Source organism: Xenopus tropicalis, chromosome 1, assembly GCF_000004195.4.
Source record: "Xenopus tropicalis strain Nigerian chromosome 1, UCB_Xtro_10.0, whole genome shotgun sequence".
NCBI lineage: Eukaryota > Metazoa > Chordata > Amphibia > Anura > Pipidae > Xenopus > Xenopus tropicalis.
The window spans coordinates 23,005,901-23,150,079 of NC_030677.2; the positions used below are offsets into that span (position 1 = coordinate 23,005,901).

Here is a 144,179-nt window from a genome sequence, read left to right on the forward strand (position 1 = left end):
TATTGGATATGACTGTTAGCAGCTTTATCACAACCAACCCAATACCATTTAGTCACCATGAATTTATTGCCATTATTGGCATTGAAGTTGGTTGGGAGTACTGAGCGTATGATACAGAATTGCATCATGCTGTAACTTGCAACCGGTCCAATTATATTTTGCTGAATTTTAGGCTTAGAACCTACATCTAAATCCAGTAGGAACCATTGGATCCAGGTGCAGTTTTTCCAATATGAACATTTGGATCCATTTGCTTTCATGAAGACACACATCTGTATATTATCTGTACAATGTATATTCTGCTCTCAGAATATTCACTATTCTCCTATTTTCTGTATTAGTCTCAACTTTTTTGGAGCTAATATTCTTCTTCTACTTACTGGAAACTCTTGGTTGCTATGGATTGTTTCCCCAAGAGCATACCTAAAATTATCTGCTTAAATATCATTGTATGGCTTGAGAAGCGATTATTAGAATCACAATGCAGTATAGTGAGCTGCACCACAATAGTTTTGGTGCTAATACAATACTGTGACTACCTCTCTAACCATAGGAGGGCATAACTACCATGGGAGCAGGGGGTTCGACTCTGGCCTACCAGATGCCCCAGATCGATCAATGTCAATGAGAGTGTTCTTTCGGAAGAAAGAAAACACACATCTGGGGAGTTGTTGGGGTCTGGTTGCACGTCCGGCACCTGGGCCCTGGAGGTCCTAGTTACATTACGAAAGGATAGCTTTCGCCTCAAACACACAAACATATCCTATAGCCAAAAATAAGATACATCCACAGCTGCCCAAAAGACAAATTTAGGCAACATTTTATTAACCAGGCATAAAGACTCCAGGACTGCAGGTAAACACATAGACAGTGCAATCAGATTTCCCAGTGATGGCCTTTTGAAAACAAGGAGGGACAAAGGGATACTTGTGCACCCCTAGTGGTCATGTACAGCCCTCACCAGCACAATGGAGCTGCAACCAGTACTCCATAAAGATAAGAGACTGAAAAATACAGATATATATTCCCAGACCTGCCCTTGCTCTCAAACAAACAGCCCCCAAATTGTAAATGGCAAAGTACCCTGAAGGCCTCAGAAGATGGCAGTACTCCCCCTTGTAAGCACAAGCAATGTAAGACCTATATGTACATATAAAGCGGGAGTGAGGTACAGATTCCATAGCCCCAAATAGTAAACTGAATATAGGATATTTTCTCCTGTCATCATCAAGTGTGGTCTTTATAATGATGCCCCCATAACCCTACAGACACAACGGTATTGCTACACAGCCGCTCGCCTATGTAGAACACTTCTGCATGCAACTCTTTCTGACTCTTTTTATAGTTTGGCCCTAGCAAACTGTACTCTCATACACACTATCAAAAGAAAACGTAGGTCCCTGAAGTCCCTACAGTGTGGAGGGTGTTGACTAGGGAACCCCAATAGTTGGCACAGTATCAAATGGCCACTTCCCATGTCTCTACTAAAAATTCATACTAGTAATCATTGGGTGCCCAAGTACTGGGATCAGGACAAGCAAGGGAACCTTATCTAAGACTTCAATAAAAAAAATGTAAATATACTAAGATAAAGACTTTTAAAGCTTGCAATTTGTTCATGAATCTGTTAGCCAATACACATAATCATGTTACCACAAAAACCCCATTATGTTCTCTGATTCCTGCTTGTTTGCCTACACTCTTTTCATATTTTCCCATTTCCTCCCACCATAAACACTGCCCACTTTGTAATGTTAGAATCTTAGGGAAACGATATTCAGGGCTTCCAATTCTTTATATAACTTTTTATGTATGGAAAGAGATCCCATTTCATAGCAGAAGCACATTTCGGAATTCTCTAGGAATATAAAGCCCACCTTCTCTGAAAGACACTGTTGTTGTAGAGTGTTGTGTTACGTTCTACTCTGGCTCCTGCAATTAAAGGGAAATGTATGTTTTGGAAGAAAGGGGGGGTTATTTATTCTGAAAACCAGGAAGCTAATCACATATATATGGAATAGAAAGCAGGAATTTACAAAAATTGTGTAGAACTAGACATTCATTACTGGGGCCAGAGGGGGTCTCTAGCAATACAGGAAGGTTGGAGCCTTACCTGGAGTCAAGTTGGTGAGCAGACCATAGTGCTAATGAGAGGAGTAGGGCTAGTTCTTGAGATGACTGTCATCGGAGTAGGACCCTGAGTGTGAAGTTCAGGAGTAGAATTAGTTGGAAAATTCCAATACTAAAGGGCTAGAGATGGGCACTTAAAAGACAATTTACTACTATTTGAACAGAAAATATGGTTTATGGGTAATACCTATTACTGTGTTTGTTTACATTTTTCTGCTATATATTTTTTGAAGGAAAAGCTCATCTTTTTTATTCAACCATTTTAGTAAGTTGTAGACACTAATATTCAAAGGGCTGAACTTCACAAGAGACTTTAGCTAGATCTTGTATGATCTTACAATAATCTGCTCCTCCGTGATGTCAAATCTGGTCAGATAACATCAGATGGCTTCTTGATTTCATTTTTATCCATCCAACAGTCAATGTGTTTTAAAGAGAAATGAAATCCATCCAATTTTATCCTACTGGATGAAAGCACAGCATTCCCTTCCTATTGCTATGGTGGCAAAGCTCCGTCCTTATCTCTCAAATGATTCAAAGCCCCAAGGCATGTTTATAGGGCTGCTATAAGGCATCATGGGGTCCCATACTACTAAAATAATCGACACATAGAATAGGGCAGTAATAAAAAAAGTCCCATTCCCCACACTTAACAGGGACTGGCAGAACTATAGGTGTTTATGGCACAGTTAAAGGTGTCTAGTGGTCCAAATACAACTGGTAATTACTCAGGCTTACTCCAAAGTGTTCCTGTCGTAGCATCAAAAGTACAACTATGGTGTCCCGTTATCTATAAAGTTCAGAATTACGGAAAGACCATCTCCCATAGACGCTATTATAAGCAAATCATTCTAATTTTAAAAAATTATTCTCTTTCTCTGTAATAATTAAACAGAACCTTGTACAAGATCCCAACTAAGTTACGGAAAGATCCCTTTTCCGGAGTACCCCAGGTCCCGAGCATTCTGGATAACAGGTCCCATACTGTACAATCAATCATTAAACAACGATAGCGGAGGCCTGGAGGTGGGACTATGCTGCAATTACTTTATTTGAAAATGTGCCACTACATGTTTCGGGCCCACGGCCCTTTCTGGAGTCAGGATGACGATGGATGATGGTCCCCTGTGGATCGAAACACATTCATATGTTTATGTTTTTAAATGGTTTAAAGGAACAGTAACACCAAAAAATTAAAGTGTATAAAAGTAACTTAAATATAATGTGCTGCTGCCCTGCACTGGTAAAAGTTGTGTGTTTACTTCAGAAAGTCTACTATAATTTATATAAATAAGCTGCTATGTAGCCATGGAGGCAGCCATTCAAAGGAGAAAAGGCACAGGCACATAGCAGATAACAGATAAAACACTATTGTATTCTACAGAACTTATCTGTTATCTGCTATGTAACCTGTGCCTTTTCTCCTTTTCTGCAGCTTGAATGGCTGCCCCCGTGGCTACACAGCAGCTTATTATATCAATTATAGTAGTGTTACTGTAGCAAACACACCAGTTACCAGTTTACCAGTTACCAGTTTACCAGTGCAGAGCAACAGTGCATTATATTTTTATTACTTTAAAGCTCTTTCTTTTTTTGGTGTTACTGTTCCTTTAAATGAAAACACATATATATATATATATATACAGAGACCATACTAGTGCACTCCACTAACAAAAACAGAACCTGGGTGCAAGAGCACTCAGGATTTGATGAAAGTAAAAAAATCAATATTTATTGAAATCAAATCCTGTGAGTGCTCACATTACTTCTCAAGTATATATATATATAAGAAAAAGAACACTTTTATTTCTCTTTCACCTTAGCCATGCACATTGTATTTGTTTACGTGCAGTTACCTACCAACATGGCTTAAACGCTGGTATGTACGTTGTCTTGCTTTCCCTGACGAAAGTCCCAGTAGAGGACTGAAACGTTGGAGTCTATAAAACTCACCGTTTGCAAAGTGTGTAGCCCACTTTATAAACAGATGTGGCACTACCTGCTGAATTACTCTGTTTTGGCGCTTCCAGGAGTCCTGAGCCCCGCTTACTATGGGGGAAGCAGGGATTTCTTGGGTAATTGGCGTGCCTCCACCCAGGGCTCTGTTATGGGAGAACTACAACTCCCTCCCTGGGACTTGATACTTTGGTGTAGTGCTGCCTGAGACCTCACACAACCCCCAAGGGGTATCCCCTCCCTGGGTATTCACTTACTGGTATGTAGGTGCTCCTTGAGGCAGACACGATGAACACACAGTTGTGATGAAACAGTTGGTTGTTTATTAGGCAGGACCTCTCCAGGAGTGGCAATACAAACACAGTGCAGGGGACACTCTCCTTCCTTAAACCTTTAGAGTACCTACCCCTGTTGGGTATCTTATCGGTACTCCCGCCAGGATGATCCCTTTTAGATGTCCTCCCCGGTACTACACGCCAAGAGACCCTCTCTAAGGGCTCTCCCCGGTACTCACGCCAAGACGGACCACCTCCAGGACTCATCCCCGGTACTCACGACTAAGTACCCTCAGAGTAGTACCCCTTCTAGCGGCAGCCTAACCACCTACCTAGACTCTTGGGTCCCTACACTCCAGCTGATGTACTGCTGGGGGATTCTAATCCCTCTACCACTCCTGGAGGGGCTATTTCTGCCCATTCTTACCTGTGCCCTAACTACATCTCACTCCTAGAGTGATCTGACACATGGAAACTACTAACTACTCACAGGGGAGCTCCTCTCTCTAGAGGCTCCCAACTTAAGATGGCTCCCAGCACATGGCTGTTTCCCTTATATGGGCCTATGCACCACCCTGTGGCCATAACCCGAACTGCGGGGATACTCCCCATTAACTATAGCTCTACCAGGCTATACCCATTGTACCTTAACCATTACCCTCCCAGGGCCTATCCTAGGGGTATACATCCTGAGGGGCCTATTTTAGCAAACCCCTACAAGTGTTATTTTCATTTTGCCTTCATTGTGAAAACCCTATGAGTGCCGTCATTTTCTGTTCTTTTTAATGGTTTACCACAAGCTCTGGCACCTAGGTATTGCTATATTTTCATGGTGTGCTCCCCAATCTGAACTTTCTTTATATATATATATATATATATATATATATATATATATATATATATATATATATATATATATATATGAATGAAACATTGATTATATGGAAAATTGGAATAAAGACTGAATTTAAGTCCTGGGAGTGTGCTATTTGCTTATTGTATACAGGTAAAGGGTATTCCAGATAAGGGGTCTTTCCGTAATTTAGATCTTCATACCTTAAGTCTACTAAGAAATCAATAAAACATTAATTAAACCCAATAGGATTATTTTGCATCCAGTAAGGATTAATTATATCTTAGTTGGGATCAAGTACAGGTACTGTTTTATTATTACAGAGAAAAGGGAATCATTTAACCATGAAATAAACCCAATAGGGCTGTTCTGCCCCCAATAAGGGGTAATTATATCTTAGTTGGGATCAAGTACAGGTACTGTTTTATTATTACAGAGAAAAGGGAATCATTTAACCATTAAATAAACCCAATAGGGCTGTTCTGCCCCCAATAAGGGGTAATTATATCTTAGTTGGGATCAAGTACAGGTACTGTTTTATTATTACAGAGAAAAGGGAATCATTTAACCATGAAATAAACCCAATAGGGCTGTTCTGCCCCCAATAAGGGGTAATTATATCTTAGTTGGGATCAAGTACAGGTACTGTTTTATTATTACAGAGAAAAGGGAATAATTTAACCATTAAATAAACCCAATAGGGCTGTTCTGCCCCCAATAAGGGGTAATTATATCTTAGTTGGGATCAAGTACAGGTACTGTTTTATTATTACAGAGAAAAGGGAATAATTTAACCATTAAATAAACCCAATAGGGCTGTTCTGCCCCCAATAAGGGGTAATTATATCTTAGTTGGGATCAAATACAAAGCACTGTTTTATTTTTAAAGAGAGAAAGGAAATCAATTTTAAAAATCTGAATTATTTGATTAAAATGGGGTCTATGGGAGACAGGCTTTCCGTAATTCGGAGCTTTCTGGATATCAGGTCCGGATAAGGCATCCCATACCTGTATATATATATATATCAGTATATATTGCCCTTTTATTTGAGCCTCCATTTTGTCAGTTTCTGTACGTCACTCAGTATTCACCTGACAGGACATAATGCATCCTCTAGTTGTACCAGGACGTGTGGCAGACTCAGCTCTGTCCATTCATTGGCTGATACAAGCTATCAAGTGTATGTGAGCCCTTGGTTTGTGTATGATCACAGTGCCTAACAAAAGCCACATTAAATAGAATCAGCCATTGACAAAAAGGCCGAGGGAGAGGCGGCATCACAAAAGCTGCCTCATAGGTCTAGAAACACCCCTAAATGGCATATGCGATTAAGTTAACATGACGCTATTTTATTTTTTTTTAAACCTTTCTAGAGTAGAACGAAGTTATTTGAAAATAATAACCCACTACATGCAGCCTTTGCACCTGCTGCGCTAGTACCAAACCAAACCCCAGGCCCGTTTAGGAACAGTAATGTGAGACTCTTTTCTTTGACAACTCCGACTGAAGCTACAGAATCTGTTTACCATGGAAACCGCATTCAGTTTATTTTACTTTCTCCTCATGGGCCCTGCCAGAGTTATTGTCATTTTAGACTCACTATGAAGTTTATTCCAGCTGCTTAGCTCCACGGTACTCGCAGAAAGTATAGAAATGAACTCAGACTGACAGACTGCAAGAGATTTCTCCCTCGGGGGCAGAGGGATTATTTCTGATATGCCAGAGACATGAGGGGGAAATATGAGATTCGTAGACTGCATAAAAATCCCAGGGAATACACAGACACACACTAACACACACATCCCCACAACTGCACATGCTGCTTCATGTGGGCTTAGAGGATTTCAGAAAATTAAGAACGGTATAAATAACATTTCTGTCTACCCTCAGCTGAGTTTGTTATATTTTTTTCCATTGAAAATTGTCACCAGCAGTAAACAATGGGGTCCCTCACAGCAGCAGATGTAGGCAGGCTGAGTAAACTGCAACGGCAGCACAGCAGCACTAACAGCAGCAGGGGGGGTTAATAGCCTCTGGGAAGGGACTGGGGCTGTGGGATAGCAGGTATAGTAGGGAGAGATGGTGCCTATAGTAGCAGTGGGGGATAATAGCCTCTGGGAAGGGACTGTGGCTGTGGGATAGCAGGTATAGTAGGGAGAGATGGTGCCTAAAGTAGCAGTGGGGGGATAATAGACTCTGGGAAGGGACTGGGGCTGTGGGATAGCAGGTATAGTAGGGAGAGATGGTGCCTATAGTAGCAGTGGGGGGTTAATAGCCTCTGGGAAGGGACTGGGGCTGTGGGATAGCAGGTATAGTAGGAAAATATGGTGCCTATAGTAGCAGTGGGGGGATAATAGCCTCTGGGAAGGGACTGTGGCTATGGGATAGCAGGTATAGTAGGAAAAGATGGTGCCTATAGTAGCAGTGGGGGGTTAATAGCCTCTGGGAAGGGACTGGGGCTGTGGGATAGCAGGTATAGTAGGAAAAGATGGTGCCTATAGTAGCAGTGGGGGGATAATAGCCTCTGGGAAGGGACTGTGGCTGTGGGATAGCAGGTATAGTAGGGAGAGATGGTGCCTATAGTAGCAGTGGGATAATAGCCTCTGGGAAGGGACTGTGGCTGTGGGATAGCAGGTATAGTAGGGAGAGATGGTGCCTATAGTAGCAGTGGGATAATAGCCTCTGGGAAGGGACTGGGGCTGTGGGATAGCAGGTATAGTAGGGAGAGATGGTGCCTATAATAGCAGTGGGGGGATAATAGCCTCTGGGAAGGGACTGGGGCTGTGGGATAGCAGGTATAGTAGGGAGAGATGGTGCCTATAGTAGCAGTGGGATAATAGCTTCTGGGAAGGGACTGGGGCTGTGGGATAGCAAGTATAGTAGGGAGAGATGGTGCCTATAGTAGCAGTGGGATAATAGCCTCTGGGAAGGGACTGTGGCTGTGGGATAGCAGGTATAGTAGGGAGAGATGGTGCCTATAGTAGCAGTGGGGGGATAATAGCCTCTGGGAAGGGACTGGGGCTGTGGGATAGCAGGTATAGTAGGGAGAGATGGTGCCTATAGTAGCAGTGGGGGGATAATAGCCTCTGGGAAGGGACTGGGGCTGTGGGATAGCAGGTATAGTAGGGAGAAATGGTGCCTATAGTAGCAGTGGGGGGATAATAGCCTTTGGGAGAGGGACTGCAGGGCTACTTGCCTTGAGAACCTTGCCTCAGGCAGCATTGAGTCAGTTACCAGGGGCAGCAAAATCCACTTTTTGTAACTGTAAGAGCTAAAATTCCCTGCTAATGAAGTGCTTCATGCTTATCTGAAAAGAGTGTATAATAGCTTCTTAGAAAGGAAGCGTAGACAGCAGCTAGCATTTGCAAGCCTCAGCTATACTTTTGTTATTAACCGAATACATTAAGAAAAATCTTAATTATTACTCAATAAAGGTGTTACTTTTATTTATTAGTTAAGTTTATGAGTTAAGATGAGTTCCCCATTGCCCTCGTTACCCGTGAGCGACATTTAAATATATAAAAAGTTAGGGAGCAACACAAGCATGAAAAAAGTTCCTGGGGTGCCTAAAAAGGGCTGTGATTGGTTATTTGGTAGCCCAATGTGGACTGGCATCCTACAGGAGGCTCTGTTTGGCAGTACACATAGTTTTATGCCTCCAAAATGTGCCTCCAAGCCAGGAATTCAAAAATAAGCACCTGCTTTGAGGCCACTGGGAACAACATCCAAGGGGTTGGGAGCAACATCCAAGGGGTTGGGAGCAACATCCAAGGGGTTGGGAGCAACATCCAAGGGGTTGGGAGCAACACTGAGAGACACTGGTTGGGGATCCCTGCTCTTAGTTCTGCAGCACCGAGCTAGGAAACAAGGATCAGGGAAAATACCCCCAGTATTTTATTAATCAGGTTATTGATTTTCCAAAACAGCAAGTGCCGAGAGACTCTGTAGGTGTATAATTAAAATAGTTGCTAGTTGGCTTTTTAGTGTGGGGAATATATTTGTAAAAGTGAGAACAATTCTCTTTTCATTTGATCCACCCATACAATACCCTGTGCATTCTCTAGGACTAAGAATGTAGTAACGCACCTTGGCCTGTGGGGGCTGTGTGCTATCAGGAGATATAGCAGAGAATTCCAGCTTAATCAGTTTCTTGTTCTAAGTTGGTACCATGTCTGTATTGCCATACTATCAAAGGAAGAGCCAAATTATACTCAAGCTCCCACACAGAGCCTCATCGAGGCCAGGGGCGCCATCAGCAGAAGTCCGAGTAGAACCAGCATGGAGCTAACATTTTTGGCTTGTTGCTTCAGTACTGTATATGCAACAGAATGTCAAAGTGTAACTCAGAGAAAGACACTTTTTGGAAATAGGGGGTTCTAGGAGTAGGGGAACTAGACATCCACAGAACTGCTAGTTTTGTATAAATGAAAAAATATTTTTTATTAAATGGTATTCAGTAGAGGGTTGTAGTAAATATGCTGCCAGTGGTGCAAGTTACAACATCTGCAATATTTTTTATTTTAGCGAGGAGGAGCTCCAGCCTGTCTTTGAAAGTAAGCAATCTTAGTCATGGTGTTGGGCACCTAAACATAAGCATCTATCTATCTATCTATCTATCTATCTATCTATCTATCTATCTATCTATCTATCTATCTATCTATCTATCTACTGTATCGATCAATCGATCTATCTATCTATCATCTATCTAATCTGTCTATCTTGGTAGCTAGATATCTACAGTGTCAGCCTTGGCCCCATGAAAACTCTTGGTGGGCCCAGGTGGCAATGGACCCTCCTGCTCTGTCAACCATTTACCTTGTAGGCCTATACCATTGCCATTCCCTATTGTTATATGAGAACAAAGAAAAGGAATGGAGGGAAGGATAGATGATACTTTGTAAAAAGTTATTAAGAGAACAATGAAGGTAATTGAAGAAAAGAGGAAAGGTAGTTTTGGTAATAGATCAGTGGGTTTTCTGGTGGGTTCCCAGAACCCCAGCCCAACACTGTCTGCCTATCTATTATCTATCATCTATCTATCTATCTATCTAGCTCTGCCAACCATTTACCTTGAAACCTATACCATAGCCATTCCCCATTCTATATGAGAACAAAGAAAAGGGTAGATGATACTATGAAAGTAATTATTATGATCATGATGAATGAGATTGCAGAGACGAGGAAAGATAGTTTTGGTAATAGGCCAGTGGTCTAAGGTTTTCTGGTGGGTCTCCGGCACCCACTGTCTTCCCAGAACCCCAGCCCAACACTGTCTGCCTGTCTATCTATCTATCTATCTATCTATCTATCTATCTATCTATCTATCTATCTATTAATCTATCTATCTATCTTTCATCTATCTATCATCTATCTATCTATCTATCTATCTATCTTTCATCTATCTATCATCTATCTATCTATCTATCTATTATCTATCTATCATTTCTTTAACTAATACAATCACTGTTTCTATTGCTTAGTAAAAGTTTTTCCCCCCAACCTAGAGAGTCACCCACTCAGCTTTGTGACAGAGGGATAATAACAGGGATTACTGTGCATGTCTAAACAGCGTTACCCACCCACTTGATTCTTCTTGCACATTTTCTGCTTTATTTCTTAATACCAAATCATATCTTTATTACATTCTTTCCCTTAAAGGGTCAAGACTCCAGACAACTGCAAAAGCGCTGTGCCCACCAGTGGGGCTGGGAAAGGCTGGAGCAGGGAGAGTGGGAGGCGGCGGCAGAAGTTGGTGACCATTTGTTCAGCAATGTGTGTGTCACAGGCTGGAGCTTTCCCCTGTCCCCTGCTATGCAGAGCTATTAAAGCTATTTTGAAAGTGACCCTTCAGCCTAGGCACATTCAGAAAGGGAGAGAGAGAGGGGAGAGAGAGGAGGGAGCAGCTGTTTGGAACCATGACTGAAGATGACGGATTCGGTTGTGGTGGAGGGTCAAGTCAGATTGAGAGATGGAAAAAAGGTCCGCGAATTAGACTTTTTGCTCCCCTCTCTATCCACGAAATAACTTTATCCTGGAATTTTGGCTACAGAATTGTGTAATGACCCTTTCTGTGCTTTCTTTTCTGATTACAGTGGAAGAATAGATGGGTGGTGCTCAGGAAACCTTCGCCTGTAGCAGGTAGGACCCTTTCTGTGTAGCCCATGTGCATTTGTCATTCACAGAAATACAGCCGGAAGCTAATTTCTCTACAAAAAGTACATCAGAAAGCGATTGGGAAAGCTGATTTTGTGTTGCACTTATGTGAAATGTTCAGCCAACTTTATATAAATTGATGCATAGAATTTTTGGGGTGGCTTTCACACATGCTTATGGAGGCTACTTTCCCTTGTAGTGTTATCCCTTGTAGTCTCTTGTAGTGTATTGTCTGTAATGGGATGTTGCTAATTGCTCAGTGCTCCAGCATTCTCCTATGTTGAACAAAATTTAGTATTTAGTAGTGCCATATGTTCTAAGAATAGAAAGCAAATTAGTTTTCACTTATATTATAAAATAGTGGACAAGAACGTTCTAGAATGAAACAGAAATCTATGCAGAATCTGGGAAAGTTAAAGGCTCTGCGGATTATTGCAGGGGAACTCGCTTTCAAGAATGACAGCCCCCTTTAAGTTCTGTGATCTAGAATTTCACATGGGTTTCGCTCATCTGAAACATAACACTGTGTTGCTTTAAGTGAACTGCTCGAGTTTAAAGGCAGTCGCTGTGGTTTCCCAGAACACGGCACTCACCGCAGAGCTTGGTAGTAGGAAATTTGGTTCAAAGGGAGAATTTAGCTCAGGGTTGTACTAACAGTCACATTGGCAAGAACATCTGAATGCGTTATATTACTTTTCTATCATGGATATATTCTAAAAAATATATATATGTCTGTGAACCTTTATAGAACCAGTGGGTTCCAAATGGATTTCTTGAAAGAACATTGATGTGCCAAAAATAGGATCCAGGGCTCTCTCCAATGTGTCTGAAAGCTGTAGGGAAGAGGAGGGAGAAGCAGCGTCGGAGCAATAGGTTTCAGATTTCTGCATAGCCATTGGCCTGCACGTTTTTCTATTAAAAGTTTCTAGATATTATTTAAAGTCCAGATTGAGAGAGAAAGAAGAAAAAAAAAAGCTTACAGTGTTTTACAGGGAGTACAATAATAAAAAAAAAATATTTTTTTGGCTACCTGTATTTGTATTTATGTAGTTCTACAAAGGGCTGGCCAATATAATTCAAGAGCTGCTGCCCACTGACATCTCCTGCCACTGCAAGCCCCTCCCCCATTTTGGTTAGAAATGCGCTGTGATTGGTCAGGCAGAGTATTATTATCTTTATTTACATAGTGCTGATGTATTTGGCTAGTGTTACAGTGTGCAGGTAGGTGGTACGCACTCTGTAGACTACCTGTTGCCAGTCACGATTTCAGTTCTGCAATTTTTTTTTTAGCATTTTCACTGACAGCAGTTATTTATATGTATATGGCACAAAGTAAGGCAGCTATCATACAATAAAGGCATTAGAGTAGATACTAGAGGAAAATAAAGGAGACATATCATGGAAAAATTAAGATTAAATTAACATTTAGGATTAAAAGGATTGTGCTTTAAAAAGTTGTGTTTCAGGCTGATTTATTGAGAAATTCCCCCCAAACCCTACTAGTCCCGCCTATCTATTACACTTCCTGCTGGCTGAATTCTCTGGATGTGCAGGGGAGACGGCGGCACTTAGTACACTGCAGTGTAGGATAGGAACCAATCAGCAGCTAGGCTGACCTGGGTAGGGGGGCCACCGGGTTTTTTTTCAGAAGCCTGGTGGGCTAGTCCGAACCTGTTTGAGAGCAATACAGAGTGAGTTACTTGCAGACCGTGTAGGCAGGGGTAGGCCCAAGAGGCACGTACCTAGGGTGCAATGATGGAAGGGGCCATGGCACAATCTTCTTTCTGCTTATCTCTAGTCAACACCCTCCAGTTCTGTGCGTAGTCTGTCTGACAAATGGAGGGCGATCACTGCACATGTGTGTGCATGGTTGGGGGTTTGGCCCAGTACAGCATGTAGAACATCATCCAGTCCTGGCATTGTTACTACTTTAATCCATTTAATATCGATCAGAAACAAAGAATTTGGTCTTTAAAATGCCTGGACTGGTTCATGTGTCTCTGGTGACATGGTGTCAAGTTGGTCATACAGGGATTGAAAAAACACCATACTGACCCTTGTATAGGGACTGTCAAACCAATATTTAGGTGAAAAGCAGCAGGTTGGAAAATGCCATTGGGTGAAGAGTGCATTGAGGACTTTGCCCACAGTATGATTTAATCATTGGCCTCTGTGCCAATCTGTGACTATTTGCATTAATGTGCAGGTCTGTGGATTCAGACTAGGTTCTAGAATAAAGAAAATTCCTTGCCATTGGTGAATTGTTTCGCAAAACTTCATGGGAAAATTTGCCGCAGAAAAATTTGGTGTACGTAAAAAAAGTTTGTTGCTCGAGGGTGACAAAAAAAAGATGCGGACAACCAAAAAATTTTTTCGCCGTTTCCTGAATTTTCTTGCAGTTTCACAAATTTTATGGTGAAACGGGACAGATTTGCACATCATACTATTAGTGGTGTACTGGTCTAACACACACCAATGTTCTTAATGAACGTTATATAGCAAGGACTACTTATCAGTTGATTTACCTATAATTTATTTATTTATAATTTATTCAGCCTATACTTTTAATTAGAATGTATTATTCTAATATTCTAATATTCATCTTACTTAATTCATTTTATATTACTTACATAGTACCAACATGCAGAGATTATACATCACTCACACCAGTCCCTGCCCTGGAAGATCTTTTAATCTAAGGCCCCTATGACATTTACATGCATGAGGGTCATCCGTTTTCTCAGGAACCAATTAACCTTGAGAAATGCTTTAGGGTGCACTATATGCTGCCAAACGCAACGCTCAAAGCCAAATCCCTTACCTTGCTAACTCCTAATCTTGCCTGCCTCGCACCCTGTGTCTCAAACCCTTTCTCCTTTTGGATTGTAAGTTCTTTCGGGCAGGGCTCTCTTAGGGCAACAAATCTCCCTGTTCGCGGGCGACTAATCTCCCCGAGTTGCCATCAGTTGCCATCCCACCGGCGAAAATGTAAGTCGCCCGTGGGATGGCACACGCGGCGGCGCGATTTCGGCAAATTGCAGAAAATGCCTTGTGAGGCAACTTCAACGATTTGCCGAAATCGCCTGCGCAGCGTGTGCCATCCTACCGGCGACTTACATTTTCGCCGGTGGGATCGCAATTCGGGGAGATTAGTCGCCCGCGAACAGGGAGATTTGTCGCGGGCGACTAATCTTCCCGTGTGCCAGAGCCCTTAACCTCTTGTATCAGTTATTGGTTGTTTCTGTATCTGTATGGTTAATATATACATCCATTTCTTGTACAGTGCTGGAGAATATGTTGCCACTTTATAAATACTTGATAATAATAATAACTGCAGTGGGCTGAGGAAACACAAAAGTTTTCACACATAATTCCCCCCTCTCCTGTTCAAGTGGAGGTAATAAGCACAGTGTAATCCCCCCTGTGTTGTGTTTGTGTCTGTCTTAGATAAGCAGTAATTAATCATTCAGGGGGTACATCTGATTAATTACCTTCTCCTCCCCCTTTTCTCTCAATTGCCCACAAGAACCAGGAACAGTGACATAACTAGATATTACTAGGCCCCACAGCAATGAATTTAGGGCCCCAAAACATTGGTAAGTCTGCCTATTTTGCCTAAATATATTAAAATTGCTTATCAATCAGGGCCTTACTGGGCCCACTACACTTCTGGGACCCCCTGCAACCTCACTGCGGGTTCTGCTTCCTCTGTAGTTAAGCCCTTACCAGGAAGTTATAAAATGAAACTACTTTCAATTTCCTTATTCTCTATTGCCTTATTTAGCTCAAGATATATCAAAAGTATATTGTTCTTATTTAAACAAGTCCAAGGCATATACTGCCCCTTTCAAATGATAAATTATTGGTTGCCTTATTTTTTACTGCGTTACATCCCCCCCCCCCCACTTTATATTACAAGCTGACAATGTTCTCCTTCCCAGATTGCTTGTTAATGCTGGTGTACAAAGATAAATCTGAGCGGACGAAGGGACACAAAGAGAAGAGCAGTGTGACGCTGGAAGACATCTGCGGTCTGGATCCAGGGATTTCGTATGAGGGAATGAGCCAGACGCTCGCTATCATCTGTTTCACGCAAGTTGTTATGCTGGGATTTGATAACAAAGACATAATGAATGCATGGGATGTGCGGATCCGATACAGTTTGGGCGAAGGTGAATAAGGTTCAGTAGTAGTAACTGGAGGTTCAATCCAGCAATCAGATATGAAATGCTAGTTACTGTGACATGGATTAATATTAGTAATGCTGCTTACATAATAGTGAGGTTGAAAAAAGACACATTTATCAAGTTCAGCCAGTTATTAGTATAAAAAAAGTAATTAGTATAAAAATAAATAAATAATTTATAATAATAATAATACAATGTAATATTTTTGATCATATCTGCAGCCAGCCATTGTATTAAGCTCCTGCACCTTTAGGAGACAATTCCCTATGGGTCACAAAGCTAGGACTATTTAAAAGCCAAATAAATTCTTTGAGGGAAGTTTTGAGCTTAAGGAGTGCATATCTCTTCTGTGTAACTATGTGTAACTATCTCTCCTGTGTATCTGCTTATTGGGGGAATTAAAGTAGATCTTCAAGGTTAAATATTTGCATCAAATACTCTCGAATGTATGCTGACATGGCCTGTGGTATGGACTACATTTTTCTGTCATTTTGTGTAAATCTCCATAATTTGTATAATGGGGGAAAAGGAGAATATGATGCCCAAATGCTCTGAATTCCGGCTATATATTGCTATTGACTCTAACCATATTCTACTATTTTATCCACTGCATTAATCTAGTATATGCCATGTCTGTCAAAAATATTCATATTCCAAGCCCTGTGTACGGTTAAATATTGAAAATACATAGGGAATTGTTATCCCTTATTCATATAGTGCCAAACATATTCTGCTCCACCCTACTGTGATTGTTGATCATTCACATCAATTCCTGTTCCAGTGGAGCTTACAATCTAAGGTCCCTATCACATTCCCAAGCACACACAGGGGCCAGATAAACTGGCTGTCTGTTTTTGAAGTGTGGAGAATATACAAACTCCTTGCAGATAGTAACCTAGTTATAAAATTAACTTGTACCAATCAGTACTTAAGCTGGAATATATTATGTCCCTTATTTTATGGGGTATAGTGGGATATTTTCCAGAAACCCTTATCCAGAAGGAGTATATTATATGGGCTATAGCTAATGGGATATAGCGAATTCTGTCACCCAGAAACCCTTATTAAGAAAGAATATATTGTATCCCTTATATTATGTGGTATCAGGGTCAGACAAGGGTGTACAAGGCCCATTGGGGCTGCTACCACAAGGACCCCCGCTGCCTGCCCACTTACCCACTGCCAGCCTCTACCCTCCACAAGCACACCTTATACTTACTTTTGCCGTGAATGGGGTAGAGAGAGCAACATGGGAGGGCAGGCAGGGATCAGGTCTGTGTTAGTGGGGGCCATGAGGGCTGGGGCCCACCGGGTTTTTTCCCAGAGTCGCGATGACCCAGTCCGACTCTGTGGGGTATAGTGGTACTGTTTTACAAAACCCCTTTTTCAGAATGCTCCAACAATACCACTCCCAATAGTTTATAGTTGAAATATATTCCAATATTCCAATATTCACTGGAATAATAGAAATACATTTTATTTGATATTTCCTTACCCAGGGTACACCTAATGTAGAAAATACCAGGCCCTAAGCATTCTGGATAATGGATTCACTACCTACATACACTACCTAGTGTTACATTATGAGTGCAGAGACAGCAGGTTCTAGCCTGTCCTATTATGAAAAACACATAACAAACATCATATTTTTGAAAAGATCCACATTCTATTCTGCTGCATTAAAGATTTTGCTTGTGAGCTGGTCTTCCACTGCAAAGCCTAAGCCACTACTTTTCCCCTCTCAGTTCACAGATTCCATGTTGGCGTGTTGCCTGGTACCAAGTTGGAAAGTGGACCTGCCACACTTCATTTGTGCAATGACATATTAGTTTTGGCAAGAGATATTCCTCCTGTGGTCATTGGCCAGTGGCGATTAACAGATCTGCGACGCTATGGAGCGGTGGCAAACGGATTTGTGTTTGAGGGAGGAACCAGATGCGGATATTGTAAGTAATGTGTTTCTGAGAATATCCACAAAGCAAATATTCATTTCTTGTTTTTTAAGGAAAGGTTAATGATGAACAAAATATACTCAAACATGTTATCGGTATATTATTTGTATACATTTTATAGACATGATTTCAGCACTTTTCTGATATTATTGTAGAGCTGAATCCTGCTATAGAAAGATTTTATTTGTACAATGTAGTGATAATATTGTGATTAGCCTGGGGTTCTGTATGTACGTCATGTTAGGAAGGGTGCTGAGTAAGGCTGTATTTTCCATAAAGGCACCAAAATAGGGCCCATGCCCTTGGGGTTCTATATAAAAAATTATCTCCAAAAAACTGAAAAATTCTTCCCAGAGCTGAGAGGAAGGGGTTACTTTTCTCTTCACTTTCAATGCACGCATTGACTGTCCTGCACGTGCAAAAAGGGGCAACGCTTAGGTCCATTGCCAGGGGCAGCTAATAAGCAAATAAAGCCCTGGTGCTTACACAAGATCCACTTTGGCAGTATACTTAAATCCAATGTTTTAATTATTTTGCAAATTCGGGTTTGGATTTGGCTCAGTATTTAGTTGAATGTTATATGGAGAATTCGGTATTCGTCCGGATCCCAAAATAATGGATGTAGTAACTCCCTAACAATGTGGAGCAATATGTGGTGCAGTACTCTGATTTTTTCTTTATGTATTATTAATGTGAAGATAACAATCTATTAATTGTTATTAAAAAAAATAATTTATAATAGTGCCCACACTTTTTTTTCTGTAGAATTCTCTTTTTACTTGTTTTCCTGTTTTGAAGGCGGGGCTATCTCTTGTGCTCTGCCCATGGGTGGTGTTCAGGCAGGGGGCACTCAACCCACAAATCAGAGCACTTGAGGAGTAGAAATAAATTAACATTATTATATAAATTGTACTCATTTATACATAACTCACTGCAGGGAAAACCACAAAGAACCCAAAGCTTTTGGGGGACCTGTGCTAGGCCTCAGTTTAAAAGCAGCAGATAGTGACGCATGAGATATGTTCCGTTCCTAGGCCCAAAATAACTGTAACTGGCTGAGCATCTCCTACTCACAGGAATAGCTGTTCTGTATTCTATTCCAGAATCCTTTTCCCAGCACGGCTCCCCCAGACACATGTAAGAGCGCACAGATTACTATACACATACGCAGTAACACATTTTGCAAAAGTCCTGTTGAGTTGCCACAAGTCTCTGCTCTCTAATATGGGGCACAGTGACCTGCGCCCACTCTAGTCTGGCTGCGGCAGCACTGTATCTATAATGAGTGGAAGGCTCTTGCCTCCTATTGAGGTCTTCTTACATGAGCCTTTGTGAGTAGTTCATCCTTCCTCAGTTTTGTGCTTGAGGGCAGACCCATGAAGTTAAAGGAAAACTATACCCACAGAATGAATACTGAACCAACAGATAGTTTATATCATATTAAGTGGCTTATTACAGAAATCTGCCCATTAATTGGCCTAACATGTATGTGTGCCTTGGCTTGTTTGTGCGCACTGTGAATCCTATGATCCCAGGGGGCGGCCCTTAATTCTTAAAATGACAATTTTCTATTTAGGATTACCCAATGGCACATACTACTAAAAAAGTATATTTTTATGAAAATGGTTTATTTAGATGAAGCAGGGTTTTACATATGAGCTGTTTATGCAATATATTTTAACAGGGACCTACATTGTTTGGGGGTATAGTTTTGCTTTAAAAATAAGGGGTGCCTTGGCAAAGTATTTTATGGGGCCCAGTCTCCCAGAAGGCCAATGTTACACCCTGCTCCCACCAAATACTCCAGGGCATGGGCCATATTAGTTTTAAATATAGGATTATTTATTTACTGATTGCAGGAAATGCCACTGAAAGAACAAATACTCATGTTGATGGACAGGATAGAACATTTATTATTAGTTTTAGGGCACTAAAACATGACAAATTGCATGATAAAAGCATTTGGTTCAGGCATCCTACGGACGCACTGCTCCTGTTATGTATATGTGTTTTTTGGTATCACTAGTGAGATTGCTGAGCCATGTCTGGAAAGTCATGGCAGGGGGATTCCTAAAATATAATATCTCCTTAATGAGTGGGATTTAGTCTTTAGGGTGATATATTTCCTTTGAAAGCGCAGCTGTAATGACTCCCTTTCATGTAATACAGGACTCATTCATGCCTTTCCAAATCCCTCTATTGGTTTCTCATTATGTAACAAAGCCACCTACGGGGCAAGCTCCTATTTCTGGTCTTCAAAACGACTCTCATATCGGCACCTCCCTGCCTGTCAGCTGTGACCTTGCCTAGGCCCCGGCCATACAGTATTATGCACACTGTATACAACATCTCAAGTTTTGCTCTCTCCGGTTCTCCTTACACTTTTTCTCTTCTGATAATTCCCTGCTGTGTTTGCCTGTGTGTGGGCCTCCATTTTATTGTTCCAGCCATAGTGAGTATAATGTATATGCAGCTGCCCACTCCAGTGTGAGAAACAGAGCAAACTCCCTCATGGTTGCCCCAGGCAACCTCTAACAGAGAATCCGTCACCAGAGTAGAGATGGATCAAGAGAACCTTGTGCCATAGAGTGTTCTGTAGAGATGTCCCCACCACTACCAACAACTATAAAGACTCTGTTCACTTTTCAGTATCTAATTGCACAGTAAAGGACTTTCTGGTTCCTTTTATCCCACTTCACTTTACTCTCCAAATCTTACACCTCAGCAGCCATGTTCTGTCAATCATGACAACATCGAAACTGTCTTTGCCCATAGTTCCTTAAATAAGGGTTAAAACCTCATTCCCAATCACGAAATCCGATAGTTTCTGATGTTTACAAAAGTCATGAAAATTCAGTTCGTTTGAATTTCGTACTTACAACCAGAAATTTCCGGAATTTTCGTATTGAAACGATCATTTGCAAATGGCCAGGCCCAGATTTGTGGCAAGGCCACAAAGCCCCGGGCCTAGGGCACCAAGGAGTCAGGGGCGGCATGCCGCCCAGCCGCACCCGAGTGGGTGCTGCGGAGCACCCCACAGATCCCCCCTGCCGCAAAGTACAAAAAAGTCGCGCAAATTAAGGAAAATATCGCAGAAAATATGCAAAAGTTGTAAACATTAGAAAAAATACAATTTTTTTGTATTCGGACCTGTCGTACTTGAATGAATGTGCCCCAAAAAGTGGCACTGACACTAATTAACTACTTTTCAAAATATGAATGTACATAAAGGGGCAGATTTATCAAAATGTGAGTTTAGAGCTTAATACATAAAAACTCACCCACATTCTGTTAATTCCTATGGGATTTTTAGAAGCGTATTTATCAAATGGTAATGGTAAACTCTAATTTTCACCCATTGATAAATATGCTTCTAAAAATGCCATAGGAATGAATAGACTGTGGGTGAGTTTTTATGTATTAAACTCTAATGCAGCGAATCTGCATTCTTTCTATCCAGTGTTGGACTGGGGCCCCAGGGGCCCACCAGAAAACCTTAGACCATGGGTCCACTCTTTGAGCTATTTTTGCTCCTTTTTTCTTACTCAACCACTTTATTCTCCCAGTCTCTTTTATTTACATGCTAGCATCTATTCTTCCATCTATTTCTTCTCTTTGTTCCTATTCAGAAATAGGGAAAGGCCATGAAACAGGCCAAATGGTCAGGAGCAGGAGGGCCCACTGACACCTGGGCCCACCGGGAGTTTTCCTGGTATCCTGGTGTACCATTCCAACACTGTCTCTATCACCTTATACCAATGGAGAAAATGCCTGGACACACCATATTAGGCTTTTGCATCAAAGACAAAAATAGCATTAAAATACATCCAGCATAAAAAGGTTTATACGTCTTTTTCCATTGTGTTGCTATTACTTTTGATTTGTGCAATGGCAGTACTTTTGGTTATTAGGAGCCAAGTTAATTTAATTTTTGTTACATATCAAATTAGAAAATATAGCCAGACATTCTTATTCTTATTAGTTATTAGGTTGGTTCTGCAATAATCTGCATCCGTGTGTGAAACAAATGAGTTTTATGAAGCTTGATAGGAATGTCTATAAGCCCAACATGCAGTCATTTACATAAATCATTTTAATTAATATATATGGTTTATTCTTTACTTGGTCTAATATCAGAATGACATGATAAGAGTCATTTAAGGATTCCCTGGGAGCAAGTTCTAGAGTGCTAAGGGGCGCAAAGTGTGCTGGCTGGATTAAAAATGTGGTGCTTGGTGCAAAGAGCAGCGTCAGGGGGCCAACCCCATCCTTTCTGCCTTCTATAGGGAGGGCACTGCGTACAGGGCCTCACACTTTGCAGATTGGAATGACGCCCAAGTTAGGGGACCAATAACTGCTCTGTATTATAGGGGTAAGCGGCAAGTCTCTTTACTCCAAAAAAGAGCACATAGACCTCTGTGAATTGCAAAGAAATGGTTATATTGCACTCCTTTTTTGCATTTTTCACACTGGGGGGGGTCATTCATCAGCACTGGGCAAATATGCCCATGAGAGCAGTATTCTGGGGCAACCAATCAAATTGTTGCATTCTACAATAACTGACTAGTTTCCATGGGTTACTGCCTATGGGTAAATTTGCCCACTATTGATAAATGAGCCCCACATTCTGATATCTAAATGCCCCCCAATGTCTCCTTGAGACTGTTTTCAGTCTCTGAAGCTGCACTGCACTGGGAGAAATGGCTGGCCAATTTGTACTGTTTGGACCATATTAAAAACTCATCACTGAGTCTGTTTTTTCCCTACATTGCACCTTGCCCTGCCAATTGTAAATGAGACCCATGGAGTTATACTGTATTACACATTTAAATAAATGATTTATTTTTTTTTGTATATATATACTTGTTTTATCTAATTCAGATATATTTCAAACTTTTGTTAAGAAATTAATAACTTTTTCAAATAAACATATAAATAGAAATAGGTGATTGCATTGGGGTTGGGTAAAACAGACCTAAACAACAGATAAGATCCGACCAGTACGTCTGAATATAAATGTGCAAACAGAATGTACTGAATGGACAGCCTGACTTTCCATTAAGCTGCTGTAGTTTTTACTATGCATTTTAGGCTAGAGATAGCATTCATAGCTGCATGTTATGCTTGGCCTCACTTGTATATAATGTAGCTATTTAGGTTTGCTAAATATAATCCACCAGGTTTCATAAGGAGGTCACTGTAACTGATCCGGCCTCTAGGTGCCTAACTTCATGTATGGCCATGTAACAGAAACCTTACACCTGCCAATTCTGCATGATCCATCAGGGCCACATAGAGCGAAGGGCCCAGGGCAAGAGTGGATAATAGGATGGATTTATTAAGCTTAGTCACTATCAAGTAGAAGGTACTATATTATTATTACTTAGACTGTAAGCTCTACGAGCCAAGGATTCCTTCCTAATGTGTCTTTAACCAGGTGGCATTTAAATGCTCTATACATTAATATTTATTTACTGATATTTTTATCTTATGTTGTCCTCCCTGTGCGTAATTGTCTATATTGTAAAATTGTACAGCGCTGTGTATCTTAGTAGTGCTTAATAAATAAAGTTATACATACATATATATTACACAGAAAAGGGAACTCTATGGATATTTTCTGGATATTTTGCTTCCATTTCTCTATCAGATAGTATTTGGGTCCATTATCTTTTAAACTGTGAACATTCTGATGATTTGATTGGCTAAAAGGTGTTCCAGCCCTGTAAAAGTTTTAAAACTCTGATTATGGGTTGATTTAGTCTTCTAATAAGCTCTAATTGGCTACAGGCTCCTGTGTGAATGTTCTAACATTCTTTTGCCTTGTTCTGTTTGGCTCTAGCCAAATGAAAAAGTGTGTTTTAGTGACTTTGATTGGGGTACTGTACAATTTGAAAAGGTTTACTGTAGTTAAACTGCCCATATAGCAGAAGATTTGATCTTTTGGTGCACCCACCAAACAAACCGGGTCAACAATTTGATCATAATAAAGGCACCTTTCCCAGGGTTGATTTATAATATGCTATATATTTGGGGGCTTCATCATATAAACAATGATGTTGTTATACCAGAAGGTCTGTGGAGCCCACAATAATCATATAGAAGGCTATGTCTGGCCCTCAGGCCTCCAGCTGTACTGATCTAATGGAAATATTAAAAATAATTTTTATGATTATGTTCTTGGTGTAAGGCTTTACCTTGCATATGTAAAGGTATTTATAGTTTGTCTTATATATTCTGCCATGCCATGCCAAGCTTTTGATCCCTTGTAAAAATGCTTGTTATGTTGCCTTGCTGTCAGTCAAAGCCCTGTTTGATAATCCCATGTACTACAATAACAAGGGGCATGACCAAAACAGATGGAACCATTCCTGGAAGATAGCAGCCATGCCAAAGACAGACAAAACTCCCTTGGGTTCGCTCATTGCGTCTTCTATGATATGTATCTAGCACTGGGCCTAGTGTAGCAAGGAAGCCTAGTGTCCCATTATGAGAAACATGCCATTTTTAGTCTATAAAACGAGCAGGAAATTACTTGCTTTATGGTTAACTGGGCATGAAGGAGTTTCAATGAGGAACCCAATGGATAACTGCCAGGACTTTGTGCAATTAGTCCAGCACAGCTTTAAATCGTCTCTTCTTATAAATGATAAAATTAATTAGAAATTATAAAACACTAATGCACACACAAGACCTGAGTCTAATATATAACAGTCTGCACATGGCATATCAGTTTAGTAAATGGGTCATAACCTAATTAATATAGGAAGATATCCAGCCAAACAGCTTGGGCTTCATCCAACTCTGTGAATAACTACAGCGCAATGTTGGCTAACTCCTTTATAACTCCACATGTCTAGATAGTCATTTAAAAGCAATTAAACAGAATGTGGCTTAAATGACTAAACATGCAATATGAAATTCAGTCCAGTTCTGGAGCCACTTTCCTAGTACCCTATCCAGGGACCATTATGATGTACAGGATGAACTTTGGTTTTTGTATGTACCTATGTTTTACACCAGGGGTCCCCAACCTTTCCTACTCGTGAGCCACAGTCAAATGTAAAAAGACTTGGAGAGCAACACAAGCACCATAAAAGTTCATGGAGGAACCAAATAAGGGCTGTGATTGGCTATTAGGCAGCCTCTATGCACACTATCAGCTTACAGGGGGCTTTATTTGGTAGGAAATCTTGTTTTTATTCAACCAAAACTTGCCCCCAAGTCAGGAATTCAAAAATAACTCCCCGGTTTGGGGGCACTGAGAGCAACATCCAAGGGGTTGGGGAGAAACATGTTGCCCTCAAGCCACTGGTTGGGGCATCATTGTTTTACACTTTGTTGTTCTTATGGCATTGGGCAGTTGTATCTGTATGAATTTTGAATGTTCTACTGTTATCTGGCAACACCTAGGGGCTGATTTACTTACCCACGAACGGGTCGAATGGAGTCCGATTGCGTTTTTTTCGTAATGATCGGTACTTTGCGATTTTTTCGTATGTTTTGCGATTTTTTCGGATTCTTTACGAATTTTTCGTTACCAATACGATTTTTGCGTAAAAACGCGAGTTTTCCTATCCATTACGAAAGTTGCGTAAAAAGTTGCGCATTTTGCGTAGCGTTAAAACTTACGCGAAAAATGCGCAACTTTTCGCGTAAGTTTTAACGCTACGAAAAATGCGCAACTTTTTACGCAACTTTCGTAATGGATACGAAAAACTCGCGTTTTTACGCAAAAATCATATTGGTAACGAAAAATTCGTACAGAATCCGAAAAAATCGCAAAACATACGAAAAAATCGCAAAGTAATCGCAAAATGTTCGTTTTCAAGTCGGAACTTTTCCAATTCGGGTCGGATTCGTGGGTTAGTAAATCAGCCCCTTAGATTCAAGCCCAATGGATTTCCTACACTTAAATATGCCTATATTAAAGTACAACTTTAATATATCGGAACACAAAAGATGCAATACTAAACATTGTACAATATTTCTTAGTTAAGTTTTGTGCTATCTAGCCCATGTTTCTAATGGAGAGATGAAAAGAGATTCTACACCACTTTGCCAAAATGTTACCACTCATCCCCTGTAATTGCTCCTCAGCTTGTGCTCTTCACAGTAAAATGATTGGCTTTGATCTGCCACTTGTTCTCATATTTAAAGCTAACCTTGTTTGAGGCAATTATGCTAGATTACCCAATGCAATAAGATATTGCTGCAAACCGGTATAAGGCAACCACAATCATACATGTAGCCACGTGTAGCTGCCTTGTGGTATTTGTACTGCTCTGCTTCTGAGCTATGTCAATGTCACACATCCCTAGTATGTTTTGGAACCTTGCACTATGGAAAAACCCAGGGTTGAAATCTCATAAAATGTTAGTTTTCAGCATGTCTCACCTTAATGACAGCACTGACCTTCTTTACTCCCAACAAAGGCAAAGGTCATAAGTTATTTACCACAAAGTGGAAAACTTGTAGTCAAAACACGATCCTCCATACAGGGGCTGAGAGATATCCTTAATCATCAGGTTGATAGAAAGGGGTGGTAGTTTGGGCATATGTGTGTATGGTGGTAATAAGGAGACAAGCAATTAAAGGGGAACTTCACCCAAACACAAATTACACTTTTTAAAAAGTAAACATAACTTTAAGCAAGTTTGCAATATACATCAAACACGTTGATGCAGTGACTAAATAAATTGGGTTTGAAACGCGTTGATGCGGTGACTAAATAAATGGACTTTTTTACACTATAATGCCGTGAGTGCTCTCTATGCATGTGCTTTATATTCCTTGGTCAGCACCCGGCGAGTGCCTTGATGTGGTGAGTGCCGATTTTCTGCAGACTATATATATATATATATATATATATATATATGACATTATATATCCCAGTGCTTCATACAACTTTCTGCCTGTTGCTGTCAAACATTAGGTTATACATGCCAGTGGCTGGAGGTGGAACTGTAACTCCAACAATCCCACTTGGCATTGCAAGTAATATCCAATGTACAACAGTAGGGTCACCCAGATGATTTACATTGCAGAGGGGTGTGGGTAAGTAAGGGTAGTGATATATATAATATTTTCTTCAGTGTGCAGTCTCGGGGTGATGGTTATTGGGGGGTGCAGGGGGTACAACAGCTGGAAGCCTGTAGATTTTGCAGATACCTGTTGCCACAGATTCTCATTATGGCTCAGGGCAAAGAGGGCTGATCAGGAACCCAGACTGGCATCTTGCTAGGATACACATAGAATCTTCTCCATACAGTCAAACAGACTCAAGCATTGCTTAAGACTCTATTCCTTTTTGAAAGTTTTTACATTTGCTCGGGGTTTCATATCATGATAGCCCCGTGCTCCCATGAGCAATCTCAGCTCTAGTAAACAGCTGCACGGTATTACAGTGATGCATTCCTCTTATAACTGGGCTGCCAAATGCTTGCGCCATGAACTCAGTTTCAAGACACGGCTGAGAGGGGGAATGTTCGGTGCTGGATTTCTGAATCAGAAATCTATATTGATGTATTTTAACCTCTTGCAAGGACAGAAATGCGCATTGATAACCCCCCGCCCCCCCCCATTCCTGATGTCAGGTTCACGGGCCAGCATAGGCAAAGCCAACACACGGGGAGGGTGTTCATTAATTTAATAATCACCTCTAGCAGGAATTTATTAGCAGCCTGAAATCACAAGGTGGTTAATTGCATTTCAGCCCAGCTGACTGTATGCACAAACAGTAGACTCGGAAAAGAAGCAATGATAGGAACTAAAACAAGTTTCCTATATAGGCACCCAAGGCTATTACATTACATTACATTAACATTTATTTATAAAGCGCCAACATATCCCGCAGCGCTGTACAATAAGTGGGTTTCATACATTGGACATACAGAGTAACATATAAAGCAATCAGTAACCGATACAAGAGGTGAAGAGGGCCCTGCCCAAAAGAGCTTACAATCTATTGCCCTAAGCACAGGCCCATGGGTGTCTATATGTAAATATGCCCCTGATCCGGGGGATGGAAACCTTTGGTTCCCCAAATGCTGCCAAAGAATTAGTCGCAAAATTGATCCACTGATACAGCTGGCTGGGGCATGCTGGGTATTTCAGAGCTGCTTGTTGTTAGTATAAAATTGTTATTTGTTAAATGGCCTCCTCATATCCAGACCAGCCCACTGAATTTGTTACACAGGGCTGCATATAGAATTGGCCCTGCTTCAACACTGTAGGTGCCAGCAGGTCATGATAAGATAATGAGCAAGTAGCTAGTAGGCTACAGAGCAGTACTTGGTTTCTCTTACATTTATCATCACACAGCACTGGCATTGGACTGGCCTGTAGCAGTAATATTCTAATATATCTGCTACTGAGTGTTAATGGGGAATGGAAGGTGTCTGTCTTAATATCCTTATAATTTATCTTTCTAATATCCTTAGAATTTACAGTAGTACAGTAGTACATCTTGGTGTTCCATGACATGTACAACCATAGCCTTGTGCCTTTATATGGTCACAGAACCCCTCTAATATCCTTATCATTTACAGTAGGAGGTACATTATCCCTTATAATACATGAGTGATACCCAGAGTTCCCTGTATAACTCAGCCTGCAGCCTTGTGCCTTTATATGGGCACAGAACCCCTCAGTGACTGCTAATATCCTTATCATTTACAGTAGGGGGTACATTATCCCTTATAATACATGAGTGATACTCAGAGTTCCCTGTATAACTCAGCCTGTAGCCTTGTGCCTTTATATGGGCACAGAACCCCTCAGTGACTGCTAATATCCTTATCATTTACAGTAGGGGGTACATTATCCCTTATAATACATGAGTGATACTCAGAGTTCCCTGTATAACTCAGCCTGCAGCCTTGTGCCTTTATATGGGCACAGAACCCCTCAGTGACTGCTAATATCCTTATCATTTACAGTAGGGGGTACATTATCCCGTATAATAAATGAGTGATACTCAGAGTTCCCTGTATAACTCAGCCTGCAGCCTTGTGCCTTTATATGGTCACAGAACCCCTCAGTGACTGCTAATATCCTTATCATTTACAGTAGGGGGTACATTATCCCTTATAATACATGAGTGATACTCAGAGTTCCCTGTATAACTCAGCCTGCAGCCTTGTGCCTTTATATGGGCACAGAACCCCTCAGTGACTTCTAATATCCTTATCATTTACAGTAGGGGGTACATTATCCCTTATAATACATGAGTGATACCCAGAGTTCCCTGTATAACTCAGCCTGCAGCCTTGTGCCTTTATATGGTCACAGAACCCCTCAGTGACTTCTAATATCCTTATCATTTATAGTAGGGGGTACATTATCCCTTATAATACATGAGTGATACTCAGAGTTCCCTGTATAACTCAGCCTGCAGCCTTGTGCCTTTATAGGGTCACAGAACCCCTCAGTGACTTCTAATATCCTTATAGTTTTCAGTTGGAGTACATAATTACCATATACAAAAGCATTTATTGGCAGCTAAATGAATAAGTATATGATAGCTATAACAGGGCAATCTCACATGGTTACAATTCTGTACTTCTTTACTTATTGAAGCCGCTATCAGTGAGTTATGGAAAGGAGAATTGCAATGACAGAGATTTATTATATTATATTGAAAATTGCAGACATTTTGGCACTGTCAACATGAAACTTTAATATAATAAAAATTCAAGAATTAGGAGTCACAGTGCTCCCAGGAAGCAGTCCACAAGCTCATTTATTCTAATTCTCACATTATCCAGGGAGAAACTTGTTCTGCAGCTCTATTATACCTGAAAAATGGAGGATTATTACATAAAAACATTATCTTGGATATCAGATATTTTCTAGTTACATTATTTGGAGATTTATGTAAAAAGCCATGACCAGTGGCAGATACTGTACCTACAACTAACCCCATGTACCGTGCACAGCAGCTCTCAGCTCTGACTAAGCAGTTACCATTAGGAATGCATGTATTCTGGTATATATATGACCCCCATCCCACTCGTACAAACTGTCAGTTACAACCTAAAAGGTCTCCTCCACTGTTTCTGTCATCCCTCCTTTAGCTGAGTTCCCACCAGTTGTGAATCATGTTTTGTTTAGCCCACCACCCTGTTATTCATATTATCTCTTTTGTTTGCTGAAAAACACATTATTTTCACTTAATTGTATTAAAGGGGAACTCCACCTTCTAAACCAAAATTTGTTAAAGAGCCCCACACAACACAGAAACCCCTAATAAACCTATCACTGTAATCTGTCCCTTCATAAAGTATGAATAAATATCATTTATATACTGAAATCCAGCTGCAAAACTGTTCTACTCTTTCTGCATCATTTTAAATCCTGGCAGGGGAGGAGGGACTAAAACATTGATGTTACAAATTGTAACAACTTCTCCACAGCTGACAGGCAGCATGCAGGAACTACATAACCCACAATGCATTGCACTGTGATGTTCCTTTCCTTATTGACATCACATGTGCAGGGAATTGTGGGATTGGGAGGATGCAGGCTGAGGACAGGCAACTACTGTTACATTTTATTTGAGTCAAAGCAGTCAGCCAGATCAGCAGGGGAACAGGGGGCGGGGCTTAGGGAACTGTGCCAAACCATATTATTATATATTGTATTAAAAATCATTAAAATGCTGCAAAAAGTTTTTAAATTCATGGATATTGCAAAGTTGCCTGAAATTATGTTTACTTTTCAAAAAGTTTGGGTGGAGTTCCCCTTTAAATATTAATTAACCCTTGACATATGCTGCTTTGGGTAAATAGTGCACTTTGGTGAACCAAAGTATAAAAATGTGGCTAGAAATGTTTTATGTGCTGCACAGCCTGTGCCTAGATGTTCAGCAGCCCTATATCAGTAATGATCCCGGCCTTCATAGTTGTTCAGTGGAGCTCACCATCTTGGACCCTGTAAGACCATCTTTGAGAGTCAGCGGCACTGCACATGCTCCGTAAATTCTTGGCAGCTGTTGAGAACTAAGCATAGGGGTAATTTGAAACCATCAAACATAAAATGAGGTTTGCCTGTTTATTTCATGCACACTGTCGCGTAAAAATGTGTTTTTGATTTTATTTTCGCTGTCCTGATGCAAGATAACTACATTTAGCCATGCATTTATTTTGGGGGCAATAAGAGCTGAAGTCACATGTCTCGGTTACAGGCTGCCGGGGTTATCTTTCCTTGTTTGTGTATCCATTCACTAGTTTTTCCCAATGAAAGCTATGCCCTTTAAACAGATGGATTTATCACCCTTCCATCACAGCGAGTATCAAGTAGCACATGAGCCATCCATTCTACAGGGGCTGACTGCACTAACCCAACTGTCTAATGTTCTTACTCTTTATTTAAACCACCACATGTAACATTTTTCTACTCCCCTCTTCTAACTCTGTGGGCCTGCAGGCTGGGTGCGGCCCAAGGGGTTCTTATGGGCCCCCAGTTTGCTCCAGGGTGTGTGCACTCCTTTGCATGGCTATGATATGTACTATATATAATAGGACTTGGTCCATGAACATGTGGTATGACAAATAGTCAGTCCAATAGATGCAGAAAGGCGCATAGCACTAACATAGAATATTGGGGCACTTGTTTGTTTTCTAGAACTAGCCACATGGCTGGGAACCCATAGTACTAAGTAGTGCATTGGGACGAGCGACTTGTCACTGGAACTCGCTTTTTAAAAATCGCAGCCACTAAATCTCCCCGTGGGACATTAGCCTAAATCAAGTGTGTGGCACAGAATAGTAAAGCCACAGTCACATGTGGCATACCGTCCACTTCATTACACCATATGTGGCTGTGGCCTAAAGGCACAAGGATGCAGGCTAAGTTATACATAGAAATGACTATCACTTGTGTATTATAAGGGATAATGTACCCCCTACTGTAAATGATAAGGATATTAGAAGTCACTGAGGGGTTCTGTGCCCATATAAAGGCACAAGGCTGCAGGCTGAGTTATACAGGGAACTCTGAGTATCACTCATGTATTATAAGGGATAATGTACCCCCTACTGTAAATGATAAGGATATTAGAAGTCACTGAGGGGTTCTGTGACCATATAAAGGCACAAGGCTGCAGGCTGAGTTATACAGGGAACTCTGAGTATCACTCATGTATTATAAGGGATAATGTACCCCCTACTGTAAATGATAAGGATATTAGCAGTCACTGAGGGGTTCTGTGCCCATATAAAGGCACAAGGCTGCAGGCTGAGTTATACAGGGAACTCTGGGTATCACTCATGTATTATAAGGTATAATGTACCCCCTACTGTAAATGATAAGGATATTAGCAGTCACTGAGGGGTTCTGTGACCATATAAAGGCACAAGGCTGCAGGCTGAGTTATACAGGGAACTCTGAGTATCGCTCATGTATTATAAGGTATAATGTACCCCCTACTGTAAATGATAAGGATATTAGCAGTCACTGAGGGGTTCTGTGACCATATAAAGGCACAAGGCTGCAGGCTGAGTTAAACAGGGAACTCTGAGTATCACTCATGTATTATAAGGTATAATGTACCCCCTACTGTAAATGATAAGGATATTAGCAGTCACTGAGGGGTTCTGTGACCATATAAAGGCACGAGGCTGCAGGCTGAGTTATACAGGGAACTCTGAGTATCACTCATGAATTATAAGGGATAATGTACCCCCTACTGTAAATGATAAGGATATTAGAAGTCACTGAGGGGTTCTGTAACCAAATAAAGCCACAAGGCTATGGTTATACATGTCATGGAACCCCAAGGTGTATTCTAATATCCCTAATTAGTTATTGTTAGTTATAGAATTTTGTTTAATATACAAATTTTGCTCAGTCATGTGACACAAGGGACATCAATAAGCACCCATTACAACTGATGCCATGATTTAGCAACATTTATAAGGATTTTCTTAAGGCTGCTTATGCTTTATGCTCCTACAGGGCTACCATTTCTCAATAAAACTATTGCACTTACAAGCATTCTACCATCATAAAAAAAATGTGCCCACCGGAGCAAATCTGACCAGACGGAGACCCTCTTTTCAATGATATATTCTCACATATAAACAGTAAACACAAAAGCAGTGTAAATTGAGCATATATATTAAAAAGGATTCCTGTTTCAATTCTCATCTATCTCTTTGTCTCGCTGAAAAATCTATGACTTTGTGTCAACCCCCAAAGTAAATCTTGTATTCCGTGGCTCCCTGCTAACTCCCTGCAAGTTTGAAAGTCCTGTGTTTTTCTATAGCCTTACAGTGGGAGGTTGTGCATAGCCGCAGTAGGAAGAGAGTAAAAAGGAGAGTAAAAAGGGAAAATTGCCTTACTAACAAAACTGCTTTGCTTGAGGACACACAAAAACTTTATATAGCTTTATGAAAGAATGGTAACTTGTTTTTTTTTTCTTTACAGTTAAAGGGGAAATATTCCTTATTTATATGCATTATTTCATTTAGTTTATAAAATATATTGCCAGGGTTTATACAGGAATGCTTGGGCCCTAGGATTTTCATTAATTTGGATCACCATACTAAAAATTAATTTAAACATTAAATAAACCCAATAGGATTATTTTCCCTCAAATAGAGATTAATTATATCTTAGTTGGGATCAAGTACAGGTACTGTTTTATTATTACAGAGAAAAGGGAATCATTTAACCATTAAATAAACCCAATAGGACTGTTCTGCCCCCAATAAGGGGTAATTATATCTTAGTTGGGATCAAGTACAGGTACTGTTTTATTATTACAGAGAAAAGGGAATCATTTAACCATTAAATAAACCCAATAGGGCTGTTCTGCCCCCAATAAGGGGTAATTATATCTTAGTTGGGATCAAGTACAGGTACTGTTTTATTATTACAGAGAAAAGGGAATCATTTAACCATGAAATAAACCCAATAGGGCTGTTCTGCCCCCAATAAGGGGTAATTATATCTTAGTTAAGATCAAGTACTTTTATTATTACAGAGAATTTGGATCGGATAGGGGGTCTTTCTGTAATTTGGATCTCCCTACCTTATGCTGACTAAAAATCAATGTTACATTAATAAAAACCTAGTAGGATTGTTTTGCCCCCAATATGGAGTTATATCTTTTTGGGAATAAGTACTGTTTATTTTTTAATTTGGATTATTTTATTAAGATGAACTCTATGGAAAATGTCCCTCCCAAGCTTCCTAAATAACAGGTTTCTGGATAATGGATCCCATACCTGTACTCTAGATATTCTTGGGACTATGGCTAAAAGACTGATACAGCAATGTTTACTTATGCTTGTAATGCGTTAAGGTGGAACTGACCAAATGCTGGACCTCAAAAGAGTTAAAAATTTGAGCTAGGTTTGTTCTAGGTTTCTCTTTATCAATAGATGTGGGGATACTGCTGGGTCTTGTCTTGAACAATTTACCCTTTACTAGGCAGTTGTTTACTTTCCACAATGTCTTATAAGTGCACTGTGCATTCGTTACTATACTGGGCACCATATACCATGTTGCAATGCTTTTGATTAGATGTTGGGTCTTTGGATGAACCATTTTCTGTCTCAGTGTGCTCCTCGGTTTGAAAAACATAGAATTGTGATTTTAAATAGCTTCCTAATATTGCTATTGTGTGCCCAGTCTGGGTGTCCAAATGCTTTTAAAGCCCCTCTGAGATGCTTGAATTCCATGTCACAGTTTTCATGTAGAGTTCTGAACCCCCAGGTAATGATCCAGTGAGTGGTGGGAGTCAAACAAAAAATCCTGATAAGCTGTCTTCATATATATTTCATTATTCAAGATTCTATCCATTCTGATGCATACCATACAACAGAAATAGGCAAATTTGATCCCTTGTACATTTGTTGAAAACCTTTACAGGCTATTAATATATTGTGTCAATACAACAGGGGTTATAGGTGGGGCTATTTGGAAGAGTTTTTAATGGTTAGTTTAAAATGGACTCATGCACTACATTCTACATGTAATTGGAAGGGGCAGGTGTACTTTTTCTTCAGCAGTCCTGTTAGATGTCCAAATTACACGGTATGGAGCCATAATTCCAGATACTGCCATGTTTATTAACATCATTACCTGAAAAATTTGTCATCCAATGTGATCATTTTGGAACTGTCCATGTGTAAGACCACTGTAACTGTGGCATTTTTGAACCTCAGTTGATCAAACATAAGCAAAAACCAACAGTTGTTATGGGTATGGGTAACCCCATACACCAGGGGTCCCCAACCTTTTTTACTCGTGAGCCACATTCAAATGTAAAAAGACTTGGGGAGCAACACAAGCATGGAACATGTTTCTGGGGGTGCCAAATATTGTTATTGGCTATTTGGTAGCTCCTATTTGGACTGGAAGCCTACATAGGGTTCTGTTTGGCAGTACACCAGGTTTTTATGCAAACAAAACTTGCTTTCAAGCCAAGAATTCAAAAATAAATACCTGCTTTGAGACCACTGGGAGCAACATCCAAGGGGTTGGAGAGCAACTTCTTGCTCACAAGCCACTGGTTGGGGATCACTGCCATACACATAACAACTGTTGGTTGACTAGGAACAGCATATATCCTACATTTAAAGAGTATACAATTTAGTTATTCACGTGTGTTACAAAATTGTACAACTATCCATCTACTTGACCAGCAAGAAACCCCAAAAGTATGGCTAATTTCATATATGCGGTGTGCCTGCATTGCAGAGTAGAGGATAACTAGTTCTACTTCTGCATATGATCACATACTTGGTCCAGGTCACATTCCCAAAGTGCTAAATATAGCCTCATGGGTACAATGTGCATGGCAGCCTATTAACAAACCTTGTACATGTTGGCAAGTCGAAGGCTATGAACAAATAGGGAAATGTAATTAAAGTAAAAAAAATGGCATGGTCTTCTAACCAACAGCAATGAAGTTTGCTTTCATACAGGTGACCAATGAATGACACCTGCTAATTAGTTGCTATGTATTACTATCCCTAGAGCACATGTTTTCTATATAAAGCAGTAAGACAAAGACAATGTGGGCAGGGAAAGCAAAAGAGAGAAATGGTGGAGTGTCAGTTCAGAGAACTAAGCCAAATAAGTGGGACGTTTCTTATTAAGGACAGAACCTTGACAAAGAGACCAGAAGAAGCAAATGCATTGGTGCTGAAACTCCCCCAAGTAGCATTTTTTTTGTAGAGTGCATATTAGAAAAACTGCTATTTTGTATATCAGCAGGAGAAGAAGACCATAATGCACCTCAGTACTGAAAATCACTGTCCTCCTCCCAGTCCCTGGACCTTTGGAACTCCTTAAGGAGGCAGGCTCCTCAAGTAATAGAATATTGTTGGTGGCCCTCTGGAGAGGAATACCTTTGAGTTTTAATGAAAATGGTGCTGCCATTTATACACTATGGGTTGCAAGCAGAGTACAAGCCTTCTCTTTGTCTCAAGGAGCAAATCTAAAACTTTATCTCAATGACGGTCACATTTTGAGATATTTTGTGCTTTTAGCTCCTTTGAAATACTCTCACCCATACTTCATCCATATAGTATATTTAGGAAGGTCAATATTTTAAAGACATGTCCTACCCTCATGTATGTTTGATATATTTGCTTTACCTAGTATCTGCAAGAAGTATAATTGCCCAAAAAATATACCACCAGTTGACGCTTCTCCAATAACTTAAAAAAAAAATCGTTATTATAGTCTAACAAATCTATAGGTAGACTTCTGACTTCTAAAGATGCAACAATCTTTGCTACAGATAAGTGACCAAGACTCTTTTCCCCTAAAGTTTAACTTATTACACTGATCTGTATCCATACCCAGAAGCAGACACAAACTTCTTATGGAACTTCATCACATTCGTGTCGTGTTTTCCTACCTTGTTAGACAGCAATCCCTAAACCTTTAAGCCCTGTACACGTTATATTAGACGCTCATTGTACAAGCTGAGAGCTCAATAGATCAACCAATCTATTCATATGGTATGGAATACATTTTTGCGATATTGCTGGGATATTTTGGGAAGTAGCTACAGAAATTCTTTTTAATTATCTTTGTGTAGCCAGCAAAGCAATCTGTCTCCTCTAGGGCAGTAAAAAAGTTTAATGGTAATGATATGCTCTAAGACACCATTAGATACAAGGACATCCAGATAAAGAGGAAGGTTAGAACAAGAGGTCATGCTTTGAAGTTGCTGGTAGCATGTTTCAGAACAAGAAGTACTGAGCTAGACCCGGCTAGAGGGGTTGGATTATCTATTGTGCTCACCTCCCACTTTATAACATCACTCTTTCTGCTCAGAAGTTGTCTTTTATAATCAGGGGAATTCAATATCATCTGATTTTGAGCTAAGGATATTACTAGTGTGAACTAAGTATCAGGTTTCATATGGCTAAGCCTCCCCCTAGAAGGTGATATGAGTTGAATGGTTCTTTAATTGCTCAACCCATGATCCAATGTAGAGACTTATTTCTAAAATGAATCCCCCTTCTTAGGCTGGAAATTCCCCCCGATACAAATAAACTTGCAGATCCACATGAATAGAAGGTTGAGATGTTTTGCATAAGATCAAGTCATAGAAAAATAATTTATCCATTTTGTGCAATTTTCCTGGATTAACAGCCATTTTGTTCAGTTTCTAAACCTGCATAAATATGATGCTTATTTAAAAACATGATCCTTCTTTAAAAGCATAAAGTACCCAGATTATATTCCATATGCAGGGACTGATGAAGACATTTCAACTTGAATGGGTCATATAAAAATGTAGGTTTATATGGGGTGCCGTTTGTCTACAAAAATACATTCTGTATACAAAGAACAATCCTCAGTACACAGAATACACTAGTAACAAATATACAAAAGACAAATTAATGAGAATAAAATCAATTTTATGCACAAAAGAATATAATTATATTACAAACTCCATTCTGTAAATTTTAGCAAGCATTCTGTCTCACAAATGTATAACATCCATACAGCAGAACCAATGTTTTACAGAATTAATTATGTAAAACAAAACTTACCAGGCAAGGCTTTATTGCGAATTTACCGTTCTACCTGCAGGGTCAATACTTTACAGAAACAATTCAAACAGTGGGAAGAAAGACCAGTAAATGGACTTATTTAAAACTTGCATATTATTGGATAATGAATATACTTGCTTCTTATTGTTGCTGTTTCACAGAATGGATATATTTTTTTTTGTGGAACTGCGTATTCATTTTGTTGATAGAATGAATTCTGTGCTATAGAATCTTCCTTTTTGTCACAAGCATTTATTTTGTCATGAAAATCTAGCTTGGAATATGCTATTCAGTTACACGATTATATATTTTGTTGAAGTTTTGTTTTACATAATTCATTCTGTAAGTAACTTTACACATAACTGGTTTTGTTGTATGGATGTTGTACATTTGTGAGACAGAATGCTTGTTAAAATTTACAGAATGGAGTTTGTAATATAATAATATCATTTGTGCACAAAATTTATTTTTGTTTTCATTCTTCATTAGAAATATATCTTTATCCACACATTAATTCTGTGTACTGGGGATTGTTTTTTGTATATAGAATGTATTTTTGTAGACAAAATGTGCATTGGACAAACCGCATCCCATAGGTTTGAGTGTTACACAGACAATTACATTGTATGTTGTCCTTTTCCTCATCTAGACATTAACTCATTAGGTTACTGCTATGAGACAACTTCATCAACCCCTTATTTTTCAGAAATTGAATCTAAACTATAATTTATTTTCTTGCAAATTCCAGTGTTGCAGTGCTCCATCATCTGGTTGTGAGCTTTTTATTTCTGTTAGGGACTCATTTATTATAGGGATTGGAAGAGGAGGGAAAGGAGATGCCTAGGTGCCTTCCGCTACCCCCTGCCAAGCACACAATGGAGAACTGAAGGTTCTTGTGCTTCATTCTTGTGTGGTAAGAAGAATTTTACTGGACTCGATTCAGTTAACAACTCACCATTTAGCTTCTAGTTGTGTGTACAGATCAGTGGAGGAAATGTCTCACCGTTTAGCTTCTAGTTGTGTGTACAGATCAGTGGATGATATGTCTCATGGTTTAGCTTCTAGTTGTGTCTCACCGTTTAGCTTCTAGTTGTGTGTACAGATCAGTGGATGATATGTCTCATCGTTTAGCTTCTAGTTGTGTCTCACCGTTTAGCTTCTAGTTGTGTCTCACCGTTTAGCTTCTAGTTGTGTTTACAAATCAGTGAAGGAAATGTCTCAACGTTTAGCTTCTAGTTGTGTTTACAGATCAGTGAAAGAAATGTCTCACCGTTTAGCTTCTAGTTGTGTGTACAGATCAGTGGAGGATATGTCTCACCGTTTAGCTTCTAGTTGTGTGTACAGATCAATGGAGAAAATGTCTCACCGTTTAGCTTCTAGTTGTGTTTACAAATCAGTGAAGGAAATGTCTCACCGTTTAGCTTCTAGTTGTGTTTACAGATCAGTGAAGGAAATGTCTCACCGTTTAGCTTCTAGTTGTGTGTACAGATCAGTGAAGGAAATGTCTTACTGTTTAGCTTCTAGATGTGTGTAGAGATTATAATTTGAGACCCATGGTAGGCTTGGAATAGAATAGAATCAGGAATTGCAATAGGACTGACACTGTTATTTCAGTATCTGTGCTGTAGGTTGAATGATCTACAGCAGCTAAGTGGTTAAGGTTTCTTTACTAACTCAAGAGCAATGGATGGAAAAATTGAAGGTGCTTTAAAACTTGCTTGCAGTGAGCAGCAATGTACCCATTCTGATAAAGTAAGCATTGGTGCTAGGAAACCCCCAAACTATCTCCACCCTGGACCTGGCCGAAATTTCAGGATTCTCCTAGTGGGTTGCAGCCATAGACGCAACAGACATTTCATGCGAATTGGACACCAAGGTATAATTAATAACATGCAGACTGGCATGCCTGGCATCACAGCGCCCACACTCTGAAATGGTTTTCTCCCGTAGCACAGTCTGACCCTGGATGCATTACTTTTGTTGGTGTTTTACATTGTCAAAGCAGTTATTTACACACTGTATTAATTGATGTTTCTATCATATAAAATCATTTACAGACCTTCCAAAACTAAAATGTTATGACTGTAACCCCTGCTATTGAGTTGTTTTCAAGTTAAGACCGAGCTGCCTATTACTAACTAGATCAGGCTGGAACATTTCATTAAATGACTAACTTACTAGCCATTCTGTATGTAGTGTGTGCAGTGGTTTGTTTACTAAGTGGGCACAGCTGCATTTGGCAGAGCTTAAAAATAAATGTCTCGTATAAGAAGGAAAAATGTGCATTAACTGACTATTATCTAGGGCTCAATTTTGTATTATTCACTGATTTTCTTTGTTTTGTTATTATAATTGATATTATGTAGAGCAATTTTGCATATTTTCCTCCCACCATCACTTATAAACTTCACATCATTTGGCTTCTCAGCTGAGGAGGGAATATGTTTGCTTCTATTCATCTTTAGGCATATGGTGTCTGCCCACCTCTCCAAGATGAAATCCAAAATGATTTATTTTGGACTCCTTAAATGAATAGCAATAGGAAATGACATAAGCAGGCCTTATGTACGGAGTTATACAGAACTTGAATGTGCTCGGTACTGATTACATCTAAGTACTACTAGGGGCTGATTTACTAAGACACGATTTCGAATCCGAATTGGAAAAATTCCGATTGGAAACGAACATTTTCCGACTTTTTTGTATTTTTTGCGATTTTTTCGGCGTCTTTACGATTTTTGCGTAAAAACGTGAGTTTTTCGGCGTCTTTACGATTTTGCGTAAAAACGCGAGTTTTTCGTAGCCATTACGAAAATTGCGCAAAGTCGCGAATTTTTCGTAGCGTTAACACTTGCGCGCAAAGTCGCGCCTTTTTCGTAGCGTTAAAACTTAAAAGGTGCGACGTTTCACGCAAGTTTTAACGCTACGGAAAAATGGCTACGAAAAACTCGCGTTTTTACGGAAAAAACCGCAAAGACGCCGAAAAACTCGCGTTTTTACGCAAAAATCGTAAAGACGCCGAAAAAAACCGCAAAATTACCGATCATTACGAAAAAAACGCAATCGGACGCATTCGGCCCGTTCGTGGGTTAGTAAATGTGCCCCCTAGTGTTGGGTTAATGGCACATCGGCATCACTATGGGATAAGCAAAGGGATCAGAGGCTTCCCATGATCTGTCAGATATTGGTCTAAATGTAGCAACCAAGAAACTATTCATTTCATGAAAGGAATTGTCTGGCTATGGGAGATGCCTATGGGAGTTGGTAGTTGGTTGGAGCTTTCTATTTAATGGGTTTCTGGATAACAGATCCGATACCTGTACTTGAAATGAATGTTATGGCAGTCTACTCCTTTAATAGATGCTACATTTCCACTTATTTAGGGAATTCAATCTAATGTGCAAGCTGCCCAGGCAGGAGTTTTGCTGCGTTAAAAATTTCAATTAAGAAACTGTTGAGGTGGATAAAGAATGGCCGGGCTTCTATTTGAGATTGACAAATTGTTTTAATTAAAGAAAGTCTATCAGGTAGCTAAGATCTGATCTGTTGAAAAAAAAAGGCTAAAATGCGATTCACGGATTTTTTATTCTTGACGTGAAATAATATGATGCAGTTTGTCACAGAGATTGCTGTGCCAGAGCTGTTCTGGGCGCCAATCCAGAGTTCAAGCTTAGGTCTTGCCCACAGTGCAGGGCACCAGTACTGGATCTCTCAGCTTTTGAATCAGTCGGCTGAAATACCCATCTTACGTTATCCTCTGACTGTGGCATTTAAACGCTCAGCTGCCGGAGAGGCCCCTTAAGGAAGGGTTTGTTAACAACTTCAATCCTTATTTTGTGGTGCAGTGTTTGGTGAGGACCCTTCATATGTCATTTTGAAGTTACTCATGTATAAGAGTGTCAATCTTCTCCTGTATGTAAAATACAGCCAGCAGGGGTTCAAACCAGGGACTTTTCAGTTTCAGGCTGGGCTTCCTTGGCTAGGAGGACAGTAAAGATGTTGCTGGTAAATATAGGCTTCCTGTCTATCTTTGCCATGTAGTGTGATGAATGCCAGTATCCTCGTTTGCCAGCTATATAAAATCTTCCCTTTCCTCACATCTTTGCTTGAGCTTTTCCCTGAGCACTTTTTGTCACTTGCCCAATGCTCTGGTTTTCTTGGCTCAAGCCTATATTTAAACCACTTTGCCTTATGCGTCCTACTTATTACTCCCCTGTACATCACCAACTCCTGCCCAGATGCCCCCCCTGTTGTCCTTTCCAGTCTGTTTTTTATTCCTTTTCTGGGTTTCTACTGCTTCTTCTGACAAACAGGACCTCAACCTGGCTCCCATTTCTGGGATTCTCCACTAATCATAAGGTCATCCATGCCAATACAGTTTTCAAAATACTTAGCACCCTGAATTTCATCCTTCAAATTGGACTTCCAGAAATACCAAACAAACCCATTATGCATTTAAAAATAGAAACGCTGTCAATTGGATGTGTTATGTGGCTGATAACCACTCAGTTTGAAGGTCATGAATAACCTTTTAAATAAAAATGTGAACATTGCTCTCCTACACAAACCAGTCTTCTTTTCTATTACATGATCTATTACTGTGACCCAGTCTATTTTTCAGTAGCTTCTACCTGCAATAACTTTGAGTAAAGCTTTTTCCATAAGCCACCACTTTAATAATTTGGAGAGATTTCCAATTGCAGGGCTGCTGTAGCCAGAGGCAGTAGATCCAATGCTGATCCTCACCCCTTAGCTCTCTTGCTCATAGAACAGAGAGTGGGGTCACATCAATAGTAATGAAGGAAGAATTGCACGCCTTGCATTAAAAAAGACTAAAACTCATTTTTTAAACTGGAAATTTGGCTCTTAAAATTACCTTGGATAAAGTGCCAAGGTTCTAACATTGCCTATATCTTGATTACATCATAAAAACACTGACACAGCTACTATAATGAATTCCAAACCGGCAGAATTCTTGGTGTTGATGGCTGACAAAACCCTATAAGATTTAACCCTCACCAAAACAGATATGGGAATACAAAATACTGCAAACTATTCTGCTTCAATGGTTCTTTACAAAAGGAAGGAAAACAGGACCAGGTTACTAAGATACAGGTATATGGAGTTTCTATTTGGACACACTGGAGGAGCAACAGAAAAACAAGCCTTATGGCACATGGTGTATATAAAGCCACAGATATTATATTTAAAAAAGGTCTCTTTTGTCAAAGAAGAGCCTTAACTTGACTGAGGAGCCTGTCATAAACATAATTAGTTCCATAAAGGAAGTTCCTACACCTCCATAAAACCGAGGATATCTGCTTTTCCTCCCCTTTTTTTACCTATCAAATTGCCCTACCCTGTCTCCCCTAGCCAACTTGAATTCTCTATCTGCACTTTTCTCCTCTATATTTAACTTTATCATGGATTTTTCTGGAATATGTAGTGTTCTAAAGTCAGAATCAACCTGAGCAAAAAACAAAACTGATTTTGGAATAAGTCAATTTTATATAAATATTTAAATATATTTATCAAGTATTCTAATGATACCCTATATACTCTCAGTTAGTGGGCACAGAAGGTCATATGACTGACATCACTGAACCTAAATAAGCCAATATGAAATGGTTAAATAGAGTCTGCTATTCCTGGTTTAGGGCAATGGCACCCTAGGCAGTTTTGTGTGCATTGGCACCTTTGATTGTTAATAACTTGGAAGGCAGCTCGAGGCAATTTGGTGGCACCTCCCTGAACACTTTCAGGAGATTGCCCAAGGGGGCTATGGAAGGGGCTGACGGCTTACTAAAAATTGCAGGTGTTAAAGCAGTTAAAATCGCCCCATGTGACATTGTCCTTAGGCTGAAACAACATAACCACTCTTTTAGCCTACAGGAATCACAAATAGAACAAGAGAACTATGTGCAAGGTTCATCAAATCTATGTACAACACAGTAACAACATTGCTAATTATATCCTACTGGTATGAAGCTGGAATGGTACGTTACTTTCTGTAAGGACAGCAACGTGGATAGTCTGTATAGCAAAATAGAGGGGGAATTTATAATATGCACTCGCTCTGAAGATAAACTGAGTAGAATCCTAGTATTATCTTCGCACGCCATCTCTGAAAAGCCCCATAGTAACCTATAGCAACCAATCAGATATTTGTTTTCACAGAGTGACCAGTATATTATATTTGCTGATTAGTTGCCAATGGTTACTAGTCTACTATCTTAGATGTGGATTTTGTGGATTGACAGATGGGGACAATTTAATGTTTATGTTTATACATCTAGTATAGTTCTATACATGTTAGCAGAAGTCTGAATTAGGACACATTTTGACGTTTTACTTTTTTTTCCTTGCAGGGGCCGGTGTCTTTTTTCTTTCTTGCGCAGACGGTGATCAGATCAGTTTTCTATTTGACTGCATAGTTCGTGGCATTTCTCCAACCAAAGGGCCGTTTGGGCTGCGACCCGTCCTCCCAGGTCAGTAGGGAAAGGATAGAAAACACTCTTTCTGATCTTCTGAGTTATATATCCTTCCAATAGTTTGAGTTTATATCTATCTTATATACAGCTAATCATATTACCGGTAATCACATATTAATTAAAACTTATCTTAAGGGACTTGGGGATTGCTAAAATGTTAGGACATAGGGGTAACAGGTATGGTATTATAACCCAACCTAACATAACCTAACACTATGGCACCACCCAGTGATTATACATTATATTTTCCTTTAATGTTATTTCTACAAGTAGTTCTATCCTCAGCTTTTGCCGACTACTCTTACCAGGGCCAGAAGTAGGGGCAAGCAGAAGAGGCACGTGCCTAGGGCACAACAATGGGGAGAGGTCCTATGCATGTATCTCTTCTTTCTTTCTACCCCTAGTCAGGGCACTAGTCTTGCGCAGAATCCATCTGTCCCTCCATTGTCTCTTCCTTCACCCCTCGTTAAGCCGCCCGGCTGGCTCGGCCCACCACTGACTCTCACCTGTGAAAAATGTCATTAAATTCTCTGTGAAAATGTGATTATTACCATTGTCATGTGGCTCACAACTAATGCAATTTTTTTAATGTGAATTGGCAAATTAGAGTTTGGATTTGATTCAGTATTTGACCAAATCTTTTTTATTCAGCTGAATCCAAAAATGATGGGTTTGGTGCATTCCCAGTTTAATTCCACAATGCCTTGCACGTTCTGTGATAAGGAGACATTATTAGAAGAAAAATACCGAAAGTGTTCAAGGGATTGTGGGGAGTGGAATCTTGGCTAGAGCAGAGCTGATTTATAAAACATTAGGGGTCACTTACCAAGTGGAAAACACAGTACAAAGTACAAAAATGGGTAAAAGTCACCATGTTTTTGCACTTGGCACACTGCTTTTTTATCCTAGATGAATCATCACAGGTCTCTGCATATTTTGAACCGGCAACACCCCGTAGTTGCTTGGATCACCTCAGGGAATTCTCTATCCATATTCCCTATCCACTGGGATCCCTACACTACAGGCAATATATGGCCTGGGAGAGATATCTCCAAAACTACCAGCCCTATGTAGGAGCTCAGAACTGCTCTTTCTAGCTCAACCTTAACTGCCTTACACTCCTAAAGTGGTACTGGTATGGGAGCCACACCTGCCACCATATAATGCTTTGTTCACGGGGCCCTGTTCCCTAACTTTAACTGGCCCTGTGCCCAGTCTCACAGACACATCCTCCCTGTTCCTCAGGTGGAAGCAAAGAAGAAGTGCCACTCATGACCGCTACTGTTATTGTAGTCTGGCAAAGGATAGACATAAACAGATTTCTATTGCAATTTCTTTTACAAATCCATATTCAACTGCAGCTTATCACTCAGACTTCCAGGAAATCTTTCAAACTGTTAAAAAAAAAAATTGACATCACAAACTGAGAATTTTTTCCAAACTTCATTATAGGCATATTTATAATAGCACATATTTATGCCAACAAGATAATGTACAGCTTAGGGAACCGAGGCATCTTTGATTGGGGATAATCGTGTCAAGTCAACCTGACCTCTCTAATATTCTTCCTCTCATTTGTCCTTCGTGGAATCATGGGGCAAAATGAGACGGAGAAAGAATGATGGCTTAAATTGCCAGCCAAGATCTAAAGAGCATTTCTCTAGATAATTACAAACTAGCAACTGTACTCTGGTGATGGATTCCCAGGGCTGGACGTGGAGACATTGTAAGTCCTATAATGAGGAATAGTATGCTACCTTCTAACAACTCATATGTTTGCATGTTTTGTAACCAAGCAATGACTCTCTGGGTGGCTTTCCCATCAGCATTCTTCCTCCAATGACTTGGCTTTGTGTCTCAGCAATTCACTCTATCGCTTATAAAGTTTCATCCACTGGGGGGTAGAAACATCGGCCTAATAGTCTACTGGTAACTGAATGGTAGCGTTACAACATCCTGAATCAAATAAAATATATGCATAAAATAATGCCAACAGTGTAATCATATTTCTAGGAATATATAGGACAGCATAAGTGTTCACTCAAAATGTTCACCCTAACAAACCTTGAGGCTTCCTCCCTATTGGCTGATTTGGGCACCCTATGGGAGCAGCTCCTCAGTTTTGGAATCCCTGTTTGAATAGTTAATACAATATGTTAAATCATCACAATGAGCTATATGGAATGGGAAACAGACAAGATTTGATTGCCCAGTACATCACAAAGCTCATCTTTTGGCAGAGGGGCAAGTGTTTGAGCCCAAAGGGCACCTGTGCTATTGGGTTGTGGTGGGCTCAGCTGAAGTGAGGAATTATTGGTACTATTGGGCACTGCGACATAAGGCAGCACTGACAGGTAAAAAAGGGACTTGTACTTAACTCTTGCCCTAAATAGGCATTAATTAAAAGGCTCCTCTGCACTCTAGGCAGCTGCCTATATTCCTTACCCCTATTTCCAACCCTGGCTACATGCACTGGCAAATGCCAATCCGCCTAATCAATATGCTCTGATGAATTGCGCAAAAATGTATGCTTGGGAACCCTGGAATTACCCCCAACCTGCTGGTTATTTAATAATATACCCAGAGGCAGGCCAAGTCGGCCGGGCGCCCTAGGTGACCCGGCCGGCCACCTCTCCCCAACCGCTGCCCCCCCCATGCACTCAAGTGCGCACATGCAGGGACGCCGGTAGTGGAGGGAGTGCTGCGTGCAATGCGCGCAGATACTGTGTAGGGAGGGATCGCTGGGAAATGAAGAGTCGGGGTAAGAGATCCCGGACTAGGGGTGGCAACAGAGGTACCTGCCTAGCATCCCTTCACTGTTGCACCCTAGGCAGGTGCCTCTTCTGCCTACCCCTAGTTCTGGCCCTGAATATGCTTAGCCAGTTGTATACATAGAATCAGACACTAACAGTATTACTGACATGTAAAGGGGTGACAGACATGATAGGGGAAATTCTGGGGAAAATGCTGCATTGTGGGTAAAAGAACATAGGGATTTGCAAGCCATTAATGCTCTGCATGCGTGCACCGGCTCCCTGCTCCCCCGCTGCTTCAGCAGACAGGTAGTAGCCAGGGGTGAGGATGCAGTGGGGGCCGGGTAAATTACCTTGGGGGGGCCGGATCCAGCCTGTGGGCCGTAGTTTGAGAATCCCTGATCTGAGAGTTTAATGGCACAACACATGTATTTTTAAAGCTCTGAAATGATTTTATGTGTAGATAAATCTGAACAAAGCTTAACTAACAGATAAATTGACAAATACATATCAGTAAATATTGCCCTTTTAAAACTTTTCCCTTAAGGCACCATTTTGTGGTGCTCTGTGTTTCACTCACTGATCACCTGACAGGAAATAATGCAGCTCTAACTAATAGGCAGTGTGAGAGGGAAGGATTTGCGTATGTACATTCATTGATATAACTTTGCATTTAATACTTCAAACACCTTTATAAATACATGCCACTAAGCAGAGTGTATACATTATATGCCCTACATGTCACGGTATGTGTACGGCTGTACCAGAAATAGGCAAGCAACGTGTTACCCAAATCGATGAACAACTGAACATTCCGCGAGAATTACCACGTACCAAAATAGTGCCTGGTAAAAGAGAAACTTGGAGAGTTTAATTTCATTTGCCGCCTGATTCAGGCATTCCTAGGGATGCGCCATTAAAAAAAAACATTTTATTTGCGGTTGTCACAGCCTGTTCCCAAGTCATAACGTGAGTTTTAATTATCAGCGTGATTTTTAAACGTTCCATCTTTAAGCACCAGTAGGCGGCACTTACCACTCATATTCGTTTTCAATTTTTCACTAAAAGTAATGGCTTATAGTATAAATTTGATCTGTTTTGTAGATTAAGGTCTAAAGGAGAAATGCAATAAAAGTAAACGGAAAAAAAAATTGCACAAGTAAGAAAAAAAAACATTTCCTGATGTAAGATTCTTAGACAGTTATTGTACTGCTACAATTTTGGAGCCAAAATAACTTTTCTAGTAAGTTGTTTAATTCCATACACTGAGCACTGGTGCAACCTATAAAATTTGCAATCTTTCTTTGTACAAAGGCAAATATTCACACTGTAAATATTTTTTTCCATTAACAACTTTTAATACAATACATTACTCCATAAATCTACTAAACAGTGGTAAAAATCCTCTCTTGTTTAGCACTTGTTAGGGCTTATTTACTACAGCCTGGACAGAAGTGCAACCCCCTCATTCACACCCCTTTCCGCTCCCTCACCCCTGCCCGTTAGATCACTCATACACTACTGTAGTGTTTAACAGCAGCCCTGTGGAGCAGAGCTAGCGGCTTTACAGCCTGTTAAAAACCAAAGCCTTCTGTGCGTGTGAGTCAAGACTTTACAGCTACCTTCCTTCTTGGTTCAAACTCTATAATCCCACCCTCACCCCGGCATGCATGATACCCCTGCAGCTTTCCAGACTCTCTCTTCAAATTCGATTATGCCCCTCCAACTGTGCCTCATCCCCAACTGTGTATGTGCCTTTTCTGCTTACCCCTAGTTTGGGCCCTGCACTGCTCTCTAATGTCTGAAAAAGGTGCAAGTTAGGGGGTGACATAGGGGACTACCATGTTCCAACACTCAAGTCATGTGACTTCTATGGTAAATATAGGTGAAGTCCTATGAACACTATTATAGTGTGTAAGCCAACATCACCAGTGATGTTACCCATAGCAATTTTTGCTTTTGTTTTCTAACTTGTGGGCGACCATTCAAATCCAACTGCTGATTGATTGCCATGGGCAACATCACTGCTGATGTTAGCTTACACATTATTATTCCCCTTAGGGTACCTTTAACCAGGAACTTTCTAGGGTACACTGCTGCTACAAGTGCCTCTCCCTAGGCTGAACAATAACTCTCAATACATTCACTTTCACATAGAAGCTTGGAAGTCATTGCTTCTTAACCAGGAAATGTAGTTTTATAGATGAAATAAGATAAGATAAGGTATTTCCTTTGTACACAAAAGGGTGAAGACATAATATTACATCACCAAGTTATACTCACCCTACAGGTGTCTGCTTCCAGTGTACCAGGATCTCACATTTTGCTCAAAGGGATGCCACTAAGATTTCCCTTAGCCTTAACCACTTGAACCACTACACCCTGGAGAGTGTCATCTGGGTACACCAGAGTCTAAATCTCCTTGGTGGACCATTCCTAGAGAGTGTCAGGAAGATAACAGGAGCTATGTGCCACTATATTTACCTCAATTATGGGTTCTATTATCCCTGATATCACTAGGGTCTTGGTAGCAGTCAGTCTTCTTTCTGAGATTTCACATGCCCAGTGGAGTCCAAAGAGATAGAATTATATGCTCTATCCCCTTATATAGGGGCAGGAACTACTCACTCTACACCTGGACCTATTGGAACGCATCTCCCCCATGGCATTGGTTACACTTGTTAACAGTAGAGAAGGTTAACCCCTTCATATCCTACTTAAAGACTGGAGGAACACACAGTCAGGCACATTACTCACTTAGGAAGGAGGATGTTCTCTACCAAAAAGCTTGAGGTGGGAGGCTCCACTAAAGGGATAATAATATGGATTCAATGCCTTATGAAGAGGCTGAGACATAGCAATTTAATTCCAGTTTTCATGGTTAGATTTTCTGTGCAGGCAAAGTAATATCACAATTATAACTGCAGGTGCCTGTAACCCTAAATGCAGAGCTGTCAGCCAAACCCATGTAATGAGGGAGATTATTATCCACTCCAGGCCTTTTTGAGAGCTTATTTCATGTTATCATTTAGTGTGAAGAGGAATTCAGGCCTGAAAAAACAAGGACTGGATCATTATCTCCCTCATGACATGGGGTTGGTTGACAGCTCTCTAAATGCCAGTTTGCTAGTAAAGTTTCAGATGGATAATATGCATGTGAAGCCTTGGTGAGAAAGGCAAATAATCGGCTATTGGTTTATAGTTGGTTTTATATAGTTTCCATTCAAAAAGAGAATAGTTTGCATACAAACCCTACCATGTCTGACAAGCAATATGGAACCTCTGCATCTCTGCCATTTGCCTATTTACATTAATTACAGCCAATTACAGCCACTGGGCAGTTTTTACTCTAAGGTATAACTATAAATACATAGAGGTTATTATAGTGTGCATAGAGGTAGAAGTTCTATGCACATTATAAGAAATTCCTGTATATATTACAGACTTTGCAAGGAAAAATGCAGGGGAACATCCCTGCATTTTTATGTATGTTATACACCAGGGATCCCCAACCAGTGGCTCAGGGGCAACATGTTGCTTCCCAACCCCTTGGATGTTGCTCTCAGTGCCCCCAAACCAGGGAGTTATTTTTGAATTCCTGACTTGGGGGCAAGTTTTGGTTGAATAAAAAAAGATTTCCTACCAAATAAAGCCCCCTGTAAGCTGAAAGTGGGCATAGAGGCCCCTAATAGCCAATCATAGCCCTTATTTGGCTCCTCCATGAACTTTTATGGTGCTTGTGTTGCTCCCCAAGTATTTTTCCATTTGACTGTTGCTCATAAGTAAGAAAAGTTGGGGACCCCTTTTATAGATTGAATGCTTTTTTTGGTTCTGTTCCCCAGATCCTAACTTCAATCCGGCCTATATGGAGGAGCGAGTGGCCCATGAAACTCTGCAATTGGAGAAGCGGCTCAGTTTGCTGTCTCATCACAGTCTGGGAGGTAAAATGGTACCTTGGCTCCCCAGTTATCATTGTTTATTTATAAAGCACTGGGTAGTTTGCATAGTGCTACAGTACAGACTATTGGTATAGTGTGTCCTGAACAGACACAAGGTATTCTAAACAATGTTTCTACTTTTAAAATAGGTTTTTAATGGGAAACAGTAGTCATGCATTTATCGGAAAATTTCCTAAATGCACCTGCCCCTAAAACATCATTTCAGGGTGGCTGCAAAATTGCTTGCTATAGTGGGACAGAATATCTTCCACAGATTTATCCTTTGACACTACCAAGTAGTGAATACATTTTTATCAAAAATGTAAAAATGTTTTTATTTATTAAGCTTTTTATTTATTAGAATCATGAGAATGGCATAATATTACCCAGCTTCTATTGCATTGAGACTCCACAAATGGACTTGTTGTCCATTTAACTCTTCTAGTAATATAGTGCGATGTCCATTTAAAGCCCATTACGGCATAGCAAGATTATTATTAATTCCTTCCCCAGTTGCTTATGTGCTGCCCTGTCCTGCTCTGCCCTTTTAGCACTGCATAATTCTGGCAGATAAATTTGATATTTAGCATAAGCTCTCCCCGGGGGAATGTATGGAACTTGATCATGCATGCATATCAGAACTCCCTTCAAATCTTATGGATCCTCATGAACGAGTAATGGAAATTCCCGTAATCCAGAACAGTACCAGTTTGCTCAGTTGCCACATCTATTATTCATTGCTGCCACTGGAAAGGTTAAAAGAAAAATGCATTTTCTTTGTATGTTGAGTTGACCCACTATTTATTTGGTGGGCTACTTTATTGGCTGCACAAAACATTCCTTCTCTGTAGACTTGGATCTGTGCATTCGACCGAAAGCCGCCATTTTGCTTGCTTTGTTGAGGCATGCTACATAGACTCCAACAGAACTTTCTACTTTAGACACTTGATAATGTTGTTGAATTGAAGTCTACAAAGAAAGCTTCTGCTGAGGCAAGTGATACAGCAGCCTCTTATCATCTATATAAATAAATATACTCACTCCATTCTTAAAGTCCATGGTCTCAGCCCTTCCACCCTTGTGCACTTGGTGCAAGTCAGTAGCAGGACTGTTTTGTCCTGACTCCACCACCAATAAAGAAGGCCCTGCACAGCCCAATGAGTTTTAACCCACAACATCATCTTCATGATGGGCCTGTATTTTAATTTGAGAACTACAATGTGGGTTGGCCATCATTGTGTTGATTGTGAAGGGCATCTGGTGTATTGACGTTTATTGACTAATTTGTGTAAAAAATAAGTCATGTGATAACAACATAGGGGTTTATTCATTTTAGTCCAATTTATAGAGCACTGCTAGCCCCCAGACACCACCGTTAGTGAATAAATGTTTTTAAACTGAATTTTTACGTGCCCAAGTTTCTTACTTTTAGTCCTGTTTAATTCTCTATCTGTCTGCAGATCAGTCCACAGCAATGATTTTTACATATTTTATCTCAGGTGATGACAGAAGTTTGTCCAGCTCTTCTTCAGACACCAGCCATTCAGATGCTAGTGCTGGGAGCAGGCTTACGATTTGGCCGGAGGCTTCTTCAGCTTCGTCGGCCAGTACTTCAGCAGAAAGTCATGGAATGGCAGCAGCAAAGGGCATTCACCTCCGGGAAGAAAGAGCTTATGCTGAGGCTCACCGTACTTCCAAACCTCCTCCTAAACCCGTACAGTCTAGGCAGCTGCAGGAAATAGGTCGTCAAAGCTCCTCCGACAGTGGCATAGCGACGGGCAGCCACTCTTCCTACTCTGGGAGCTTTTCATCTTATGCTGAGAGCTTGGACATTTGCCATGGTGAAGAGTTTGGTTCAGTGCTTAGCTTGCCATTGAACTTAACTGCAGATCAGAACGTATGTACTTGCCAGCCCGTTGAGTCACATAGAGGCTCCGAGTATCAGATTCCTGGTTCTGTCAGACATCTATATGACACACCCCGAAGTGTATTACAAGCAGCTGCTAGAGATACTCTGCCCAAGAGTTCAGATTTCACGATACCCCAGGACCATTCACAAGCAACTCATGGCATTACTGATGCTAAGCAATTGCTAGCACAGATGGAGACAAAGACAACCAGTGAACAAGGCCACGACCGGAGTAGACACCTCTCTTTGCATCAAGAGAGCAAGGACTCGGCTGATGAAACCTATGTGGATTTTGTTCCAAAGTGGACAACTACAAAACCACAATCGCAGATGGCTGAGCCAAAGAGCACTGATTTGGCAGCACCATCTGCAATAACCCCATCCGACACTTGTGAAATATGTAGCCCCCAGCCTGGGATTACAAGAGCTCTTTTTGCATCATGCCCAGTCTGTGGAGGGCTAAAGGTAATTAGCAGTTATAGTAATGGCCTGTCTTTTGGGAATATACATCAACTCAATTGTGACCAATCTTCAGTTAGCTTTCAGTGGTCTGATATAGTTACAATATTCAAATTAAAGATCTGATTGGTTGCATGGGGCCATGGGGTTGGGGCAAACTGTTCATGTTTCACCATCTGTCTGAAATCTTCTTGATAATATATCTGAATTCGAAAAGTTTGCATTGGAAATTAAATATCTTCTTTATATCTGACTCGTGGGAAACAAAATTGTCTTAGTACTATGGCAATCAAATGGAACATCAGTCTGCCGAATGCTCCCTCTGGGCATGAATTACAAACCTAATTTACACAGTAATGTACAGAACCTTCACAAGCGAAGGGCAAAAAGACAGTTTATTACCACAGAGGAACAGAATCACTGTCATGAACTTTTTTCTTGGCCATTCTACCACTCTCTAATGGCGGGAGTTAACATAAATATTTCTTTTAAACAGATCCCCAAATTGAATTTGTTACAAGGGTATAACTACAATGGGTTTGCACTGCATCAGGGACATAGGACATATTCCACTAGAGAAGATGAAAAACTGCACAGCTTATTAAACACGTGCATGGGGGAATAGAATTAAAGTGCCCAATGGATTTGAAATTAACATTTTATATGATGGAGACATTTAATATTGAGAGAAACATTTCCAGAAAGCATTTATTATTCATTTTTTATCTCCACTTTGTAATTTAAATATAAAATATAACCCTCCCTTTTTTACATGAGCTCATTCAGTTGGGGTTATTTAGAAAAGGACCATAAACACTGAACTCCCAAAGAAAACATACATTATTGAACAGATTGAGAGGAAACCATTATGCCACCCTAGGCTCACATGAAACTCCACCCTCACCCTCTTCCATTGTGAAGTGATAAATATTGGTGATGGTGGAACAAGTCATCACTTCACAACGGAAAAAGGTGACAATGACACAGGACAATGACACATGGACCATTTTTTCTCACTAAAATTGTAACAATACTTTCCAATAATAATCCAATAATGGCTTGTGGGAAGCAATGGGTGTTATTTCAATTATGTGTTTAATAAAACCTGTTAGGAGTAGTATTCATGCATTTTGAAGCTCTTTAAAGGACATGCAAACCCCACACACAAAAATGTAATCAGCGAACGGCCTCTTTGAAATTTTTAATACCTGCCCACTGGCTGTCCAGAGGTTAATAGTAAGGCTGCAACATTCCTTCTCCTCCTGTAACCCACTCAGCCCCCTCCCTCTGGAATTTACTTTGGCTATTGGCTCCTGGGCATGCTCAGTTCTTCTCAGCTCAGATTACTAAACACGCCTCCAGTCTAGCAGCCAGTGAAGAGATGGCATTGCTGGTTCCCACGGACACTCAGCTCTAGCTGTCTGCTCCTATTTTGTTCTCCTAACGCCTCTCCTGAGCTCAGCTTAATCATTACAGCACTAAATCAAAGCAGAACTTTCTATCAAAGACAGCTCTGCCTGTGTGAGCCAGCATCCTTGATGAAATTTATGCTGAAAAAGGTAAGAACCCACAGAGCGGTTGAGTTGCCCGCAATAGATCTCTGCTATCGCAGGCAGCAAACTGCCCTAAAAGGCTTTTCACTGGCAACAATAGGAGTCACTGGTGGAAAGCCCTTCACATCGCTTTGGCAAACCAAAGTTGCGTGAAGTTTCCTCCTGCAGGCAACTTTGCACAACTTTGGAAAAAGAAGCAGAAGTTTATTTATAAAGCGCCACAAGGGTACGCAGCGCTGTACAATCTTACAATATACACAATTACACACAGGGAGGACAAATGTTATAATAAATACAATAAATAAGTATAAATACACAGGGAGTAAGTGCCATGTGGTATGAGACACAGTTGGAAGGAGGTCCCTGCCCCGTAGAGCTTACAGACTAAGTAGTACAAATGATCCCATTTGGGTGGGGGAGACGTGCCCAACTGATATACACTGTAGGGAAACATAGGCTTTACATGTCCTTTAAAATATCTGTATTCCTGCATTGGCATGATCTAATCTCGTACTGCAGAAATTATTTCTTGTATAGGCCGCTTTCTCTGGCCATGCATGTTCTCTTCTGCAATGCCCCCGTTCTTCTGTTTAAATGCGGTCTCCAAGCAACATTTCTAATTTATTCTGATTTTTCGGCTATTATTTTCAAGTTCTTCATCATTTAGGGGCACATTTACTAACCCACGAACGGGTCGAAATGAGTCCGATTGCGTTTTTTTCGTAAAGATCGGTATTTTGCGATTTTTTCGTATTTTTTTCGATTTTTTCGGCGTCTTTACGAATTTTTCGTTACCAATACGATTTTTGCGTAAAAACGCAAGTTTTTCGTAGCCTTTACGAAAGTTGCGTAAAATCTTGCTATTTTTCGTAGCGTTAAAAGTTACGCGAAAAGTTGCGCCTTTTTCGTAGCGTTAAAACTTAAAAGGTGCGAAGTTTCGCGTAAGTTTTAACGCTACGAAAAAAGCGCAACTTTTTGCGCAAGTTTTAACGCTACGGAAAAATCACAAGATTTTACGCAACTTTCGTAAAGGCTACGAAAAACTTGCGTTTTTACGCAAAAATCGTATTGGTAACGAAAAATTCGTAAAGACGCCGAAAAAATCGCAAAACATACGAAAAAGTCGCAAAATGTTCGTTTTCAAGTCGGAACTTTTCCAATTCGGGTCGGATTCGTGGGTTAGTAAATCAGCCCCTTAGTGTTGTCCTTTTCATTGTAGTGGGATTTTTGCTTGAAGACCACTCTTAGGGTAGCCTCAGCCTGAATTTTCTCCATTTATAAATTGTCAGAGTATGGACAAAGTCTTTATCAGTAGGTTCCACATCTATTTCTCAGAAGTTTCTCTGAAAAGGGTATGATTTGCTTTCCCAAGAGAATTAAGGAAAAGAGCAGACTTTAATAGTGACAACAAGGGAAGAAAGTGACCATCGAACATACACCTGGTCGATACCTCACAATCCATGAGGTTCACATACTTTGGCAATAAAAATGTGGAGTCTTGAAGCAATGTTTTCTATAAAAACAAGAAAATTGAAATATCGTACAAATATCACTTTCTTTTTTTAATTGGGACTGACTAATTGACTAAATGGTTGTCCATGAAGAACTAATTCCCAGATGTGCTGATCATATTTTGGAAGCTTGTGGTGATCCACTGCTTTTAGGAACAGATTTATTAATTTTCAGAATTGTGGGGTTTTTTTGGTCACTCCCAATATTTTCCCCACAGTTTCCAAAATCTGTATCTTGGCAAGTTTTAGGTGGCAAGATTTTTAAAGATTTCTTTTGAACATGATCAATAAAAGCCATGGGCAAAAAACGGCAATTGAGAGAAAAAACTATGATCATGGCAAAACACTATCGTACAAAATTCATAAAACAGCCCCTGTTTTTTTCCATTTCATATGTTTTGACTGTTTAACAAAATCCTATTTAGCTGATAGTAGGCCACATTCAATTTGATCAGAAAGACCAATTCAATTTGAGATTTCCCGATATCGCCAGATGTCGGTCAGTGAGGATATACTTATCTCGCTGTTCCGTAAGAAAACTCTATTGAAGTCTATGGGAAAAACTGGAACTGAATTAGAAGTTTTTTCTTCTCTTTAATCTTTGCATCTCACCCAAGTTTTCATGTGATAAACCATAAAATCACATTTTCTCATGGAAATGAATATGGCCGAATGTTTCATATTACTATTTTAGCCACTTAAGCAAAGTTGAGATTTGTTTTTTACTCGTTAAATTCAAATAATTAAAAGTAATGTTCCATGGTTGTCGGTTGTGACCAGCAATGTTTTCTTCCATTACTCTACACCATGGGCATGCTGGCACTTCCCTGATAGCACAATTAAATATATGATCCATGCCAAGGGATTGGCTACACTAGTATAGTCGCCTTATGTCATCAAATCCATTGTTACTGAAACCTGTATTTTGTTCACCTGTACCTCTACATTTCCTTTAATACAGTTATGGGATCCATTATCCGGAAACCTGTTATCCAGAATTACGGAAAGCCTATCTCCCTTAGACTTCATTATAAGCAAATTATTCTAATTTTTGAAAATCATTTCCTTTTTCTCTGTAATAATAAAACAGTGCCTTGTACTTGATCCCAACTAAAATATAATTACCCCTTATTGGGGCAGAACAGCCCTATTGGGTTTAATTAATGGTTAAATGATTCCCTTTTCTCTGTAATAATAAAACAGTACCTGTACTTGATCCCAACTAAGATATAATTACCCCTTATTGGGGCAGAACAATCCTATTGGGTTTATTTAATGGTTAAATGATTCCCTTTTCTCTGTAATAATAAAACAGTACCTGTACTTGATCCCAACTAAGATATAATTACCCCTTATTGGGGCAGAACAATCCTATTGGGTTTATTTAATGGTTAAATGATTCCCTTTTCTCTGTAATAATAAAACAGTATCTGTACTTGATCCCAACTAAGATATATTTACCCCTTATTGGGGGCAGAACAGCCCTATTGGGTTTATTTAATGGTTAAATGATTCCCTTTTCTCTGTAATAATAAAACAGTACCTGTACTTGATCCCAACTAAGATATAATTACCCCTTATTTGAGGGAAAACAATCCTATTAGCTTTATTCAATATTTAAATTATTTTTTAGCAGACTTAAGGTATGGAGATCCAAATTACAGAAAAACCCCTTATCCAGGAAACCCCAGGTCCCGAGCATTCTGGATAACTGGTCCCATACCTGTATATACAGTATTTTATAGCCATATTTTGTGGGGAATTGTTGGGATCCCACTGTATGTATCCTATGGGTATAGCAGCCCAGTTATGAGCCTCTTCTAGTCATCATTATAATTTTATAAATATTTTGTTTTGATTTAGGGAGCTGCAGCTTCGCAGATGGGGATGTTACCCAACACATCACACGGTAGGTATATCATCATACATCATTATTGAAGTAAAATGATAATAGGGATCATTTACAAAGACAGAGGCGCAAGGGGCACAAAGACACCCCCCTTATTGCTCATTAAGATTGCACTTCAGCCTGGGGTCTGGGGACCTCATGTAGGATAAAAAATCTGGATGCAAGCCAGCCCTGTCCTTACCTCCTGCCGTAGGGCCAATGTACCTCCCATTTCTGCCCCCCACAAATACAGCACTTCACTTGGCGTGCAGAGCAGAATACAAAATATGGCAAATTGCTCCAGTTTTTGCCCATTACACCCCAACTTGCATGTCACATATAACCCCTATTCTCATCCAAAGATATCAAATATTCTCTTGATCAGTCTGGAGGCCGTAAAAAAACCCTTTGGAGGGTCACATTTTTAGCTTCAAGCCTGCTGTAATGTAATACTATAAAATAAATGTAATTTCTGTCTTACCCTAAAGGACATATTTCTGAATGACGGCTGCCCATCACCACCATTGTCTGACACAGGCAGAGTGTTTTCTATACTTTGCTTTGGGCAGTGGTGACAGGCTATTAGGGGCATTTTGACCACTGCTGATGAAGGTTACTGAAGCCCTCATCAAACCTAATTTCTTTTGACGTACTCCAGAATTCAGTTTTATTGGGGTACCATTATGAGCACAACGAGTTGTGATAATGTTAATGCCATGATCTTGATGAATACAATGTTATCCCTGGAGAAAAGTAATGTCCAAGGGAAAGCCTTGTGTGACTTCACTCCCGCCCATACCCCTGCATGGTTGTGTACCCTAAGCTTCTGCACCTTGCTGTAAACAACATGGTGGCGCAGTGCTTTTAGGTTTATGCTACTTTCATACATAATCCCTGGTGCCTTACACAGTGATTTATAATCTGTGTGTAAGTGAATATGTAAAATAAAACTTGATTTTCTCTATTTGATCTCTATTGCTCTCTGGATCAATGAACAGTAATATATATTTCTATTGTTTTCTCAATGACCCTTCAGGTGCTACCCCTGCATTAGCAGGAGCCCCTAAACTGCCCAAGGGACAGACACTTTTGCTTAGTTCAGGTAAGTGTTACAATATGAGTTTGATTAACAGTTGAAACATACCTGCATTACATTCTTTATCTTTTTTTTTAAGTCTCTTCCCATGTGGTATGATTTTGTTTTCCTAAGACTAGTACATTTGGAAGGCTGCCTAACCTAAGTGATGGGTTAAAGCACAGCCTCAGGGGTTCTTGCTGCCCTGAAGTGGCGAAATGATGCTGCTTCCCCCAAGCTTCATTTCTTCCCGTTTAAGAGGGTCGAGGGGGGCCACATTGCTAGTGCTACATCACAAAAGGAATCAAGAATTTTGGCTCTTTAATTACCAGGAGCAGATTTTTGCCACCCTGGTAACCTGCCGGGAGAAGGGACAGACGCGGCTGTCTATAGCATTTACACTTACAAATTTGTAACAAATATATATTGAAAAATTGCTTAGAATTATATTTTCTGTTATTACAAATATACATATTATATACAAATATTACAAATAAAGTTCATGCAGAAAATACCATAATTACTGAAACGCCACATTCTACCTGGCTAATTCTACCTCTAACTAATATAGGTCTGGGATCCATTATCTGGATCTACGGTATATATACAGTATATTGTGCCATTTATATTCTATATATACAGTATAGTGTGCCGTTTATATTCTATATATACAGTATAGTGTGCCATTTATATTCTATATATACAGTATAGTGTGCCGTTTATATTCTATATATACAGTATAGTGTGACATTTATGTTCTATATATACAGTATAGTGTGCCATTTATATTCTATATATACAGTATAGTGTGACATTTATATTCTATATATACAGTATAGTGTGACATTTATATTCTATATATACAGTATAGTGTGACATTTATATTCTATATATACAGTATAGTGTGACATTTATATTCTATATATACAGTATAGTGTGACATTTATATTTTATATATACAGTATAGTGTGAGATTTATATTCTATATATACAGTATAGTGTGCCATTTATATTCTACATATATACAGTATAGTGTGCCATTTATATTCTATATATACAGTATAGTGTGACATTTATATTCTATATATACAGTATAGTGTGCCATTTATATTCTATATATACAGTATAGTGTGCCATTTATATTCTACATATATACAGTATAGTGTGCCATTTATATTCTATATATACAGTATAGTGTGCCATTTATATTCTATATATACAGTATAGTGTGCCGTTTATATTCTATATATACAGTATAGTGTGCCATTTATATTCTATATATACAGTATAGTGTGCCATTTATGTTCTATATATACAGTATAGTGTGCCATTTATATTCTATATATACAGTATAGTGTGACATTTATATTCTATATATACAGTATAGTGTGACATTTATATTCTATATATACAGTATAGTGTGAGATTTATATTCTATATATACAGTATAGTGTGACATTTATATTCTATATATACAGTATAGTGTGACATTTATATTCTATATATACAGTATAGTGTGCCATTTATATTCTACATATATACAGTATAGTGTGCCATTTATATTCTATATATACAGTATAGTGTGACATTTATATTCTATATATACAGTATAGTGTGCCATTTATATTCTATATATACAGTATAGTGTGCCATTTATATTCTATATATACAGTATAGTGTGCCATTTATATTCTATATATACAGTATAGTGTGACATTTATATTCTATATATACAGAATAGTGTGACATTTATATTCTATATATACAGTATAGTGTGACATTTATATTCTATATATACAGTATAGTGTGACATTTATATTCTGTATATAAAGTATAGTGTGCCATTTATATTCTATATATACAGTATAGTGTGGCATTTATATTCTCTATATACAGTATAGTGAGACATTTATATTCTATATATACAGTATAGTGTGACATTTATATTCTATATATACAGTATAGTGTGACATTTATATTCTATATATACAGTATATAGTGACATTTATATTCTATATATACAGTATAGTGTGACATTTATATTTTATATATACAGTATAGTGTGCCATTTATATTCTATATATACAGTATAGTGTGACATTTATATTCTATATATACAGTATAGTGTGACATTTATATTCTATATATACAGTATATAGTGAGTGGGCCCCCTAAGCTCAGGTAAGTGACAGCAGCACAGAGTATGGGCAGGGAATCAGCAGAAAAGAAGATGGGGGGCTACTGGGGCATCTTTGGGGGCACAGACCTTCCCTGCTAAAGGGCTGTGGGTGCCTTGGGCTGATACAGAAGCACAAAACATAAAGAACAACATTTTTGCCCTACTTCTTTAGTTAGGCTTTAGTTCTCTTTTAATTCTTACTGGAGCCAAAACAATACTATTGGGTAAATTTAATGTCTAAATGATTTTTTATGGAGATTCACACTACGGAAATGCTCATTATCTAGAAGACCCCAGTTCCCGACATTCTGGATAACAGGTCCAATGCCTGTACCACAAAGTCTTAAGGTAGCGATACACATTATGATCTGCTCGTTTGGCAAGGCTACCAAACAAGTGGATCTTCTTCTGATATGCCCACTTAAGGTGGGTGATATCCTGCCAAACTATCGATTTAAAATGGTGGGTATAGGGGCCATCAGGCCGAGTATCGCATCAACAACCTGATGTGTTCCCCAATCCAATGGGAAAATCAAATCTGCCTGATTGGGATCTGGCTAATTTTAGGCCAGATACTGGTCAGGTAGGTTCATTGAGGGTGCCCAAACACTGGGAAGTCTAAAGGACTCAAATTGGCAGCTTAAATCTGCCCCTGTATGGCCACCTTAACTATGTATGTGACTATATAAATACTTCTAGTATCATATATAAAATAGGGCAATATATAAATTGTATCTTTGGAAAAGAAAATGTTAAATGGATCTTTAACTTCTTCTTTAAATATGCACACCAGATTTATATACTGTTAGGTGTGATCTAGAATAACCATTGCCATTGTGTTGTGCCTATCACAATACATTCTGAATGTAAAGCCTAAGCACTGACTTACTGAGGATAGAATAGGAGTCTGTAGCAAGACTGACAGACATGCTGAGAAAGGGGAATGCGAGACAGATAACGTCTAACTAAATGGCACAGACCAAAGGGGCAGCTTTAAAAAAAAAATCAATAATGAATTCAGACCAAACTGTAACCCTCTAAATTATCATTCAGCTTCAAATCAACCTTGTGTCGCAGTGCATATCATCAAGCCATTTTTGTCTGAAGTGAATAAATTAGTAAGAGCAGCTTCCAATACAGAAAGGAAGCCAAGGAAATGATTAAAAACAACACTCATATCATTGCGGCATAAATATCCCTTGGTGGGGAAGTTAGCCAAAAAGTTAATAAAATTAACCTATAGAGATACAGATTTAAGTACAGAAAGTTCAAATTTGTCCAGGAGCAGTAAGCCATAGCAACCAATCAGCAGGCAGAATTTACTGGTCACCTGTTTAAAAGCCCCAAACCAAGCTACTGGGCAATATAGTGCCTTTTATTACATATGGGGGTATGGGTATTCTATGTAGGTCTCTACTGATTGTTATGGCTTTTGGTTAGAGAACTGCATTGTGAAAAATAACTTAAAGGGCCACCATCGTTTACTGTATCCATCGCTACAGGTTATAAAGAAACCAAGGCATAGATGCTGCAATTTACATCCCTGTTTAGGCAGCCATGCCTCCACCAACTTGAGCCCATATTATAGGGTCTGCTAGACCACATCCCTTCTGGATTTTTTTAAACACGTTATAACACGAAAGGAGGACTATAGGATGTGGCAAGAAAGATGGTTGCTATAGATGACCTTGGTAGCTAGCTTGGAGCTATATTTATTTACTGCCACGTAGATTCCTGCAGCGAGTTGGGTTCCCGCGGTCCCCTGTGGGCTGCAGGTAGGATTTGCGGATGCAGTTATAGATGCGGGTCTGTGGGTCACAGGTCGGGTTGCGGGTCTTATCTATATTTCTTATTGTCTGTATTATCTATATTTTACTCCTTTGAACAATTTTTAAACATTTTTACCCCCGCCCATTTCTGATGATGTCACTTCAGTTTGCAGCACTTCCTGTGTAATAGTGGGTTGTGGATCGGTTTGCGAGTTGTGAATCGGTTTGCGGATAAGGCAGTTGCGGGATGGGTCGGGTATTAGGTCCAAGTGGGTAAAAATGGGGGTTGCAGGTCCGAGTCATGGGTTGGGGACTGTGGGTCTGGGTCGGGTCCATCTAGAAATCTTCGGCTATGCATTGCCATGTTAAGTATTCACCTTTTGTATTGTTTATTGATAGCTTTATATGTTACTCTGTATGTCCAATGTATGAAACCACTTATTGTACAGCGCTGCGGGATATGTTGGCGCTTTATAAATAAATGTTAATAATAATAATAATGATAATAATAGTGTATGTTGCCATTCCTCCTACTGCACCTTTATTAACTGTTGCAGCCCCAGTTGTGGCCCCACAGAGTTGGCAGAGAAAGTTGGCTCCTAGCATGAATATAATAATAATAGGAAATGTTTATTTGTTTATGTTTTAGCTGCTTTATTCCTTTATATTTATGTACTCTGAGTACATTTAATTATGTCACTTGGATCCGCTTTTACCTAATTAAAAAATAAATTGCCTGCTGATGTTTTTATGGGCTGGGAGCATCTCTAGCGCTTAATGAAACTCTGCTGATTACAATATTGATTACAAAACCATATTTATAGGCACATAATACCTTCATAATAGATAACATAAATCTCTCATAAAATTATTAGCACGGGGGAAATACGAATATTATACAAACGGAAATCACTTTAGGAGGCAGCAGTCACAAATAACAATTCTGAACAAATGGGCTAATGAGAGAGTTGTATAATGCAGGATTTCTTAAATACAGGACTGCTCTGCACCAGGAATTATAACTGCCTTTCAAGGACAACTAAACCTTTGCATGTGCTTTATTCTTAAACTGAATTCATTGGGTTATTTCCAAGCATAAGTGGCAAGTGCTAAAATAGACACAAAATTGTCAGAGATTTGATGTTTAAAGGAAATCTATACCCCCAGAATGAATACGTAATCAACAGATAGTTTATATCACATTAAGTGGCCTATTAAGAGTCTTACCAAACTGGAATATATATATCAGTAAATATTGCCCTTTTACATCCTTTCCCTTGAGCCGCCATTTAGTGATGGGCTGTGTGCTCCCTCAGAGATCAGCTGACAGGAAATAATGCAAGAGCAAAAGTCAGGACTTTGCACATTTATTGGCTGATATCGGCTAGTATGTATATGTGCACCGCGGTGTTTGTGTGCACTGTGAATCCTATGATGCCAGGGGGTGGCACTTAGTACTTAAAATGGCAGTTTTCTATTTAGGATTACCCAATGGCACATACCATAATGAAAATGGTTTATTTAGATGAAGCAGGGTTTTACATATGAGCTGTTTATGCAATATATCTTTATAGAGACCTACAGTGTACAGAGGTATAGTTTTCCATTAATCCCATATGCAATATGCCACCAATTTGCTGATAAATTACATGAAAGGGCAGTGGGGTAACAGTAGAGGAAGCAAACCCTGTGATCATGGGGGGTCCAGACTATGGGGTCTTTTTTTTTATGGTTGCATATAAATTGGGGGAAAAGGGCCAGATAGGGTTTGCTACTCTGAGTTGAGCCCCATCTATATCCACTATAGTTTATATTGAGGGCCACCTATAGTTTTTAGATGGCCCTCAAAAGGCCCTCCTATAATGTCTCCTTTTCATTAAATTACCTGTGGCAGCAGGAGTTTGGAAACGTCTTCATTTCCATTTTACAAAGTCTTTTATGGGTGGGAATCTTGCCATAACATTGATAGGAATAAGTTGTGTAGGGTGGAATAAGCCACAGACCTGGGCCAATGAGCTTTGGCAGCCAAGCCAAGGGAGGCTATCTATCCCTCCATGGTCCCACCACACCATGTGACACATAAAGGGTAAGGAGAGAGATAAGGAGCTAATGATAAGCCTGAAATTGTGCCAGGTATCTGTAGTTTGGTTCCCCCCTTTTACCATGTATTCTTTACCTTCCCCAGCAAACTAGCACGGATGGGGGGTGTAATACATATGAGATGGAGGATGCAAGCTGGACAAAATTTTTTTTGAAGCTTTGTTATGTTACACTGCTGAATGGAAGTGTAAATAAGAATACTTTGGGGGTAACTGAAGGAGCCCATATATATATATATATATATTATAGCAAACAATGCTGTATTTATAGCTATATGTCTTTCATTGGTTTACCTATCTGTCTGCGTGTCTGTCAGGTCTATATCTTTCTATTTATTTGTTTGTGCCACTCTTTGTCTATTTGTTTGTATATAGCTATTGGTGTTTCTATAGGTGGCCACACACGTGGCGATTTACCGATGGTCGCACGAAAGATCGTTCAATCAGCCACTAACCGTTCAGGGCTGAAACAGGCAGATAAGGAGGTAGAAACAATAGGATTTCGACCTCCTTCTGCCGATTCAGCCGTGACGGCAGATTTTGCTCAGGTGCCCGATCAAAACTTTTTAACCTGGCCGATCGGCGAGTCGACCGACATCAGCAGACTCCTGCGAGACTCACCGACATGCCATACACGCACCGAATATTGTGCGAAACGAGGTTTTGTACGATATTATCGGTGCGTGTATGGCCAGCTTATAGCAGATTTATCTTTAGGCAAAGCCCTCTTTACCTCTTTGTATTGGTTATTTGTGTATGTTTTCTTGTATGTTTTACGTATTTACCCATTTATTGGACAACATAATGCATAATATGGTTGTATTTTAAAAATATATGTTAACAATAATCTTTTTGTCTATATATTTGTCTACATTTTTCTCTCTGGCTATATATTTAACTACATTTGTTTATATCTGTCTGTTCTCTATTTGCCTTTTTGACTATGGATCCATGTTCCGAGCATTCTTGATAACAGGTCCCACACCTCTAGCTGTAATGTTCCAGGCTTTCAAGGTTGTCACAGGAGCTCCCCTCGTGGATTCTGCTAAGAGTGTCAGTGACACTGCACATGCTCAGTGGGCTCTGGGCAGCTGTTGAGATGTGAAGCTTAGGGGTTAAGCAGAAAATGAGGTTTGCCTTATATCAGTTCTTTTATATTTTATACATATTCAATATTCTGAGTGGGCCCCTAAGCTCAGTGACAGCAGCACAGAGCACATACAGTGAATCAGCAGAAAAGAAGATGGGGGCTACTGGGTTCATCTTCAGAGGCACAGATCTTCCATGCTTAAAGAACATTTATTACTTAGGGCTGGTACAGAAGACCCAAAACATAATGCGCATCATTTCTTTAACCTTTAGTTCTCCTTTAAAAACGCATCTAGTACCCAAGAGGTAATATTCTACCCTCACTTTTCTTGAAATTAAAAATATCTGTTAGTAAGAAATATCATCAAATGTAACATTTTTATATAAAATGTAGCGCATATTGAAAAAAAACATTTTTTATGGCTTCTGTTCAGTGCGGAAAACAACGAGTGAATAAAAAGTCAGATAGTTCTGAACTTCAGATGAGAGCCGGTGGCAAGTGTCCTTTGTGAATTCCCCAGGTTGCTGGCAGGATTTATAGAGACTCTTATAAAGCTAAGAAAAGCCTCAGGTCTCAGGAAGGATATACTGTGAGCTCTTTCATTATAGTGTAGAATATAAAGCTTCCAAGCCCGGCGTCTCTGCAATCAAACACTTCCAATATTACACTAATACCAAGTATTTTCTTTTGATATTGTTCTTGTTAAGCATTTGATAGAGGGGCCAGCGGACGTAGATTAAAGTAATATTGTTCTAGTGCCTGCAAACCTGTGATTCAATATTTACATAAGCTTAGGGCGGTGAGGTGCATTTTATATGTAATACCAGAGGGACTTGGGGCAGCAGCAACACCATAACCAGTGGACAAAATATTGCTGCAAAGCTGTTCAGATTCTTTGCTGCAAGTTCTATTTATATTTTAGATACTAAGGGCCATTGTTTCATACCAAAGATGTGTGTGCATATATATATATCTGTATATATAGCAAAGAAAAGATCCGCACTCACAGGACTTATAGAATTAATATGGTGTCTAATGAGAAGACTAACGTTTTGGCTATATCACTAGCCTTTGGCTATATCACTCTTTGAAAAAGGCTAGTGATATAGCTGAAACGTTAGTCTTCTCATTAGACACCCTATTAATTCTATAAGTCCTGTGAGTGCGGATCTTTTTGTTGCTGTATCTAGTTCTTCACCTGGACCTGCACCCAGGCTATTGTGACCCGATTGACGTGAGTGCCGGCTCTCTCCCAATGTGTGTGCATATATACAGTATATATATATAGCAAGACAGTGAGCCGCACACACCAGGACTTTGCAAAAAAAACAAACCAGATTTATTTAAGAAAAGAAATCCAACGTTTCGAGCACTAACTGTGCTCTTCCTCAGGGAAAAAAAAGTTTTTTTTCCCTGAGGAAGAGCACAGTCAGTGCTCGAAACGTTGGATTTCTTTTCTTAAATAAATCTGTTTTTTTTTGCACAGTCCTGGTGTGTGCGGCTCACTGTCTTGCTGTATATTTTTTTGCCAGCACCCTGGGCATTTGAGCTTTAATAGGGTGTGCTCCGTTTGTTCCTGTATATATATATATATATATATATATATATATATATATATATATATCTGTATCTATAGCAAAGAAAAGATCCGCACTCACAGGACTTATAGAATTAATATGGTGTCTAATGAGAAGACTAACGTTTTGGCTATATCACTAGCCTTTGGCTATATCACTCTTTGAAAAATTCTAGTGATGTAGCTGAAGTAGTCTTCTCATTAGACACCCTATTAATTCTATAAGTCCTGTGAGTGCGGATCTTTTTATTGCTGTATCTAGTTCTTCACCTGGACCTGCACCCAGGCTATTGTGACCTGATTGACGTGAGTGCTGGCTCTCTCCCGATGTATATATATATACACACACACACATACTGTATATCTATATATGTATATATCTGTATCTATATAGATAAAATATATGTAGGGACCCCAAAGAATTGGGCCCCTCCAGGATTAGTTCCCCTTTAGACAGGCACCATGAGGGTGGCCTTATGAGATTTGGACACCTAAAGGTGGTCCTAGGTGTTTATGTGTGAAAAGGGAGTTTCCCTGCAAGTTAACAGCCACCACTAGATGTCGCTGTGCTAAAAGTATAAAAAGGGCTGACACCCAGTTTCAGCAGGTCTTCGTCCTGGGACTGCTTCTTGTAAAGAAGCGTATAACAGGCTTGTGTTCTAGTACAGGAGGTACTGTAACAGGTCACTCTAGGAGTGACAGGCAGGCTAGAGAGAACGGGCAGTGATAGCCCCGACAGGAGAGAGAGGGGTTAAGACCCCCCAGCACTCATGGCTGGAGTTAAGGACCTGTAGTGTGTAGTAAGGGGAGCCAAGTCAGCACCTGGGAGTGTTCCCAGTGAAGGGGCCCTACGCGTGGACCGGGGTGAGTTCCTAGGTGGAAGCATCCGGCGGGAGTACCGGGGGTAGCCCAAAGAGAGTGTGTGACTTGAGCCGTCTGTGTGACATCCTCTGAAGTGTTCTGCCTGCATCAATAAACAAGTTCATCTGGTTCACCATTTTAACCAGTGTCTTGGTGGTTCATATACTGAGGATCCTCAACTGCCTGGTAAGCAGCTACCCCAAGGGAGGGGCAAGGTACCGGGAGTTGCTGGGAGTCCGGGTCCAAGGAGGACCTCATAGAGTTTTCCCAGGGAGGATACATATAGTTCTACCTATACCTACCCTGGGTGGAGGCACGCCATTCATTTATATTACACCTGTCCCCCATAATAAGCGGGGGCTCAGGGCTCCTGTAGCGCCACACGCAGGTGATTGCGTGTTAAAAGTACAACCGTAGCCAAAATAGGGTTACATTTTGGAGGCACCGCTGGGATGAGAGCAGGAATCATTAAGCAGAAAGGGCCCTAAGGGAACTGAGGCCTTGTGTGAGTGCTACACCCTTCCTTCCGTCCGTGTTAAAGTTTGGGCCACCCTGATCCATATCCAAGAGGGATTTTGGCGCGAGAGGAGTGAGGAAAGGCTCCTAGCCAATCGGGTTGCAGGGCTGTTGGCGCCAAAGGGACTGAGAAGGCACACGCGAGGAAGCGTGAGAGAGAGGGGTGTAACCAGCGTTTGTATCGGTGCCGCCCAATTGCGTGGAGCGACCGACTGGATCAGCGAGAAAGTGCGCCAAGAGGCCTGGGCGTGACCAAAGGAGTGACGTTGCGGTAGCCATTTTGGAGCAGAGTGAGTCAGCGCGAGAGAAAGCGTGTGCACAGTTACTGGTAGCTTTTGCCAGCAAAGATGACGGCTGCATCAGAGAGCAGGGAGATCCTGTGTTGGCCAGAGGAGGATGCCCGGCCGCAAGGAGACCCAGGAGGGTTCGTCAGTCGGAGTGTGGACTGACCAGAGTGCCCAACCCGTTGGTTGGAGGTATCCCAGGGTACCGATTACCTTGGGACATGGACTCCCTTAAGGAGAGTTGGAGACTTTGATTTTCCAGTTCAATAAGTTTTAAATTTGGTTAAGGGCAACAAGTGTCCTTTCAAATTTTTCTTGTGTGGGACTTACACAAAGATTGAAGGGGTTGAAGGGAAATGTTTATTGTGTTTAACATTTTTTCCAGGTAACCCATTGTATCCTTGACAGACCTCAGGAGAGGCTGTTGAAGCGTGATGTAAAAGTATTGTGTAAAGTATTTGAGTGTGTATGAGATGTCAGCCAGGAGGTGACAGAGTTTCAGCCGGGGGAGAATGTAGGGACCCCAAAGAATTGGGCCCCTCCAGGATTAGTTCCCCTTTAGACAGGCACCATGAGGGTGGCCTTATGAGATTTGGACACCTAAAGGTGGTCCTAGGTGTTTATGTGTGAAAAGGGAGTTTCCCTGCAAGTTAACAGCCACCACTAGATGTCGCTGTGCTAAAAGTATAAAAAGGGCTGACACCCAGTTTCAGCAGGTCTTCGTCCTGGGACTGCTTCTTGTAAAGAAGCGTATAACAGGCTTGTGTTCTAGTACAGGAGGTACTGTAACAGGTCACTCTAGGAGTGACAGGCAGGCTAGAGAGAACGGGCAGTGATAGCCCCGACAGGAGAGAGAGGGGTTAAGACCCCCCAGCACTCATGGCTGGAGTTAAGGACCTGTAGTGTGTAGTAAGGGGAGCCAAGTCAGCACCTGGGAGTGTTCCCAGTGAAGGGGCCCTACGCGTGGACCGGGGTGAGTTCCTAGGTGGAAGCATCCGGCGGGAGTACCGGGGGTAGCCCAAAGAGAGTGTGTGACTTGAGCCGTCTGTGTGACATCCTCTGAAGTGTTCTGCCTGCATCAATAAACAAGTTCATCTGGTTCACCATTTTAACCAGTGTCTTGGTGGTTCATATACTGAGGATCCTCAACTGCCTGGTAAGCAGCTACCCCAAGGGAGGGGCAAGGTACCGGGAGTTGCTGGGAGTCCGGGTCCAAGGAGGACCTCATAGAGTTTTCCCAGGGAGGATACATATAGTTCTACCTATACCTACCCTGGGTGGAGGCACGCCATTCATTTATATTACACCTGTCCCCCATAATAAGCGGGGGCTCAGGGCTCCTGTAGCGCCACACGCAGGTGATTGCGTGTTAAAAGTACAACCGTAGCCAAAATAGGGTTACATATACATCCATGAATATCCTAGAAAATCTTAAATGGTGCCAATGATGTAATCATTTATAAGTGTTGCTTTGTGATGTCATACGACAGACAGAAATATGTGTATTATAAAAAATAATATACTCCCTACCTGTAAAATATGAATTAATGTTCACCTTTCATGACCTTTTTGAGAGTGTATATATAAAAGGGTGCCCTTATATACTTATAGAACATCATTATCATATTCTCTTGTGGCCTGATTCAACTATGTAGGAATGCACCGTATCCCCCTTTTTTTGCTGGATTTGGACCTTTCTTGAAACTCGGATTCAGTATTCGCTGGAATCCAAAGACAAGCGAATACTGAATCCGCCACAAAGCATTTAGCCAATTATGCCCTTCAAATATGTTTTTTGTTTGTGTGCAACTTTTTGATTTTTTGTTGGCAACAAAACATTCAATTCTAACTATTCTGAGTTTTCTTTTAAATATACTTGTGCCAAAGAACAAAAAAACTGCGGCCTGTTTTTCCCCATGATCTTGAGCTTTTTCCAACTCAAAAATGGCATCTATGAGTTCTTTTATTCTTTGATGATCTTCCCTTCCATATGAAAGTTGCTTGGGAAGTGCCCCTACCCAACCCTATACAGTTAGTTTACACAAGCATATTAGAAACTGTTGTGTACCACTAGAAGGAGCTACTCCACTGTGAACCCAACAGAAACATTGCATGGGTTGTAATTATCCACAAATGCAGCATTTATGAATATTACAAAATTAAGTTTATTAAGGAGGGAAGGGTTGTTGCCAACTGGAGGCTGCAGTAAATAATATCTACACCGGTGATCCCCAACCAGTAGCTCGGGGCAACATGTTGCTCCCCAACCCCTTGAATGTTGCTCCCAGTGCCCCCAAACCAGGGAATTATTTTTGAATTCCTGACTTGGGGGCAAGTTTTGGTTGAATAAAAACAAGATTTCCTACCAAATAAAGCCCCTGTAAGCTGATAGTGTGCATAGAGGCCCCTAATAGCCAATCTTAGCCCTTATTTGGCTCCTCCATGAACTTTTATGGTGCTTGTGTTGCTCTCCAAGTCTTTTTAGATTTGACTGTTGCTCACGAGTACATTTGCCTGTTGCTCACGAGATTGAGAACCTTTGCTCTACACCATTGTTCCTAGATAAAAATCATGGAGAAGGCTTATTTATTTGCTGTTTGAGACCAAACAAGACAGTTTTCCTGAAATCAATTGGTTTATTCAGATGCAAATGACAGGGGCATGCAGTCCCCCATGTACTGTAGGTTTCGGATTTTTTTGCAATTACTTGGAGCTTCTTTTCATTTGCTATGTGTTGATTTTTGTAAATGTATTTAAATTATTTTGTGAGATTAGCTGAAGCTGTCTTTTTTGCTGGTTGCCATATTTATGTCATGGTTTTAATACAACCCTAAATTCCCTACACCTAACTACCAAAGATTCTGCTCTTATGTATGTATGTATGTATGTATGTATGTATAGCTTTATTTATAAAGCGCCACAAGGGTACGCAGCGCTGTACAATCTTACAGAATACAAAATTACACACAGGGAGGACAAGTGATATAATAAATAAATACAATAAATATATATATATAAGTGCCATGTGGTATGAGACACAGTAGGAAGGAGGTCCCTGCCCCGTAGAGCTTACAATCTAAGTGGTTGTTATGGAGTGGTGGCAACTCTTCCTGTTGATCACATAATCCAACTCACTTGAGTAGTCTAATTATCTTCTTAACTTATATGTAAGCAGTAAAGGTTGACTTAAGTTGACTTTCTTGTGTAGGCTTTGGCTTCATAATGGCAAAGTAAAATTATTTGTTGTTCAGATGTATCTACTTTTAGGACTTGGTGAGGACTTTACCATTGTTAGCTATGTCCAAATATGTAAAATGCTTTTTCATATCACGTTTTGGCGGTCCCCCACTATTGCCACATGCAACTTTCAGTAGCACATTACAGTTGATAAGGGGAGCAGGGAGTTGTAGTTTTGGCAAAAAGAAAGTAAATTAGTGGTGTCGCAATGAAAACTGTATGTAAAAAAATCCAACTGTTAAGTCTTTATCACAAATGTAGTGATCATTCTTTAGTGTTTTAAAATCTCCTCTTCATACTAAAAGGTGTTAAGTGACTTTTTAAGAAGGTGTAGCAGCCTGTCATCAAGTTCAACTCCTAGGAGGATGCTGGGTTTATGTAGTTCTTAGACATTAAGGGGCTGATTTACTAATCCACGAATCCGAATCCCGACTTTTTCATAGCCGTTACGACTTGCGCGAATTGTCGCGACTTTTTCATAGCCATTATGACTTTCGTGAATTGTCGCGACTTTTTCATAGCCATTATGACTTTTGTGAATTGTCCCGACTTTATCATAGCCATTATGACTTTCGCGAATTGTCACAACTTTTTCATAGGCATTACGACTTTCGCGAATTGTCGCGACTTTTTCGTATTGAGCTCGAAAAATTCGCGACAATTCGTGAAAAAGTCGCAAAATACCGATCATTACGAAAAAAACCCATTCGGACGCTTTTCGGACGTTCGTGGATTAGTAATTGTGCCCCTTAGACTCTATAAAACAGTCCCAAGTTGTGGGTCTGTCAAAACAGTGAATAGAGACCTACTACAGAGGCTAGTTAGGGTAAAATCTGTAGTTAAATGAATATGTAATGTCTTAGATCAGTGTTGTCCAACTTATTACATGTAGTGGGCTTATTATTTCTAATATAGCATGTTCAACGGCCGGATATAATTATAAAGATGATGTCATACAGTGAAGTCTATGGAGCCTTGGACCATAAGGCTTATGGGCCTCCAGTTGGACAGTCCTGGCTGAAATCCACAGAACTATAGCAGGACTATTGCTAGCACCATATTTACATCATTTTGTGCACCAAGTGAAGGCCAAACAGAAAGTTCTCTCTCAAGGGACTACAACTCATGAAGTCTGGAAGGCTCTGCTTTGCCACATACAAAGAAAGGTGCAATCTAACTTAATTTAACCATGGCTATTTTTGTTGGTTGGTGCTCTAACCACAATGCATACAGCTGTAATACAGACACAGCAGCAACTAACCCCCACGCAAGCTTAACACGAGCATATCGGCAAGTATCTTTATTAGAAGCAGTGACAAACTCAAAATAGACAACCATATGTGAAGCTGGAAAAAGGCGTTGATTTACGCAGACGTCCATAATGGCTCTGGTGTTAAATTAGTCATGATACGTAGAAATCTGTGCAGTCTGTGCTTCAGCGTTCATTAGCATGGAAGATTTCGATCTGCAATTCTGTGCTGCAACTATGCATTAACCAGAATATGTCTGCTTCATCTGGTCAGCAGGGGCAGCAGCTTATCCAGCCGAGCCACTGGTTTCTGACCGACCTCGCAGTGAATCAGCAACATATGTTAATATTCCCATCAGCCCTACAGCAAAGAAACAGCTCCATTACTTGGCATTAGAACTTCAAGATCCTAATACAAGAATAAGAGGTAACATGCACTGCTCCCATCCACCCAGACCATCCAGTCTTCACCGTAATAATAAAACCATTGTTAATCGACTCCATCAGTGGATAGAAATCTAAAGTAAACCTTAACAAAAGGTCATTTTCCTTTCTGCTTATTGTATCACTGTACTGCATGCGCTTTGGTGATGGAATAGTCCTGTTTCATAGCGAATACAAGAACAGAACATTCTAGTAACAAAACTAACATTCCCAGACAGCAATGAACAAAGCAAGCCTAGGCAGGAGCTCATTGCAGAAAAGATGTTGCAACTTTTTCCAGTTTTACTGTATTTAAGATTAGCGGTTAATATGTCCATGAAAGCAGGAAATTATGAACCTAGTTATTTAATAGTTTAAACAAATGTGGCATCTGCAGCATGATACATTTTTACTATTGCCCATAGAGATAACAAAGGGGCCCATCATTTATAGTGGTAGTTATTCCCTCAGTCATCTTCCTTCCCAGTTAAAAACTAAAAAGGAGTTGCAGCAAAACAACAGAAAATAATCTTTGTAATTCAGTTTGCGGTCAGGGTGAATAAGCAGGTCCGTAATTCACTGAAAGATCTCGGTTTCATTAGATGACTCAGTGGTCTCCTTGGTCATAGCCATGGTCTGCCTTAGCATTTTTTTGTTTACGATACTATTCTTCCTATTCATGTCATGTTATGCAGTCAGAAAAATGCTGAACAAGTATGTATTCACAATATATATTAATTGGTGACTGGTGGTCAGAATTACGTGTGAAGCTAACCAGGACATTATACATTTTTGTTTTTTGTGGGAAATCCATTTCCATAGTACAGTCTCTTTGTATAATGCCTGATGGTTGGGGCCATGGAAATGAACTAACTAAATTGCTGGTGACTGTCCAACTGACCATCACATGACCCATAGCTGATGTAGTCCCTATTCTTGTCATCTATAACTCAATTCACTTGGCAGAGGCAATCAAGCTCTCTCTTCCTAGGAGGCTTAGTCATTTCCACTTAGCAACCAAAAAAGACCTGGCAGCCATAGGGACGCAAGTATTTAGTTACCTATGCCTTTGACATAATGCTGTAAATTGTTATATTTAAGTATTAATTCTGATAACCTTGTACATTGCTTATTATTTTCTCTTTCCATTAATTCTTTTTCTCTTTTCATTAAGCTCTAGATTAGCATTTTATGTAGAACATATAATAGGTCTAATCTCTCTAGATCGGGGATCCCCAACCTTTCTAACTTGTGAGCCACAGTCAAATGTAAAAAGGAGAGCAACACAAACATCATGGAGGTGCCAAATAAGGGCTAAGATTGGCTATTAGGGGCCTCTATGCACACTATCAGCTTACAGGGGCTTTATTTGGTAGTAACTCTTGTTTTTATTCAACCAAAACTTGCCCCCAAGTCAGGAATTCAAAAATAACTACCTGGTTTGGGGGCACTGAGAGCAACATCCAAGGGGTTGGGGAGCAACACTTTGCCCCCGAGCCACTGGTTGGGGATCACTGGTGTAGATTATGGGTGACCAGATCCCTTGAAAATTTAGGGGCACAGCTAATAAATATATGTTGCAGGGCAGCACTGATTGCATTTGAAGTAAGCTGCAATCAGTTTAGACTTGTTAAGGTCCCCATACACGGGCCGATAGTAGCTGCTGATATTGGTCCCTTGGACAGATTCGGCAGCTAATCGGCCCGTGTATGGCCACTACCAACAGGCCTGCCCGACCAATATCTGGCCTGAAATCGGCCAGATGTCGATCAGGCAGGTTAGAAAATTTAATTGGATCGGGGAGCCGATGCGGTCCCTGGACCGAATTTTCCTATACCTGCTGTTATAATTCGATCGTTTGGCCCCAGGGCCAAATGACCGAATTACCCTGGATTCTCCCGAAATCGTCCACCCGTAGGTGGGGATATCGGGAGAAGATCCACTCGCTTGGCGACATCGCCAAATGAGCAGATCTTATGGTGTAAGGGGACCTTTAGCCGAATTTTTTAGACATAAATTTTCAAAGGATCTAGTCACCCTTCTCACCCCTGATCATAGCTAGTGTCTAGCAAAATGTCACCTGCGTTAGTCAGTTAAGGCAATTATCATTTTCTGACCAACGATACATATATATATATATAAAAATACATATGGGGAAGCTGAAGTGTTTCCATTGTTATACATGATTCAAATGGAGACATTTAGGAAAAGTGGTAAGAATTAATAAACATACAAAAGTGAAAAGAATTCTGGAGGAACAATTTGGAATCACAAACTTGTATGAGGTAAAAACCAAATATATTGGGAAGCCTCAATTATAAAACACAATGAAGGGACTCTTTCAAAAGACTCAAATAAAAAAACGAACTCTTTTACACTGATAGAGTCTGATATGAGTATAATAGCTTCTATCCGCTGATAAAACTCTGATAAACTGCAGAATATGAACGCTGGCGAAAGGAATTTGTTTTGTGCCCTTCAGTGCCAGCTGTGCCCTAGAAAATCTAGCGATGTCTCAGCCCAAGACAGCAAATGAAGAAAGGGAAGAATGATTCTTCCGGCCCGCGAAAAAGATAATAACAGACAATATAATCAATCTTAAGTGCCATTAAATACTGGCTACTGTGCATGTTTGAAAGATACTGTGCCCTACTTTTATTCAGTAACAACTAAGAAACCCTAAACTGGAGAGGCTGAAATGAACAACATAAAGGGACCTCCCTAAACAGTGTTTGTGACTGCATAGCTGCTCTGCACTAGTGCCAGGCACAATAGGTATGTATACAGGTAATGGATCTGTTATCCAGAAAGCTCCAAATTAAGGAAAGGCCATAGACTCCAATTTAATTAAATAATTCAGATTTTTAAAAATGATTTCCTTTTTTGTGTGTAATAATAAAACAGTAACTTGTATTTGATCCCAACTACCAACCCAAGATATAATTAATTCCTATGGGAGGCAAAACAGTCATACTAGGTTTAATTAATGTGTACATTTTTTTTTAGCAGAATTAAGGTATGGAGATCCCAGACTTTGGATAACAGGTTGTATACCTGTACTACTGTATTCTACCGTACTGTACCTGTACTACTAAATTCATACCAATTAGTGTGTAAAGGTCTACAAAGGATACACACAAAACCAAAATTAACTTTCCATTTCACCACTTTCTGATTGGTAGAGCTAGCTTGTTTTCCTTCCATGTACATATGTTGGGCACTTCTTCCCCACCCGAACAGCATAATTTGTACAGGTATGGGACCTGTTATCCAGAATGCTCAGGACCGGGGTTTTCTGGATAAGGGATCTTTCTGTAATTTGAATCTCCATACCTTAAGTCTGCTAAAAAATCATTTAAATATTGAATAAACTCAATAGGCTTAGGGGTAATTATATCTTAGTTGGGATCAAGTACAGGTACTGTTTTATTATTACAGAGAAAAAGGAATCATTTAACCATGAAATAAACCCAATAGGGCTGTTCTGCCCCCAATAAGGGGTAATTATATCTTAGTTGGGATCAAGTACAGGTACTGTTTTATTATTACAGAGAAAAGGGAATCATTTAACCATGAAATAAACCCAATAGGGCTGTTCTGCCCCCAATAAGGGGTAATTATATCTTAGTTGGGATCAAGTGCAGGTACTGTTTTATTATTACAGAGAAAAGGGGAATCATTTAACCATGAAATAAACCCAATAGGGCTGTTCTGCCCCCAATAAGGGGTAATTATATCTTAGTTGGGATCAAGTACAGGTACTGTTTTATTATTACAGAGAAAAGGGAATCATTTAACCATTAAATAAACCCAATAGGGCTGTTCTGCCCCCAATAAGGGGTAATTATATCTTAGTTGGGATCAAGTACAAGTACTGTTTTATTATTACAGAGAAAAGGGAATCATTTAACCATTAAATAAACCTAATGGAGTCTATGGGAGATGGCCTTTCCATAATTCGGAACTTTCTGGATAACAGGTTTCCGGATAAGGGATCCCATACCTGTACTACATTTATCCCCTCCATTCGCCAGCACCTTTACATTTTCCAAAAACAAATAGCAGCTTTCACCCAGTGGCTATTTCCCCTCAGACACATTATCAGAGCTAGAGCAGAGTTTCTGAGGGAACCAGCAATGCCATCTCTTTATTGGTGACTAGACTGAAGGGGAGTGTTTAGTGATCTGAGCTGGGAAGATTCACTGCTTTAGCTTGGAACTGAGCATGCCCAGTAGCCAACAGCCAAAGTAAATTCCCGAGGGAGGGGGCTGAGTGGGTTACAGGAGGAGAAGGAAATCTAAGTGATTAAGGGGAGGCTCAGCCTTACTATTAACCTCTGAACAACCAGAGTGGCAGGTATTGAAAGATTTCAAAAAGGCTGTTCATATATTAATATTTTTGTATGTGAATAAATGTAAATTATAGTATGGCAGCCATTTTTTTTTCATATACCATTCATTACCAGAAATAACTCCTTTTAATAATAAATATGCAAAGAGAGCAGTTACCTGATCACTGGGTTCAGGCTATTCCTCGGCCACTTCACTTCACCGGAGCAGTCAGGAAAGCACAATTCCAACAATACTGTATGACTTTAAGTGCTACTTCATTACTGGCACCCCCAGCCATTAGAACTTTACTTCTCCTTTACTTTATACTCGTTATAGCTCTCAGTAATAAGCTAAAGCAAATGACTGTCTAGCACCACCTGCTACGGCTTATTAAATGGCATTTTACTTTCTAACCACCTCTACATTCGTAAGCTGATCTCTCCGTAGCAATGCTTAATTATATTAGTGCCGAGCGCAGGGATACAGAAGAGAAATAAATGTGAAATGTGCCCTGCATGTGGATTAGAGAGGCTGCAAGTTTCTTTCTAACGAATATAATCGAATCAGGGACATCAGAACATCTATTTTACCATAATAAATATAGGTGCTCTTGTGTTAATTAAGCCTCCAACATTTACCCTCTTGCATTTGTATAATCGGTACCTTTCCATATGTGTCGTCTATTTTTATGTTAGAAACATAATTATAAAGTAGGAACAATTCAGCAAAGTAAGACTGATTCATCCACACGTAATAAGCCCAAGGCATAACACTTTTACAAAGCAATAAATATAAAGTAAAGGAAAAGTACTGATATTTCTGGGGTAAATGATGAAATAACATAAATAAGTACCGTATTTTCCGGCGTATAAGATGACTTTTTAACCCAGAAAAATCTGTGCTGGGGGTCGTCTTATATGCCAGGTACTTGCTTGCAGGGCCCAGATGATCGAATGGCCCCCCCAGCGTCCTCCACCACCCCTCCCGCTTGCCTGCTGCGTCCGGCTGTTTCCTCTGCCTGCTTCATCTGGCTTTAAAGAATTAAAAATTGTATCATGGCTGGGCCCCCTTTAAAGTGTTAAAGGCTCATTGGTGGTCAGTGGTTAATTTAATTTATTACGCAGCAGGCGAGCAGGAGGGGTGGTTGAGGATGCTGGGGGGAGCTGAATTATGTGGGGGAGGATTTGGGGGGAGCTGGAGCATGTTGGGAAGGACGCTAGGGGAGCTGGATGATGTTGGGGAGGACGCTAGGGGAGCTGGATGATGTTGGGGAGGACTCTAGAGGAGCTGGATGATGTTGGGGAGGACGCTAGGGGAGCTGGATGATGTTGGGGAGGACGCTAGGGGAGCTGGATGATGTTGGGGAGGACGCTAGGGGAGCTGGATGATGTTGGGGAGGACGCTAGGGGAGCTGGATGATGTTGGGAAGGACGCTAGGGGAGCTGGATGATGTTGGGGAGGACTCTAGGGGAGCTGGATGATGTTGGGGAGGATGCTAGGGGGAGCTGGATGATGTTGGGGAGGACGCTAGGGGAGCTGGATGATGTTGGGGAGGACGCTAGGGGAGCTGGATGATGTTGGGGAGAATGCTAGGGGGAGCTGGATGATGTTGGGGAGGACGCTAGGGGAGCTGGATGATGTTGGGGAGGACGCTAGGGGAGCTGGATGATGTTGGGGAGAATGCTAGGAGGAGCTGGATGATGTTGGGGAGGACGCTAGGGGAGCTGGATGATGTTGGGGAGGACGCTAGGGGGAGCTGGATGCTGTTGGGGGAGGACGAGCTTTAGGACACTGCGGGGGGGAGATTGAGGATATTTTAACTGGAAAAGTTGGGGGTCGTCTTATACACCCAGTCGTCTTGTACGCCGGAAAATACGGTATTTCAGACAGCCAGTAAGGGCAAATAATCAAGGTAGGTAACTTTATGACACTTGATTAGTTTGCACTTACAAACATTCTCCCCCATTTCTAGAAAGCCTGTTGTACAGGTATGGGATCGATTATCCAGAAACCCATTATCCAGAATGTTTGGTGTCAGAGCAGGTCCAGAGGGGGCCTGCAATAGCAGAGGCAAATTTTAATTTTAAAAAATGAAAATTTGGCTCTTTAAGTCACCAGAAGCGGCTTTTTGCTGCCCCTGGTAACTGGCCGTTCACTGCCGCCTGAGGCAGGAGTGCCCCTGTATGGGATATAACACAGCACTGCATACCTATAACAGGATACTGAAATTAATTAAGGATACTAATAAATGGTCCAATGTAGATGAATTAATATCACACATACCCCTGTAACCTTGCAGCAAATACATTCAATAAATTAGATTTAATGTTATTTATAGAGATACAATAGCCAAACAATGAATGAAAACAACTTCGGGCCAGTTAATATGCAGATGGAACCCAGAATTTCTAACATATAGATAATATGTATATATCTACAAGACAATAGAGGTATTGATTATAAACATAACTTTATATAACAGGGTTTAATGGCAGATGATTGCTGATCTCCATCCTCACCATTACAGTAGATATCTGCAGGAAAGAAGATTTACTGATGGCACACAGACCATAACCATGTTATATATCTACAGCAAAGCAGATTGCAATACTTAGACCAGTCCTGTCAATTTTCTCTATGATCCAAATAGATTTCTGAAGGCAACTCTTTGGGATGTGGTTTTGGTTCATTTACACCTTGAGAAAGACCGGTGTAACAGCCAAAACTTTGCATCTTTTTTTTTTTACCAAGATTAGACTTGTAAGTGTGGATTTCATTCAACTTATGGGTTTTATATAGTTTTTTTTTCTAGGGGCAATTTAGCACCTATACTAGTAAATAGTAAATAATACCCAGAGATGACATTTAGCCACTGTGGATCCAAAAATGATAATAGAACTGATAATAGAAATAGTGAAGTTATAAATTGCATACGTCCTTGGATTAAATGGTTTTAGGTTTATGGTTAAGGTCTTCCTCAAGGCTTTATTTGTTGTTTGGCTTACAGGACAATGATACACGTGTATGAGTTATAAAATATATGCTTTAATGTAGAACCCCCCTTTTTCTTCCAGCTGCTAAAAGGTTAGGTTACTGATGCAGAAAGGGGCTCCTGATGATTGTCTGCTTAGTACAGGTATGGGACCTATTATCCAGAGGGCTAGAGACCTGGGGTTTTCTGGATAAGTAGTCTTTCCATAATATGGATCTACATACTTTAAAGGTGGCCATACACGGGACAATTCTAGCTGCCGATATCGGTCCCTTAGAACGATTCGGCAGCTTATCGGCCCGTGTAGAGGCAGCAACGACAGGCCTGTCCGACCAACATCTGGCCTGAAATTGTCCAGATATCGATCGGGCAGGTTAAAAAATTCAGTCGGATCGGGGACCGCATCGGCTTGTTGATGTGGTCCCCGAACCGCCTGCGCCCACTACCGTCATTATAATTCGATAGTTTGGCCCCAGGGCCAAAAGACCGTATTAGCCTAAATTCCCCCGATATCGCCCACCCCGTAGGTGGGGATATCGGGAGAAGAGGTCTCCAAGCAAACGGATCTTGACGTGTATGGCCACCTTTAGTCTATCAAAAATCACTTAGCATTGCTTTGCCTCGAATAGGGATGAATTATATTTTAGGATTAGGTACAAGGTACTGTTTTATTAATACATGGAGTAAAAGGGAGTCTATAGGAAATGACTTTCTGGATAACAGGTTTCCAGATAACAGATCCCATACCTGTACCACTGTTAGCTTACTAGATTAAATGAGCTGAAGGAAGTGACAGAACTGAGCAGAGAAACCTCAGTTTTTAGTGATTATCAGTGGCATAGCCCTCTGGCTGCCGGGCACCAGGAAAGAACAGCAGGGGGCACTGTTGCAAATCTATGATATTAGAAGTGTAAAACAGATGAATGAAAATGATTAGTTTCATTTTATATCTTTGAAACGTTTGGTGAATATTCTGGACCCACTTGATACTCCCCGTTTTTTTTTATAATTGAAATGACCAAGCCAATGACACCATATGTTCTTTGGTTTACAGGAGGAGGTTCCACCAAGTATGCTCAAATAGACATTGCTGCAACAGAGACGGCCCATAAAGTAGGATCCCAGCACGCACAGTCCAGAGAGGAACGTCTTCAGGAGCTTGAACAGAAGAGAAAAGGAGCACAACAGTGACCAGACTCAAGGGCGGTGGGCACCCAAGTCCGTGGGGCAATGAACCACAAACCTGTAATTGCTGAAGAAACCAGCGCTGTTTTTTTCCAAACATAGGTGCAAAGTAATGCATTGGTGGCCATATATATGGTATGTGGGCCAAATGTTCTGCAAGCTCTCAAGGCCTAGTGTTCCAGTAAAGAATAGGCGACCTGTTGTCTCAGAACAGCTCACACTTTATTTACAAGAACATGTAGCATGTCGATACAGGGGGTCATTCCAAAAGTCATATTCCACACTGGAATCATGTAGAATGATCTGGTTTCAGGCAATCTCCAAGGTTTTCTGGATTATTTCACACACATGATCCTATCTTGCTGAAGTATTCCATTTCAATTACTATGTATTGTTGGAGGTTGAAGGTTTTCTAGAATATCTCTCTAAAATGATTATAGAAACGGGCAACGGGCAACGTTCTCTGGAATATTTCAGTCAATGCAGTTTATATAGCTGAAGGCAATGCCGAAAGTTCTTCTGGGATATATTACGTAAATTATCATATATGGTTGAAGGCAATGCCCACTATTGTCTAGAATATTGTATTTAAATTATTTTTACAAAGTCCATATGTCCTTCAAGGTGGCAGTAATATTTTGTATGGACGTCTATAACAGACTATTTATTTTTGTGTCAATATTTAATGTAATGTGCATATACTTTTATAAATAATGGTTTCCTGCAACATACCTCCTCCGTTTCAATGGTCTTACACACAATGTTTTTGTAGTATTTTTCTCCTTTTTACTGTATATGATAATTACATGTTCCGGGGCATTTCTGTACATTATCGGAATTGAACTCATTTGCTTTTTCTTAATGATAATGCTGTGTTGGGAATAGGTCTTTAAACCCAGGAAGAGAATGCAAAAAAAAACAAAACAATTTTGATTTTGCATGTGTTATTTGTATCAAATGCAATTCAAGTATAGGCGACACTATTCAGAAACAGCATTTAACATTATATAATATATAGATCATTTCACAACACCCGTATTCAAATGAAATTGCTGATATTAAGGGGTCTATTTACCAGCATGAAATAAAAATTTGACATTTTTTTTACAGTTTTTGGCGACAAAAAAGCACAAATTTGACTCTTCGAAATTAAGATTTTTGTGATTACATGCCAAAAAACTTGAATATAAAAAGTTTAGCATTCAAAAGCTGGCAAGTACATGTAGAAGTCACTGCGAGTTGTATTAGCAAAATTCATAAAGGAATACTGTCACAGCAAAACGTGTTTTTTTCAAAACCCATCAGTTAATAGAGCTTCTCCAGCAGAATCCTGCATTGTAATATGTATTTCTAAAACACAGATAGATTTTTTTATATTTAATTTTGAAATGTCACATGGGGCTAGCCATATTCTTCATTTTCCGGGGTGCCACAGCCATGTGACCTGTGCTCTGATAAACTTCAGTCACACTTTACTGCTGCGCTGCAAGTTGGAGTGATATCCCCCCCCCTCCCAGCAGCCGATCAGCAGAACAATGGGAAGGGAGCAAGATAGCAGCTCCCAGTAGGTATCAGAATAGCACTCAATAGTAAGGAATCCAAGTCCGGCTTGGGACTCCTCCAGTTACATGGGAGTAGGAGAAACAATAGGTTAGTTGAAAGCAGTTCTAATGTGTAGGGCTGGCTCCTTCTGAAAGCTCAGACTCAGGCACACTTTACTGCTGCGCTGCAAGTTGGAGTGATATCACCCCCCCTCCCAGTAGCCGATCAGCAGAACAATGGGAAGGGAGCAAGATAGCAGCTCCCAGTAGGTATCAGAATAGCACTCAATAGTAAGAAATCCAAGTCCGGCTTGGGACTCCTCCAGTTACATGGGAGTAGGAGAAACAATAGGTTAGCTGAAAGCAGTTCTAATGTGTAGCGCTGGCTGAAAGCTCAGACTCAGGCGCAATGCACTGAGATGGCGCCTACACACCAATATTACAGCTACAAATACATTTGTTGATTCAAGAATAACAGTTTAAATGGCAGAGTGAATTATTTGCTATGTAAACAGTGTCATTTAGAAATAAACAGTACCCCATAAAAATCATGACAGTATCCCTTTAATGAAAATGATGGGTAGAATGATTTTACTGTTTTCGAGTTGCTTTTTTTCACGTTTTATGCAATTTTTTGAAATTTGAGTTTTTCAAATAAAAAAAAAATTGAAAAATTATATTTTTTTGATATTAGCCCCTCTGTGTATAAATACAAAAGCAGAGTCTATGAGTTCAAATGTTAAAAGATAGGAGCAACAGAAACATTTGATTTATTTATTTTTTTTCATTTGGAAACGATTTTTACTAATTGCCGAGCTGGGTGTTCTCTGAATCCACGTGATATTAATCATTCAATATGTAACTCCAACACAAAATAAAAATTCTTTTATTAGTGTTATACACACAGAGCTTTTATCTGGAATTTGCTGAGGAATGCATCGCATGTTGATTTTGACACAATATATTTTGATATCATTTTATTATGTTCTTTATCACATAAATGAAACATGGAATTCTCTGTGCAGCCTTTACAAAAAGTTATAATAACAAGGGAAAGGCCGATTATATGAATATCCCAAAATACAACACTATGGGGCCGATTCACTAAAGGGCGATATTTCGAGCGCTATTTATAGCATGCGTTAAAAATGTTATCGCTTCTTATTTTGTGCGACTTAACGCACGATTCACTAAAAGGACAGGTGTCATAATTAAGACGCGATGTTCTTTGCGTTATTTAACTCGCGATGAGCGTTTATCTTGCATTAAATCCTGCCACGTGCGTTATTTCCCGCTGCAAGTGATATATTTCGCCGCTTGCTATATTAGCACACGATTTAACGCACGTAACCATTACTTTCGTAAAACTACTGTTCTGAAAATGCCCATTTCCCTGCAAACTGGCGGCTGCATCACTCTGGGGCCAACACAGACTTGAATAAATCCCACTGCAAAGTCCATATTGTGTTGCCAAAAGCTTATGAACTGTACTTTTCTATAATTATGGCCTGCCCCAAGTAGGGGTTAATTTTCGCACAGACTAATGCGATATTTAGGGGCAGATTTAATAATCCATGAATCCTAATTGGAAAAAAACAGATTGGAAACGAACATTTTATGACTTTTTCATATTTTTAGCGTTTTTTTCGTGAATTGTCGCGACTTTTTCGTAGCCGTTATGACTTTCGTGAATTGTCACAATTTTTTCGTATTGAGTGCTTTCGTACTCAGCGCGACAGTACGATTTTTACGTGATGGCAACGAAAAATTTGAGACAATTCGCAAAAGTCGTAACGGCTACGAAAAAGTCGCAACAATTCGCGAAAAAGTCACGCCGGTGACAAAAAAATCACAAAATACCGATCATTACGAAAAAAACACATTCAGACGCTTTCGGTCCGTTGGTGGATTAGTAAATCTGCCCCTTAGTGTGTTTAACGTTTCATATGTGTTTGTGAATGATGCGTTAGTATTATTTCTAAGCGAGAATTAACGCAATGGGAGGTAAATAACGCATGTGGTAGTGCGTTGTTTTGCACATATTAACGCATGCGAAATGACTTTGATGAATCAGGACTTAATTATCGCATGCTTTTTAATGCAAAAAAGCATGCGATAAATGTAATCAACCTTTAGTGAATCAGCCCCTATATTGGTAGAGGAAAATCTACAGGCCACTATCCAATATGCAGTGATTATTCAGGGAAAAATTATTTTTTTGGCATTAAGGCTGCTGAGTAGTGATGAGAGAATATTTTTGCTGGGCATGGATTCGAAACAAATTTATGCATTTCGCCATTGGCAAATTGTTTCACGAAACTTCTGTGAAATTGTGGCACAAAAAAATTTGTCACATGTCAAAAAAAGTGGTGGTCGTGTCAAAATAGGGTCACATCAAATTGGGTGCAGGCGCATAAACATAGGCACGGCTGCGTCAAAAAAAAAAAAAATTTTTGCCATTAAGGCTGATGAGTATTGAATGTTTTCACCAGGCATGAATTCGCAGCGAATTTTCGCATTTCACCATTGGCGAATCATTTCACAAAATTTCTGCAAAAATTTGTAAAATAAGTCGCGGTCACATCAAATTAGGCGCAGTTGAGTCAAAATAGAAGCCTATTTTGACGCAACTGTGCCCAATTCTGCGTCAAATTGGATGCGGTTGTGTCAAAATGGGCATGGTCGCACCAAAATGGGTGCGGTTGCGGGCAAATAGGTACAGTCGCATCAACTATGCGTTTTGCAAAGTTTGGGGACAGGTTCACTCATCACTACTGCTGTATTCATTTAAAAAATATTTTTATACTATATAGATAAGGAAACATTGGAATTTTTAGCAAAATCAAAACATTTCTTGAACTACACAAAAGCACATTGAATTCTCTGACAAAATTATTTCTTTTTTATTTCTGCAGTTATGAATAAATGTATTATGTCAAACTGTATCCAGTACTGTGTAACATTAAATCACAAGTATCCAACAATCCATATAATGTATTATTTGCTTCTTTTATGGGCTACTACCAAAAGGGGCAACCTGAGGTTGGTTTCTATATAATATATTATTTTTTATCTTGTGTTGCTGTTCTAGTTGTAGTTGGCACAACTTTTAGTCATTTTGTACTACAATTCAAGTTTTGGGGGAGAAAAACTGGGAATTTAAAATTCTGAAACTCAAATCTTTGAGAATTATTTAGGGAAAAACCTTGAATATTAAAATTCACCATCTAAAAGTTGTTGCGTTCATGTCATCGAGTTGTGCTCACCACTAAATTTGAAACCATTTGGCTGGGGTACAATTAGGGTTGGCACCTCACTTACCCAGGAACTCTGGGCTGGGAGGGGGGGGCATGATATCACAGGGGTGGGCTGTGTTGTCATGGGGACAGGACTATAACGCGGCAATTGGTCAATTGGTCAATTGCCACGTCAATCTTAGAGAATCCTGCCTGGTTTTCCAAATTGGGAAAACCGGGCAGGTAGTTTTGGCTCAGACAGCCCTAACGATAACCGGACAGGAGGCAACCCTAGGTGCAATGACCAGAAAATTCATACAGACAAAGACAAGAGCAACTCTACATTTAATACATTACTAATACATATAGGGCAATAAGACATTTTTTGCATGCAGAATTCAATAAGATTTGTATAGGCAAAATTCAAGCCATTTTGCAAGTGTTTGAGATTCAAAATCATCCAACCATTGGCAGACTCATTGAAAACGATGGATAGAATGTGACCTCACTGCGCCGGAGTAGTTTTCTCACATTTTAACTTGATCAAGTTTTTGAAATCTAAGATTTTGAATAAATAAGGACACATACAAGATTCAAAAAATGTTCAAATTCTAAACCGGCCTCCTCCTCTACGGCTGGTCTGGATCTATAAACACTTACTGCTCATATCGGCTACAGGTTTGTTCTTGGACCATCTACTTGGACATCTATCTCTAAAGCAATTAGGGGCTCATAGTTAAAAATATAAATATGAAAAGAAAAATATAACTTTTAAACTTCAAATCTGTAATCTGTTATCCCTGTCCACTTTGTTTGAGGTGTTGAAACAATAGATAAAGCGTTACACAGGGCCCACTAAGCTTCTAAACTTAGGAATTCTGTATTTTGTTGTTGTATACCCAGTATGGGATTGAATGACATTTTAGACCATTAACATTAAAACCTCCTGCCTGGTCTCCCAAATTAGGAAAACAGGGCAGTAACATTGACCGAACACCATGTCATAACCCCGCCCCCTGTGATGTCACAGCTTCGCCTCTTTCCCACCCTGTAATGTCACCCCTGCCCCCTGCTGGCTAAGAAAGGTAACCTTTGTTACATGTTTTTACATTTCTGTCATAGGGCAGTAAACCCTGATGCCTGTATAAATAACTGCCATGCCCTGTACAGTGCTCAAATAAATATTAGGTATAGAATGTACAGATAATGGGCAGTCTGGTAGAATCATAAATATACCGGTATGTATTTAATGATGTGTTTTTAACTGCCACATTGAAAAATGATAGAAACTTGATTTAAGTAAAATAAAAACAAGTGTCATTTATCCTTAAGGATTTCCAGGAGTTTGAAAGATAAATGTATTAACATTTTCCTGTCAGGAGCATTTTTCTAACAAATAGACACATTTATTGAGGCAGACAAACTCTTTTTTGTGCTCAAAATTCTTAATTTGAGAATAGGAGAATTTTTCTTTGCAAGCAGTAGGCATCATTCATGTTTAGAAAAAAGCAGTGATCAGTCATAAATCATATTTTTTTTATCAAATTATATCACAATTATTCTGTAATTGTGATCATAACACCTGGCATTGCCATTAAGCGCTTGAAGCTGTGCGTAGACCTCGACAGACAGTTATTATCCAGAAATGCGCCAGTACAGATTTCCATATGCCAAGTGCCTGTTGAGACAAACTTGGGGTGCGGCCCCATCAGTGGGACAACTTTAAGTGTTTTTATTACTGCTACTCACAATATATTACGTGCCATAGACCAACAATATATATTGGGGGCAATACAGAACATTTGGATAGTGATGAGCAAATCTTTCCTGTTTCGCTTTGCCAAAAAATTTGTGAAACTACCGGGAAACTTGCGAAATGTTGAAAAATGTGCGAAATGCGGGTGCTGTGTGACCATTTTGTTGCATGTGACTTTTTTGGATGCAGCCACGCCCATTTTGGTGTGGCCACAGCCATTTTTTCCCACAACCGCAACTTTTTTTGACGGGCGCCACATTTTTTTGTGGCAAATTTTCGCAGAAGTTTCCCAAAAACGATTCGCCAATGGTGAAAATCAGAAATTCGCTGCAAATCCAGGCCTGGCGAAAAAAGGACTCATTTGGACTATAGTTGCTGCTCAAATGACACACAAATATTATATTAAAAATGGTTAAAAAAAAAATCCTACTATTTTGCAATTTTACCAGTTTGGCAAGGTTACACTAATTATCAGTGATAAGCGAATTTTTTTCGCCAGGCCTGGATTTGCAGCGAATTTCTGAATTTCACCATTGGCGAATAGATTTGCGAAACTTCAGCGAAAATTCGTTGCAGAGAAATTTGTTGCGGTTGAGTCAAAATAAGCACGCTCGCGTCAAATTGGACACTGTCAAAATGAAAATGGGCGCGGGTTTCGCAAATTTTTCGCTGTTTATGGCATTTTTCAGTCATTTCATGAATTATGCGGTGAAGCAAAATGGAGCAGATTTGCTCATCACTACTAATAAAAGAATATGAAGAGTCTGTTTTTATGTTGGCAATCAGAATTATTATTTGTATCACTAAAGGGGAAACATAATAAAGGATTCTATTTTAAACAAAACTAATTATAAACTAAGCAAGTAACAAAGGGAAATGCGCTAGATAATAAATATACACTGGGCTTTATAAATCCTCTGCCTTTTGTTATACGCCTTGTTATTTGCAAGCAAAGCTTTCTGAAAAATGGCTTTATGTACGGAAACATTTCTCACGCAGCAGACACATAGAAGCAGGAGATCCAATATGTTTTAACTGAAAAGTTTTCAAGTAAGAAATGTTACAAGACACATACACTGCCAACTAAAATGAATAAAACTATTAAAAAAAATAAACATTACAATCTGTCTCTCTCTACACAAACAGCGACTAACTCATGAACCCATCCGGTGCTGCACTGTGTGAGCAGAAATACAAGGAGTAGAAAGACAGTGGGGATAAAATGATGAAAAAGCTGTATATAGCGAGTGTTCCCCCAGGCGTGCCACAAAGGGCAGTATACTGTATATCATATGGAGGTTTGCTGGGAAACCCAAGGTCTATACTTTCCCTATGAAAAATGTTATCTGTCTTGAGGTGGACAGTTCCCAGGATCTCTCTCATCTTAAAAATGTAGAATTTATGGCATTTGTTTTCACATGTATTGTCTCTTATCCCAACAACAGATCATCTCCTTCCCTGAAATTCTGCTGCGCCAGTCTAGTCCAAAGCATAACACAGTTATGCCTCCACATTCAAAACCAGATGTCCTACCTCTATTCCAGTTTAAATTCAGTCCTATGACTATAGAAGGTAATTATGGAAGTGTTAAGCTTCCTATGGGCACTTATGTTTATCCACACCTCCAGTGAATAACAATGATGAGAGAAGGGAGGAGTCTCTATAGGACGAGGCACAGTCTATTCTATTAATAGTCTGTTAAAACCTATGTAGTAGAGATTATCAAACATTATTTAGAAGATAATAGAGGTTCATCGCATATAATACAAGAAAGTCTGGGTCCTTGGGTCAAGTGAAACCCTGTAAGGATTTGTAAACAGCCCACAACCAGGGTCAGACTGGGGCTATTTCTTGTATATGGTTGTTGTGGGCAGGGTCGGACTGGGCCGGTGGGGCCCTGGGAAAAAAACCCAGGGGGCCCTGCTGGCCCAGACACAATCCCTGCTGGCACACCCCATCAGATGGGTGGCACGGCCCCCCTAACTCCCCCCACTGGGTGCCCCGCCACCCGCCTGATGCCCTCCCCTGAGCATGCCTAAGTTAAACTTACTTTGTGCGTCAGGGGATGGAGACTGGTGGCTGGGGGGTGTGCCAGCAGGGATTGTGTCTGGGTCAGTGGGGCCCACTGGGTTTTTCCCTAGTGCCCCACCGGCCCAGTCCAACCCTGCCCACAACAACCATATACAAGAAATAGCCACAATTATAAATTGTCTTGTAAAACACAGTATTTATCAGTAACATACAATCCTTATGCACCAAGTCCAAAAAGTTTGTTTTGAAGCACCCAGAAGTCGGCAGCAGAGTTGGGTGCTCCAAAAAAACCCCCCACCTTCATTAGTAATATGTTTGAAGCAATGAAATAAATCCATACACAGGGCTTTCATACAAGTACCAGCATTGGGAGGTCACTTCTTACATTAGGGGGTGGTTTATTAAAAGTTGAGGTTTCAATTTTGCTATGATCCAAGAAAATCATGACGGCAATAACACAATATCAACTATATTAAAGTTCCAAGTTTTTAATATTTTGAAAAATTTTTGAGATTTGTGAAAATTGAACACTTGAATAAAACAACTAAAAGGCAACGAAAACCTCCCATAATCCTATAAAAGTAAATGGGGAGTAAATCATAAAAGCTCGAGTTTGAGATTTGCTATTACAGTGTTTTTTTTCAGACAGTGTTAGTTTTACAGCTTCACTGAAAATAGGGCAATGTTATGTTTTGTTTGGAAATGACTTTTCTTTGGGACTTTGCACAACTGCAATTAAGTAGTTAATGTATTTTCTGAAATCAAGTTTGTGGAAAAAAGTCGATCAATTTTAGATGTTTATTTCACAATTATGCCTTTAGGGGTGGTTTCTAGTCACTCCCCTAGACAGTCCCCCAGACACTCCCATGGCCACTCCCCAGACACTCCCATAGCCACTCCCCAGACACTCCCATAGCCACTCCCCCAGACACTACCATAGCCACTTCCCTGGACACCCCCATAGCCACTCCCCTGGACACTCCCATAGCCACTCCCCCAGACACTCCCATAGCCACTCCCCTGGACACTCCCATAGCCTCTCCCCAGACACTCCCATAGCCACTCCCCTGGACACTCCCATAGCCACCCCCCAGACACTCCCATAGCCACTCCCCCAGACACTCCCATAGCCACTCCCCCAGACACTGCCAGAGGATGCTCACAAGTTATAGCTGTGCAAGTGACCACCCAAGCCTTAAAAATCAATTTGCATTTCAGATAAATTAGATGTCACAATGTAAATATATTTCCCTGTAGTCGTTACTACTTTATATTACTCTGCAGGGGAACGAGAGGTGAAATATGAATTCCTCATTGGTTTCCAGCTAAATTGAGTGAATAGGGTTTGATGATGCTGTACTCTCCATAGAGGTTTTATTATTGATAATGCAAATGTTGCCTATGATAAAGAACAATAAGTTACTGAGGAATAAACTTTTTTTAAAAAAAAACTCAAAAGTTTGCTTATTTATTAAAAAAATCAGAATATAAAAAAACTTGAATTTGTGAGTTCACAAACTTGAAAATCTCAAATTGAAAAAATGTGTTGAAATCTGCCTGGGCAACCCCTGTGACAATCACTATGACAACCCCTGTGACAACCCCTGTTGGATTCTCAGTAAACTTTCAAGCTTTTAGATGCCAAAATTTTGCATTCAAATTTTTGCACTTAATAAATACCGAACATTCAGGTTTTTGAATCATAATTCTAATATTGGGAGTTTTAGCTAAAAGAAATTTGAATTGAGGAAAAAACTCGAATTAGAACATTGATAAACCACCCCGTTACTGTGCGTTGTATATTTTATAATAGTGGCGGTGTTGGATCAGCCAGAAAATACTCCAGAACAGGTAGGATTCCTCATTTAATGTGTCTTGGAATAATGGCAAAAAATATCTTGAATAACAACTTTTTACAAATATGATTTTACAATTAAAGAAGGTTTAAACTCATTTTTAACTTTGTCACAAGTATCTGCTCCCTTATCTGTACAAATAATTTTTTGCGATTTTTTCGTCACCGTCGCGACTTTTTCGTAGCCGTTACGACTTGCGCGAATTGTTGCGACTTTTGCATAGCCATTATGACTTTTGTGAATTGTTGCGACTTTTGCATAGGCATTACGACTTTCACGAATTGTCGCGACTTTTTCGTATTGAGCGCTCCACAACAAATAACTATCCTTTGTGTTCATGGCTACAGGCAGTACTGACGTTGTATAGAATACATGGAATTCTAACATTCACTGGTAATGTAATGATGCGCTATAAGAAAGCTGGAAGCCATGTTGTTCTAATGCACAGGGTTCAGGGCTGCAGCTGGATATCCAGTCTAAGTGCTGTAAATACTCCACTTTATGTATCTACGTGCATTTTAGTATCAACACAATGTTCAAACATAGTTGCTTAAAGAAAATCACTTTTAAATATTTTATCCTTTGTATAAAACCTTAATAAATCAAAATTTTGCCAATTCCATGTTACTTGGACGTGTGGATTTTTACTCCGATATATTTGGCTTTTACCCCACTCTATTACCGACTATATCAGCACTGAGGGGATGATTGGTTCTTCTTCAGCTTCAATTTCTACTTTGGTTACATTTTTCTAGCTCCACTAGACCAAAAGTTACAGCAACAGCTCTTTGGTTTTCTAAAGGCAAACACTTCCAACACCTAAATAGAGTGGGTGGAGGACACCAATAAAGGAGAAGGAAAGTCATTTTGGCATTTTACTGCCAATAGAATCACCACATTAGTGCCACCTAGAACCCTATATTTATTCTGCAGAAAGCTTTACCATACCTGAGTAACAGTCCTAGAAGCAAACTCTGTTTGTTTAAGATTGCAGCTGCCATAGTTTAGTTTGGTCTCAGTAGCTTCCTGCTGCAGCTGCTGGTAGCTCAGTTCACACATTCTGATGGGAGGGGGGAGTAGGAGAAGGGAGAGAGGAGGGAGCTGTGCAGACTCCAGCCGGGATAGAAGGATTTTTCTGAGACAGGAAGTCAGATACCCTAAGAACATGTTTACAAAACAGGAGACAAGAAATCCTTTTGATAGAGGACTCAGTGTTTCTGTGAGTGCTTATAGCTGTATTTACATAGACCTTTCTGATAAAGCTTACTTAGTTTTTACCTTTCCTTCTCTTTTCATGAAATTTTAGAAATTATGCTTTAAGATCCCTATTAAATGAATAAGTCAGTGGGTTGCAAGTTACAGGTGTTTAGATGTAAAATTAATGTAAACCACTGATATACAGGCAAAACTTTAGGAAAACACTAATGGGGGCATTTACTAACCATTGTATTTTTTAAAAAAATTATTTTATTTTCATTTTGTTTTTGTGCTAAAACTCATTTTTGTGGAAAAAAACTAAATTTTTTCAGCATTTATTATGTGTTAATCTATCGAGGTCATGTTGAAGTCAGTGGGCAGCTGTTCCGTTTCCAGTTAGATCTTCTTTTGCTTTGCGGTACAGGTACTGAACAGTCCTATTGGGTTTATTTAATGGTTAAATGATTCCCTTTTCTCTGTAATAATAAAACAGTACCTGTACTTGATCCCAACTAAGATATAATTACCCCTTATTGGGGGCAGAACAGCCCTATTGGGTTTATTTAATGGTTAAATGATTCCCTTTTCTCTGTAATAATAAAACAGTACCTGTACTTGATCCCAACTAAGATATAATTACCCCTTATTGGGGGCAGAACAGCCCTATTGGGTTTATTTCATGGTTAAATGATTCCCTTTTCTCTGTAATAATAAAACAGTACCTGTACTTGATCCCAACTAAGATATAATTACCCCTTATTGGGGGCAGAACAGCCCTATTGGGTTTATTTCATGGTTAAATGATTCCCTTTTCTCTGTAATAATAAAACAGTACCTGTACTTGATCCCAACTAAGATATAATTACCCCTTATTGGGGGCAGAACAGCCCTATTGGGTTTATTTCATGGTTAAATGATTCCCTTTTCTCTGTAATAATAAAACAGTACCTGTACTTGATCCCAACTAAGATATAATTAATCCTTATTGTTGGCAAAACAATCCTATTGGGTTTATTCAATATTTAAATGATTTTTTTTAGCAGACTTAAGGTATGGAGATCCAAATTACCTTTATGGTTTTAGTGGAATTAGTGGAATTTAGTGGAAACCATGAGTCATGGTTTCAAAAAAAAAACTCTAAACCCACGAAAATGAGAACGCTGATAAATGGGCCTCTAAAGCTGAATGTTTAATCCTTCATGAATCTGGATATATATTTCCTGCAAAATTAGACCCCATTAGTTTTTAGAACTTAACAGTTGGGGCCTACAGAGCCTGATACTAACATAGGCCAGTAAACCATAGCAATCAGAGATTTGCTTTCATTACTCCCCCTCTTGCAGACAGATCAATATGGCTTCTCCAGCGACATACTGGAGAGGTTACCGACAAAACAAATGGCAGTATCCACAATATCTAGTTGTTGTACTCAGAGAGAGTTGAGTGCGGGTTTGCAAGCCGACTGCTGCTTACACAGCCCACCAATTCACAGGGACATCATTTCATATAAAATATTTATTACAATAATTTGTTCAATGTCGATAATACACGAAGCTGAAAATTGAGGTGCTAAAAAGCATGTGGGAGGTTCTCCAACATAATTACAGAGCTTCAACTATTTGTAGGGCGATTTTAACTCTGTAGTAAAACATAAATAACAGATTTGACAGTGTACAATTGTAATATGGCAGAGACAGGGTTCCATCATTTTGAGTGAAGCAAAACTGTGGGAAAAATGTTAGTCGGATTGGGTTAATGATGAATATTTTTTAGGCACAGGCAATATTATCCACACTACTTGGTCCTCCAGTGAAGATGATGAGAGAAGAGAGGAGTCTCTATAGGACGAGGCACAGCCTATTCAGTATAAATGATTTGCCTACAGCCGCATTGCACTAGGATTTTGGCAAGCAGAATGTCCCCCGGAGTTTTATTTTACATTAGTAGTGATGGAACGCACTTTCCTTCAGAGTTCATTATGTCGAAGGCCACCTCGAGACGCTCTGCTTGTTAAGTCTTGAAGATGTTTTTTTACCTGAAATATATTAGTCAATTTTATAAGGCATATCCCTAAAGTCATGTATGAATGATCTTATAGTACTACTGACTGGCTGAGAGCTGCATCCCCTAACACCACAATACTAAATGTTTCTCAAAAATACAAGTTTGTCTTCTAATGACATGAAACAAGGAGCTGGAATGCAAATAGTAAAAAACCGAAACGGTTTACACATGGAATTAACTTAGCCCTCCAGTTTCACAGATACTCCATTCAGTGTCTAGCAGAGATCCTGAAGATGTGACCCCATAAAAACCTCCTATCAAATCACTCTAAATGTATTACTAACATTACCAGTAGTTCAGATAACAATAACAGCAATGGATTAGGAGAAGGCCCTTACACATTCCCTAGCCAATGCCACAAACCTTATATCCCAGCTCCTTAATCTTGTCGGTGAGCATGCTGTGCTTCTCTTTGCTCCTCATTATGTGTTCTTTGTCTCCCGTTTCTGCAACGTGTTTGAGCTTCTCGTGGGAGATTTCAAGCTGTTTCTGATAATGCTGGTGCTTCTCAATTTTTGTTTCGAAATGTTTCAGTTCCTCCTTTAGGAATTAAAATTCTGTTAAAACGACATGTAGAAGTGACTGCTAGCAACCTACAGTTATAGTGAATGACAGCGGAGACACAGAACTTGCTGGCCAATGCACTACACGCAGGACTTTAATGAGAATGAGGCACTATGGTCCTGTGCAGTGCACCGCCCCTCCCCAAAGATATTGCCAGTTATGTCATGGGGACTCATCTACAAAACACATCCTTACAGCCCTAAACCCAGTTAAACTTTACTACTAGCTGCAGAAAACTTCATTATAAAGCATCGTCCAACAATAAGGGTAACTGATTGGTATATTTGAACCTGGACTATATGCTCAGCTTTCACTATAATAAGGTCCCTCCCAGTTGTCGCTGGACAGGACTAAAAATAATTCATAATATGCCCTATAACTTAACTGTTTCTTACATTGTAAAACACAGAAATTAAATTCTCTCTTAAACTTGTTTTCCAAATTGGGAAAACTGGGCAGGCAGTTTTGACCCCGACAGCCCTACCAAAAACCGTGCTGTCCAAGTCAAAACCGGACAGGCTGCAACCCTAGTTGGAACTACATAATCAAATCCTGGCTAAAAGTTCTTTTGGGGGGAAATGTGTGCGGCATAAAGTGCCCAGAAAGAAATAAACTAGGAAGTATTTCTATGAAATGGGTAATAGTAGGGTGGAGAAAGCATAATGACTAAATAACTAGAAAGAAGTAAATGAAGGGATTTTGTAGGCTTTATCATGCTTATTTAATTAATATATATCTGCAGCTTGAATCTTGGATGAGACATTTTGGCAAATCGGAGAAGTCTTGGTTGTACCTGCATTCAAATGACATACAGTACACTGGTCTTAAATGTAAAACTCACTCTCTAGATCTCCTCTATAGATGGAGTAAATGTCCCAAGATTCAGCAGGCAGTCTTGTGTATTCCCCCTAGCTTTACAATACAAAGATGACCTCTTATTTTTGAATGTCTCTTTTTTATGCAATTTCATAGTTTCCTGTAAAATCAAACATACTCCTGGTATCTGAGAGCACTTAGTTCAGATCTGTGAGTCACTTGGAACATCATGGCTCATCTGCCACGAGCACTTGGCAATTTGTGAAAAGAAATTTTGTACTGAAATTCTCCTTATGCGACCAGAAGGTAATGAACACGTTTGATGTTACTGGGATGTGAATCATCTGATGGAAAGAGTTTATATCCATATCAATCATCTCAATCCTGTGCTGCAGCTGCATTAGGTTTACAAGGTAACTTGAGGTGATTTGTATTGACTAAATGATAAGAACTTCACTCTTGGGATATTTCTCTTCCAGCTCTGACCTGGCCTTGTTCATACTAACTTAGTTGAGAGAAAGATATTAATGGAATAAAATGGGCTGGGACTCCCAGTGCTACAGAAACAAGAAAGTAATGCCAGAGTCCATGCCACGTCCAACAGCATTCCTTCAGTAATGGAATGCTTTGGACATGCCTTGATTAAGATGGACATGTACCACTACTCAGGACCACCTTATCCTCATGGAAAAGACAAAATGAGATTTGTAATTAAACCCATCTAGCTAAAAAATGTTGCCAGGAGGCAGCCTTTCTGGACCAGGCAGAAGATCCAGGAGATATGTAGTCTTTGTACGACCCCAACATAATCCCATTGACAATCTGATGGATGACCATATGGTGTAGCTGCAAAGGAGCCACTGGTACATTCAGGCCAAACAAATGGATATTTACATGCATGGCTAACTTAAGTTTGTGTTAAAGAAATCAGAGTGATTTATACATTCTTTTTAACACTTCAGGCAAAATTATTAAAGAGTGATATTTGCCACAGTCCACCTGAATGAATTGCCACCACACTCTGCTCATTTCTATGGGATTTTTGGGGGTATTTTTTTCAATGGGTGAAAGTGGGAGTTCACGCTTTGATAAATATTTTAAAGATCCCATAGAGATAAATAGACAATATATGAGATATTTCCTACAGGCAAAATGCATTTGTGATCCTAATTAAAGAGAAATATTGTGAGAGGCAGTCTTTCACATAGCGGACAATAAAAACAGACTGCCATCAGGACTTTTTCTTACCTTAAACGATTCTAGTTCCGAATCCGAGAAGTTTGCATCCTTTGCCATATCCCATAGATCATTCACTCTAGGTTCATTAAATTCTAAAATACAATGTAATTAATCTATTAGATTATAAGTAACTTCATAACGTACAAAGACAAACACTTTGCTGTTAAACTTTTAGCCACCATCACTTGGGTGCAAACTACTGTGCTTTAAAGTGACACTGACACTAAAAAACGACTCTTCAAAATATGAATGAAGTTCCCTATCTGCCATCTTGATCATTTTTCACTGATAGGGCTGCTTGTGTAAGTAATTGTTACTTGAATTTCTCAATCCTGACCTGACTGGCTGTCCCTATAGATTCTAATGGTAACGGGCTCCTGCTGCACAAATATGGCAGCCCCCCCATAGAGATACATGGGGATGAGATAGGGAATGTAAGAGCATCAGAGAAATACGTTTAAAGCAAAATTATAAATAGCATGCATAGACAATGTTATGATGGATGTAAAAAATGGTTTAATTTCTAGTGTCAGTATCTCTTTAAGAGCCTAAAAGCAGAGATATCCGTAATACCTCCGAGCACGCGTACCTCTTGCAGTAATGAAACCCTCATGACTTAGTTTTCGCAGGCGTTCATATCCTTGGTTGATGCTTCTAAGCCTTTCTTTGAGATCAGTGTGCTTGGCATGTAAAATGTCCTCCTTAATCTCATGCTCTTCAGGGCTGATAACATTTTTGTGAATTTCTAAAATAAAAAAAAATTAATTTGTAAAAAATCCATGAACTTACACTGGGTAAAATAAAAGAGGCAATTATTCTCCAACCACTTGGTTGCCTTTATTATATGCCGTCTGCATCGTACCACTAGCTGGAACAAGAAATGAAAACAACCAACGTATTTCTTTGAAAAATGGCAGTGCTGCAAAGGTTCCAGACATGAGTGAAACCAGCCCTCTATACGGCCGCAACCTTTCTGGGTTTATAAAACTGGGTGATCATGTAAAGGGGGACAGCAGATGTGCTTATGAGGGTAGAGCTGGTGAAAGGTGGGACCATGACATAAGTGCCCAAGGATTGAGCAGATCGGGGGGTCCTAATGGCAGATTTTTGTCTTGATTCAGAACTTCCAGAGAGGCTGGACAACTGCTAGATAAACTACTATGCACTGAGACCCCCAACCACTCCCGAACAAATGAAATACATTTTAAACAAAATAAGCACATTTTTACTTTGTATATATTTTTGTTAAAATAATAAATGTACATAAAAACTAAAAGGGACCCTGTCCAATGAACACCAGTCAAGAGCATATCTACTGCGGCTGACCCCCAAAGGTAAAAAAGAAACATTTCAGAGATGCTGTGTGACTGGCTGGTACAGGGGCCATAAACCACTGCCCTGTGGTGGAGAACATCAGTGGCTGAAACATGTCTCTCTGCAATAATCAAGCAATCGTTTTGGCCAAGGCACACCTGTCTGCCCCAAAGCAAGTCATTTCCATGTTTGCAAAGCAGATGGCAATTTTAGGTACAAAGAAAACATGAGCTACAAGCTCCCCATCTCCCACCTGTTATATCTCCCTTCGCCCAAATCAATCATATGATTATTAATAAGAATTCCTGTTTCATGGAGTACAAAAACTCTAATTGTATACAGTAAAATATTGGCAGAAACGGACAGCATTTTTGCATGTTATTTAGCACCCTTCGACCTAACATCTGCAATAAAACTAGATTTGTATTAAGATCTAAAGGACTTGAATAATTAACTATCAACAACGGTTTACACAACACTGTCATACCTGTAACCCATATTAATGCGGTTAAAGGGGAACCTGTCACCTTAGGAAATAAATCCCAATCCTTTTGAATCAGGTTAGTACAGGTATGGGATCCTTTATCCGGAAACCCGTTATCCAGAAAGCTCCGAATTACGGAAAGCCCGTCTCCCATAGACTCCATTTTAGTCAAATAATTCAGAATTTTAAAACTGATTTCCTTTTTCTCTGTAATAATAAAACAGTACCTGTACTTGATCCCAACTAAGATATAATTACCCCTTATTGGGGCAGAACAGCCCTATTGGGTTTATTTCATGGTTAAATGATTCCCTTTTCTCTGTAATAATAAAACAGTACCTGTACTTGATCCCAACTAAGATATAATTACCCCTTATTGGGGGCAGAACAGTCCTATTGGGTTTATTTAATGGTTAAATGATTCCCTTTTCTCTGTAATAATAAAACAGTACCTGTACTTGATCCCAACTAAGATATAATTATCCCTTATTGGAGGCAGAATTTTTTTAATAATTTTTTAGTAGACTTAAGGTAAGACCCCTTATCCGGAACACCCTTGGTCCCGAGCATTCTGGATAATGGGTCCTATACCTGTAGAGCAAAATAAACTTTACTTACACTATTTCAATTACTAAATTTATTTTCCCTTCAGTCTTGGAATTAGTAGTCACAGCCAGCAGGCAGGCGCCATTTTGTGTGCACTGTTATTAAGGCAAAGCTTTGTATCCCCCCCAAAAATCTTATACATTTGCTATCTAGGGGATGTATAGGAAGTACTGAACGGAAAGTTAATGTAATGGTTATTAAAAATCTGAGCTGTCGATCATATATTGCCTGCCCTGCCTCTATGCCTTCGGCATAGAGGCGGGGCAGGCAATATATGATCGACAGGTCAGATTTTTAAATACATTTTTAAATACATTTATAGATGATTTGGGTTTCATGTTTAATCTTCAAAGGATTTGTATTATACAGCTTTTTATGTGTGGGTGACAGGTCCCCTTTAAAATACTTTATTGGTTAGCATAAATATATTTAACCCTTTCCCTAAAAAACAATAAAGCAGGTTTTCTCCTTGAAGACATAAGTGCAGTTCAGCCGCTCCCACTGCCAGTCAGTTTTACTGGAGAAACATAAAAATTCAGTGCAATTCAGGACGGGCAGGCGGTTTGTGAAATATGTGACGGCTCGAAAACCATAAAGCAATGAGATGCGAGAATGTGATGTGTATAATAGATTTGCGCTTGAATTTCCATCAGCGGGGTGACAGTTGTCCTTTTCACACCACCTCATCCTGCCTGCCACCGTCGCACCTCTTAAAATAAACAGGACGGCTGGCGTATGATTGCGTGCCACCTGCTATAAAGCTTAGGAACGGGGGTTTTTTTTTTTAATGTACACGCCGTTACAGATTTATTATATGCCTGAAAAACAGGATTACTGGGGCTAAATTTAAAAACAAACGTGCATAGGAATTGCTGCTATTGTAGCCTTATACTAAAACCAATGATTTTTAACCCGTGGGTCAGTACCCTTAAATGACAAGTGGTCACTAATTAATACAGTATAAAAAAAAAAAAAATTGGTACATGTATGGGACCTATTATCCAGAATGCTTGGGACCTTGGGTTTTCCGGATAAGGGATCTTAATCGTAATTTGGATCTCCGTGCCTTAAGTCTGCTAAAAGATTATTTAAACGTTAAATAAACCCAATAGGACTGTTCTGCTCCCAATAAGGGGTAATTATATCTTAGTTGGGATCAAATACAGGTACTGTTTTATTATTACAGAGAAAAGGGAATCATTGAACCATGAAATAAACCCAATAGGGCTGTTCTGCCCCCAATAAGGGGTAATTTTATCTTAGTTGGGATCAAGTACAGGTACTGTTTTATTATTACAGAGAAAAGGGAATCATTTAACCATTAAATAAACCCAATAAGGCTGTTCTGCCCCAATAAGGGGTAATTATATCTTAGTTGGGATCAAGTACAGGTACTGTTTTATTATTATAGAGAAAAGGGAATCATTTAACCATGAAATAAACCCAATAAGGCTGTTCTGCCCCAATAAGGGGTAATTATATCTTAGTTGGGATCAAGTACAGGTACTGTTTTATTATTATAGAGAAAAGGGAATCATTTAACCATGAAATAAACCCAATAAGGCTGTTCTGCCCCAATAAGGGGTAATTATATCTTAGTTGGGATCAAGTACAGGTACTGTTTTATTATTACAGAGAAAAGGGAATCATTTAACCATGAAATAAACCCAATAGGGCTGTTCTGCCCCCAATAAGGGGTAATTACATCTTAGTTGGGATCAAGTACAGGTACTGTTTTATTATTACAGAGAAAGGGGAATCATTTAACCATTAAATAAACCCAATAGGGCTGTTCTGCCCCCAATAAGGGGTAATTACATCTTAGTTGGGATCAAGTACAGGTACTGTTTTATTATTACAGAGAAAGGGGAATCATTTAACCATTAAATAAACCCAATAGGGCTGTTCTGCCCCCAATAAGGGGTAATTACATCTTAGTTGGGATCAAGTACAGGTACTGTTTTATTATTACAGAGAAAAGGGAATCATTTAACCATTAAATAAACCCAATAGTAGTATGTGCCATTGGGTAATCCTAAATAGAAAATTGCCATTTTACAGAAAGACAAGTCCCGTACCTACACTTGTGCAGTCTGTTACCCTACACTGAATCCCCCCTTTTGTGCTGTACCTCAGTGGTTCCTTATATACTGTAACGTTCCCCCACAACAATGCCCCCCAGTACCAGTATGCACAAATGTATAGAGAAAACCATAAGGCAGCCAGTGAGCAAGGCGGAAATGATGGAGTATGCCATATTGTTTCTCGCGGGCAAGCTTAAGGAGGATCACACAGTACAGCAAGTATTTTATTTCAGTAGAGTTTTTAGCATGTAGGCTGTTAATCTGCAAAACCCAGCAGGAGTTTTACAGTTTGATTTCCTTTCTGGATAAAACAGTTTGTTTACAACAAGACAATGTCACAAAGATAAAAAAATAAGTCCTTGAGGCAATAACCATGAAAAAGTTTGATTAATCTGTCTTAATTACAGTGACGTGGTTTAGAAATGAACACAATAAAGTTACTCAAGCACTTTGCCCTTGCTGGAGTTTAAAAATCACTTTATTGTGAATTCTGCAATATGCTACATAGGCTACAGTTTGGTTCTAAACCTGCCCACCTTAAAGGGGACTAGAGCGCTTGTTCAACATGAATTCTATTGAATAGAACATGTGCTAAACATACTTTCTGCCTATGGTTTTAATAAACAGGAAAATGAACAGGGGAACTGAAGCTACTCCATATTTTGCTCTTTTGCCTACCAAGGGGGATTATACTGCCCACTTTAAAGTTGCAGACACAGATAAAAAAAAGAAACAATTTGACACGGCCCACCTTCGACAGCTATTAGTATGGTCCAATAGGCAATCCAGCACAATGGAAAAAGATACTCTTCTATCCTCAACACGACACACCTTGTCAGTTTGGTATAGGCTCAGACAGAAACACAGTTTGGTTCCAGCTAAATCACTTAATGTGCTATTCTTAAAACAACCCCGATTTCCAACCTGGACTACATTCTCACTTCATCAGAAAATGGTCTGACTCAGGGCTTCAAACTGTGGCTGACTTATTAAACCCCTTCACCAAAGAGGTGAAAACATATGAAGAGCTTAAGCAAAAAACTAATCAGAACACCCTAAAAATGTATGAATACCTCCATACTGAATACTGAGACATTTCGCTAAACCATATAGCAATAATGCCAAACGGACCACTCCAACCCCATTTGAGCTAATTGCTAAGAGAGGTCTCCCACAAAAAGGGTTGATCTCTAGAATATACCAAATTCTCTTAGAGCCCAAAACAAACACAACCATTAGACACCCCTATATGAGCAAATGGGACTCGCATCTCCCCCAACCCCTCTCGGAAGACGACTGGTCGCTTATATGGGGAAACGCTAAAAGAATGATCACCTGCTCTAGACAGAAGGAACATATCTATAAAATTCTAATGTTCTGGTACCACACCCCAGCTAAACTCCACTCTCTGTTCCCCAACCACCCTCCATTATGCTGGAGAAATTGTGGAGAGATTGGCACTCTATCACACATATTTTGGTCTTGCCCGCTGATATCCCCACTATGACTAGAAATATCAGAACTACTGAGTAGGATACTACAAGACCCTATACTACCTGATATCACCATCTTCCTACTAGGCAAACCACTCCCAAAGACTAGCAAATGAAGCCAAACATTAGTTAACCAGATCCTAACAGCCACCCGAATCTCCATAGCTGCAAAATGGAAAACCCTATTCCCTCCTACATTAAGGGAAATTAAACAGAGAGTGGAGTTAAATAAGACATTCGAAGCGGGAATTGCTAGAATAACCAACAGAACCCCTAATTTCCTTAAGATCTGGACCCCCTGGGAACTGTTTGCCAGCAATCACTGAAACCCCATTAAAACCCTTAAGAGTTTCCTTTTAATATGTACTCCATAACCTATTCTCTTTGTTATGAAACTGTGATATTGTTGAAAACTTCTATATTACTGCTATTGATCTTTGATACACTGTATGCATATACAGGTCCTTCTAAAAAAATTAGCATATTGTGATAAAGTTCATTATTTTCTGTAATGTACTGATAAACATTAGACTTTCATATATTTTAGATTCATTACACACAACTGAAGTAGTTCAAGCCTTTTATTGTTTTAATATTGATGATTGTGGCATACAGCTCATGGAAACCCAAAATTCCTATCTCAAAAAATTAGCATATCATGAAAAGGTTCTCTAAACGAGCTATTAACCTAATCATCTGAATCAACTAATTAACTCTAAACACCTGCAAAAGATTCCTGAGGCTTTTAAAAACTCCCAGCCTGGTTCATTACTCAAAACCGCAATCATGGGTAAGACTGCCGACCTGACTGCTGTCCAGAAGGCCATCATTGACACTCTCAAGCAAGAGGGTAAGACACAGAAAGAAATTTCTGAACGAATAGGCTGTTCCCAGAGTGCTGTATCAAGGCACCTCAGTGGGAAGTCTGTGGGAAGGAAAAAGTGTGGCAGAAAACACTGTACAACGAGAAGAGGTGACCGGGCCCTGAGGAAGATTGTGGAGAAGGAGTGATTCCAGACCTTGGGGGACCTGCGAAAGCAGTGGACTGAGTCTGGAGTAGAAACATCCAGAGCCACCGTGTACAGGCGCGTGCAGGAAATGGGCTACAGGTGCCGCATTCCCCAGGTCAAGCCACTTTTGAACCAGAAACAGCGGCAGAAGCGCCTGACCTGGGCTACAGAGAAGCAGCACTGGACTGTTGCTCAGTGGTCCAAAGTACTTTTTTCGGATGAAAGCAACTTTTGCATGTCATTCGGAAATCAAGGTGCCAGAGTCTAGAGGAAGACTGGGGAGAGGGAAATGCCAAAATGCCTGAAGTCCAGTGTCAAGTACCCACAGTCAGTGATGGTCTGGGGTGCCATGTCAGCTGCTGGTGTTGGTCCACTGTGTTTTATCAAGGGCAGGGTCAATGCAGCTAGCTATCAGGAGATTTTGGAGCACTTCATGCTTCCATCTGCTGAAAAGCTTTATGGAGATGAAGATTTAATTTTTCAGCACGACCTGGCACCTGCTCACAGTGCCAAAACCACTGGTAAATGGTTTACTGCCCATGGTATTACTGTGCTCAATTGGCCTGCCAACTCTCCTGACCTGAACCCCATAGAGAATCTGTGGGATATTGTGAAGAGAAAGTTGAGAGACACAAGACCCAACACTCTGGATGAGCTTAAGGCCGCTATTGAAGCATCCTGGGCCTCCATAACACCTGAGCAGTGCCACAGGCTGATTGCCTCCATGCCACGCCGCATTGAAGCAGTCATTTCTGCAAAAGGATTCCCGACCAAGTATTGAATGCATAACTGAACATAATTATTTGAAGGTTGATTTTTTTTGTATTAAAAACACTTTTCTTTTATTGGTCGGATGAAATATGCTAATTTTTTGAGATAGGAATTTTGGGTTTCCATGAGCTGTATGCCACAATCATCAATATTAAAACAATAAAGGGCTTGAACTACTTCAGTTGTGTGTAATGAATCTAAAATATATGAAAGTCTAATGTTTATCAGTAGATTACAGAAAATAATGAACTTTATCACAATATGCTAATTCTTTGAGAAGGACCTGTACTTTACCTATTCAACTCCATATGCTGTAAATTCAACTTTGTTAAAATCAATAAAATACAAGTTATAAAAAAAAAGAAACAATTGATACTCACAATTCAGTGAGAAGCATCAAAACAGAAGCCTTGGTCAGGCCTACACCAATAACATTGCCCTTTTATTAGATAATAATAATAATATAATGTTACCCCTTTTAAATGTACATTTTACAAGGCAATGGGGTCTACAATCCCCACATGACTTGACACGGCACCTATATGGCCTTTGGCTGGAAATTCACAGTGAAACAATTATGTTTTTTTTAAAAGTACAACAAAAAAAGGATGATGTGACCAGTTTTCTGTGATGTAAGTCAGTCCACAACCTTGCAAAACAAGCACAATGCGTATAAAGGACTACCGTGAGCAGAATAACCTCCGTTCTGAGAAAATCCCAGAGAAAAATTATTATGAAGCACCCTAAAACCTGGGCTATTAACTATTTGGTGATGGACACTGGCAGGCAGCATTTTAATAAAAATAAAATATCTTTATTCAATTTACTTGCCCATGATCGGACTTCATGTAATTTTGAACTGAATAAACATTATGAATTTTTACATTGATGGCCTGTATGACCTGCTTGTTTTAGCAATGGCTATCTGCTCCCTTTGGCTGTCGGTTTCAGGCTTGGCACCCAACGTTTCTAATGATTTACTATACTAAACATTTGGGCTTTATTTCTTTAGTATAGGCATCACTTTATGAGTTTTTTGTTCATATTAAGGACAAGTTACAGTTCTACATTCACAGTCACTCTTTAAATTACCATGTCTAAATTTTAGGATTCTGACTATTACCACATTTTTTATAGATCTGACATATGTCATTTCTCATGTGACAACTCAAACTAGGAATAGGATTATTTTTTTTTATTAAAACAAATGAACTGATGTACTTACCTTCTGTCCTGCTTACAGTGTCTAGAAGTATATTGTATTCATCGATTTTCTCCTTATGATGAGCTAACTCACGCCACAAGCTTTCTAGTTCTTCTTCAGAAAACTTTGCTGATGTCTTCGCCTGCAAAAAAACGTAATCCTAGCTTAATTCTGAAGTAAATGTACTTATACTGATATGGTATGCGCATTAAGAATGATATGCCTGCAAAAGATCATTGAAGATGCCCCTATGTTCCATTGCTAGTTCTTTGGTCTTCCTCTTGTGTCATGTAAATAAAAGCTTTCTGTAGCCAGGGGTTTTAAACCTATCAGGAGCAAAAGCATGTGTTGGTTAAATATTTGCAGGTATTCTGCATGTACCTGACCCAATGTATGACCCTACTGTATAAGTGGTTTGGTTTTCGGTCCATATGCCCTGACCTAGTGCTGGGCGGTATGACCAAAAATTTATATCACGGTATTTTATTTATTATATCGGTATCACGGTATTTGACGGTATTTTTTTTTCCCCATGCATGATTAGGTGACCACCCCAAACACCCCCCCCCAACCCCAAACACCCCCCCATCCAACCCCAAACACCCCCCCATCCAACCCCAAACACCCCCCCATCCCCTTCACATAAATATAACTTACTGGCCAGGCAGCCGCAGGCACCCCCGACAGCTCACAGAGCCTCCTGGCAATTTTTCTTACTATTTCCGGGTTGCGCGCGTGACGTCAGCGCGCACGTAACGTCAGCGCGCACAACCCGGAAATAGTAAGAAAAATTGCCAGGAGGCGCCCACACCGGTATGCCGGTAAGTTAAAAAATTTTATCATTTTTTTAAAAAAAAACGGTGTTCGGTATATACCGGTATACCGCCCAGCACTACCCTGACCATGTGGACAGTTTCTGGGTACTTGGCTTTAATTGCAGGCTTGTTGCCCCACTCCCTTGGAGAAAATAAGATGTTCTTTCCTTGACCTGGTTGATCTGCCACCATTGGTCCACTGTGATGTCGGGGTTGTGGGTTAGCGTATTTTAGTCTGCCCAAATCCAGGATGGTGCTTCTAAAATATATATCTACTGCTTAATCCATAATGCCTATATACGCAACAGCAATCAGAGTGATGTTTGCAGTCCATATGGAATGATGCCTTTGCACCCCTTATCTCTGTTAATAACAGAATCTTACTCCCTGTACCCAGTTTTTCTGTCAAAAGCACTTTGGAAGGCACGATACCATGAAGTCTCAGGGTGGCAAGGTTGTATTTTGCTAAACATGTGTCTCTGTTATCTCAATGACACAGCAGAAGTTTATCATATAAAAATAATTCAAAAATGAACAATAGAAGAGAAATCCTGAAAAATAATAGTGTGCAATAATCCACACATAATGGATGTGAAAGATTTGTAGATTGTAAGCTCTTTTGGGCAGGGCTCTCTTCACCTCTTGTATCGGTTACTGATTGCTTTATAGGTTACTCTGTATGTCCAATGTATGAAACCCACTTTTTGTACAGCGCTGCGGGATATGTTGGAGCTTTATAAATAAATGTTAATAATAATTTGTGGAGTATAACAAAACAAAGTGTCAATTTCAATCTAGCAGCTACATAAACTAACCAACAAAATCAAGTAAATTACAGGGTTTATTTGGATATAGTTGTAGAATATGTAGCTGCTACATTAAGGTTGGCACAGCCGCGTTGCAAAACTCACCTTATTCCATAACTTTTCCAAACGTGGGTCGTTCAAAATATCGTTTTCTTTGCCATCTTTAATAAAGTTGCTGTCTTCGGTCTGAGATTTCTTTTTGCCATCAAGTCCATACTTTGCTAAAATCACTGTTTTGGGTGAAAAAAAAAAAAAGACGTGTCCTGAATTCAAAAAATACTTTTGCATTAAAACAAGATAAAAACATTTATGGATTATACTCTGATTTCCGTACTGCATAAGCAATAAACACTGACCATTCAGAGACCGCCTGAGCTTCGCTTCTTTTTCACCATCATCATCCAGTCCTTCTACCTTGAGTTTCTTCCAATTCAGTTCATCTTTCTCCTGGATTTTTAGGTCGCTATGCAGTTCAGCTAGTTGGACTGCAGGAAGCTGGAGCTGTAGGCAAACACAATATATAGTGTATAAAACTAGGAAAATAATAACAATAACAACAAATCTTTTATTTGGAATGAAATTACTGTTTCTCAGGGCATGCATTGTTAATATGATTCTAGATAACGGATCCAATAACAATGCAATAACTTGTGAAAGGGCACAGTTTTCCTTTAATGGTTTATCATCAGACAGCTTTCAGACTCACCAGATTTAAAGTCACTTGCCGGATTCCAGGTTAAAAAGAATTTCAGAAAAAATGTTTTGTAATGTGTTTCTTATGACTAACCAACTGACATTCTCACATCGCGTCAATTGTTAAAAGAAAATTATTTTAGAAATGTAAGGGTTGCGCCAAACCTAATGTTGTTATCTATTTAATTCTGTTATTTACAATAACAAAGCTCAACGCCACTATGCACATTAAAATTCTGTTCATGATCTGAACAAAAGTTCTGTGACAGTATCTAAATAAATCCAAAAATCAGGGATTCATTGCCCCCTTAATTATTAAACATTAAAAGAGAAGAAAAGGTAAAAACTAAGTAAGCTTTATACAGCCATAAATACAGCCATAAGCACTCACAGAAAAACTGCACTGAGTCCTCTTTAAAAAAAAAACCCCACAGGATTTCTTGTCTCCTTTTTTGTAAACATGTTCTTTGGTATCAGATTTACTCAGAAAAATTCTTCATTCCCGGGGCCGGAATCTGTGCAGCTCTCCCCTCTCCTGCTCCCCCCTCCCACCAGAATGCTAAGAACTCCCTCCCCCCTCCCTTAGGAATGTGTGATCTGAGCTATAACGGCTAGAGCTGCAGCAGGAAGCTACTTAAAATGGCAGCTGCTGTCTTAAACTAAGTGAGAAAGCTTCTAGGGCTGTTTACTCAGGTATGGTAATGGTTTCTGCTGAATAAATATAGTTCTAGGTGGCACTAATGTGGCGAATCTATTGGCAGTAAAATGCCAAATGACTTTCCTTCTCCTTTAATAAATCGGTTATATCTACGATTGCTGGCAGTTTATAGTCACAGCCAGCAAAAATTCTGCTTGTTGCCAGTGTTACTAAGATGATAAAAATAATAAAATCTGCGCATGTATTGTGTAGCTTTCGATATCCTTGGGGGACCTACAGTGGAAGTCACTTTCATACGATTGGTGCCAACTATTTCATGTTCAGATCATCCTCCCATTTGTTATTTTTAGGGCTTTATCCTACAATTTCAGGCTAAATGTTAGTTTTAGATTGCTGCATTTAAACATACGATTGATATCTGAATGTTCGTCGGAAGAAGACTAAAATCTGAATGTGTATGGCTGGCTTAAGAGGGGAGGCAGATAAAAAGAAGAAAAAAAAACCCATCAGTTATACTATGTGACTTTCTAAAAGAATGATGGGTAAGGCCAGTGGCACACAGGGTATCTTGATGACTGCTGGCATTTGCTGGAAAACAGCAATGGTCAAAACACCCCTATGTTCACTGCTCCGAATGTTATTCAATAGAAATCACCCTGGCAGCAACACATAAAGCAGATATAGGTGGGCCCCTGAGCAAAAATGCTAAATAGCTTATGCAAGGAGGTCCACTTGTCAGTGCTCCATGTACATCAACCATGGCTGAAACCATTATGGTGCACAATGTAATCGCTGCGGAATATGTTTGTGCCATATAATGAATCCTCTACCTGCAGAACTTACTCTATCCAGTTATAAAGCTCTTCGCCCACAAGTTCCCTTTGGGAGGCTCCTCAGGGTAACAGGGAATGAGCATGCAAAGACACTAACAACATTTACAGGAACACTGAATGCGCAGTCGGGGAAGGTTACTTTGGGTTATGCTTTGAATCAGATGAGAGTCGAGCAGTTACAGCACAAACAATTACACTTTCAACAGCTTCATCTTCATCTTGATTGCTTTTAAAGAATACATTAGTCACCAGGGACAAAAAACCCTTTCTTCAGTGCAAGCAAAGGAAAATAAATACAGATGAGGTATTCTTTGGAACACAATGGTGCGAGGCAGAGCAGATGTAAGGTGCTAATAAAGAGTCAACAACTTAACTAAGTGATATAAAGTGCATTAAAGTTTCAGTCCCACACAAGCTCCTAGTCACCTTCAGGGCCTTTGGTGATCTTGCCCACTTGCTTCATCGGGTGCTTGTGAACAAGAAGAGCACCCACGGCTCTGAAAGCCACTAAGAGGGCGAGTAAGCTGGTGTGTGTGTGTGTGTGGGGGGGGGGGAATGAATAGAATTGCTGTAGGTGGGAAGATATGCAGCAGGTACAGTAGTAACGGAGCTTAGTCCTCCGTTCAATGTGCGACTTTCCACAAGTAAAGTTGAAAGAAAGTGCCTCTGCAATAACAGGCTTAGATTTATAAACAGTATCTGCAGGGTCTTTATTAAAACCACCTCCAAAAGCCATTAAATAAAACCATGAAGACTAGTTATAATAAGAGACAACAACGTTGCACAGAACCTCCTACACTGCAAGGTGGGCTAGCTTTGATATCCATCAATAGATCAGTATTTCACTATAGTAACACACATGAACCAATCAGAAACAATCACTGTTTTAAAGGAGAACAACCCCCACTTTCCATTTTAACCAATTCCACAGTGCCCTTTCCCTAACCCGCATATCTTGGACACAAATTTGATTTCCTAAAGTGTGGGGTTCACTCCCAGCGGTGGTTGGCAAGAAGAAAGAAAAACCATTAGCAACAATTTGGAGACGACTTGTGCACCAGGGGGTTGGAGGCTGCCTACTTGGTCCATGTCCTATCTAGTGTTTTTCTCCTGACAAATAGGAGCCTAAGCAACGAAGCTAATAGGAGCCTAAGCAACGAAGCTAATAGGAGCCTAAGCAACGAAGCTAATAGGAGCCTAAGCAACGAAGCTAATAGGAGCCTAAGCAACGAAGCTAATAGGAGCCTAAGCAACGAAGCTAATAGGAGCCTAAGCAACAAAGCTAATAGGAGCCTAAGCAACAAAGCTAATAGGAGCCTAAGCAACAAAGCTAATAGGAGCCTAAGCAACAAAGCTAATAGGAGCCTAAGCAACAAAGCTAATAGGAGCCTATGCAACAAAGCTAATAGGAGCCTATGCAACAAAGCTAATAGGAGCCTATGCAACAAAGCTAATAGGAGCCTAAGCAACAAAGCTAATAGGAGCCTAAGCAACAAAGCTAATAGGAGCCTAAGCAACAAAGCTAATAGGAGCCTAAGCAATGAAGCTAATAGGAGCCTAAGTAATGAAGCTAATAGGAGCCTAAGCAAATTGGCCTCCGCTGTGCATTCTCCTGCTCAGTGATGCCTGCCAGGGAGATAGACACCAGAGGTGAGATGGCGATCTCCAACAATGCTGCTCAGTTCTGCAGATAGAAGTTACAGGTGGTGTTGATACAAGCCATGGTGGTTCTGTGGTTAGCATTGGTTACTTGCTGCACTGGAGTTTAGAGTTCACATCCAGTCTGTGCAAGAAGTTCTCCCCTAATTCTGTGAGGGTCTCCTCTCACTGCTCTAGTTTATTATTATACTCCATAAACATACAGGCAGTTTATTATTACAGGGAAAAAGGAAATCAGAAAATGAGAATTATTTGCTTAAAATGCACTCTATTGGCGATGGCCTTTTTGTAATTTAAAGAATTCTAGGGTTCAGACAATAGATCCCATACCTGTATCTGTATCTTTTATTTTCTGGAGCTAAAATGTCAAATCGAGCTAGGATTTGTGTCTTTTTAAGCAGAAGACTACATTTTCTTTACCAGCAAACCAATGAATAACAGAGAGCAGTACCATAAATTACACGTTATTTTAACAGAACTGCAGCTAGTTAATATATAATTGGGCAAATCTCTGAGCTCATATTGTGGTTCAGGCCATGAAATCCCAGCAGATAATGATTTACTGGTATCTAGTTGAAGTTAGTGCTAGAGCCCCCTGAGACACCACTACTTCCTTCAGTACAGGTATGGGACCTGTTATCCAGAATGCTCGGGACCTTGGGTTTTCCGGATAAGGGATCTTTTTGTAATTTTGATCTCCATACCTTAAGTCTACGAAAAAATCATTTAAACGTTAAAACCCAGTAGAATTGTTTTGCCCCCACTAACGATTAATTACCGTATATCTTAGTTGGGATCAAGTACATAGTACTGTTTTATTATTACAGAGAAAAGGGAATCATTTAACCATGAAATAAACCCAATAGGGCTGTTCTGCCCCCAATAAGGGGTAATTATATCTTAGTTGGGATCAAGTACAAGTACTGTTTTATTATTACAGAGAAAAGGGAATCATTTAACCATTAAATAAACCCAATAGGGCTGTTCTGCCCCCAATAAGGGGTAATTATATCTTAGTTGGGATCAAGTACAGGTACTGTTTTATTATTACAGAGAAAAGGGAACAATTTAACCATTAAATATACCCAATAGGGCTGTTCTGCCCCCAATAAGGGGTAATTATATCTTAGTTGGGATCAAGTACAGGTACTGTTTTATTATTACAGAGAAAAGGGAATCATTTAACCATTAAATAAACCCAATAGGGCTGTTCTGCCCCAATAAGGGGTAATTATATCTTAGTTGGGATCAAGTACAGGTACTGTTTTATTATTACAGAGAAAAGGGAATCATTTAACCATTAAATAAACCCAATAGGGCTGTTCTGCCCCCAATAAGGGGTAATTATATCTTAGTTGGGATCAAGTACAGGTACTGTTTTATTATTACTGAGAAAAGGGAAATCATTTTTAAAAATGTAATTTATTTGATTAAAATGGTGTCTATGGGAGATGGCCTACCCGTAATTAAGAGCATTCTGGATAATGGATTCCATATCTGTATATACTATAGATATATATGACCAAATGTATCTGTCTAAATGATATGCCCTATGTTGAAACACTCAATGCTGCATTCCAGTGGAAGCACCTAAGAACTATTTACATGGAGTCTGGAATTTTTATGGGTGATCCAATAACCGTAATAATATAAATATACACCTACAGCCACTGGCGAGAAATACAGTTCTCCGTGCAAGTAGCAAAAGTGATAATGAGCAATCTTAAATTGCTGCCACATTGCCCAATTATTACAGCCACTAAATAACAAGAAATACTGTATGTTGCTGAATAAAAAGATAAAAAAAAAAGAGCTTTACAATTCTTATGACTTCTAGCCATCTCTGACCCCAGACAGTATTGTATCAGGTCAGAGCGTGGCGAGGAAAAGAACAGACTTAAGTATCAATGCCGACACCACACAGCAGCTAATTCTAACAACTTTCCCTTTAATAGGATTCTGGCCAGGCACAAAATGAAGAATGAAGTGTGTCTGGCTTTACCCTGTAATACAGGTGCCTTTTGCCCGGTGTAAGAAATATTTTGTTAAGAATTTATGTTGAACAAAGCATCATTCAGACTCAGATTCCCTGGTCTTACTAAACAAGGAAGTCGACACAAAGTGGCTTTTGTTTTAAAAATTAAAGTCCCTGTACTGGCCCTTTAAGCCACTCTGTGATGAGTGAAATGAGGGAGGGGAAAGCCCTGGATAATATGTACAGGTGGGTTATATGCCAATCTCTGTCTCTGACTCTATGGGGCACATTTACTAATCCACGAACGTCCGAAAAGCGTCCAAATGCGTTTTTTTCGTAATGATCGGTATTTTGCTACAAGTCGCGACAATTCATAAAGTTTGTAATGGCTATGAAAAAGTCGCGACAATTCACGAAAGTCATAATGGCTATGAAAAAGTCGCGACAATTCCCGATATTTGTAATGACTATGAAAAAGTCACGACAATTCACGCAAGTCGTAACGGCTACGAAAAAGTCGCAAAATGTTCGTTTTCCAATCCCATTCGGATTCGTGGATTAGTAAATCAGCCCCTAAGTCTCTGGGCCGGGCCGGGGTATATGCGGATAAAATGTAATGTTTTGTGTAACTGGGGAACAAACAGAGCAGCATAGGGAATTATCACTATAAACAATCCTGTGCCAATATGGGGTTTTTTTTTATTCAATATTTATCCATTTCAACAGTGCACGGCCTGCTAAACACTATTATATAGATATAATCATTTCATTAGATCCTTATCCAAACTTTTTCAACAACCTGACAGATTTGGGGCCCTGTTGGCTCAAACATTTCCATTCTGTTATAGATGCATGAAGTCCCTAAAGGGCCCCCCATAGAGTCAAACAGTAGGCCAAGGGCCAAATCATTGGATCAGACTGATTGGGTCCAGAACCTGAATTGCTCAGTGATGCCCAGTCCCATGTAAGGCATATTTATGTGCACATAGAGAGTTAACTAGGGGATTATAGATATTAGTCTCCACCTGCACATAGCAACCAATCAGTTTTTTTATTTCATTGTCCAGATTGCAGCAGCCCAATCAAAATTCATTTTTGATTTTTACCAGGTGGGGGGCAAATGATTGAGTGTCACCTGGGTAAGTGAGAGAAGAGGGGCGGCTGGCAATGCATTAGGACTGGGTTTAACATACAGAGGATATAGTTTCACATCAATATACACCCTCAGGGGGTTGGTAAACTAAACCTCATGAATCTTATGCCCCAAGGGCCGGTCCCTTCCTATCCTTCCCGCAAACCATACCTGCCTATACGCTCTGGGTACCATCTAGTAACTCACCCTACTAGCCACTCTTATCTATGCAAAAAAAAACTACAATTCCCATGATGCCTCTGCCTGCAAAGCATGTAGGAGGATAACGGGAAATGTAGTTCAAGTTCTAAACCCACTCAGTCCCATTGCGCAACACTACAGAGGGATCATGTGATCCCGCACCGACTCACCCTCTGCGCTTTCTCCCAAATCTGATTCAGTCTCATTATCCTGAACTCCACCGTGGGGTCCCGCTCTGAGCGGTTCTCATTCACGTTCCTGGAGTATTTCCCGGCTCCATCCCCCGCCTGAGCCCGCAGGAGCAGCACCGAGGAGCAAACAAGGAACAGGCAGTAACGCATCCCTGACATTGTACCGGCTTGTAGCGAGAACTAATTCCTTATAGCTCCCGACTTGCCGTAGTTTCAAATCTTGCTTCTCATTGGTCAGAACGCGTGTATGTCACCGCAGGATACACCATCTTGTTTCTCATTGGCTGAGCGTGTATTCGCTTACCCGCCTCAGTTTTGGAAATTTAACTCTTTCTGTACTGAAGGTCTAGAGAAGGCTGCCCCTATGCGCTGCACTAGAAACATAAGACTTGAGATTATTATATTTTATAATTATTTTTGCTGAAAGACTTTTAATTAAAGGTACAGTAAACATCATGCCTTTATATTAAAGGTTGAGTTTTTTACCTGAATTCTGATTTTTGACAAAAATGTTTTGCTCTCAAAGGGGCACATTTATCAAAGTACTATTGAGTCCGAATACAAAAAAATTCTTACTTTTTCTAATTTAAAGATTTTTTCATACATTTGCTCGTCTTTTTCGTCATTTGCGACAAATTTTACGCGACAAAATCGTATTTCGGATTCATTCAAGCTTCGGTATGGTGACTTTCCTTGGGCCGGGTTGGAGCTGCAGAGTGCCATTGAGCCCTATGGAAGACTTTCCTTGGGCCGGGTTGGAGCTGCAGAGTGCCATTGAGCCCTATGGGAGACTTTCCTTGGGCCGGGTTGGAGCTGCAGAGTGCCATTGAGCCCTATGGGAGACTTTCCTTGGGCCGGGCTGGAGCTGCAGAGTGCCATTGAGCCCTATGGGAGACTTTCCTTGGGCCAGGTTGGAGCTGCAGAGTGCCATTGAGTCCTATGGGAGACTTTCCTTGGGTCGGGTTGGAGCTGCAGAGTGCCATTGAGCCCTATGGGAGACTTTCCTTGGGCCGGGTTGGAGCTGCAGAGTGCCATTGAGCCCTATGGGAGACTTTCCTTGGGCCGGGTTGGAGCTGCAGAGTGCCATTGAGCCCTATGGGAGACTTTCCTTGGGCCGGGTTGGAGCTGCAGAGTGCCATTGAGCCCTATGGGAGACTTTCCTTGGGCCGGGTTGGAGCTGCAGAGTGCCATTGAGCCCTATGGGAGACTTTCCTTGGGCCGGGTTGGAGCTGCAGAGTGCCATTGAGCCCTATGGGAGACTTTCCTTGGGCCGGGTTGGAGCTGCAGAGTGCCATTGAGCCCTATGGGAGACTTTCCTTGGGCCGGGTTGGAGCTGCAGAGTGCCATTGAGCCCTATGGGAGACTTTCCTTGGGCCAGGATGGAGCTGCAGAGTGCCATTGAGCCCTATGGGAGACTTTCCTTGGGCCAGGATGGAGCTGCAGAGTGCCATTGAGCCCTATGGGAGACTTTCCTTGGGCCGGGTTGGAGCTGCAGAGTGCCATTGAGCCCTATGGGAGACTTTCCTTGGGCCGGGTTGGAGCTGCAGAGTGCCATTGAGCCCTATGGGAGACTTTCCTTGGGCCGGGTTGGAGCTGCAGAGTGCCATTGAGCCCTATGGGAGACTTTCCTTGGGCCGGGTTGGAGCTGCAGAGTGCCATTGAGCCCTATGGGAGACTTTCCTTGGGCCGGGTTGGAGCTGCAGAGTGCCATTGAGCCCTATGGGAGACTTTCCTTGGGCCGGGTTGGAGCTGCAGAGTGCCATTGAGCCCTATGGGAGACTTTCCTTGGGCCAGGTTGGAGCTGCAGAGTGCCATTGAGCCCTATGGGAGGCTTCCAAAATCATGCACTGAAGGATCAAAGTCAGAAAGGTTTTCCCGCCGTTACAATCGTTCGGATACAAAAATTTCGGGACTTTCAGATCGCCAATATGATATTATCATGACTATTAAGATTTTTTCGTAAGCAATTTCGTGACGTTTACGATCATCGGAAATTATCGTATCTAATCCGAATTTTACCCATTTTGGGATTCAAACTCGTACTTTTAATTTTCAGGTAATTTTGCATTTTCTTCTCGCACCCCGCTAATCTTTTATATTAAAACAGGTAAGGGATGCCTGTTAGCCTTCCAGTAATTGTATTGTTTCTGGTTATCTTCCATAGAGCCCGTTTTAAGAAATTAATTCTAATTTTTAATTCTTTCCCTTTCCTCTGTAATGATAAAGCAATAGCTTGTACTGGCTGGAATCCAAACTACATAAATCCATATTGGTGGCTAAACAATCTTATTGGGTTTATTTCAAGTTTAAATGTTTTTAAGTAGACTTAAGGTGCAATGATCCGAAACACGGAAAGACCCCTTATTAACAAAACCCCAGGTCGTGAGCATTCCAGATAATAGATCCTATATCTGTACTAAAAAAAGCGTGTTACAGATATAGAGGGGAACTTAATAAAAATTAAATGCGATACATATTTATTAAACCTTTTTTTACAGCTAAAGTTTAAGGAATAAAAAATAATCTACCTTTATCATATGAGAACTCTGAGTATCACTCATGTATTATAAGGGATAATCTACCCCCTACTGTAAATGATAAGGATATTAGAAGTCACTGAGGGGTTTTGTGACCATATAAAGGCACAAGGCTGCAGGCCGAGTTATACAGGGAACTCTGAGTATCACTCATGTATTATAAGGGATAATGTACCCCCTATTGTAAATGATAAGGATATTAGAAGTCACTGAGGGGTTCTGTGCCCATATAAAGGCACAAGGCTGCAGGCTGAGTTATACAGGGAACTCTGAGTATCACTCATGTATTATAAGGGATAATGTACCCCCTACTGTAAATGATAAGGATATTAGAAGTCACTGAGGGGTTCTGTGCCCATTTAAAGGCACAAGGCTGCAGGCTGAGTTATACAGGGAACTCTGAGTATCACTCATGTATTATACGGGATAATGTACCCCCCTACTGTAAATGATAAGGATATTAGAAGTCAAAGAGACGTTTTGTGACCATATAAAGGCACAAGGCTGCAGGCTGAGTTATACAGGGAACTCTGAGTATCACTCATGTATTATAAGGGATAATGTACCCCCTACTGTAAATGATAAGGATATTAGAAGTCAAAGAGATGTTTTGTGACCATATAAAGGCACAAGGCTGCAGGCTGAGTTATACAGGGAACTCTGAGTATCACTCATGTATTATAAGGGATAATGTACCCCCCTACTGTAAATGATAAGGATATTAGAAGTCAAAGAGACGTTTTGTGACCATATAAAGGCACAAGGCTGCAGGCTGAGTTATACAGGGAACTCTGAGTATCACTCATGTATTATAAGGGATAATGTACCCCCTACTGTAAATGATAAGGATATTAGCAGTCACTGAGGGGTTCTGTGACCATATAAAGGCACAAGGCTGCAGGCTGAGTTATACAGGGAACTCTGAGTATCACTCATGTATTATAAGGGATAATGTACCCCCCTACTGTAAATGATAAGGATATTAGAAGTCAAAGAGACGTTTTGTGACCATATAAAGGCACAAGGCTGCAGGCTGAGTTATACAGGGAACTCTGAGTATCACTCATGTATTATAAGGGATAATGTACCCCCCTACTGTAAATGATAAGGATATTAGAAGTCAAAGAGACGTTTTGTGACCATATAAAGGCAAATTGATTGTATTTTTAAAGGACATGGAATTCAGAGCTGACTTTGTAAGAACTACATTACTTTTTACAATGCACAAATCATGTGGCTCAAATGATATCACTACGCACAGATTATAATTGATGGCAGTTCTATAGATCAGTGTGTGCCTTAACATTTTTCTCAGTGGATAAATTATGGGAGTCAGCTATGTGAGCCAAGAATTGGTTTAGAATTAATAAGCTGTATTATAAACAGACATTTCACTGTTTTAATAAGATAACGAAGTCCTGCACTAAAAAGCATGGAAACCCATGGGTTAGGTCCCTGATATGAGAATATGTTTTACAGGTTATTTGTGTTTTTTCTCTATGGTTGAGTAATAAGAAAATCAGATACCTGTTTCAGTTAATACTTTTTGGCTACAATGATTTTCTCTAGTGGGAGCTCCTTATTGGGGGCTATTGATGAAACTGGACTAGTGTAATCCACTACCAAATGCACCAGGCAGTCTAGACCCTTCCGTGTCCCATCCTGACATGGGACCCCCTATAGTGCTATGTAGGGAACAGAAGAAAACTGGAAGCACAATTTATGATGCTGCTTGTCAATAAAACCCCCCATAAACATGTAGGGACCCATAGGGTTAAGCTCCCTATGGCTTTATTCCCTACCTCTTCACAATCTTCACTGTTATTGGGCAGAGCCCTTATATAACTGTATTCCCTATAGGTTTATACAGGTTGACCACGCCCCCTGCAGACTGATATAGTGTCTAGGAAGGAGGAGTGGCTTCCTCTTTTGCTGCCTGTCTGCTATCTAAGCACAGCTCCCTCTGAGCCTGGAGGCAGCAACAGGCCCCAGTAAGCCACCTTAGTCCAAAGAACACATTACCAACTGGATAAGACGGGGACAGGGCAAGCACAGTAGATTTATTTAATAGCACTCTCTAGGAGAAGTGAGCAAAGTCAGCTCTAGCTAGAAAGGGCAGCCATTAGCCCCACCAAAGGAGTATTTCTCCTATCCGGCAATGTTGCCTCAGTGCAGGCCACGGAGTTGAGATAGTGACAGGCAGAATAACCCCTGATCCCTACTCACCCGGAGGACTCATCCACTAGGTTATCAACCTGAAGGAATTCCTACTACTTGGACTACCTCTCAAGGGGTACTGGTTGAAAGGTGTGTATCCCGGCCCATACTCTACCAAGAGGTGGGATAAAACGGTGCATACCATCTCTTCTACAAAAGAGCATTTCCTCATTGTACCTCATTGATTTCAATCTGCTTGTCTGTGAGTATGATAACCCTGCATAACATCTGTGTCTTGGACCAATAAATCTGTATTATAGTTCACCAGCAAGAACCTTTCTGGCGTCCATTTATATCATCCGCGCCACACAACCTCAGCCAGTTGTAGTTCAACTACACCCTCAGCTCCTATTCAGTTTCTCCCACATATCGGAGGCCCCGCCTAAGAATTAAGGGTCGCATGTAACACATGCTCTACACTACGCTACTAGCCTGGGTTGGCCAATCTAAGCCATAATAGTGTTACAAACACATTCTCCAGGATGAAAATTGGCAATAAATAAGTGCGTCTAGGCCCCAAATCTTAAAGGAACAGTAACACCAAAAAATGAAAGTGTATAAAAGTAACTAAAATATAATGTGCTGCTGCCCTGCACTGGTAAATGTTGTGTGTTTACTTCAGAAAGTCTACTATAATTTATATAAATAAACTGCTATGTAGCCATGGAGGCAGCCATTCAAAGGAGAAAAGGCACAGGCACATAGCAGATAACAGATAAAACACTATTGTATTCTACAGAACTTATCTGTTATCTGCTATGTAACCTGTGCCTTTTCTCTTTTTTCCAGCTTGAATGGCTGCCCCCGGGGCTACACAGCAGCTTATTATATAATTTATAGTAGTGTTACTGTAGCAAACACACCAGTTTTACCAGTGCAGGGCAACAGTGCATTATATATTTATTACTTTAAAGCTCTTTCATTTTTTAGTGTTACTGTTCCTTTAAAGGACTCCCACTGGCACCGGGATCTGAAGGGGCCTCTACAAGTGTCTGCTGTCGCTTCTGGGTCACCGCCATGTGCACCCAGAAATGAAGCGTCACATTGAATCACTGCAGCGGACAGGCGGGGCAGGCAACTCTCAATGGAACTCCCTCCACCCTTGGCAATGCCAAGGACAAAGGAAATAGGGACGCAGATGCACACATGGTGGAGGATTGGAGGGAAAGGGAAGCGTTAACCGGGGGCATCGAAATTTCCTCATAGGGGGCCCCTGAAAGTTCCTCTGCAGGGGGGCCCCACAAACTCTAGTTATGCCACTGCCTGGTTGTGCCTGTAGCTGTACTGTTAATGGGACCCTAGATGTCAGGTTCCTGACAACCCTTATAGTGTTCCATTTATTTTCTAAAAACTGGACAGTAAATCTTCCAAAACTATCTGCTAATCTGTGGGTTCTGGCAAATGCCATAGACACTCACTATTTATTGGGCTGCTGGGGGGGGGGGGCTGTTTGGGCCTCTGTACATGAAATGCCAGGGCCTATTTTAAATACCAATCCAGGCCTGCAGAGATGGGATGATCTGGGCACATTATGCCCTTGTTCCCAGCCCTGGGTTACCTAGCAAGCACTCTTAATTTAATTGCTTCTGATAGTCTCTAGAGTTGTTATTTATTAACCTTACGCTATGGTACCATTACTTAAGGTCTCAGGTCCGCACTTGCCCTCTCCCAGCATCTGGGACTCAATCACTTCAGCACATTTTGAATTGATATTTAACCTAATGCCTTCATACGGCACCTGTCCATCCCAATAGTGTGGTTATGTTCAGTTTGCCATTAACCAGTTAAGTCTCACACATCAGTAGCCCTCAAAAGGGTTAAAGTATTAACTTTTTAGTGCATTTGTTCCTGTTAGACAAAGAAAATGATTTCTAGCGTTTCTAACAAAGGCCTGTGATACAAGGAGACAAACAAATGAGATGCGTGTGCGGGCATGCATGGCTGAGATCGATGGCAACGAACGCTCCTTTGGCCCATAATTGCCACACAAATGAGACTCACAGGTTTGCCAAGAACTTCTTGTCACTGTGAATCTAATGGGATTAAATCAAGGTTCTTTATCCTGCTACATTGTGTTTAGCGTTTGCTGTTTGAAACGATGAAAAATTATCTCTGGATGAAAGAGATTGTTTGTTCCTGAGGGGAGTCACCTGTATGGTTTATCTTCAAGTGTCATTGTCAGATACGACTTCCACAGAGCTCAGTTTGCAGCAGGTTTTCCCCTGTTGAACCCACTTACTAATGTGGGGAATATTGACTAATATCTACTCATTTATCATAACCAGTTTTGTGTAAAGCACTATAAAACATTAAGGGGCTGATTTACTAATCCACAAATCCGAATCCCGAATGAGAAAAAATCGGATTGGAAACGAACGTATTTTTTGCGACAGCGTCCGAATGCATTTTTTTTCGTAATGATCGGTATTTTGCGATTTTTTCGTCGCCGACGCAACTTTTTCGTAAATTGTCGTGACTTTTTCGTAGCCGCTACGACTTGCGCGAATTGTCGCGACTTTTTCATGCCCGTCGCGAAAAAATCGGAAAGGTTTGCCCGTTTACTAGCGCTCAATACGAAAAAGTTGCGACAATTTCGCACAAGTCGTAACGGCTACGAAAAAGTCGCGACAATTTGCGCAAGTCGGAATGGCTACGAAAAAGTTGCGACAATTCATGAAAAAGTCGCGATGGCGACGAAAAAAATCGCAAAAAAATAAGTTCGTTTCCAATCCGATTTTTTCTCATTCGGGATTCGGATTTGTGGATTAGTAAATCAGCCCCTTAATGTTTTATAGTGCTTTACACAATACTGGTTATGATAAATGAGTAGATATTCTGCAATACAATTTTATCATAATAAGGTTATCCATTTCTGACTTTTCCTCCTTAATTAGTAATCTGTAAATTTTTAAATTTTAATTTTTAAATGTCAGTTTATTAGTCAATAGCGTTTGCTACCCGAATTTTAATAAAATGTGTCTTTCTTGGGAAAAGCAAAGCGCGGCAGGCAATGGGATATATTGCCTTCACACTCTTTTCTGCCCCAGAAATAACAAGGCTAAGAATACATGGCAAATGATCAGCCTGACCTTTAATTAATCGTTCACTGGCACTGATCCCTTTGTAATTTATTTAGAAATAATTCTATCCATGGGAAGCCACTTCAGCACTAAGTAACAATTTCCTCAAGTTTCCTCTGTTAAATAGGAGTTGTTGTTTGTGAAAAGTTCTAGAACGTTCACTGTGTGTGTGTGAATCATCTGCAAGAAGTAACATCACCCTAGATAGAGGGAAGGAATATGCTGTTTAAAGCTCATCGCCTCTTCATAACAGTTATCGCTCATCTTTTCTCTGTGTAGACAGTATGTGGGCTGCTTTATTGTGTGAACGATGCATTGCTTCTATGTAGATTCTTATTTACACTTATAAGTGGGAGCCTTCATGTTGTGTGCCTTGGAAGATACATAATCTATAGCCATCAGCAGAACAATTTCATTTATGAACTCTATAACCACTAGAAGAACTGCTTTTGTGAACAACAATACTTCTATAAAGGCAATGATTGTGGCTGTTGTGCCCAGCTCCGTGTAAAATGTTGGCACTTTATAAATGCCCGGTAATAATTATAATAATATGTACAAAAGCAAATACGCAAAGGATAAAAATCCTGGACACTACTAATACTTCTCACTTGTCCATTCCAATTGGCTTGGTTGGGCTATGACTGTCAGGTACCTGGTCGTTCGCCTAAGGTAGGCGCGCGTCCGATCGCCAGCGCACGTTCCGACGGCCGCGCGCGCTCCGTCGCTCGCACACGTATTGACGCCGGCGTGCGTCGTGACGCCCGCGCGTGCGTTAACGCCAGCGCGCGTCTTGACGCCGGCGCGCGTCATGACGCCGGCGCGCGTCATGACGCCGGCGCGCGTCTTGACGCCGGCGCAGGCGCATTGCGCTCAAAAGGACGCCAAAGGCCTACCAGCATTGCGAAGTGATCGTTTCCTTGTGAAAGACGCCAAGCTTGTTTCCTGTGATTGCCTATTTGACTCTCTGACCCGGCCTGACTCTCGATCTTGAAAACTTGCTGCCTGTACCGACTTCCCGCCTGTCCGACCTCGCTTTTGCCTGCCGATTTTGCTCTGACGTTCCGGTTCGGCACTCCTGCCACTCCTCCACTTGGTTCAAGTCCTGTTCCATCCTCAGTGGCTGTGATCCTTAGTGGGAGGTGTAGGAGAGGTCCTTCCTCTACGAGTTCTTCCAGTGACGCGCCCGGCTTGTCCTGACAATGACTCAATACAATTAAGCTATTTGTCAATATATGTAGATAGAGAATTGGACAAAATATCCTACTGCTCATTGGCAAATTAATCAGACAAACATATGTATGGCTGCCTTTTATTTAAAAAGTCTTTGTATACTTGAGCCTTTCCCTCATTTTATAGTTTGTATACAGTATATGAAATTGTCTTGTCATGACCATTTACTAGTTAGTTAGCCTTGTCACTCAAGCATGAACAGGCCAAAAACATGCTTAGATTCCTGGTTTGCTCTGTTCCTACAGAGCCATGTATTTATTTAGCACTGGCAGGAAAGTGATCTAACGGTGATGGTATCAAGGAATCTCTCGTGGGTGGTTTCTCCAGTAAAGAACTTCTTTTCTAGGTGGTTACAAAGTCTGCAGAGAGTTTGGCTTCTGAAGAAGATGTCTATCCTTTATGATGTGTGATTTTTAAAACAGTCCTTGGGATAAAGCATGAGTCACATATCTAATGAAAATCAAATCTAGAAGTCCATGACAGGTAGAAGAACGTTGGTGGACTACCTGTGCCTCTCCCAATCAAGACTTAACAAAACTTCGCATTGGAAGACTATAACATGAGATAAAAGGTCAAGTATACAAATGCTTGCTAGAGAAAAAGGCAGCTATACATGTGGTTATTATTATGTACGTTTTTGCATGGATGCATTCATATGTGTCATAACCCAGCTGAGCAGATCTGAATGAAAGTTATGCCTATCATGTACGATCAGATAAAGCTACATATAGTGGTTTAACAGATATATTTTCAAGCCAGATTTTGTGCCAACCAGATGATTCATTGAATCTGCTTTTGAAGGTTCCATAGACGCAGTGTTGATCAAGCAATACGAACTGTGTCGGAATACATTTTGCCTAGCTGCTACTTTTGGGACTGTGCACTTTGCAGCATTTTCAGTCTCGGTGCCAGGGCCTGTGTCTCACTGATCCTTCAGAACCAATTATTTTGGCTAGGATACACATACTTTCACCCTCAGGACAAGTTTCTGTGTTCCGCTTTGTTGACTTCAATAGGAGTTTCTTCTGGGAAGGGGGTGATGGGAGATGAACCCGATAGGTTGGTTAATATGCAATCTATTATTTAAATAGGTTTCGAAAACCATGTCTTACAGGTGGGAGGTAAAGAACTGAATTAAACATTGACAGAGTCAATGAAGTCTTAGGCGCAGCAGATTTTCCTGTGCTGTCTTATAGTACTGATTTACAGAGTGTGAATAAAGCTGTTTGCACTGTGATAAATTATAACCTTTATACCCAAGCCATTCACATATTTGCATTTAATCCACTTTACTGTGCTTAGTTACACCAGACCCCAACTAGGCATTTAGCTCCAAATTTCATCCATTAGCCCCCATGTTCTTCTTTCTTGGAAAGTAGCTCCTCTGCTTTAAAGGAATACTGTCATGGACACAAAACGTATCAGTTAATAGAGCTTCTCCAGAAGAATCCTGCATTGTAATCCATTATTTAAAAGCACAAACAGATATTTTTTTTAATTTTAAAATATCACATGGGGCCAGCAGCCGATCAGCAGAACAATGGGAAAGGAGCAAGATAGCAGCTCCCAGTAGGTATCAGAATAGCACTCAATAGTAAGAAATCCAAGTCCGGCTTGGGACTCCTCCAGTTACATGGGAGTAGGAGAAACAATAGGTTAGCTGAAAGCAGTTCTAATGTGTAGCGCTGGCTGAAAGCTCAGACTCAGGCACAATGCACTGAGATGGCGCCTACACACCAATATTACAGCTACAAATATATTTGTTGGTTCAAGAATAACATAATAAATGGCAGAGTGAATTATTTGCTATGTAAACAGTGTCATTTAGGAATAAAAAGTACCCCATAGAAATCATGAAAGAATCCCTCATAAGTCAGTATGCAACACCAGTATATATTAGTTTTCCCAAGGTTTCTCTGATCCACCCTTCTGCTGGTAAATATTCTCGTTCTCCTTGGAGTAAATGTCTACCAAATTCAAAAAGTTACACGGCCAGCACTAAAAAGCCCAGGGAGAGGCAAGCAAAGATTTACTTTGTTATAGAGCAGTGTTTCTATTTATATAGTTTATCCTGTTTAGTGTATATATCTATAATAATAGCCTCATATAGATATCTACAGAGATACTGCACTATATTATATCACTGCACTATATGTATCATTCTTTGTTTGCCCAACTTTAGGACTTTGTATGCAATACCACCAAAACCTTAGATTTATTATAGATTAAAAGACTGGGTTGCTCCTAAGTATTCATGGCAAGTATATATCCTGATAAGCATCCAAACAAATGTGTCATCTTGATAAGTTAGTAGAACAGGTTGATTATGTGCTTAGAAATCTTAAGCAGCTCTGTCAAAATATTATGTCACTCATTATAAGGGCAATAATGCAACACAATCAGATGAGGGACGTGCTAAATCAGTGGGATTCTTGGAAATTCTATGTTTTTCACCATTGTGCTTTCTTTATCAAGGAATAGCTATGCTGTTGGGTGGAGGTATATGCTGAGCCCAACTCAGCCTTGGGACAATGTATTTTACCTGATAACATGTTATATTTGTGTAACCCCCCTTTTTTGGCTGTAATACAGATAAGTCCAGCTAGGAAGGATTAGAGCATGAGGTACACAGGACTCTCTTTCTTAGGATGGACCTTTGCTATGTGGAAAAGTTATTATGTATGGCGTTGTGAAACTAGACGTCCCCCTGCCAGATGTAACAAAGTAAATGTAAAATAGAAATAAGGATGCCAGAAACTCTTTGCAACTAAAACAATTTAATATGTCCAAAACAAATTTTCCGCAGGCATAAGTATAGCAATACTCACAGGCAGAACACTGATGCACCACTGTGGAGAGTAGCATGGGTAGTAAAAGAAGTCCCTAGGGTTTCCACCTTAAAGGAGAAGGAAAGTCATTTTGGCATTTTATTGCCAATAGATTTGCCACATTAGTGCCACCTAGAACAATATATTTATTCAGCAGAAAACATTACCATACCTGAGCAAAGAGCCCTAGAAGCTTTCTCTGTTCGTTTAAGATAGCAGCTGCCATTTTAGCTTGTTCTTCATAGCTTCCTGCTGCAGTTATAGATGTTTATAGCTCAGATCACACATTCCTAAGGGAGGGGGTGGTAAGTTCTTATGCATTCTTGTGAGAGGGGGGAGAGAGCAAAGCAGACTCTGGCCCCAAACCTGAAGGAGCCCTAAAAGAGAGAAAGTCTGATACCAAAGGAGAATACTCCCAGCTGTCTCTCCTGGTTGGAGCAAAGAATGTGCTCTTGGTAACTATTTCTAATCTGATAGTGCTATAACATGAACTGGCCTGCTTACATTAATCCTCTTTTGCGGGACTTCACTAGAGATGGATGGTTTCTCAGGGCAACAATGCTTGCAAACGCTTCTTGCAAGTTGGACTTCTCTCAGTCAAAAAAATCCTTACTCCCAGCATAGGGGCCAAGCCTGCATTTCCATGGCCCTCTGTAGTAAATATGTATTTGTCTATAGTATAGGTTAAAGGCTTTTTTTACTCTATTGCCATTGGTCTTATGACTTTATAATTTCCTGTTGCCGTCCAGCGTCCTGTATTGCAAGCATGGCACAGGTAGTGTGCATTATACTTCATGGTTCCTGCCCACATATAAAGACATATGGAACTTAAAGGACAATGAAAGGTTAATATAAATTAAAAGTATGTCTAAAGGCATTCTTTTTAAGTACTTACTGCAAATCTAAATTCCCAGATCCCTGCTTGCTTCTCTGAGATATGGTGCTGGCAGCCTACAGCAGTGTGAAGCCTACAGTGACATCACTGAAATCTCTCTCCCCTTCCTGTAGGTGCCAGCGGCAGCCTTCCTATTCTCTGAGCATGTGTGTAACTTGATCCTGTCTCCTGTTCTGAGCTACACATGCCCACCAGCCAATCAGAAGCGGATCTGGCAGAGGGGAGGGGGGGAGGGAATGAAACACATGTGCAGTATGAAGCAAGGAGGGAAAGGAAGGGAGAATACCTTTTTAGAGATGGCTGCCTGTTGTAGAAATGTAAGTGTGACTGAGTAAATATGTGATTAGGTGAGCCAAAAGTGTGGCGTTTTTACTAAACAATAGGAGGACTATTGGGCAGTATGCTTTTTACATTTTGACTTGCATTCTCCTTTAAAGTCATTGCCTGTCTCTATGTACCATGTAGAGGAATTCAATTCAATCAGGCAAAATGTTCTGTATTTATTTGTTCATAATTGTTCATTTATTATTATCATTTCCATAATGGATCAACTGCTCATTTAATGAGAAGTATAAACCCCTTAAAAACCGTCAAAAGTCTACCAAACACGCGTCTTCTTTTGCACTTGAAAATGCACACAGTGATAACCTAATGGAGGCTTAATATTTATCATGATATAGTGCCCTCATAAGAACCCAAACAGAACATTTGCTTGGAGCCACTGGGGGGCAGTGCAGTTCCACATCTTTCCCTTAATTATGCAAGTTATTATTGTCTAAGCAATTTCCCTTGATTACCACTTGAGTCTAAATACCTTAATGACTATGCAGCTGCCATTATAGAGTTCACATCGACACCGGGGCTTCAATTGTAGGGTGAGGAACGAAGGCTCGGGGATTTTCGTGTTCGCAATCCGTTTGTCTCTCACGGGAAGAACTGGAAATAGAACTAATTGGTTTTATTATGGAATTAGTATGATTCCTGCATTTATTACAGTGTGAAATGTACAGGGCCAATATATGTTCACATTTTTTATTTTCCCTATGGTTTTGTCTAATGAAAAGTAATGTATCATGTGCTGCAGATGGACTTCACCCTAAAATTGGAATTTTTTGAGGTTCCCAAAAATTGTTGATTTCTGGTTTGCTTCCATAATGTTGGTGACCCCCAGCAACAGGATAAAAACAGATTGGGTTTATTAACCGTATACTGTTATTAATAATTTTACGCAAATTGTATCTATTTAGTTTATTTTAAAACCTGTAAGAAAATAACTCATAAAGAACAATTGTAAAAAATCTTTAAAGGGATACTGTCATGATTTTTATGGGGTACTTTTTTTTATTTCTAAATGACACTGTTTACATAGCAAATAATTCACTCTGCCATTTAAACTGTTATTCTTGAACCAACAAATGTATTTGTAGCTGTAATATTGGTGTGTAGGCGCCATCTCAGTGCATTGTGCCTGAGTCTGAGCTTTCAGCCAGCGCTACACATTAGAACTGCTTTCAGCTAACCTATTGTTTCTCCTACTCCCATGTAACTGGAGGAGTCCCAAGCCGGACTTGGATTTCTTACTATTGAGTGCTATTCTGATACCTACTGGGAGCTGCTATCTTGCCCCCTTCCCATTGTTCTGCTGATCGGCTGCTGGGATGGGGGGGTGATATCACTCCAACTTGCAGCGCAGCAGTAAAGTGTGCCTGAGTCTGAGCTTTCAGAAGGAGCCAGCGCTACACATTAGAACTGCTTTCAGCTAACCTATTGTTTCTCCTACTCCCATGTAACTGGAGGAGTCCCAATCCGGACTTGGATTTCTTACTATTGAGTGCTATTCTGATACCTACTGGGAGCTGCTATCTTGCTCCCTTCCCATTGTTCTGGGAAGGGAGCAAGATTTGTTTACCTCTCTTGTGCACCAATTTCTCAGTGTTCTTGGACAAGATGAGAAGGGTGGGGAGTAGGTGAGCTACTGCGAATGCGTGGGAAGCGGGGTGGGGCACGACTTCAGGTGGCCTAGGGGCACACCAAGTATAAATCCGACCCTGCGTGTATGTGTGCCTTGGCTTGTTTGTGTGCACTGTGAATCCTATGATCCCAGGAGGCAGCCCTTAGTACTTAAAATGGCATTTTTCTATTTAGGATTACCCAATGGCACATACTAAAAAACTATATTTTTATGAAAATGGTTTATTTAGATGAAGCAGGGTTTTACATATGAGCTATTTTATGCAATATATTTTTTAGAGACCTACATTGTTCAGGGGTATAGTTTTCCTTTAAATATTTTGTTTGCATTGACTTCCCAGCAGCCTAGCGATGCCTTTGGCTAATTTAGCTCGGAGGCTGGAGTAGATAAGAGCTTGGCTGAGACACGGCAAAACAAAATATATGCAAAGAAAAAATAAATCAAAGGCTGAGTGCAGAAATAAAACTGGATTATAAGAGGGATGTATGTTCTTCTTTCCCCTGAATTAAATGGGGAGGGGGGTGTGAGTGAGGGAATTTTATAAAATATTACAATATAGGTAGAATATTGCATTAAATTCTACTTAAATCTGCATATTTGCCATCTATTCATTATGTCTGGGAAGGTATACGTTTAAAAAAGACACTAATGTTTGGAAGTGACACATAACCGGCAGTGTTTTACATTACTCCCACAGCTGTCTCACACATTCTTCCATATGATTTATTAACACCAGAAATATAACCTTAATGAGTAATCAGAATGGCTGCTTTTATCACCGCCACTTTAGTTGTTGCCAAGTTATTATTTGGAAGCAAATACTGTTTCATAGTTCTGATAGGGAGAGAGAAACTTGTTTTAGATGGACATAATGTCATGACAAAGGGCAAGGAAAGGCCAATATCTAATGGGGTAGGTTTCTGTAACTTGGCCAAGCTTCTGTTCTGCAGAAAGTGCCCCTAGCCCCGTAGTGGTCTTGTTCCCAACTGCAGTGCCATGCTAGCATATTGGGTACTGCAGTGAATTAGCATTCTGGCCCATACAAATGTTATAATAGGCAGCAGGGTGTAATTGAACATTAAAAGTACAAGGGGACCTGTCACCCTAAGAAATAACTCCAATTTATTTTCTATATTCTTAGTTGAGCAAAATAAACTTTATTTACGCTATATAAATAATATAAATCTTGTTTCCTTCTGTCTTGGAATTACTCAGTCACAGCCAGCAGGCAGGCACCATTTTGTGGACAGTCTTATGAAGGCAAGCTTTGTATCACCCCAAAATCTTGTTTCTGTGCCAGAATGGGGGACCTGATGCCCATGCCCATGCACTGGCTACACAATTAGATGGTGAGGAAGGAGAGCAAAAGTGAGATGTGCAGTGACATCTAGGTAGTGTTGAACGGAAAGCTAAAGTTATTTTCTGTCCCGCCTCTATGTCTAAAGGTGGCCATACACGTGTCGATCTGACGATGTTTCGTACGACCATCGGTCGCACGAAACATCGTAAGATCCGCCACACACCATTCAGGGCTGAATCGGCAGGTAAGGAGGTAGAAACAATAGGATTTCTACCTCCTTCTGCCGATTCAGCTCTGAAGGGAGAATTTTGGTCAGGCGCCTTCTATGGCGCCCGATCAAAATTTTCAAACTGGTCCGATCGGCGAGTCTTCCGATATCAGCAGCTTCCTGTGATATCGGTCGACTCGCCGACATGCCATACACGCACCGATTATCGTACGAAACGAGGTTTCGTACGATAATATCGGTGCGTGTATGGCCACCTTAAGGCATAGAGGCAGGGCAAACAATATATGATTGACAGCTGGGCTTTTTAAATGCCTTAAATGCCTAATGGGGTTGGATGTGTTAATATAAAAATGAATTAGGGTTTCATGTTTAATTTGAAAAGGACTTTTATTATACAGCTTTTTATGTCTGGGTGACAGGTCCTCTTTAAAAACGTGCATAGAAACCAATAACTCAACAGAAAGAAACAAAAGCAATGACCAAATGAGAACAAAGACTGGGAGAACAGTTGGAGGAAGAAGAATGGGACAAAATACACCAATATTTGGCAACCTCCTCTATTAATACATGCTTTAAAGAAAATGCATATAAAGGCTATCATGATTGGTACTACACCCCCCAAAAACTCTCCAAGTGGTTCCATACCACAGACTTGTGCCACGAGGATGTGGAGAAACTGCAGATGAAATGCACATGTGGTGGACCTGTCCCCTGATCAAAAAACTCTAGACAGAGATATTTCAAACTATGAACGAATCTAAATCCGAACCCATGGTTAGCCCTTCCGTTACACAAACCAGAACAAATGTGTGACAACCAGATGTCTGATAGCAAAAAAAAAAAGGAAGGGCCTAACCCCTACACTACAGGAAATACAGAATAAACTGTGGTGGACAATAGAGATGGAAAAACTTACAGCATTACTTCTGAAAATTTTGAAAAAGTATAGAAGTTATGGTTATTCAGACAAGGAATGGAACATATTCTTTACTGAACATATATTTTAAAAGATATACTCAACCGTGGCTACTGTTCTCTCCCCCCCTCTTTTCCTATTCTTTCCCCACCACCTACAAAGGTGCCCACTAGGCTCTATAATTATAAAATGACAAAGCAATAGCGATGAGCGAATCTGTCCCGTTTCACCAAAACGGCGAAAAATCTGTGAACGTGTTTGTTGCGCAACTTTTTTGTTGCCTGCGTCTTATTTTTGCCCAACCGAGCCCAATTGGTGCAACTGCACCCCTTTTGACGCGACCATGCCCTGTTTGACGCGATTGTGCCTATTTTGACACGATCGTGACCTTTTTTGATGTGCGGCAAATTTTTTTGGTGCCGAAGTTTCTCTGAAGTTTCTCTGAAGTTTTGCAAAACAATTTGCCAATGGCGAAATGTGGAAATTTCGCTAATGGCGAAATGTGGAAATTCGCTTCGAATCTATGCCTGGCGAAGAATTCGCTCATCATTACAAAGCAACAATAATAAGCCAAACACTGTTGATAACAATGTTTCTTTATTTGTGAGAAAACACATGTAACATGCGTATGTTGCGAGTTAAAAAAAACAGGTGCGCTGCAACCACAACCCAGCTACGATATACCACATATTTTGGACTTGCCCAGTGATATCAGCCCTATGGGACAAAACCTCAGAAATCCTCTCCAAAATCACTTGCCTCTCCCTACAGAAGGATCCACTAATCTATCTTTTAGGACTGCCATTACAAGGCATCGGCAAACGGATACAAAAGGTAGTACAAAGTGTACTACTAGGAACGCGCTGCCTCATAGCAGCACACTGGAAATCTCCAACAATGCCACCCATACCCGAACTGATCAAAAAGATACAATTCATACGAAGTATGGACTATCTCACGGCTATATTACAGGATAAGGCACTACCCTTCGCAGAAGACTGGTTCCTATGGGACTCATATTATGGACAATTACACAACCATGTAGATACAATTTGACCTACAGCTTGGGCATAGAGTAGCATCAACAAGACCACAGACCCTGAGGTCGACCACTGCCACCGGTTGAATATGAGCTAAGTAAAAATGCGGAACCCTTGGCAACATTACCCATAAATAACAAAAATAAATGTGTACATATTCTGCTTTTCTTTTCTTTTTCCCCCCACTGCTTGATGCACATAGCTAACATAATTTCAGAGAACAAATGTACTTAATTAAACCTAAGAACGAATAATGTACCACTACAATGACTGTATAATGTCTTAACCTGTTTATTTTGAAAATAAAAATATATAGTTCCAAAAAAAAAAAAAACAGGTGCATAAAATTTCTTTTGATAGATTTTTTAAAAAATTATTTTTATTTATAGGGTTTACATCCCCTTGAAGGCACACACAAAGCAAGGCTTAGCCAATCTAGTCAAGGCTAACCACTTCTCCACTTCAAATTGCAGGAAAATTTGGTATAAACATTGTAAACGAACAAACAAACAAACAAAAAAGAAGCCTCAAGCATTTTACCTTAAAGAAACCATCAGGGAGAAGCAAGTGTTAAGCTTAAACTTTCATTATTATGGAAGAGAAACAGATCACACATTACCAAATGTACTGAAAGGTACAATTGAATCAATGTAAACATTCAAAACAAATGCTAGATGGATGATTATTGCTAAGAAATTACATTACAAACTAATGTTATTGTTGATACTTTCGGCTGAAAGCCGTTGTCCTCTACTGTGTCTGCAGCCTACAACCAATAATGCCCGGTGGGTATTGTTACTATTACTGTGTCATCATGGCAATTGGCCTTTTATCACTGAAAAGAAGATATTCTGAGAAGTGCTTTGACTTGGGGACAACTGTATAGATTTTGGATTTGTAAATATGTGGTTTACCCTTTGGGTACTTTTAATGATGTTGTTTATGTCCAAGCCTGTTGGATTATAATTGTAGTTGTAGTCCTTATATTTCTTCAGAATTGATTACGTTTTTTGTTTAGTGCTCAGAAGGCAATCTGATACCCTAAAGTGTGTCCATAAGATGGTTATACTTATCTAGATGGGTAAATGCAGCTTATTTTAGGCAGTTTAATATTGAAAAATGATTCCAGTTACTTTTGGAGAAACCGGCTCTTGTTGTTAGTCATTGTGGACACTCAATTTTGTTTTAGAGTTGAGAAAGCTTTTCCAGATGTTTAAAATCCAAGATGATTCTTATGACTTGCCATTCCATTCCATTTCTTCTAGCTTCCTAATTTCTTCTACCAAGTACAGGTATGGGATCCCTTATCCGGAAACCCATTACCCAGAAAGCTCCGAATTATGGAAAACCTGTCTCCCATAGACTCCATTATAATCAAATAATTGAGAATATTAAAACTGATTCCTTTTTCTCTGTAATAATAAAACAGTACCTGTACTTGATCCCAACTAAGATATAATTACCCCTTATTGGGCGCAGAACAATCCTATTGGGTTTATTTAATGGTTAAATGATTCCCTTTTCTCTGTAATAATAAAACAGTACCTGTACTTGATCCCAACTAAGATATAATTACCCCTTATTGGGGGCAGAACAGCCCTATTGGGTTTATTTAATGGTTAAATGATTCCCTTTTCTCTGTAATAATAAAACATTACCTTGTAATTGATCCCAACTAAAATTATGGAAAGACCCCTTATCCGGAATACCCTTGGCCCCGAGCATTCTGGATAACAGATCCTATACCTGTATACCCATTCTAAGTGAGTTGGGGGGGGTTTGATTTCTAGTGTCTTGGAATTAAGGTTTTAGCAGCAGTCAAAAGTTGTTGGGTAAGTACGTCCGCTATATTTTTCCCTGGGATTAGGTTTAGTAGAATAGTACTTAGTACTTGTAATAGTAATAGTAGTTTAGTAGAAAAGTACTTGCTTTTAATACAGCTGTAGCACACACTAAGGTGTTGGCTTTAGGTAGAATGAGAGTGTGTGCAGGGGCTGTGTGCAGCTATACTGAATAAGCCTCTGACTGTGGCCACTGTGAATAACTCCCAGTATGAGTGCCACCCTGTTACCTTTGCCTTTGCTCTCCGGGTGGAAATCTTCTGGACTGGGGAAGTTCTGCACCTTAAATGAATGGCCAGGGCCACTGGGCATTTGATACAAACCAATTGAACTTGTCTATTAACTTCCAGGCAGCTGTTATCCCACATCTCGATAGTAGTACACAATGGTTTTACAACGCCCGGTATAGTACCCCTCCCTGGAGGTCACACACACCTCTAAAATGGCTTAATCCCTAGGATAGGTGATCCCACGGTGAGGTCTTACTCCCTGGCAAACGAGCTGCTCCTGAGCTCACCCACTCGCATCCCTACACTGGCGGTTTAAACACCGCAGGGTGCTACACCCACTGATTTCCCTGGTGGGGCGATCAGCTTCCCCTTAGCGTGTCTTTCACTCCTACAGCGACTATTTCAAAAGCTATCCCTGTCTCTAACTCAAACTTACTACCTGTAACCACCTCTTGGTAAGGTCCCAGGAAAGACCTCAAGCACATTTGGGATTTCCCTTTTATACTAGAGCCCCCTGTCACCTACTGGGTGATTTTAGAACTGTAGGGGAGTAAGCCAGGAAGGGAAAACATATTCACACATGGTAGGACCACCTTTAGGTGTCCAAAGTAGAGAAAAACTGCTGTGGGTTGTTACACAGCTCTTCCATGTCCAGCCATCTTTTCTTTGTTGATTCGCCTGATCAGGTGTTTCAAAACATGACCCTTAAGCCTCCCCAAACAAAAATAGGAATATTTATTCAATTTTGTTTTAAGATTTTCTAGAGGAAAATGTAATCTCCCATTTTTCTTCAGAAGTTTTCCAAACTAGAATTTGCCATATTTATCGGAAAAAAATTGTAAAAATTTACAATGAAAAAAATTAGCAGCTGAAGCCTAGCAAGCTTAAATAGAAGTCAGTTGGGGGTGTATATTCAGTGTTCTTTTTATTTTAGTTTTTAAACATGAATGTTTTTATTTTAGTTTTCAAACATGAATGAATGAATTAATGCAATTTTCATATCCATGAATTTATACAATGACATTTTTCATACGTTTGTTTAGATTCTTTCCCTCAATCAAATTTTGAAGAAACTTGAATTTGAAATGAAAATATTTGATGTGCAGATTATTGGGCACATTTATCAAAGGTTGAGACATCTCCCATATCTCAATTTCTACTCAGAATTTGTTTCAGATTTATGAGTTTTCTTGCCTTTTTTCATCTGGTTCTTTCTCCACTAAATGAAGTGAGCATTTAGGAGCACCTAGGAGGGTCCTGAACACGCCAAACTTTTTGTATCTGTGCAAGAGGTAATGGATACTGATTGGAAAAAGTTATGGGAATCGATTTGATTGGTCAGTTTAACTGATTAGATAAATGTTGATATTTAGTAGTATTCAATGTTGTTGGAGCCTTTATGATTTGCTATACCAGACCTCTATGTTGATGTTGAATCCCACAGAAGCAATGATTAAAATCATGTGTTGGTAGATACAAGGCACCTCGGTGCCAATAGCTACACTTACGTGCGATTCATCCGAACAGACTGGGCTGGTGCAATGGCGGTGAGTGTCTATATACAGTCCCAATGCTGCCCCTTCACCCCCACTGCACTTGCATTTGGAAATGAGCCCTATTGGGTATGTTGTACAAGATTAGCTGGGACGTTCAACAGTTTATAATACTAATCTTTGGCAATTCAGTCCGTAACTTGTATGAGTTGCCTCTTTAAATGTTAGATTTTTGTAATCAATGTTAAAAAAGAAGAGGAAATGGAATGAAACCAAGAATCATACACCACAACAAATTGCAGCTTATTGCCGATGCCATATGGGTCTCTTCTAGTGCCCAGGTTGATTGTGTCATTTAGAAGCACTATTCAGTCCTTCAAAGCAGTAAAGTCCCGGAAGATGGCACATCAAATTCAATTCTTCACATGCTGTCAAAGCACTGTAGCGGCATTTCAATAAAGCGTGTCAAGGAAGGCATGTGCCTCATACTCAACAAGAGTTCAATCAGAGAAACATGTCCCTCAAGGAGAAATCCCTGGCCTTCCATCAATAAAACATTTGTACCATCCGTGCTGCAAAACAGAGTTTAAATAAAATAAGCCGGGCAAGAATAAGTGTAAGTGTTAGAGAAGATATAGACACAATACTAATGTTCTTATATAGCATAATGGCTTAATATGAACCTTTAATGTATCAGGTCGTGTATGTTACTAGCTTTCTGCAATGAAGAACAGGTGGAGAATCAGAACCCTGACGAACTTCTTTGGAGAGCAGCACTTTAGCGGTAATGAACATCCGCATTGACCTGTCTCTCCCAGGGCGTCTCTCTTGTTTATATCTGAGCTTAAAAGCTTTACTCTGGAAATGAAGGGGCCGCTTCGGAAATGAGATGTTTACTGAGCCTATTACTTTAAGCGTGAAAGGCTTAATGTAAACAGATTAAGGAGATATATCAAACACATAACATTGTTATGCAGCCGAGATCTCTGTAGAGCAACGGAGTAAAGAAAAACTTTCCATAGAAGCAAAGAAATAGTCGAGGCCAGAGTTTAGCCAAAGATGAAGGCAGACCCAGGCCGACTCCCCCCGCTCAGAAATGTCCCCCATCTGCTCTGCCACCCCCATATACTCAGCAACTTCCAACGTCCCTTCTATTTGTGCTCAACTCGCCTATTCTGAGCCACAGGGCTGGAGACTTAGGTTGGCTTGGGGCTGAAGGATTCTTAGCTATATGTCCATCTAATGTAGGCTTTAAATGGAAGGGTGTGTGGGTTTATGCTATGGTTAACACTGCTGCCTTTCAGCGCTGGGGCCTGGGTTCAATTCCAGCCAGGGCACTATCTGCAAAGTGTTTGTATGTTCTCCCTCTGCTTGTGTGGGTTTCCTCTGGATACCCTGTTTCCACTTTAAAGAGCAGAGACCTGTAGAAATTCAGGATGCAAAGTTCAAAAAATATGGTGGATTGTGTCTGTTTTTTGCACTTTGTACCCTTTCCTGCACTTAGTCCTAGGTGCACCTTCTTACTGAGAAGCAGCTACACAGGGAGCAATATGAATGAATATAGTTATATAATATATGGCCACTCTTTGCAGTACCACGCACATGGACCTTGTATCCATAAAATATGGATAAACACTTACATGATCCTGAGATTTTGGCCTCATGTATATACCCTGCTTTTCCAGCCTTTTCATTTTCACTGGTGTATTACTATTCACTTTCCTGATGCAGAATATGACTATTCATGAAGGAATCAAATGTAAAAATTACTTTAAAGTTTCATTTACAAGCATTCTCATTAAACATTCCCTTAGAATTCTTCTAAACCCCTCCTGGTAGAAGACATTAACATACATATGTTTGTATAGCTTAACTTGTAAATGATACAGCTTAGGGGAGCCTCGTGCAACTCCAAAGATCACACGTTGCCCCCCATCCCCGGCAGCTTGACAGAATACTTGTATCCTCCAAACTCATTTGACTGGCTTTTATAATGGTTCATGCTGGGATACTATGGAAACAGCCCGGCCTGCAGAGTTCATGCTTTACATCAAGCTGGAACATAAGTTTGTCGGACAAGAAATATGTTCTTAATAAAGATAAAAATGGAGATATTGAATCCCCTGGGGAAATTAAGGTGCTGACATTGCAAAATGAGATCTGCATCTACAGCACTTAAGCGCTCCTCTTCTGCAGTACAAATATAGGTTTTGTTTGTATGTAAAGGGATAGAGCCTTCATGTAATTAGGCCCTTTGTTATAATCCTCTTTCTCATTTCATTACAAGCTTCTGTGCTATCAGCAAATCAAAGGCAGCTAATCCAGAAGTGTATTAAATGTACCTACTGTAAATGAGAATTTATGAATCTTCTTAAGGGGGTGTTAAGGAGATAAACATCCTTCCTGTGCAGTGAGTAACCTATCCCCTGGTGGAGGTGGGTATTCCCATTGACCGAGGGGTAGTGATAGTTTTTAAGTGGGGAGGGAGCATATAATTCTGTGTCTTTTTGGTCTCTATATGGTCCTGAAGGCAGATGTTATGGAAGGCCTCACTAAGGAGAGCCTGTAGGCCAGATACATTAGTGAAGGCAGTGGAATTGGACATTGTTAATGAGGGCTTCTAGATAGTGGCTGGTAGTTCTTCTTATAGCACACTTTTGGAGCAAGGAGATAGATAGATAGATAGATAGATGATATAAATAGATGATAGATAGATACAGTAGATAGATAGATAGATAGATAGATAGATAGATAGATAGATAGATAGATGATAGATAGATAGATAGATAGATAGATAGATAGATAGATAGATATAAATAGATGATAGATAGATAGATAGATAGATGATAGATAGATAGATAGATGATTGATAGATAGATAGATAGATAGATAGATAGATAGATAGATAGAAGAACAGTTTGTGCTCCACCAAGTAGGTTGTAGTGTGGGGTAGTTCAATAGGTTCCTCCATGATGCGGCACACATTATTTTGTGGGTGCCAACAGATGCCCTGGAATTTCAAAGTGTGTCCAAATGATGCACTCTGCACTTGCCTTATAAATGTACCTTGTACCGTTACCCACTTCAACCCAAAAATGCACATTATTTTTTAAGAATTATTGGGCAGCAGGGTGGGGTACCCTGTATGGTAGGCATATACCACTGTGTGTCTCTTTAAGTTATAAATGACATGTTAGGTTCAGGACATGCCATTTATAAGGATATCATTTACAGCATGGGCAACTGAAAATTGACTAAACTGTAGATTATATAGGGAATAATTCACCCCTATTGTAAAATATAAGGATATTTTAAGTCACAAAGGAGTTCCACGGCCATATTTTACAGCCTTGTGCCTTTTTAGTTAGGTTATGGAACTCCGAGGTGCTTTTGAATATCCACATATTTTACAACAGAGGGTACATTATTTATTGTAATACAGAGGCTTCAGTGAGTCATGTGACATCACTAAGCACCAATTATTACTGATGACATCACTAATTGCTATTTATAGGGATTTATTTTACAGAATATGCATGGGGTTTATGTATTATATGAATATGTATATTGTTAGGATGGCTGGATGGCTGATTCGCTGCCCCATGCCCAAAATTACTTTTTGCACTACTGACCTTAAGGTGATTAGCCTTTTACAATGAAATCAACATTTTTAAGGGCAGTGTCATTTTAACTGTCCTTCTCCGGAGCAGCTGTCAAGGTGAAATAGCAGTTTAATAAACTTTTGATTGCTCTGCCCGTCTCCAACGCCAAATACAACCGTTACCGACACTGTACCCATGTAAGCGGCTATATAAATGACACTTTTTTATTGTACTGTATAGAAATTTTATTTTGGAGTTATTTTTATGCTAAAGATAAAGGGCTATAAATTATTCCTGGGTCTAGTTTTATGTAAAGCTTTTACTGGGGGAAAAAAAATCTCTAAAGGCAAAGCATTTAATGTTGGGATGACAGGCGAGAAGATATGGGGCGCACCAAGGCGTTGTTATGAGGACAGTAAGCGAGGGAGTGGGATATTGCTTTGGTGCAGAGGGACTGAGACTACTCGAAGCTCTTATATCTACCCGCAGTCAAAGGATAAACCCTTCCCCGGTCTCTCATGAAGCGAGTGTGTTTGTCTCCAGGAAAAATATTGCCTTGTTATTGTAGAATTAATTAAAAGCCTTGAATAAATTCAATTAACCCATGATATTTTCATTACTTTATGTCATCTTGTTAAACATAAACATACTCATCATTCATAATATATTTCATAACATGCAGACACATGTTCCTGCTTATTGTTCTTATTGTCATATTTGTCCACCAATTGCATTTCTTTACAAATACCAGCAATGCCCATCTACTTTTTTTTAGCCATAAGGGGCGCTATCAGTAATAGCAACCAAATGGGCATGTTGGGCATCCATGCTAACTAAACAGAGCACAATTCACAGTGCCCAATAGTTGCAACCTGCCACCCACAAAGACCTGAACCCTAGACATGGGCATTGCTGAGCTTTGCACAAATCCAGGCCTAGGAAAACACATATAGATTATGTTAAGAACTGTAATGTAACATAAATCTAAAACATCAATATCAACATATTGATGTTTTAGATTTATGTCACAAATACTCTCATCTGTACAAGTACCATTCAGGGCACTGTGCTAATATGTATGATCTCTTTTGCCACAGAGATACCTTTTTGGGCTATTGTGCCTTTCCTAAAGATGGACAGAGAGACACAGTTATGCTAAAACAAGGATGATGATTGGATGCCATGGGATTAGCGCCATGTAGGTAGAAATGGTTAAATGGCAACATTCTGTATTAGAATATGTTCCCTCACATCCTCACAAGCTTTCATGATGTTTGAGCTAATGTTTAATACTGTATTGTAATACTCTTTATTAAAGGGAAGGAAAGGTAAAAACTAAGTAAGTTTTATCAGAAAGGTCTGTGTAAATACAGCCATAAGCACTTACAGAAACGCTGCACTGACTTCTATGAAAAAAGAAAGAGGATTTGTTGTCTCTTTGTTTTCCTGTGCCAGAGACACGCAGCTCTATCCTCTCTCCTGCTCCCCCTCCCTCAAGAATGCTGAGAACTCACACCCCCCCCTTAGGAATGTGGATCTGAGCCAATCAGCAGGAAGCTGACTCATAGGGGCTGATTTACTTACCCACGAACGGGTCGAATGGAGTCCGATTGCGTTTTTTTCGTAATGATCGGTATT

At 40.1% G+C, this 144,179-nt stretch overlaps 2 protein-coding genes across 3 annotated transcripts; one reads left to right on the forward strand and one right to left on the reverse strand.

Moving 5' to 3' along the window:
* Positions 1-10,955: 10,955 nt before the first annotated feature.
* dok7 (docking protein 7) lies at positions 10,956-83,630 on the forward strand. Of its 2 annotated transcripts, XM_002939224.5 has the most exons (11): positions 10,956-11,194; positions 11,308-11,353; positions 15,310-15,540; positions 17,301-17,501; positions 43,900-44,019; positions 50,618-50,716; positions 52,213-53,087; positions 58,009-58,054; positions 59,070-59,135; positions 74,243-74,395; positions 82,769-83,630. In XM_002939224.5, the coding sequence occupies exons 1-11, from the start codon at positions 11,141-11,143 to the stop codon at positions 82,903-82,905; spliced, it is 2,028 nt and encodes a 675-aa protein (XP_002939270.2). In that variant the 5' UTR covers positions 10,956-11,140; the 3' UTR covers positions 82,906-83,630. The 2 variants fall into 2 exon arrangements, with proteins under 2 accessions (XP_002939270.2, XP_004911314.1); XM_004911257.4 differs by lacking the exon at positions 74,243-74,395 and having other exon boundaries at positions 10,959-11,194.
* Positions 83,631-96,016: 12,386 nt separating this feature from the next.
* Positions 96,017-117,313, reverse strand: lrpap1 (LDL receptor related protein associated protein 1). Its single transcript, NM_001097378.1, has 8 exons — positions 117,108-117,313; positions 110,143-110,287; positions 109,892-110,016; positions 108,187-108,307; positions 99,789-99,944; positions 99,209-99,291; positions 96,944-97,120; positions 96,017-96,551 (listed from the first exon to the last, which is right to left on the reverse strand). The coding sequence occupies exons 1-8, from the start codon at positions 117,276-117,278 to the stop codon at positions 96,483-96,485; spliced, it is 1,047 nt and encodes a 348-aa protein (NP_001090847.1). The 5' UTR covers positions 117,279-117,313; the 3' UTR covers positions 96,017-96,482.
* Between the last annotated feature and the right edge of the window lie 26,866 nt (positions 117,314-144,179).

What these genes read in the sequence shown, in the direction of transcription:
- lrpap1 (NM_001097378.1), bottom strand. Translation starts at nt 117,278, where the DNA reads ATGCGTTACTGCCTGTTCCTTGTTTGCTCCTCGGTGCTGCTCCTGCGG. An exon ending in CGGAACTAGAATCGTTTAAG is followed by an intron (nt 97,121 to 99,208) that starts GTAAGAAAAAGT and finishes TAATTCCTAAAG; the next exon opens with GAGGAACTGAAACATTTCGA. An exon ending in TTAAGGAGCTGGGATATAAG is followed by an intron (nt 96,552 to 96,943) that starts GTTTGTGGCATT and finishes AATATATTTCAG; the next exon opens with GTAAAAAAACATCTTCAAGA.
- dok7 (XM_002939224.5), top strand. Translation starts at nt 11,141, where the DNA reads ATGACGGATTCGGTTGTGGTGGAGGGTCAAGTCAGATTGAGAGATGGA. An exon ending in CAGTCTGTGGAGGGCTAAAG is followed by an intron (nt 53,088 to 58,008) that starts GTAATTAGCAGT and finishes GTTTTGATTTAG; the next exon opens with GGAGCTGCAGCTTCGCAGAT. An exon ending in TCCTAATACAAGAATAAGAG is followed by an intron (nt 74,396 to 82,768) that starts GTAACATGCACT and finishes TTTGGTTTACAG; the next exon opens with GAGGAGGTTCCACCAAGTAT.